General features: G+C 38.1%; 1 protein-coding gene and 2 pseudogenes across 1 annotated transcript; all 3 read left to right on the top strand.

Annotated features, from left to right (window-relative positions):
- The first annotated feature begins 19,158 nt into the window (after positions 1-19,158).
- LOC149147522 (DNA damage-binding protein 1 pseudogene) lies at positions 19,159-23,162 on the top strand (annotated as a pseudogene).
- Positions 23,163-23,861, top strand: LOC149147521 (DNA damage-binding protein 1 pseudogene; annotated as a pseudogene).
- A 55,206-nt stretch (positions 23,862-79,067) lies between these two features.
- LOC149147520 (tRNA (guanine(26)-N(2))-dimethyltransferase 2-like) lies at positions 79,068-125,393 on the top strand. The gene is made up of 12 exons (XM_089445779.1): positions 79,068-79,547; positions 79,986-80,366; positions 97,463-97,550; positions 97,719-97,840; positions 122,501-122,640; positions 122,777-122,849; positions 122,940-123,028; positions 123,258-123,363; positions 123,597-123,809; positions 124,102-124,296; positions 124,515-124,592; positions 124,679-125,393. The coding sequence occupies exons 1-12, from the start codon at positions 79,218-79,220 to the stop codon at positions 124,919-124,921; spliced, it is 2,058 nt and encodes a 685-aa protein (XP_089301905.1). The 5' UTR covers positions 79,068-79,217; the 3' UTR covers positions 124,922-125,393.
- Positions 125,394-144,179: the final 18,786 nt, after the last annotated feature.

The following is a 144,179-nucleotide window of genomic DNA, read 5'->3' as shown; positions in this document are numbered from 1 at the left end:
CAGAACAAGGGGAAGATCGTTGCTACATCCATGACCCCTGCAAAGGGTTCCTCCATGCAGCAGCAGCAGCAAAGGGATACGGTCATGACAAAACACAGGAACAACTTCTCCTCACCCACATGGGTACCACATAAGCTTCAAGTGGGCAACAAATTCTGGTTGCATCTGCAGAGAGAACGCCTTACCAGAACCCATCAGAAGCTCAGACCACTCCGACATGGTCCTTACAGCAGTACCAAGGCTATGGGGAACAATGCTTTGGAGCACATCATTCCTCCATTCCTTCACCTGCACCAAACGTTCAATGTGGACCATCGTCGACCATGCTTCCCACCATCATTGGACACATCAGAGATTGCAGAACAAGTTCAGCAGATGGAGGAACTCAACGCAATGGGGACCATTGCTTCCTAAGGGGGGAGGAATGATCCAGGTGGATGTTGGTGGCCACCCACCAACCCATTTGGACCCCCACAACTGTCTTTTTCAGTCTTTTCAGTTTCCTTAATTGTAGCACAACTTACTATTTTTAGCAGTTTTTCGGGTCCTGAACTTCCGGAGCCGTTTTGAGGCCCTAAACGACGTTTTTTTTGGGAATCTGGGGGCAACATGGGTCTATAGACCGATGTTGCCCTTCCCAAAGTGGTAGTGCTCGGATAGATCTTTCTAACGAGCTATTGTACGCGTCAAACGGAGATCGTATGCCAAAGTTACGACCCCGGGAAATTGATGTACCAATTTACCCAAACGGGGCCCACAATTTGGTGTTTCATCTTCTGGGGTTAGGTTTCGGGATGTGAAGGGTTTTCCATTGTTTCTCAACAATAAATAGGCCTTCGAGCCTCATTGTAATACAGTTCGGAGCAGTTCAGAGGCATGTAGCCGCACATCTCTTCTCAGAGATAGCTACCATCGCCCTAGCTGGCTTATTTCCATTTCTGGTTGTATTCAGTATTTTCCATTAATGAAATGAATCATTATTTCCGCTGCATCTATGTGTTTATGGTTATTGCATCTCTGTATTTATGGTTATCTCTGTAATCTATTGCGTTCCTATTTAAATCCGGATCACTATGTGATCAATCAAACAAAAAATGGTTTTCGTTTGTTTTTTTGTATGAAAAAAGATCCTAAGAAGACCTATTCATCCTTGCCACTCTCAAAGTAACTGATCCTTGCAGAGATATCTTCTGATGGGTCTTGGGGCAACGTCCTGAAAGAACTGGCGATGCCTTCCAACAATAGAATAATCAACCAAGGTAACTAAAATGAGGCTCCAGTGTTGCCTGCACCGTCACCTATAGGGACATGATGCCCTAGATTTTGGCCACTAACGTACCTTCATCCTAGGTGAGCTTCCAATTCTTTAGCTTCTTGGTAGTCAATTACCAGTATCGAGCACTAGATGGGTCGACTATCCCCAAAGAGTATCGCACGCACTGGACCTAAGTCGAACCCCATCTGAATTGGGTCTCTGTCGTGCTTGGGCATTCTTTTCCATGGGATGATTGAAGGATTTTAAGCTCCCTAAAAATTCAACTGCTATGTCTCAAAGATGTAACATGACCATGGCAACTTATGGGATGCCTAGCCCCAATGGTCCTAACCTGAACTATAAATTATTTGGTGGCCCCTGTGGAGAATTTAGTTGGCTCAAGTTATGGTTGCTTTTAAGCGTCTTACTTTTCTTTAGGGTGCGAGATGTAAGCTAAAACAAACTAAGTATCAAAAGCTTTTGAAACTGGATACCTTGTAATATGAATTTTATAGAAGCTTAGTGTGTGGTGTGTGGTGTGTAATTGTGTGCAAGTGATGAAGTGAGCATGTAAAGTGTGAGAAGATGTGGATATTTAGTGATCTATTCCAATATTCCCCTACTTACACTAGATTTCAATTGTTCCTTGCATGAAAAAGAAATGATATGCGGATAATGGGCCGCTTACTCTTTTTCCTATTACACTATGTGAATTTCAAAATAGGGAGATGGAAATTCAAATGTTTTAAGAAAGTTTTCATATGCAAACCCAGGTTCGTCTAAGAGACGCAAGGGAAGCATAAATTACTTATTTTCTATAATAACACTTGCTCCTAGTCCCATAAAATGAAATAAATGAATGCTTTGGTTAGTAACAAGATTTGTGGATGATGGACCACTTACTCCTTTACTAATTAAGCTATGTGAAAATTGACAATAAAAGTAAAGATAGTCTAATTACCGAGCTGATTGTGACTAGTAGAGCAATTAAGTAATCTAAACTAACTAGACATTTTTTTTGCAGAGGTGAAGGCAATTCACTAAAGGCTGCCAATCACCTAAAAAATGTGAAATTACAAGGTATTTTTTGCTTTCTGGAAAACCATGCGGGTTTCACAATGCACACACGCAGCGACGTGTTTGTTAGAGGAAAAGTCGCTCAGTGCGTGTCTATCTGAAAACTAGCCGCGCAGTCGACAAGAAACTGTAAATTAATAAGTTTCTCAGCCAACAACACGTCCACAACGTCCTGCAAAAATTCGAGAGAGGTATTGAACGCCTTGTAAGTCGATTATGCATAGAGAAGGTCCTGCAAACACAACCTTTAGATTGAAGAAAAGACAACAATATGGTCACAATTTTTGTAGTAATGCTTTTGTAGCAATGGTATACCAAAAGACACCTCCTTAGAAATTAGTTATTCCCTAGAAAGGAACACAAATAAAGTTGGTGTTGTTCGTGGATAGACTTAGATAAACAAAAGATTATAAATAATGAAAAAAATGCATATACAAACATGAACTAAAACAAGGAGATAAATACACAAACAATGCTAATTCGAGCAAACAAGTTAACAAAATAATGGAAAAATCTCCCCTTATTGACTATTGGTAGTAGAAGTTCAATACAATAGATGAACATTGAACACTTAAAGCGAATTCTTTGATCTATGGTGCTAAAAATTCCTCAGCAAGGAGGGTCCTTTCCTCAATCTCTTTGCAAGATTATCCTCTCAATAGAAGAAGTATGAAGACTCTCTCAATGGTGGTCTCTTCTCCTCTCACCAAGATGATGGATTACTTAGAAGCAATATGGCCAACATGCTAGTGCTCTTACTTTCTTTGCTTCAACAATGAAATGTTGGGTTGCTCTGATAACAATTTGGCCAACATAACATTGTATCATATTTCGGTTCTCCCATGGTTTGTTTATATATAATTTTTGAATTCATCTTCCCCCTCTTGGTTCATGAATGACAATGACTCATGGGTAGGACAAGATGATTCCATTGAGGGCTTCGTATCTTCAGGGTGACTCAAATTCGACTGTCCTGGACTGAGATCTTGTAGAGTCTCTAGAATGTATTCAAAATATCATCCACTTTCACCTTTATGGCCATCATTTCACTCACATGTCGCAACTCCATGACCATATAACCTTTCATTAGCCTCCATTTTTATAATTATATGGGTTCCATTTGTGTTTTCCAAAAGTTAATGATTTCTAGTATTATAAGTGAATTAAATGGTTAAAACTTTGAAAAAAGACATATACTTACTAATACTTAAAAGTGGCTTGAGTTTCCTGACATATGTAGGTCATTTGGAAGCTTCCAAGGCACCCTTATGTGGCCTCCAATGCTCAAATTCGAATTCCCCTCAAGATATGGGCGAAGATTTGGATAAAGGTCAAAGAGGATATGTGTCTCATCATTACCTATTTGAGTTGTAACTCTATGAAATTTTCTAAGGATCTAGGGAGAGAATAATGGACCTCCATTAATGAGGTAGCTTCTTATGTTTTTGTATAAATAGGAGAGCCTCCTCCTTTCAAAGGCATGTGTAAAGTTTGGGAAATTCTCATGTTTTGAATATAAAATTTGGATTTGGCACCATTCTCATGAGTGATGTTCACTTTGATTTGGTTATGCTTGCATTTTAAGCCTCTCAACTTTCCATCTCTCATACTTTTGGAGTGGCCACCTACAATGTGTGAGATTTATTGGTTTTCATAGATTAAGATTTATTACTTTTATAGATTAAGATTTATTTCTTTCATATATTTTCTTGTGTGAGAGGTTAAGAATGATTGTTTTTGCTTTCATTTCATTTGATGTGGTTTTGATTATTCATTTCATAGGATCTTGATTTGATAATGCCCACGTGATCTCTTAGAGTATATTTCATTTCATGCAATTTCATTTCTGAAAGAGTGGTGTGCTTTTCAATTCCTGCAAGTGTGAAAGATTAAGATTTCAATTCCGCGCGCTATACTATAATTTCTTTTGAATTGATTGTTGATTTAGAATAGGTGAATTTGGTTTTTCGTTATTTCATTTCGTAGTTAGATTGATATAAATTGGGAGTTAATTTCTAGCATATATAGTGCACGCACGCTTCGCAAGTTTTACGAAACCCCTGGGTTGACATTTAAATGATAGGTAATTAATTTGCCTCAACATTTTGGCGTTGTTGCCAAGGAAGTGTGCATAGGAACTAGATTTCAGTCTAGATTTCATATATATATATATATATATATATATATATATATATATATGCAGCTAAATGATTTATGCATCTAGAAAAAATATATATATATATATATATAGATATTTTTTTTTTCTAGATGCATAAATCATTTAGCTGCATATATATATATATATATATATATATATATATATATGACCTTCAATCACCTACCACCCTCACTATATCACCTGGTGCAGTAAGAGCCACACATCCACATCATGAATTCTTATTTTTGTAGGTAGAAGAGGTGACAAAGGAGGATGAATAAATGGATGAAGATGATGAAAATGAGGAAGATCCTTTTGGATTTCCCATTTAAGAAATGATGTCAATGTTCAAATGAAGAACATCCCTCCATCCATACTTCCTAACTTCAAAGGTATGAGATCAGAAGACTCGGAAATTTTTCTTTTTGAATTCGAAATCATTGGTAGATCTTATGGCTACTCATTACACATTCAAAAATTGAATTTGTTTCCAACAACATTGAAGGATAAAGCTATTAGATGGTTCATGAATTTAGGAACAAATTCTATAAGGACATGGGATGATATGAAAAGATTATTTTTGGAAAAATATAAAAATCATTACAAACACAATGACCTTAGAAATGAAGTCTTTATGATGAATCAAAAAGAGGATGAAAATCTAGAAGACCTAGTGGAGAGATTTACTTATAATATCAAAATATTTAAAATGCATAATATAGGATCAGACATATTAAAAACTCTCCTACTAAATGCTATAAAGGATGAATAGATTGATCTTCTTAACCTGGTGGGAAAAGGAGATGTTTATCAATTGTCATTTCAAGATATTTGTGAATTGTGTAAGAACATATCTAGAGGAAAGGCATTGTATGCAAGATCCTCTCAGGATCCTATTATGGAAAGAGTAGGTAAGTCGACATTAGTATTGGTAAGTCAAATTGAACTTAACAATTTGCTAGACATTTTTAGTAATTTAAAAGAACAAATTGATATGCTAAGAATGGAAAACAAGCAAATAGTTGAGAATGTTGCTTCATTTACGTTTTTCTCTAAATGCAAAAAGAAACATGCTTTGCATGAATGTCCACTTGATAACATTAAAATGTATGCAATTTGTGCAGGATCACATACTACTAAAGATTGCCCATCACTACCAGGGTTAAAGGCAGTTTACCAAAAGGATAATGGAGTGAATCAAGCAAAAGAGCAACTCTGTTATGTAGCTCCAAGAGGACCATGGCAGCCTCATCAACCTAATATGATGCAATATCCTTGTGCACAATTTTAGGGTTATGCACAACAATCTCAAAGTAATTGGCAAACACCTTTGCCTTGGCAACCTTGGCCATCTCAATCCCAACCTCAAAACCAATCTTGGAAATAGGGTTGGGAAGAGCCTTACAGAGGAAATCCACCATATACTCAATCTTTCCCTCACTATCCTCAATACCAATATCAATGCTATTCATACTATTCACCTCCACCACAACATCCATTTCACGCTCAATTGACCTCAATTCAACCATTACCATCCGCACAAGTACCCCAAAGATCCATTTCCACTCCACTACCTGCACAACCATTTGGAATCCCCAACAATAAAACACCTCAATCCACTCATAATGTTGAGGTACTGCAAAATAAAGCACCAATTTCCATTGAAGAACAACAATCAGAAGAGGAAAAATATTCAGGTAACTTCCAAGAATCATGGATGCATGTTAAAGAAGAGAAGTTGTTGAAACCTGAGTTTCATGTAGGTCTATCACCCGATTCTATGAATGAAGATCACATCTCTGAAGACTTGCATGACATGATATCAGAAAACCAAGGAAGACAAGATTACATTGAATCTTGGTTTAAGATAGTTATCGAATCTCAGGATTCCATTTTTCAGTATCTTCTAACATTATTCAAATCAAGGCAGTTGGTCTCTCATACACTCGTATGTATCAAAGAATATATTTCAAACCTACATATGAGTACATCTATCATTTTGTTACACACATGGCTCCATTGGAAACACTCATATACTTAAAAATTAAAAAAAAAAAATCAAGTAGATAAATTAGGAAAAATAAAATCAAGCTTGCTGCATTTTTTTAAAACTTGATTGCATTTTTTTTAAGCTTTTAAATTTTTAGATTATATTTATTTTCTTGCATTTTAATAATTTTTTTTTTTTACAGAAACAGATATGGATTTATATTAGACATTGGCCAAAATGCCTTTCACCGGTTACAATAGATCGGGCATAGCCCTTGAATTTTCTTCCACTAACTGATCATAGGCCCCAAAATTTGGAGATCCACGTATTTTACTTGAGACTAGAGAATCTATCTCCGTTAATTTTCCTATCTTAAATGTACAAATAAACTGATTCAAAATAATGCAGTAAAACATAAATCTATTTTATGGTATGGAGTCCCACTCCTCAATTCCGTCTTTCAAGAGAGAGCTAGCGGGAAGTGGCACCGCCCTGTTGGCTTCCAAATCAGCATCTTTATTGTTCCCCCTCAATACATGAAGGAAATTTGCAGTCTGGAAAAATTTCACCAGAATTCTTATTCTTGAAATCACTCTTGCCAATCTAAGATCTGTAGGAGAAGAATCCTCCAATAAGACTTTAATTATGGATTGAGAATCTCCTGTAATATTAACATCTGATAGACCAGAGGCCTTTGCTTGCTTGAGACCTTGAAGAAGTGCCAAGGCTTCTGCTTGAATGCTGGTGGATTGTCCTAATCCCCAAGCGAATTTAGTCACAATTTTGCCCTCCTTATTCTTTATAACTCCTCTTGCCCTAGCCAATCCGGGGTTTCCTTTCGCTGCCCCATCAAAGAACAGAGTGTATCTGGCTTGCCTGATGAGCAAATCAGATAGATCATTCTCCTTCCCTCTGAATTGCCACTCTTTTGTATCCTTGTGTTGCCTTGTTTCTCCAAAGAATTGGAGATCCAACGAGGCACCCCAGTCTAAGTCTTGCTGGCTTAGGTTCGAGTCTGACAAATGCTCCCCCAGACTTTCTTTCCATAGACTTTTTATTTTGATGATGGTGAACTGTGGATTTAAGCTTTCATCTCTGAAGACTCTTCTATTTCTCTCCAGCCAGATTTGCCAGCAGATAAATTTAGGCAAGGAGAGCCATGCAGCTTTGAAACTTTCATTTTTTGGGAGCGTTTTTGAGTAGAAGTTTTTCCAGTTTGCAAATAAGTCAGAGATAGATGTAGGTAAGATGAATTCTGTTTTCCAATGACTCAAGAGGTTCTGCCAGATTTCTTTTGAGAATTTGCAGTCCAAGATAATGTGTTGGGCGTTCTCTTCACTGTCACAGCACAAGTGGCATCGTGAGGGACCTTGGAATCCTTTCTTCTTCAATCTGTCTTCTGTTAAAATTCCTTTGTGGCATAACAGCCAGCAGAATGAGTCAACTTTTGGCATGGTTTTGTAAGTCCAGTGCCCCTTCCACACAACAGGGTCTGGAGGGACGTGAGGATGATCTTGGAGGCTTTTATACCCTTGCGCAACAGTATACAGCCTTGGGGCGGCTCCCCAACCACGGGCGTCCTTCCTTCCAACGCGCAGAGGTGCCTTACCGTTCAGCAGAGTGAGAAGGAGATCGCGTTCTTGTATCAACTCTGGAGGAACAGGCGGAAGTCTCCATCGCAGCTAGTTGCTGCCAGCCCACAGCGAGATGTCCCAAAGAGAAACGCAACCTGCTCTTTCCAGCCACGGTCGTAGCACTTGCAGAGAACTGTAGCTCGATAATGGGGGATGCATCATGATGTTGTCATCCCATATTCTGACTTCTTTGCCGTTGCCAGGTATCCAATACGCTCTGTCTCTGATTAAAGGAGCTGCTTTGTGACAGAGTTTGATCAATTGCGATCCTGAGGTGGGCAGTGAGGATTCCAGGCATCTTTTCCGCTTCCCCATGAAATACTTCCTCCATAAAGCTCTTTGCGCCCATCCTGGATGAGGACCAATGATTCTCCAGAAAATCTTGGCTCCCATGGCTGTGTTTTGGAGGCTGAGATCTTTGAAATTTAGGCCTCCTTCATTCTGAGGCTTACAAATTTTCTCCCAGCTTACCAAAGGGATTTTCCTGTCATTGAGATTGCCACCTTTCCAGAAGAATTTGCGTATGAAGGCTTCCATTTTCTTGATGATGCCAATGGGAGCAAGGATTACAGAGAATTGAAAGATGGGGAGACTACTGAGAACAGATTTGATGAGGACAGATTTGCCGGCAAGGTTTAACCATGAGAATCCCCATGCTTGAATTTTAGCCTTGAATTTATCCAATAGAGGGATCTAGTCTCTGCAGTAAGCTAGTTTTCGAAAGATAGGAAGGCCCAGATAGGTAAAAGAGGTCCAACTGAGGGAGGCAGAAAAGCCAAGGATTCTAGTGATGGCCGAAAGAATGGAGGCAGAGATATTCCAACAAAAAACTTTGCATTTACCTTTGTTCAAACTGTTGCCTGTAGCTTCGCTATAATCGTCCAGAACCTCCTTGAACTTTAAGGCGGAACTGACAGAGGCAGCCCCTAACAAGAGGGTGTCATCAGCAAACAAAGTATGATTTACATTTTTTACCCCTCTGGCTATGTTGAGCCCCAGGATCTCTTGATCAACCAATTTCTAGTCAAGATAGAAGCTCAGGATAGAAACATGGAGGACAAAGAGAAGCAGAGAGAGGGGGCAACCCTGCCTAAGCCCTCTAGAAGCTTTGCCAGCTGCTCTCCCATTCACCAAGGGAGCGATCCAGGGATCGACAATACAAGCACGGATCCAATTGATAAAGCCCATTCCAAAGCCAAATTTATGCAAGACTTCCCAAAGAAAACTTAGTCTGACACGATCAAAAGCATTTGCCAAGTCTAGTTTAATTACCATACCTTTCTCTTTGAAAAGTTGGCTCGAATGAATCACCTCTTGCACTAGAATGAAATTGTCAGCAAGTTGTCTCCCCTGAAGAAACCCACCTTGGTTCTCCGGAATGATGGTTGGGAGGATGCCTTTTAGCCTATTTGCAATCACCTTTGTGATTATTTTATAACCAATATTGCAAAGAGAGATGGGGCGGAACCGATTAAAATCTTTAGCGCCCTTTTCTTTGGGTATGAGGGCAAGGAAGGCAGAGTTAGTGCTGCCCCCTATTTTCTGGCAATTTTGAGATTTCAAGATCATTTTGTAGAGGTCTTTCTCCTCCATTTGCCAACAGACTTGAAGGAATCTTGCAGTGAAGCCATCCGGGCCTGGGGCTTTGTCGGGCTCCATGTCGGAGAGAGCATATTTTATTTCTTTTATAGAGATCTTAGCTTCTAGATGCTGATTCATTAAAGGGGAGATCATAGGAGGAACCGCTTCCAAAAATTTAGAGTTTGGGTCAGTCACTCCCTCTTCTCTGTACAGATTTTTAAAGTGATTGAAAGCTGCTCTCTTTATGCTCCCAAAGTCTTTGTGAGTCGAGTTTCCTTCTTTGATTTCTGCAATAGAATTGAAGCTCTTTCTAGCTTGAGCTTGTTTATGAAAGAAGGCGAAGTTTTTGTCTCCCGCTTTAAGCCATAAACTTTTGTCTCCAGTGCTCTTCCTCCGAAAGGCAGGCTTTATGGAAGGTTTGTTGAAGGTCGGCTTCCTTATCTAACACTTCTTTAGTGATTTCTACATCTTCCCTTTGAGCATGATGCTGAGCAAGTCTGTCCTGGGCCTACTTTCTCTCATTTGCAGGGCAGGGGAGAGATTTGGCCCATGATTTAAGAACAGCTTTCAGTCTTCTAAGTTTTTCTTCCTAGATGAAGAAAGGAGAACCCTTCACTGGAAATTTCCAACTGTCCTGAACCATATTTAGGAACTCAGGATCCTTGACCCAAAGAGGATTGAATCTGAAAGGTATGGGGCCATGATCCTTGTGATCCAACATCTCAAGCATAATAGGATTATGATCAGAAACACTGCAAGGGAGGATATGCAATCTGGATTCTAAGCCCAACAAAAGAAAAGAACTCTACACCAAACATCTATCAAGTCTAGCAGCAATGTGACCAGGGCCTATTCTTTTATTGGATTAGGTGTACTTACCATTTTCTGAGGGGATATCGAGCAGATCCCAGTCCTGCATGAGATCCTCCACCCACTCCCTTGCTGGGTCCCTTACGATTGTTCCTCCTCTCTTTTCCTCCATGCACAGAGTGAGATTTATATCACCCACAATAATGATGTTTTCCAAGTTCTCAGACTCCAACAGGTGTCTAACGAAGTCCCAACACTCCCTTTTCTCCCCTATATTTACTGGGACATAGACATTAAAAAGGCAGAATGTCTCCCTCGAGTCCACAGGTTGTAGCTTCAAGAACAGCCAGTGGGTATTTTGAATCTCAGAGACCAACCTATACTTGAGAGGATTCCAGAGAGAGCCCAGCCCCCCAGAGGCTCCCCGAGCTGAAACTGCTTGGCCTCTGCTTCCCTTCCAGAATTTTTTATTGGTTTGGAGAAACTCATTGTCCTCCATTTTGGTCTCCTGGATCAGAAGAATATCTGGGGCTTCTCTTCTAATAAGGCTTCTCGTTGCTTCTTCTTTCGCTTTACTCCCCATTCCTCTGCAGTTCCAGGAGACGATCTTCATCATTTAGATTTATGATGATGGGCTCCCTTGGAACCCTGTGCTTGGTTTTTAGGTATCTTCAGATTTTTGCCAAGGAGTTTCTCCAGCGTGGGTTGACTACCCTGAAGTTTGTCTTTGTAAGTTTCCTGATCTCTCTTTTCTCTAGCAGTTTTGCGGCCCCTTGCTGATCTTCTGATTGATTTCTGTGTATCCCCTATTTGTTCTTCCTCCTCTAACTCCTCCGAGTCATGTTCCTCCTTGTAGGCTTCAGTTTTCTTATCCTTATTTCTTGCTGTGGCACTTTCTTTAGGTATTGATCCTGCTGAGGCCATTTTTTCTGAGGGTTTATCTTGTCTATCCTCTTCCTGAGGAACCTCTTCTTCAGAGCTTAAGAACTCATACCTATTTTTTTGACTTATTGGCTGAGGAACATTTTGGGTGGAGGCAGGCTGGGAGCCTTGGCCATTTGGGGCCCCAGATTTCTTGTGAGAGGTCTTTGACCGCTTAACTTGATTCCAACCATCTTCCTTTCCTTTCTCTGATTCCCCTTTGTTCGGACACCCTCTTGCAAAATGACTGTAGACGTGACATTTACGGCATTTGAAAGGGAGCTGCTCATAGTCCAGCACTTGCACATGCGTCCAACTGCCAACCTTTATTTTGATAGCCTCCGGGAGTCCCACCTCTAAGTCCACCTCGACACAGATTCGGGCGCAATCATACTGATCGTTGTTATTTGCTCTGTCAATGAACTTTCCCAAAGCATTGCCAATGTGCATGAGGGACTCCCAGTTCCAACAGTGCACTGGAAGATTAGGGAGCCGAACCCAGACAGGGACTGCCGTCGGGACATCCACGGCCGGATCGAAGTCAGGGGTCCATTTATTTAGGTAGAGACCCTGAGGGCCCATGAAATAGGGCCCATTCCTGAAGATCAAGTCTTTGTCCTCCTTAGTGTTGAACTCAAACAGGAAATAGCCTCTTCCCAGGAAATATGAAGTGACTTTGTTCTTGATCAGCGGGATCCAGTTCTTAACAACCCAATTTTCCGTTGATTTTGGCGAGGGCCAAAGGCCTGTGAACTGACCCACCAGGGCTCGATCTGCCAGGGACAAAGCGACCTGGATCGGGCCCTCAGAAGGAAGGTTTACCTCAGGAACATCAGCAAGTTTTTTGACAAACTTGGCGGCTTCAGACTTCTTCTTCTTAGGCAACGAAGCTAGCAAAGTGGAGAAAGCAGCTTCAGCATCAGGGGGAGAAGAATGCGAAGGACCGAGGGGCGAGCCCTGGGTCTCCATGGCCGAGAAGATCTGGTCAGCAGCAAAAAACCCAAACTGCACAAAGCAAAAGCAGAAGACGAAGCATCTCAGAGCCGAAGAGAAGCAGGAAAAGAACCGGTCAGACCCTGCAGGAAGAGGCCCCGAGGCAGAGGAGCGGAACCCAGCAGATCCGGCAAGGGACGGATCAGAGAGTCCCCGAGGGAGGAGCAGGGAAAAGAGGGAACCGAACAGAGCCGAGAGTCCCTGAGGGCGAGAGACGGCTGAGCGGGCAGCGCCCAGGCTCAGCAGCGCAGAGCGAGACGCAGCAGGAGGCAGCGGCGCAGAGCAAGAGCTGGAAGTTATTTTGAAAAATGCATTTTAATAATTTGAAACACACACACACACACATATATATAATAAAAATCAATGAAGTGTTTCTTTTTAAATTTATATATGTATATATTTTAAAAAATAGAACATATATAAAAACAAATTAGATTTGTTTATTTAAACAAATTTAAAAATATATATATATATATATATATATTGTTTTACAAAGAAATTTGTTTATTTAAACAAATTTGAAAATTTTAATTACAAATCACAAAATAAAATTAAAAAATAAAATAAATAACTCATATTAAAAAAAAGCAATAATAAAAATAAATAAAAACACAAAAAAAATGAGAATAAAACAAATTTAAACAAATAAAAAAAAGTCAACGAAACAAATTGTTGCAAACCTTATGTGTGATTTTGAAAAAACGAAAGATAGTTGTGCATTCTCCCCACTGATCTCTGTGACCGAGAATTGGGCAGGGCTGGCCTATTCATGTTCTCCTCCTCCAAGTTATTTGTTGTTTTCAAAATTTTCCTTGCAGCAAAGGAGATATGTTTCGCTGGAGTTACTGCCTGCGGGAGGTGAATTTAGCAAGATTGTATTTTGTGCAAGGATTGCAAAGCTTGTGAACTGTCTGGATCATTAACATTGTTCCAACAATTCAATTTTGGACTACAAATAATAATAATAAAAAGAATTTCACCCAGCAGTTACTTGAGCAGAGGCCAAATACGCAGAGCTTAAAAACCTCATTTTTTAAAACACATTTTTTGACCAAATGAAAACGAATCTAAAAAATCTAAAACATGGGTTTTTCTCAGAACGGGGTGAATTATGTTTAGGATTGGAGTTTTCCTCAAAATTCGTAACCGTTTGAGAAATTTTCGAGGTTCTCTGGACCCTTATTTGCCAGATTTCTTGAGAAAAACGTATTTAGAATTTAATGGACAGACAGTTGCGGCCATGATGGAAGGAGAAGATCTGATTTCCCTGATCTTCGGGAGGAATAAACCATGATAAGATATTCTCTAGCATGATCAAAGAATTATGATTTTGTTGTATAGGACTTTCTTCGCCCATCTGTATTCAATCCATCTTGATATAAGCGTAAAGGTGTAGCTCTCTCTACGCTAGTTCTTAGCATCGTATTAGCTAGTTGCAGTGTTAGTTAAGCCTCTTTTCTCAGTTTTAACACAACTTGACTTTTGTCCATGCAGGGTTTTTAGCTGTAGAAAGTGTTGCTCCATAGCGGTGGCGACAAGGAGATTGGGCTTTAGCGGGCGCTATCCCAAAAGGAGAAAGGATGACCTCAATTTCTTAAATGAATCATAAAGTTCAATGATTAGATTACCTGCCACGTTTATTACAACTTCAATGTGTCAATTGCTCATTTATGGCCACGTAAGCTCATTTTTCTGTGCACAGATTTTATTTAGCATTGGTTGACATTTGAATTTGTTTGATTGCAGGTATGTTGCAGTTGAGAAAAGGATGCATCGAGCCCACTCACCTCGGGCGATTGGAAAAGATTCTTTGGTTGCTAGTTCAAGATGGAAAACGTTTTTCATCATAAATAAACAAAATTATTCTGCACCGCACAAAACTGAATATAATCAACCCAATTGCATTGTGCTACAAAGGATAATGATGATGGATCATTGAGGTCAAAATTAAATCATATTATTCCTGTTTTAGAAGCAGAAGATGGAGCCACAATTCTCTGCAATAATCACTCCAATAGAGGAGATTGCATGGTATCAAGAAATCATGGCAATATTTGATTGCTAAATTGTTGTGAAAATACCATAGTAAAGAAGATTACGGTCTTCATTTAGGAACTCCTCAAGAAACCAGTTGCATAGAATAATGGTTTCAGCGTTCTATTAATTTTATCTTTCAGGATGCACAAATATAGCTTGAGCCCACACAACAAAGGATAACTTTTCCAATTATTCACAGTCTTCAGCGCATACCATTTTTTTTTTAACATTTTCTATTGAATCTCCTCTTTCAATTTAATTCACGGTCTCATCATATTTATTTTATTTTCTAGTTTTAATTAGTTTTATTTTAGTTACTTTAGTTTTGTTATTTTAATTTTAGATTTTATCTTTCAACATAAATTCACTCATTGTTAGTGGTTGATCTGGTATAAGAGGACCTGATAGAGCAACTATACATGAAGCAATGGAACAACAAACAAATCGCTTTGCCATTGTTTAGCCATTGAAGGTTTTACAAGATTTTAGCTACAGAAACTACGCAATTCTGCAGCTGAACAACAATTCTGCAGCTCTATATTTAATTCAATGATTTATTTTGTGACAACGCATTCTAATCAAAATTCATGAGCAGCATGCCATCTAATTTTCCTACTTCATCCTTCACATCAACATCATGTTCCCATGCCACACTTAAGCATGACAATTTTCACTGTTTCACCCAAATTTCAAATCAGCCTAACTTTCTCATACGACATCAGATTTCGACGATTCAAGCATTGTTGGAAAGATCTCGATGAGATATACACAATGAGAAAGCTATCATCAAAGTTTGAAACAATAAAGAGTGAAGAAATTTCTGAAAATACATAACATGTAACCTGAGGCACTAGTTTCGAAACAAGTAAAAATTCATTTGATTTTCTTTCGTGAATTTGTTTTATTAGTACCAATTCTTAGTTTTTTTGTGTAAATGTCATAAATAGAGAGATTAATTACCTCTCTCTTTTGATAATCTTACATTTCATTGTAGAAAAAGTACTAAGTTTTTGTAGGAACCCGAAAGATAAATAGATGGACACAAACAAACATTGTATCTCAAAGACCACATTTCTTTCAAAAGAACATGATCAGAGCAACATCAAAGATGAAATATCCAAGCATTAGCACATGATTTTGGATAAAGAATGTCGAATCAGATCCATCACATGATTTGGAAGCCTTTCAGATACTAGTATTACCATTGCATTCCTACTTATTTAGTCAATAAAATTTTCATCTCATTTTCCTTCACAGTCATTTTCCCGCCTCACTTTCACTAACCTTTAACCCAACAATAAAACCATTAAGCTCCCCTACAAAGTTGATTCATTCCATTTTCCTTTTCGCTTTGTCAAATAAACCTTGATCCACTGCAAAAATTTTCATCCATAGTCCTTCAAAATTATTGTTTTATGCTCATGTTAGATGATGGAGGATTCATTAAGGCCTCCCTTCTAACAAGTCTTGGCCTATCAACATCAACATATTATCTAGGTTCAAGGCTAGAGTCCTTATTAGTACCTTGAGGCTTGTATGCATTAATGACAAGTTCTCTCGCTGATAATCATGGGAATACATCAATGTCCCTTGATCGTTAGATCTTGCAAGTGGCTCGACATCAACTCATCTATTCGCACTTTGAAAGATGTACTTAGGTACCTTGGCACTTGTTGACATTAATGGTGAGTTTGCCTCGCATTGGTTAACAACATTCATTAATGGCCGATAATCCAATGAATTCTCTTCATGCTCGACAACAACACATTTATTCGCATGACTAGAATTGTACCATCGGGTTTTGTAGCAGGTGAAGACTATATCATTTCAGCATTTTGCAGCAGATACAATAGATTTAGCAGCAACAATAAATAATCCACTTTAACCACCTCATCCACCATTTATGCAACCAAGAAGCAGATGAAATTATACATTCTATTCCATGATCCAACAACAACTACAACTTCTCTACATATGCACAGTTTGTCCACTTCCTAGGTAAGTAAAGGTATGTTCTTTTCTAGATTTTAATCATAGAATTCCTTGAATACTGAAATTATAATTTTTGGAAAATACTTCACCATATTTCCTTTCTCATTTAAAAAAAACCATAAACAACTTTAGTTGGGGGGAGGAAGGGACATCCATTTATTATCACATCCATATCACTTCATTCCATTTCACTTCATTTCATCCTAACATACTTGTCCTAATCAATTATGATTGCATTATGGTTCAAAAGTTATGTGATTTGCAAATAAATGCCTAAATGATGAGCATATTATATGGCTAATTCAAAGATGCATTCTTAAATATGTTCAATGAATCTTGCTACAACAAAAAGAAACAAGGTATTGAAACACAAGAACCAATACCAATTAAGATTTGGTTGTCACACAAGAACCAACCAAACATGTTGCAATTCAATGTATGACAAGGAATACTTTGCAAAAAGAAATGAAATTTCCAAATGCAAAGTTTAAGGACAATTGATATAAGCCAAGCTCATTCAAAAGCAAATCATGATTAAGCAATGCAGTAGATTGCATGAGGACATGCAATAACGTCAGTTGGGGGGTATGTAGAGTCTCCAAAATGTATTCAAAATATCATCCACTTTCACCTTTATCGCCACCATTTCACTCACATGTCGCAACTCCATGACCATATAACCTTTCATTAGCCTCCATTTTTATAATTATATGAGTTCCATTTGTGTTTTCCAAAAGTTAACGATTTCTAGTACTATAAGTGAATTAAATGGTTAAAACTTAGAAAAAATACATATACTTGCTAATAGTTAAAAGTGGCTTGAGTTTCATGACATGTGTAGGTCATTTGGAAGCTTCCAAGGCACCCTTATGTGGCCTCCAATGCTCAAATTCGAATTCCCTTCAAGATATGGAAGAAGATTTGGATAAAGGTCAAAGAGGATATGTGTCTCATCATTACCTATTTGAGTTGTAACTCTATGAGATTTTATAGGGATCTAGGGAGAGAATAATGGACCTCCATTAATGAGGTAGCTTCTTATGTTTTTGTATAAATAGGAGAGCCTCCTCCTTTCAAAGGCATGTGTAAAGTTTGGTAAGTGCTCATGTTTTGAATATAGAGTTTGGATTTGGCACCATGCTCATGAGTGATGTTCACTTTGATTTGGTTATGCTTGCATTTGAAGCCTTTCAACTTTTTGTCTCTCATACTTTTGGATTGGCCACCTACAATGTATGAGATTTATTGTTTTTCATAGATTAAGATTTATTGCTTTCATATATTAAGATTTATTTATTTCATATATTTTCCTGTGTGACAGGTTAAGAAAGATTGTTTTTGCTTTCATTTCATTTGATGTGGCTTTGATTATTCATTTCATAGGATCCTGATTTGATAATGCACACATCATCTCTTAGAGTATATTCATTTCATGCAATTTCATTTCTGAAAAAGTGGTATGCTTTTCAATTCCTGCAAGTGTGGTAGATTAAGACTTCAATTCCTGCAAGTGTGAAAGATTAAGATTCCAATTCCGCGCGCTGTACTATAATTTCTTTTGAATTGATTGTTGAATTAGAATACGTGAATTTGGTTTTTCTTTATTTTGTTTCATAGTTAGATTGATCTAAATTGGAAGTTAATTTCTAGCATATACAATGCACACACGCTTTGCAAGTTTTACAAAACCCCCGGGTTGACAATTAAATGATAGGTAATTAGTTTGCCTCAACAGATCATGTCAGGGAATCGCCTCCAAGTGTGTGAAGTGGTCCCGAATTCGTTGAGTCTACAATTTTCTCGACCGTGCGTCTTTAGAAGGAAATATCATGCGGTGCATGACTATCGAAGAAACAACCGTGAAGTCTTCAATTTTTTAACTCCATAAACTTTGGACCTTAGGAGAAATTAAATTTTTTGAACTTCATAATGTCTTCAGCTAGAAAATATTCACTTGTTCATTCTGCTGGATGACTTTTAGCGTCTTCTGGATTGTGCAAACATGCGTACAATTTTCTGGTGTTAACAAGTGTTCTTAACTGAATGACAAGAGCCATGTCACCTCAGTGAACTCTTCTTGTTCCTCCATGGAGATCATAGTAGTAGTTGCAAGGGCTCCTATCTTGCACCATCATTTCATACATGAGCTTCGACCTTCATAGATGTCATGGAGCCAAACTCTTTCTCAATATATCTTTATGACAGAGTTCCTGCCATCAACCTTTCATATCACTTTCCATCTGTTATCACTAAAAAGATTCCAAAAGAAAAGGGTAAGGTAAGGAAGAATTGGTATTGGTCATTCTCATGCTCCTTTCATGCATAAGAAGCACTTGGCAAACTCAGGGTCAGCATATATCAGAGTTCTTTGAAGGCCCAAACAAGATTTGAAGGGATTGCATACTTATTATGTGGTCTTGGGGATGGGCATCTATTCAACTTCATATTGAATATGAGCACTGGAGAGTTGTCTGACCGGAAGAAGATTTTGTTGGGTACAAAAGCTATCACCTTGAGGAATTTTCGCTCTAAGAACACAACACATGTTTTTGCAGCATCAAACAGGCCGACAGTTATTTACAGTAGCAATCAGAAGTTGTTGTATAGCAATGTGAATCTTAAGGAAGTCAATCACATGTGCCTTTTCAATTCAGTTTCCTTTCCAGACAGCCTTGCAATTGCAAAAGAGAACCTGCTTACTATTGGGTAAATTGATGACATTCATAAACTTCATATCCATGCAATTCCTCTTGGAGAGCATGCTCGTCGTATTTGCCACCAGGAGCAATTTCACACCTTTTCCGTTTGTAGTGTGAAGTATTCTCAGACAAATATTGAGGAGATTGAAACACACTTTGTGCGCCTGATAAATAATCAAACATTTGAAGTTCTTTCATCATATCAACTTGATACTTATGAAAATGGATGTTCCATCCTCAGTTGTTCATTTACAAATGAAAACAATGCTTATTATTGTGTTAAGACAGCATATGTATTGCCTGAGGAGAACAAACCTAACAAAGGCCGAATTTTAGTATTCTCAGTTGAAGATGGTAAACTGCAACTTGTTATTGAGAATGAGACAAAGGTTTATGTTTACAATTTGAATGCATTTAATGAAAAGTTGCTTGCTGGCATCAATCAAAAGATTCGGTTATACAAATGGGGGCTCCGTGATGATGGTTCAAGAGAGTTACAGTCTGAATGTGGCTATCATGGTCATATTCTTGCACTATATGTTCAATCTCGTGGAGATTTTATTGTAGTTGGTGATTTGATGAAAGCAATCTCTTTATTGATATACAAACATGAGGAGGGAGCAATTGAAGAGAGGGCACATGAAAAGAGACATTTCAAGATAATGAAGCTTAGACAGTCAAATTTTGGCATTAGAAACAGTGTTTTGTGGTTACACAGCAGTTTCGTAGCGCGCTACGAAACCACTGAAGATGATGCCTAATACACAACAGTTTCGTAGCGCGCTACGAAACTACTGTAGCTGCATATTGTGATTTGATGGACCATTTTTGTGAGACAAAGGGAAATCTTCTTTGAATAGGAGGGTCTAAAAGGGAGCATTCACGAAGTATAAGTGTCTAGCAAAGGCACAACAAGGAAAGGAAAGACATTTATGAACTCCAAAGTTTTATGTTATGAAAAGAGTAGTCGACTTCCAAGAGGATTACCAAGCAATGGAAAACTCATCTATGAAAAGTGAAAAAGGTTTTTATTCCTAAGATACGTAAATACAAAAACCTCTTCCACTTTCTTCAAATCCATTATGATCTTGGAGAAATGAAGGACCAAACTTGCGCTACGAAATTGCTGTAAGTGCAGTTTTTCACAAGCCTATTTCTCTGTTTGACACCTGTTTTTCAAAGACATATTTTGGGCGGTAGGAAAGGTGTTTCAAAAAACCAAGAGAGGTTTTTGTTAAGCATGGATTGGTTCACAAAAGCCTCCTTCATGTTTTCCAAATACACTTTTTATGAGAAGTTATGAGCTCTATCCCAAGACCTATTTTTCAGCCAGAACAGAGCAAGGGACAGTTTCCTAGTTTCTAGGAACAACAAAAGGATGAGTCATCAAGGGCCAGCTGGAAGGTTATGGGCTTCATCAAATTCGACTTCATGGAGTTTTATGTGTCAAAAGGAGTGTTTAATTCCTAGATAAGGTTGTTTTGATCATAATGAGGAGTTACACTCCTAGTTGTACTAGGTCTCTAGGACTCCTAGTTAGCTATCCTTTGTATTAAATAGTTAGTTTTAAGTGTCAATAGGTGTCAAATTAGGAGGAATTCGAATTCCCCTCATGCTGGAGGAAGGAATCTACATGAACTCTATATATGGGAGAAGAACTAATGTATTAAGGGTGGGAAATTTATAAGTAAAAGCTCTGATATTTGGCTTATGTAAAGACTCTGTTTTTTTTTTGGTAATACAGTACTGGCTTATGCTTCTCAAGAATCATAAAGAGTTCAATGTAATGAGTTTCTTTTGTTGTCTTTTCATGTTATCTACAGTGTTATGAGTATATGATTACTTAGAAATCTCTTACAATGCTCTAATTTCCTTCATATACTCATAAACTGCCTTCTATGTGTTTGGTGTGTTGAAATCTGAATGCCTTGACTTCTATGCAAAGCCAACCCTGCTGTTAATACTGAATCATATATGACTCCATAAGCCCAATGGATACTTGTTAGTTGTGTTTCCACCATTTTCATTTCTTAATTGTTTCATAAGAGTTAGCCATCTTGATCATAATCAAAAACCTTTAATGCTTTGAGAGAGCCCTCTCAGGTTGGGGAGGTTAAACCTCAGCCTAAAGTAGGTTTGAAACAGTTACTTGAAGTCTTCCTGGTTTGCAGCCTTCCAGGGCCTGATTTTGAGATAACATTTTGGTGCATCTTCCGGGAGCCTGAAGATTATTCTTTCTCAAAAACTAAAGACTGAACTTTTGAAGGTAGCAAGAGCTCAAAAGAATTTTCGAGGCTGCAATCTACCTTGGCGACTCCATTGTTGAAGAATTCGAAATTCATAGATTCATGGTGATTCCACTGGAGTTATGAAGGACCCAGATGCTACCATTCTTATTTCAAGGTATGCATGCATAAATTTTTCAGGAATTCATGGTTTCCCAAATCATTTTCCCAAGGATGCATATTTTCGAAGGAATGGTCCAAAATTCAACGGAGAAGATTTGAGTTTAACTTTGAAGCATATATCAGATTTCTGTGATTTTACCAAGCTTCTTAGAGTTAAACATGAGGATGTTTGCATTATTTTGTTCTATGATTCCTTTCAAGGGAAATGTAAACAGTGGATTGAAAGCTTTCCTGCTAAATCTATTAAGTCATTTGAAGACTTTTGGTTTATGTTTTTGGAGGAATGGATAGATAGATCAGATGTAGTGGCAAACTCTCATTCAATTCAAAGTTTCAAACAATGGAATGATGATCATATTAATGAAGAAATAGATGAAAATTTTTCTTTGTCCTTGTCTTCATTTTTAAAATCATTTGAGTGCAAGACAGAAGATAAGATGAAATTTTTGGATGAATTTGCTAAAGACATTGAGAAAGATATTGAACATTTACAAGGTCAAATTCAATCATATAGTCTTCATGGTTATGATCATTCTTTTCAAAAGATTTCTATGGCAGCACATAAGGAGAGGGTGTTGCTTCCTTTCTCTTTCGTGATTGAGGAAGAGTACACTGTTATTGAAGATCAATTTTCACAACCAGAAAGTTACGAGAACCATCAAGCTGATCATGTATTCTGGGATCCTATAGCTGACTACATGGAAGATTTTTACTCTCCAGTGTTTCAATTTTTCTATGAATATCAGAGGCAATTTCAGTGGCAGTGGTCATCACAATATCATAGTGGCTCTGAACTCCGGTGCAGTCAAAAAACTCAAATATCAGATAAGACAAATGATTGGCTACATTGGAAATTTCACTTTGATTGAGCTGAAAGAAGTTTGAAATTGATAGGGTAGATAGGTAGGAAAATGAAAATAAGCTCAAGGTTGACTGAGCATTTTTTTTTTTTTTTTTTTTCAGTAGATATAGACTTCTTTCTCATACAGTGATCATCAAGCTTAAGACCGAGGTGAAGGCCCAAGAAACTTAAAGGAGATGCTCGTCAAATAAATTTTTGTTTATCATAAGAGGATAAGGCACTGGAACTGCAGGTTTTTAGTGAACCACAAGGGCACACTATCCAAAGTGGAGCCACTGTTATCACTAAAAAGATTTCAAAAGAAAAGGGTAAGGTAAGGAAGAATTGGTATTGGTCATTCTCATGCTCCTTTCATGCATAAGATGCACTTGGCAAACTCAGGGTCAGTATATATCAGAGTTCTTTGAAGGCCCAAACAAGATTTGAAGGGATTGCATACTTATTATGTGGTCTTGGCGATGGGCATCTATTCAACTTCATATTGAATATGAGCACTGGAGAGTTGTCTGACCGGAAGAAGATTTTGTTGGGTACAAAAGCTATCACCTTGAGGAATTTTCGCTCTAAGAACACAACACATGTTTTTGCAGCATCAAACAGGCCGACAGTTATTTACAGTAGCAATCAGAAGTTGCTGTATAGCAATGTGAATCTTAAGGAAGTCAATCACATGTGCCTTTTCAATTCAGTTTCCTTTCTAGACAACCTTGCAATTGCAAAAGAGAACCTGCTTACTATTGGGTAAATTGATGACATTCATAAACTTCATATCCATGCAATTCCTCTTGGAGAGCATGCTTGTCGTATTTGCCACCAAGAGCAATTTCACACCTTTGCCATTTGCAGTGTGAAGTATTCCCAGACAAATATCAAGGAGATTGAAACACACTTTGTGCGCCTGATAGATAATCAAACATTTGAAGTTCTTTCATCATATCAACTTGATACTTATGAAAATGGATGTTCCATCCTCAGTTGTTCATTTACAGATGACAACAATGCTTATTATTGTGTTGGGACAACATATGTATTGCCCAAGGAGAACAAACCTAACAAAGGCCGAATTTTAGTATTCTCAGTTGAAGATGGTAAACTGCAACTTGTTATTGAGAAGGAGACAAAGGTTTCTGTTTACAATTTGAATGCATTTAATGAAAAGTTGCTTGCTGGCATCAATCAAAAGATTCAGTTATACAAATGGGGGCTCCGTGATGATGGTTCAAGAGAGTTACAGTCTGAATGTGGCCATCATGGTCATATTCTTGCACTATATGTTCAATCTCGTGGAGATTTTATTGTAGTTGGTGATTTGATGAAAGCAATCTCTTTATTGATATACAAACATGAGGAGGGAGCAATTGAAGAGAGGGCACATGAAAAGAGACATTTCAAGATAATGAAGCTCAGACAGTCAAATTTTTGCATTAGAAACTGTGTTTTGTGATTACACAGCAGTTTCGTAGCGCGCTACGAAACTGTTGAAGATGATGCCTAATACACAGCAGTTTCGTAGCGCGCTACGAAACTGCTGTAGCTGCATATTGTGATTTGATGGACCATTTTTGTGAGACAAAGGGAAATCTTCTTTGAATAGGAGGGTCTGAAAGGGAGCATTCACGAAGTATAAGTGTCTAGCAAAGGAAAAACAAGGAAAGGAAAGACATTTATGAACTCCAAAGTTTTATGTTACGAAAAGAGCAGTCGACTTCCAAGAGGATTACCAAGCAATGGAAAACTCATCTCTGAAAAGTGAAAGAGGTTTTTATTCCTAAGATACTGAAATACAAAAACCTCTTCCACTTTCTTCAAATCCATTATGATCTGGGAGAAATGAAGGACCAAACTTGCGCTACGAAACTGTTGTAAGTGTAGTTTTTCACAAGCCTATTTCTCTGTTTGACACATGTTTTTCAAAGACATATTTTGGGCGGTAGGAAAGGTGTTTCAAAAAAACAAGAGAGGTTTTTGTTAAGAATGGATTGGTTCACAAAAGCCTCCTTCAGTTTTTCCAAATACACTTTTTATGAGAAGTTATGAGCTCTGTCCCAAGACCTATTTTTCAGCCAGAATAGAGAAAGGGACAGTTTCCTAGTTTCTAGGAACAACAAAAGGATGAGTCATCAAGGGCTAGCTGGAAGGTTATGGGCTTCATCAAATTCGACTTCATGGATTTTTATGTGTCAAAAGGAGTGTTTAATTGCTAGATAAGGTTGTTTTTATCATAATGAGGAGTTACACCCCTAGTTGTATTAGGTTTCTAAGACTCCTAGTTAGCTGTCCTTTGTATTAAATAGTTAGTTTTAAGTGTCAATAGGTGTCAAATTAGGAGGAATTCGAATTCCCCTCATGCTGGAGGAAGGAATCTACATGAACTCTATATATGGGAGAAGAACTAATGTATTAAGGGTGGGAAATTTATAAGTAAAAGCTCTGATATTTGGCTTATGTAAAGACTCTGTTTTTTTTTCAGTAATAGAGTACTGGCTTATGCTTCTCAAGAATCATAAAGAGTTCAATTTAATGAGTTTCTTTTGTTGTCTTTTCATGTTATCTACAGTGTTATGAGTATATGATTACTTAGAAATCGCTTACAATGCTCTAATTTCCTTCATATACTCATAAACTGCCTTCTATGTGTTTGGTGTGTTGAAATCTGAATGCCTTGACTTCTATGCAAAGCCAACCCTGTTGTTAATACTGAATCATATATGACTCCATAAGCCCAATGGATACTTGTTAGTTGTGTTTCCACTATTTTCATTTCTTAATTGTTTCACAAGAGTTATCCATCTTGATCATAATCAAAAACCTGTAATCCTTTGAGAGAGCCCTCTCAGGTTGGGGAGGCTAAACCTCAGCCTAAAGTAGGTTTGAAACAGTTACTTGAAGTCTTCCTGGTTTGCAGCCTTCCAGGGCCTGATTTTGAGATAACACCATCAACCATAATTTATAGCATCTTTGTCATTAAAATTATCTTGTCACACCGATAAATGTAGAGATTAATCATATCTCTCTCTATCCATATTGGAAAGTGAATTTCTTCATCATTAAATTCAACATGACCAATAGGCTACCTTGTGACTTGCTAGCTTTTCTGCATTTACACATTTATGCCATATATTCTTCTAAGTCAATACTAGTGTTGTCCACTCAATCCATGTATTATTTGAACTGAGTTCAAACCACATAGTTGTAGATATATCATAATATCTCAACTGCTATATTTTCGTCCTGTACTTCTGCAATATGTTCTTCCAGGTAGCCAAATCATATCTCAAAAAAATCACCAATATCAAAATTACCTAGTCATGATAACCTCTTGTCAAGATGTCATGTTCTGCTACTTGCTCTTTCTGAGGTCAACATCCCTTTACACGGTCTATCTTCATACCAAAACACTTCATCCTATTTTCCTTTCAATCATCAAAAAATGTGTTCATGGAATGAGCCATTCAACAATCTTCAATATCTTATTCCTTAGAGTATTCACAACTTCCTTTAAAGTTATCAGTCTTTCGTTCTTCAAGAGACCATATCAGACGTTGATCAATATCAACATGATCATCTATCATGCTTCAATGTATCGAGTAACCAACCAAAAGAGTTTTGTCTTATCCAATCTTATCCAAGACATGTCATGCTCATGCTTACCAAGCACATTTCTGCAACCCGCTGTTCCTACAATATTTCCAGAGACATGAATTATATTTTAATGGAGAGCTCTAAAGATATGCATACCTCTTTCTTCATATAGCCATCTAGTTGACTTCCTTTTGAACGAGTTGCTCCTTTCCTTGAACACGAGGCTTTTTCTCTAACAAGATAAATGCTCCAATTATATCTTCTTGCTGCAATCTGACTATCTTCATACATGCAAGTTTCTTCAATGCTTGCTTCTATAATCTTCTAGTATAAATATACTCTCGTCATGTTACAATGGTTCTTGAAGAACCTTCTCATAATGATGGTTCTATTTCTATAGGGGATCCTTGTGATCCTTTCTTGCTAAAGGAATGTTTCTATAACAACATGATGCCAAGTATTTGCTACATGAACTATTAAGTGCTATATGGTCCAAATCCTTATACCCTTGCATTGCTAGATGACTGCTACCAATGAGATGTAATTGACAGTGTAGAATCTAATCCTTCCAATGTTATATGCTTCTTTCCATGATGCCATAACTTGTAAAATACAAGACTCTTCAACAAATGTAATTGCATATGCTACTCTTGTTTCCATCTTCTAAGAAAACAAGACTACTAGTAAACATGGAAGTGGCAAAGTTCTTCAATAATAGAGATCCTTAGAATATTTATTCTTCGACTTCTTTTCAGGTTCTTCATTTTCTTCAACTATGTGAGATCCACTCCTTTCCTTCCTCTTATTGTTCTTCTTATTTTGAGGATCCTTGGGACAATCTCTTTTAAAGTGTCCATATTCATTGCATCCAAAGCATTGTACTTTGGACATATCTTGTCTTCCACGTGGCTGATTATTATTGTTTCTTTGATGAGGTTCAAACTTTCCAAACTTTATTTTCTTTTTCTTCAATCTAGTAGCAAAAGCTTGAGACTTTTCATTAGGTTCAGTGTCATCTTTTGCCTTTAATCTTGTCTCTTCTAAAATACATAAAGACCACAACTCATTGAAGTTTGGAGTGTCCTTTCTAGAATAGACACTTGTCACAAAACTACTCCAATCTGAAGGTAAAGCATTGAGTATAAAAGTTGTTAATTTAGAATCGGAAACCACTTCTCCAAGCCCTTTTAATTTATCCTTAAATTGTGAGACCTTTATGATATATGAGGCTAATTCTTCATCCTTTGATAACCTTGTCTTGTAAAGTCGATTCCTCAAAGATATTTTCTGACCTATCATACTAACAGAATATAGTTTCACCAACTTGTCATATATTGGTTTAGATGTACCCAAATTTGCAACAAATGGAATGAGATGATCCTTGATGGATTCAATAAGAATCCTTTGAGCCCTAACTTCTCCTTTAGTGTACTTGGCCCATTCTTGAGTTTTATCCTTCTCTGGTTCTGCAACTTTTCCTAGAACATAGTCCATGACTTCATTTTCTATGAGCACCAAATCTATTCTCTTCTTCCATGCTTGGAAGTTTGTTGATCCATTGAGCTTATTGCCTTCCTTGCAAAATGAAGTCATTTGATTTGAAGATTGAGACATAGAGAATAATATAGTACTTACTTGTCAAAAGATTGACTTGCTTGATGATGATGTCTTCTTGATGCTTCCAAAGATTTTGATGATCCCAAGAGTTCTTCAAAGATGATGACTCCTAGGATGGATGACACAATGATATCTTCAAGCTACTTCAAAGATGAATGATGATTTCTTTGAAGAGTGTAGATGATGCTCCCAGGATTCTTGACGGTTCTTTAGGGATGACTTCTATAGAGATGCTTTCCAAAATAAGTGATGATCAAAGAGCTTCCAAAAGAGAGAGATGTCCTTCTTCAATATGATAATGTGTAATCAAGAGCCTTCAACGATGGAGAGAGAGATATGATAACTTGATGTAGTAGCCTTCCTTCAAGATGAATGGAAACCTTTGAGTCTTATCCTTGTGCCCTTCCTTATTACCACTTAAAATAATGTTCTCCAAATTAATTTGTATGAGTATCTTCCCCTTATGCCAACAATAGTGATCTTCAAGTTGCATTCTCTTCACCTTAGCTTTGATATGATTTTGAGAAATCAATAAGACAACAATTAGGGTGATTTCTCTTTGCTTGATAATTGATTGTGAAGTTATGATAGCTTCTTATTACTTTTACTATGTTCTTTTCATCAAACAACTACCAAAACCATAAACAATGAAGATCACAAAAAATATAATGAACACAAGATGTAGGCTCCAAGCTAGGGGAAAACCCCTCGAAGGGGAAAACCTAGCCAAATTCTTTTCTTCTTATAGAATCAGTATAAAGTGAGAAATTTAAGACCCAAACACCAAGATCAAGACCTCACACAAGACCCAAGTCATCCCTCCTTTCAAGCTCTCCCAACAAGTCAAAATAAACTCAAGTCAAATCCTTCCAAATCTTGTAAAATCTGAAATTTTCGGCCCCTGCAACAAAATTTCAGACTTGCAATAGGTTTGCAACTTTGGCCCTTGCAAATACTGTGCAACTTCACACGTGTGAGATATTTAGGGTAGCAAGTTATATTTTTCTTCCTTCTTGATCTTCACTCTCTCTCCCTTGACTTCTTGTTCTTCTTCACTTGTATTTCGCTCTTCTTGGCACAAAAATTGAAACTTGCTTGAGATGCTCAAAATGAGGTCAAAGTGTCCTCTATTTATACACATCCAAGAGGTCGAATGGGTCCCTTCCAAGGCCGACTTGTTATTGTTGGGACAAGAATTGACATTTTTGACTCAAATAAAAATATTTTTCCACTTTCTTTTCAAAGTCGAAATGGGACTTGACTCTAGTATAATAATTTGACTCATGACAAATATTCTTTTGACTCATAAAACCCTAGAAGCATGAAGAACATGCTTGACCTAAATAACCATTTGACTTGAGCATGAAGCCATTGCTTGAAAAACAATATTTTTTTTCTTCTTTTGCTTTTTACATAAAGTACATAATGATACAAATTATGAAGACCAAACCTAGTTACATTTTTCAATAGGGTGAATGCTCCTTTGTGCAGGGGTTTGAGGCCAACGCCCCTGCAAATAAATTTTTGGGCAATTTTATTTTATTTTATTTATTTATTTATTTATTTTAATTTAATTTAATTTATTTATTTAATTTATTAATTTTTCTTATTTTATTTATTTATTTTATTTTATTTTATTTTATTTTATTTTTATTTTTATTTTATTTTATTTTTTATGGTTTTTGAGACATGGTTTTCACCTTTAGCGATTTTGTGGCGTATGGTGGTTTGACCCATGGGTTTGTAGATTCAGTTAAAGAATTGCGGTTGTATTCTAATCCAGGGTAAAATCTTTGTGTTAATGTTTGTGTTTTCCATTGCACCTTTTTTGTTTTATTAAGAATTTTGATTGCAACAATTAACTATACAAGGTTAAAATCTACAACTCCAGCATCAAACGAGCATGACAACCCTTTATCAATTGTTGACTTGGTCATTAGTGTTTTTCCTTGAGCATTGTGCCATTGATTTGTTGTTCTTTATACTCGTGTGATCTTTGGACCTATGTTTGAATGTGGCTATAAACATCGGGTGTTTTGGTATAGTAGCACATTGTTTTTAAATTTTGTTTAGATTTTGCTAATACTAATGGGGTGGCATGTGTGGCTCCCCTTTTCGTTAGGTATGTGAGTTTTGAGACAAGTAGCATGCCTAACCTGTGGCTTGAGTAGTCGCGACCCAGGGGCATCTAAGTCATCAAAATCACTGGGGATCACACCCGATTTGGGCCACACTAGCCCTTAGCATGGTTGGGTTTTTGTCCATGAATTTTGGAACCAATGATCTTTTCACATCTGAGTGCCTTAACATAACACCATGTCACCGTCTATTCTAAGTCGTGTGGGCGACTCCCCTATTTTTTTATAAAAGCTTTATAAATATTTTTTATTATTAGTCAACGAAAGATTTTATGTCAAAATGAAATAATATTTCATGGGAAAATTTTGATTGATGGTGTAAAGGGGGATTTGGTTGAGCATTGTGCCATTGATTTTTTGTTCTTTATACTCGTGGTATTTCGACCTATGTTTGAATGTGGCTATAAACATCAGGTGTTTTGGTATAAACTAGCACATTCTTTTTTAATTTTGTTTATACTTTGATAATACTAATGGGGTGGCATGTGTGGCTACCCCCTTTTTTTGTTAGGTAATGTGAGTCATGAGATGACTAGCATGCCTAACATGTGGCTTGAGTAGTCGCAACCTAGGAGCATCTAAGTCGTCAAAATCATCAGGGATTGCACCCGCCCTGGGCTACACTAGCCCTTAACATGGTTGGGTTTTTATCCACAAAGTTTTGAACCTGTAGTATACCTAGGGGGATATTATGGGGTATGGGGTACAAAGAGAGGTACCCAAGGTAATAATGAGATGTAAGGATAATAAATAAATGGGACATTGTTAATAAATAAAGTGATTAACCCGTTGTTGATGGTGTTGGACCCGCCAACATGTTAAGGGGATCTCCCCTGTAAGAAGTCCCAATTAGACCTCCAACCCTTTGGTGTAGGAGTCCCAACAGTGGGTCGTAAGGTAATGCCTTGACCACGATGTTGCATCAAGGAAAGTAAGATAACTCTGTTAGTAGCAAGGGCGTGACTGATGCAGAGAGTCAAGGAATGTGTACGAGAGGTTCCAACACTTCTAAGTGAAAGGAAGGTGAAGGTGGGTTCCAGGTTGAAAGGGATCAATCCAAACTCGGGTAGGAACACACCACACAAAGGACATGCATAGCTTTCGGCGGAGTAGTCCACTCGGATGCGACAGTCACAACATACAAGGTAAGATAACACGAAAAACACTCACGGATCAGTCCGAGACGAGTGTGACGGTTGATATAGCAAGGTTCATGAGAAAGGTCCGTCTGATTTCTGATAGAGTAGTCGACACAGACGGTGACAACATTAACAACATATGCAACACATTAACAATAAGATTCATATAGCTGCATACAAATCAGTTCATATACAAGTACGTAAGTTAAACAACATATATCATTAAGGCAACTAGAACATTCCAACTACAATAACAACATATGTGTGAAAATGTGCTGGCTCTTATTATTAAATAAGTGTAAGTCACAATCACATAATACACCATGTAAACCTGCTAGCCCCAACAGTGGAACGTTATAGCCACATCCTCCTGCTCCTCCAAAGAGATGTACTAGCTCCATGCAGTGGAGAAACCAAGGTGTGTTACAATATTGTCCACGCCTTCTTCAAGCTAGTATTAGTAGAAGCTTGGCTGACCAAACGGGCCTACAATGAGTTATGAGGGACTATTTATAGCAAAGGGTGGGGTGACCATTGACATTTCCCTTTGTGACAGTTCAACTAATTTCATGACTCTTCACCTACTCTATGATTGTTACATCCAACTGTTGACACTTGACTTACACTTGACATCACTCAACATTACAATGCACATGTACTCATGTGAGACAACATGGTTTGAGAAAGCCTTCCAAGACATCACTGAAACTCAGTCCGCTGTGTTGAGACCAACTCTTTGACATGGTTGTGATGGTGAAGTTGGTGAGTTGATGCCAAGCTTGGTCGTCCGTGATGGTGTGCATGCACCTCATGGTGACGTCTTGCTGAAGCGAATTATTTCTTTCGTTGCAACCGGTGCATTGGTTCGGCCCATTCATCCAAATCATCTGCTAACATGCGCATGATCTTCTTGGGTGCATCTGAACCGATAGCACACTGATGCATAGTTTCTGTGTTGATCTTCAAGTGTGTGCTGGTGGTCATGCGCATCAACTTTCCTAAATACCCGTTCGGCTCCAGTTCAACTTGCTTCTTGTCTTCACCTTGGTGAGTGTGTTGAATGGGTTGGATTGCATGTGTGCACACAATTCCATGCATGCTTCTGAATCCCTGGCATGTGATCAACCACACTTCTCACCATGTCTGCTCCATGTTAGCTGCTGGGATGGATCTTTAAATTGTCCTGGCACATTTTCATCAGTGAGTGCACGTTGCGCCCACTGTTGTTCCTGATCCTGCTGCAACTCATTCGTCTGTCTGCGCAGCTTCATGTTCTTCCTGAGTTGTTGCTTCAACACATGCAACTCCTTCTTTGTTACATCTTTTGCCTTCGTGCGATCTTCATGTCGCGCCATCACTCCATAGCCGGAGTCTCCAAAGTTGCTTTCATCATCAATGGACTTGCTTGAGCTTGCAACCTTGTTCTGCCTCCATGTTGTCAACAAACCTCCTCTTGCATTCGTTGCATATGGTATGTTATCTTCAGCCATTGTTCATGATGTTGCTGCTCGATGTCATTGTCTACGAACAACTTGATGTCTTCGTGAGTAGGAAAGCTCATAGACACTTGATCGACTGCATCCCCTGTTGGAAATACTGAGGGGGGGTGAATCAGTATTTATTTTCAATTGTTACTTTTACCAGTTAGATCACTTATATTTAGAACACAAAATGAACAATATAAATAACTGCTTTTACTAATATAATCTTTACAATGAATCAAGTACAATATAGGTAGGGCTCCAACCCTTGATGAAGACACCCAGGCTCCAACTTGGGATGTGCCAAGCACCTACTTGGACTTTAGTGAGGCTCTGAACTCTAGGCCTTTGACCCTATCTTATCCAAGGCACCAACCTTGAGTTTAGGAGCACCAACTCCAAGGACACCAATCCTTTAGCTTTGCTTTGTCAAGATATGTTAGGTTGTTCTTCACGGCTCCCAAAGTCTTCTTCAACGAGCCCTGTCAATCTTCAGTAATCCCCTCACTTAATCATCACGTCATATAATCAATGACAACCTTGTCTCATAGAAGGTGTCACCACTGCTCTTCATTATACGCAAACAAAGATCTCCAAGGTCACCTCATGATGACTTCAGTCATACATCACTAGGTCAACAATGTCTCCACAAATGCTTTCAAGATCAGCTAGTATAAGGTTTATTCACTGCTTCAAAATATTCTCAAATAGTCAAGTTGCATTTACAAATCTTCAAGCTATGCTTCAAGAAGGTTTTCCATAGGCTGCCCCAAGAACTCTCCACAATCTTAGATCTTCAATGTGACTTAACATGGCCTTTAATCAATTCTTCAAAGGCTTCTTCAAGAGGGTTGCTACAAGTTTAATAATTGCTCCAATGCTCAAATTCCGCTCTCAAGTCTGCACATCAATTCTTCAATAAGCTGCTTTAAGAATCCCCTAAAAAATATGCTCAAAAGTGTCAACAAATCTGCTTCACAAGAGGTCAATTAAGTCTGCTCCAAATCTGAATAGATTTGCTCACAAGGTAGGCTTGTAGGTCTATTTTATTGCTGTAATTGTTGTTGTTGGTTAGAGCTAGTAACCCACTGCTACAACCCTCTTAAACCTGCCCAACCAGTCCTTCCACAACTGCAGCCTTGCTCCAAGATGATGTTGTTTCTACTCAATGCTCCTAGAAGACCCTACAACCTTGTTTCAAGGCCTTTCAACCATTTCCCAACAGGATGTAGCAGCTTGGCCTTCTTCCTACAGCTGTACCACCCTACAGTAGCTCCAAAACACCCACAGGAAACTCACACTTGTCCACTGCTGTAGTCCAAGCCTTTCTGTTCATTGTTTGCTGTGATAGTCCACAACAAAGATAAGCTACAAGATTTTAATCCAAACTAAAGTCTGAGGTAAGGTGACTATCCCAAGGTCCAAAACTGCGCCTCTAAGAGACTGATCATAGTCCGAGCTTGAGTTAGCCTCCAATAGGTAACTTTTTACTTCAAATCCGAGCCTTGAAACAAGTCTCCATAGGTTGCTACCACATATCTGTAATAGTCCAAACTAGAAAGATAAAGAAAATCTACCCCAAACAGTAATCTTTTAGTCCTCCTCGGCCTCTGTCCTACTTCTTTGCCTTTTGTCTGAATTTTGTGTCTTCTTCACCAAAATTTCAGTGCTAGAATGATGAATTCTGACTTGTATTTATAATTATTTAAGTTTGAAATGAAGGGACACGTCTTTCTAGAGCAAGGCCGACATGAGTGACAAAGTCTAGGTCATCTAGCCTGCAAATATAATTTTTTTTACCTTAAAAATTCAATATCTCATCAATCGCTGGGAGTTTTTGGGCAAGTAAGGGCTCATTGGAAAGAGGAAAAAATCCTCTTTAAAATGGTCTAGGTCCCATTGAGAAAAGATGCCTCTAAGTTGGCAAAAATTATTTTTCTTTGTGACTGTCCTTAAATTTTATGCATAAAAAGTTTAGGACAACATGAGTAATGTTTGGGACAATGGGTTCTTCATTGTTTTCAATGTATGAGTGTGTCATCATGTAGGAGTGTTGCATTTATGTCATCATGAGTGTATGCAATAATGAGTGTATCATCTCGTGTCATCATATAATGGTGCAGTGATATGTTGTAGGCAATATCATTAGGAAAGTCTCTTTCAATCATCAATCACGTCATCACTTAGTCTTCCAACCCTCATCAAGTACCATCATTAAGTGTGGACATATAAGAGTATAACATCATCACAAGTATGGCTTCATTAAGTGTAGTTCTTCACATCAAGGGCTTGTACCTAGGGACTAGATCACCAATTAGACACTTGGCAACTTCTTAGGGCAAGACATCATCATCTGGAACTAGGCTTCTCAAGAGTATTGACACCTCAGTCAATGCCATATTGACATCAATGACAACCTAGATTAACAATCTCCCCCTTTGTCATTGATGGAAATATTCTTTCCCTTCCAACATGCCCTTCCATCATTCTCTCCCCCTTTGACATCAATGGAAAACAGGGTGCCCAAGAACTCCCCGTGTCAAGCTACTTCTTTTCTTCACAACTAGTAGTTATTCATAGGTATGTTACTCCCCCTGTCATGGTGCTCTTCTTTTTGGAAATGTGGTCCATGATATGTTTTCATTTCTTCAAGTGGTGAACTAACTCCCCCTGTCTGCACAACCTCTTCTAGCTCAGGAAGGATTACCTGCTAAAAGTCCATCAGATGAATAAGGAGTATGTTCTTCAATGGAGTGTTCCCGAGATATGATCTGTTAAAGAAAGAATGTCCAAGTGGCTCATCAAGGATTTCATAGGGCCCATTCATGGATAACTTATACAATAATGCTTAATCATCATAAGCTCCCCCTAACTGTACGCACGGTCTTCCTTTTCGCAGAGTCTCCACCAAATACTTGGAAAATCGAGGATGGTTACATCAAGTCAACAACATGTGTTGTTGGCTAGAATGTTCAAGGGACTTCCGAATTCAATTTGCTTCCTTCTCCATACTTGTGTAACTTTCTTCTTTGGCATAGTTCTAGCTTATGTAGGAGCCCAAGTAAAGTTACAATTACGTGCCATATGACCAATGTTATGACACTTGAAGCACTCTATGTTGTTCATGAACAAGAATTCATGACTTCTTGCATAATTGCTTCTCAGAGATTGGCGGGGACCATTATATTTATCTTTGCCCAACAATCTTTTGCCATTTGCCCAAAGTTTGTACAAGAATAACAATAACCAGGAAATATAATCTAGTACCTGGGAGATATAGATTTCCTTGATGTACTTTTGAAGTCTTTTTGTCTTGGGATCCTTTGATGATAATGATTGCTTCTTGCATCCTTGACACCATCTACATTTCTTTTTGGAGGAGGGTTTCTTCCATATTTGTCTTGACTCTTCCCCTTGCCTTTGTTGGAATTGGGAGCATCAATATTTCTTCCAGGCTTCCTCACATCCTTGTTGTTTGAAGCATTAGGGTTTGCATCATTTTTGCTTGAGGATTCACCTGCACATCCAAGACCTGATTTATCGAGGGGAGACCTTTGATGACTTAGGATGTCATCTAGTGTTTAAGAACTTTTCAAGTTCTTATTCAGCAATTCAACTTTCTTTTTAAGAAAAAACAATTTATTCCTTCATTTTCTTGCATTCTTCATCCTTCTTTGATAGAATGATCTCCATTTCTTCCTTCATCTTGGTTGCTTCACGTGATTGGGCCTTAAGAGAAGTGATTTCTGATCTTAACTTGGTGATGTCATCATCCTTTTCTTCTAGTTGGCATATCATGGTGTTTCTCTCTTTTTCTGCTTCATCAACTTGTCGTTATATGAATGCCCAAGCTTCCATCACCTTCTCAGCTCCTTGTGCTTGTTTCCTTGATTCTTCTAGTTGATATCTAAGGGAGGATACCTCTTCCTTGTATTGACCAATCTTTGCTTCAAGTTTGTTCAAGATTTTGTGCCTTTGTTCAAGGTGGCTTGACAAGGTATCTTCCCGTTTCTTTGCCTTATCCAATTGATTTGTCATGTATATGACTTTTTCATGATGCTTTCTCTTGTTTTGATGAAATTCTTCCTTAATCTTGGTGAGCTCCTCATCGATTTGTCGTAATTGAAGCTTGACAAGGTCAAATTCCTTCCTTGTCTTGTCCTGGTCACCAACTTGGGCTTTCTTCTTAAGTTCCTCATTTTCCTTTTTCAAATTGTTAATCTCTTCCATTGCAGCCATAAGTTTAGTGAGGAGATCTTCTTCAAAATCTTTTTCATTCTCTTCATCTTCTAGGTCTTCTTTAGCCTTGATATCATCACTCTTAGCTTCACCTTCCTTGATGGGCTCTATATTTCCTTCTTGTTTTCCATCATTTTCTTGACTAGAGATCATTGTCAACGTTCCTTTTGAGTGAAGATCATGAAGTTTATCCCATATGCCTTCTGCTGATGAGCATTTTTCAAAATTGGCTTTCATAGAATCAGGTAGCCCATTCAAGATTGCTTTCATTGCTCTTGTATTATGTTCCTTGGATTCTCCATCCATCATTCTATCAGTAATCACCAATTTCCAGACTTCAATGCCTTGAGTCTTTAAGAAGTTCCTCATTCTTTCCTCCCATATATCAAAGTTTCCATTGAACAATCGAGGCATCACAAATTGATTGACTTCAATTTCGGTGGTTGAGGGAGACACATCTTAGGAAGATTTGAGACTTTCTTCCTTGGATTCGCCATTTGTGTTCTAATGATCAACCTTAAAGCTGTTAGGCTTTGAGTGAAAGTACTGGCTCTGATACCAATTGTTGGAAATACTGAGAGGGCTGTGAATCAATCTTTCTTTTCAATTGTTACTTTTACTAGTTAGATCACTTATATTTAGAACACAAAATGAACAATATAAATAACTGATTTTATTAATATAATCTTTACAATGAATCAAGTACAATAAAGGTAGGGCTCCAACCCTTGATGAAGACACCCAGGCTCCAACCTGGGATGTGCCAAGCACCTACTTGGAATTTAGTGAGGCTCTGACCTCTAGGGCTTCGACCCTATCTTATCCAAGGCACCAACCTTGAGTTTAGGAGCACCAACTCCAAGGACACCAATCCTTTAGCTTTGCTTTGTCAAGATATGTTAGGTTGTTCTTCACGGCTCCCAAAATATTCTTCAATAAGCCTTGTCAATCTTTAGCAATCCCCTCACTTAATCGTCACGTCATATCATCAATGAAAACCTTATATCATAGAAGGTGTCACCACTGCTCTTCATTATACCCAAACAAAGATCTCCAAGGTCACCTCATGATGACTTCAGTCATACATCACTAGGTCAACAATGTCTCCACAAGTGCTTTCAAGATCATCTACTACAAGGTGTCTTCACTGCTTCAAAATATTCTCAAATAGTCAAGTTGCATTTACAAATATTCAAGCTATGCTTAAAGAAGGTTTTCCACAGGCTACCCCAAGAACTCTCCACAATCTTAGATCTTCAATGTGACTCAACAAGCCCTTTAATCAATTCTTCAAAGGCTTCTTCAAGAGAACTGCTACAAGTTTAATAACTACTCCAATGCTCAAATGCTATTTTCAAGTCTGCACATCAATTCTTCAATAAGATGCTTTAATAATCCCCTCAAAAATATGCTCAAAAGTGTCAACAAATCTGCTTCAGAAGAGGTCAATTAATCCTGCTCCAAATCTGAATAGATATGCTCACAAGGTACACTTGTAGGTCTATTTTATTGTTGTTGTTAGTTAGAGCTAGTAACCCACTACTACAACCATCTTAAACCTGCCCAACCAGTCCTTCCAAAACTGTAGCCTTGCTCCAAGATGATGTTGTTTCTACTCCCTACTCTTAGAAGACCCTACAACCTTGTTTCAAGGCCTTTCAACCCTTTCCCAACATGATGTAGCAACTTGGTCTTCCTCCTATAGTTGCAACACCCTACAGTAGCTCCAAAACACCCACAAGAGACTCACACTTGTCCACTGTTGTAGTCCAAGCCTTTTTGTTCACTGTTTGCTGTGACAGTCCACAACAAAGATAAGCTATAGGATTGTAATCTGAACTGAAGTATGAGGTAACGTGACTATCCTGAGCTCCAAAACTGTGCCTCCAAGAGACTAATCATAGTCCAAGCTTGAGTTAGCCTCCAACAAGTGGCTTTATTGGAAATTCCAGGCTTAGAGCAGTAAACCAAGCAAAGCAAAGAACACTAAAGGGAAATGGTGATACTAGAAAAGTTCACATAAAACCATAAAATTACAATCAATCAAACAGAAGGATTGGCTCCCCAGTGGAGTCGCCAATTTGCGGTGTAGGTAAATTCTAAGTGCGGACACAAAAAATTCCTCTAGCCCAAGAGAGCGGGTCTGCCATCTCCTTAAGCTAGAATCAAATAAGAGGGCCTACCTCTTAGTACGTTATTCTGCTTGGTGATGACCTTGCTTCCTCCCGCCAACTATCTTCTGTTTCCTTCCTTCGAACACCCGAGACAAGCAAACAACAACAAACAACAAACGTAATAGCATACAATATTGTATTCAGCCTACTTAACAAGTCAAGGAACATTAAGCCATAAAGATGTAAAATGACACTTCACGTAGGAAATCAATCGATAGCTGCATTAATATAAATCAAAAAGATATCACAATTCGTGCCTTGACGTTGCTGGTCTCCTCTGGTGTATCTGGGTTCCCACACTTCTGCTAGCACTTCATGGACAGCCCCAACAATAGAGGTTTTAAGGCCTCTTTCCCTCTAGTCTCAAATCACACCCAAGCACACTATTCTCCCTCAAACATACACTAGAAAACTTCAATATATAGAAGCCTTGCTGATTATTCTAACTCCAAATTAAAAACTAGTTTTTGCTTGGGAAAAAGAGAGGTTTATATAGCTTGGATGGATGGAAAACGGTTCCTCTTCTCATGGGAGAAGGCCTTACCTCTTGGATTAGTTCCATTCTAATAGCGGAAAGGATCCCAAACTGACCTCCTCGACTCCATCTGGCCTAACCATTTACCAGACTTCCATTACGAAGTTTCTAGAGCTGGAATCTTCGGCTCCGTATTTAAAAAACTTTCCAAAAGAGGATGGATGGCCACTGCTAAGAAAATCCTCCGTGCTGGTTATTTCTGGCCCATTTTTCGTGGTTGCATACAAGCAGTCAAAATATGTGAGCTATGCCAACAATACACTCATAAGGCGTGAACACGACCCTCTCCCCTACATCTAGTCATCATTTATGGTCCCTTCTGCAAATGGGGCATAGACTTCATGACCTGTAACCCCCCATCATCCAACAACCATAAGTACATTGTGGTTGTCATTGACTACTTCACCAAATGGGCAGAAGCAATGCCCACATATAATAACACCGCAGAAACTGCTGCATGGTTTTTCTTTAACCATGTCATAACACGGTTCGGTGTTCCCAAGGAGTTGGTTTCTGACCATGGTAAACATTTAGAGGACAAAATATTTCAAGAGTTATCCTAACACCTTGGTTTATCTCACGAGTTTGCTTCCCCATACTATCCTCAGTCCAACGGTCATGTATAAGTTATCAACAAAGTTCTCAAAACAATGTTGCAACATATGGTGAAAAATCACAAAACCAATTGGCACCACATGGTGTTTTTAGCCTTGTGGGCATACCGCATAGTGGTCAAAGCATCTATAGGGTTCACTCCCTTCCAACTAGTATATAGGGTTGAAGTTGTACTCCCCATTGAGTGTGAGATCTTGACCTTACACTCGGTCATCAAGCTTTCTAGTGACACCAAACCTTTGGAGCAAAGGTTGATACAACTGAATCTTGTTGATGAAAGTCAATGAGAATCTCTCTAGAATAACGAAGCACACAAAAAGAGGGTCAAAGCCTCATTCGATCGCAACATCACCCCTCAGACATTTACCGAAGGAGAGTTAGTCCTCTGCTACAATGTTGCCCAAGAAGCGGTAGGACCCGGGAAGTTCGAAACACTATGGAAGGGCCCATACATTATCAAACATTGCCTCCTCAAGGGGGAATACATCTTATCAGAGCCTGATGGGACTTTCCTAAAAAATCCCATCAATGGTCTCTACCTCAAAAAATTTCACCCATAAAAATGCTCGAGTAACCCTAGAATGTACATGTATGCACCATGACTTATTTTTTTATGATGATCACCTCATCATGGACCCACTCTAAAATCACTCTCTCATCATTTGTCACAGATGGATCATCCACAAGCCTATCATCACATATTTGATGATGGTGCTTCTCGATGGTCGTAAAACCTATCTGCCGCAACCTGGGCCATATACTCTCCTAACTGAACACCCGTCTCTCTAATGGACTTTGTATCAGGTCAGCCACCAACAATCAAGCTGAATACGACATTGTCATAGGTCTCTTGGATAATGCCTCCCACTTAGGTATTTTTCACCTGCATGTATTCCTTGATTCCCAGTTGGTTGTATCACAGTTGAACAAAACCTTTCAAGTTCGTGATTCACACCTTTTTCAGAAGTATCTGCATGCACAAAGGTTAGCTCAAAATTTTGATCATATCACATTTACACATATACCAAGGGATCAAAATCATACAACTGATCGCATAGATAATCAAGTCCTAGACTGGCATGCATCACATATATATAACCATCAAGATACATAAACAAGGAAAATTTTAAGGATGGAAAATTTTCTTGAAGTTTAAAACATTGGCGAATCTCACTAATCCCTAATATGCAAATTATAAATGTTTATTGATATATTTGTAAAATTAATCAAATTTATAATTATTTTATATATAGTCTCTATATAATGTTGGCGATTTTTAAGGTAAAATAATTTTATATTCTAAAATTTGGGCGAATCGTCTTTTATAAAATTGGAAATTGGCGAATCTTTTTTGTGGAAAAATCATGGAAAATTAGCCCACTGGGCGAACATTAGCCCCTAAAATTTTCCATGTGTAACATAAACCATAAGCATCATATCCATCTCAAACAAATACAAAAATACATAAAAAAAAAATGTATAGACGCATAAGACATATCATAAGAGTTGCAAAAAACCTCATCTTGTATATACATATAAAAAAATGTATGAGTAAAAAAAAATAGTTGTACATCTACTGGCTCGTGGCTAGAAAAAATAAGTCGCAAAAACAAGGGAGCATCCTCATAATGGGTGCTTGCCTTGGTACATACATTCGATCATATACATCTAGGTTCGGGGCCCTCACCCCCTCTCCTGAGGACCAATCTCTGCATTGGGTGCCAAAATTGGACCGGCGGTGGCCACCACCATCGCAATGCACCAAAGAACTGGCTAGTATACTCGATCATGTGCCATCATCTTCTCCACCACCACCTCCCCCAATCTGGCCCAGCCATCCTCGAACGTCCCCCTCATGAAGACTGAAACTCAGCCACAGGCATCCTAATAATCTCAGAGCTGCGTCGCCAAAACTGTTAACTGTTGCCTAAGCATGCTCTCGAAGTATCTTTTTTGTGTTGGGTTGTGTTATATTCTTTGCATGACTACCCCACGCGTGGGGTGGGTCACAAGGGGAGCAGTGGGCCCCCTTGTACGTTGCATGGGGCGTTGCAAGGGGATGGTTGCACGGGGTGCTGCCCCTGAGAAATTTTTTTTGGACCTTATATTAGGTGGGCGAACCTAGCTATTGTTTTGTGCATAGATTTCACACATGGTTTTGGGCATGATGGTTTCTGTCCATGGTATTTTGTAGATCCCGATAAGGGAACTACGGTTATGTTCTAATCCATGGTTTATGGATGCTTCGGCATGTATATATATGTATTGTAACATTGAAAGGAACATAATGAAAAATCAATCTAGTAGTCCCGGTTTTGGGATCCAGGGAAAAATCTCTGTGTATAATTACTTTGTGTTTTATGCTCTCGCCATTGTTTATTTTTTGTTTTTAGAATTCGTATGCAGGTAATTTTTGTATAGGGTTAAAACCTACACTTTGTCTCCCTAGCAATAGTTTAGCTCGTCCCCTCCCTAGAGGGACCACCAATAGCAAGTCATCAATGTTGTGTTGGCCTCTCAAGACCCTCCTCCTGAACATCCCATTGTCGGTGCGGTACAACAGGATCACCAGCCACCGTTATACGTCGTGGATCATTGCCTACCAAATAAGCAAGCGATCACCCACGTGGCCCCACATCTGCAAGAACAAAGACATGATATTAGCATCATATAAAAAACACATCATAAAGCATACATGTCAAAAAACTGAAAAGCAGAAATAAAACAAATCACATACTTGCTGGCCCCCAAGCGTCACCGGGGGGGAGTACCATATCTGGATCACTTGTAAAGTCCACTCCATGATATGGGAAATCCAGAATCATCTAAGTGTTGGACATAAACCAACCCTCCACCTCGGTGTTCCAATAATGCCCTGCTGCATCTCCACTAGCATGTGGCGTCACGGGCACCCACCATCTCATCTTAGGATCCCTAGCATGACCTAGGGGCACTATTGTAAAAGGTCGTAGCATCACGACCATCTTGTATAAGATGCTACACAAGATGTCAGCATAACAAAAGCTCTAATTTGATCCCTACAACACCTCTGACAACTAGGAGACCATCCCCCTATACACAAAGTGGGCCCAATTGAAAAAATGCCATGGATGTAACCTCTATAGAACTGCGACCACGGACCCCGATACCCAGTGTGGGGCCGCTGAACCTACCAAGCACACGATCATTGAAAGCGTTGCTTTCTTAGTAAGATCTAAGATATATGGTACCCTGATCCACCCATTTTCAATAGGGTTGGGCCCACAATGAACCTATACCCACCTTTGAATGTTCACCTTCCCAGCAGGGAGGGGATGTGGAAAAACCTCTCCTCGAGGCACCAAACTGGTCACAAAATATACATCCACTGCCACACGGATCGGTAGATCGAACCCTTGAATGACGAAGATCTATCGATCCATGTCCCACAACTAAACTAGAAATTGTAAGAACTCATCATGTAATCTCAAGAGGGAGTTCTGAAGGAACTTCAACAACCCCCAGTGAGCCAATGTCCTTCTAATCGCAGGATCCTCTACCACTGCCACCATCAATGGCTGTCAATCTCACTCTCTCCAGAGCTTGTCCATCCTGCCATCAAGGATATCAAAGAAAAAATTAGCCTCCTCGGTTGTAAAACAATCGTTTATTTCAACCACCGCGTGACTATGGACATCACAGGTGCGCAGTACATGCATCTATTTCTCAAACAGACGCACAGTGCGTGTGTCTGCCACGCCATATCTAGGCCCGCACGTCTAGTCGCTAAGCAGACATGTCATCCGCGAGTCTATTATTGAAACAAACACACGAACTGTGCGGTCTAGGGCATCCGAATCGTGACGTCACCAAAGTTATGATGTTGCGACTTCGGGCCAATCAATCACACCTACTGTGCAGCTGTCAAGCCCTTTCCCGAAGAGTCTTTGCGTGATTCCCTTGGAAACACGTGGAGACTACGTGACTGTCACTCAGTTGCCCGTGCGATCTAAGTTTTTGGACCCTAAAAAAGGTTGTACATAGCACCCCTGTACGACCTACCTAACCTAGTCTACAAAATTGACAAAGCAAATGTTCAGTGTTTTAACATGACTGTCCCCGCACACTACCCTAGTACCCCAGCTAACCGCAATGGTAAGAAACAAATTTTGGATCAACTCTAGGCTCCCAAAATAGAAAGTGCAAATGAGGTGGCATTGGGCCCACTTTTCCCTATATATCGCCCTTTTCGACATCTTCTTAAGCCCAGTATAGGAGCTCAGGATCTTCGTTTTCAAAACCGTCAGAGACATAAGGATCAAAACCACATCATCTTCATCATGGTACCCTTCATTCCATTTCAACCCAAAACTCATTTTTTGGACCCGCCACATGCTCAGAGTACCACTTCAGGTGCACCTTCTCTTATTTTTCAATTCATCTGGATCAATCACTTTCAGATTATTTATATGATCAAAAAAGTATGTTTTCACTTGGGGTATTGGATTTTAAATTGCAGACACATCAACAAACGCCCTACCAGGTCCAACACACCAGTGGCCAATAATAGAGCAGGTATTAGTCATCACTCATCATGATAGGCTTCCCACAAATATTTGCATATCTTGACATAATTTCTCTTAAATTCACCATAGGGTCCATCATCTCGACCATGTTTACCATCACCTCCCCTTGCATATGGTAAATGTCCACGCCAGTCGATAGAGCCTCCCCACTCATGGATCACCTCATGATATAGACCCCCACATACTATTGGGATCCATGACCATATACCTAGGCCCGGGAACCACTTCAGATTGCATGCCTTGAAGATCAACCTCATTCTTCTTCACTCATTGCTTACCAACCCCATTCCCGGGCCACCCCTTGAATGTTGCAACGGATCAAGACAGATGCACCACTGCATTCTACATTTGGCCTACCATTCACCCATATTATAGTAGACCATTTGCATCACTTCATCTGCCTCACTAACCCAACACGGAGACCAACCAAGGAGGCCCTCGCCCTCGGTGAAAACACCATACCCCCATACAGGTCACCCTTATCATGGGGCACCCATCTTTGTGTTTGTACATCCAAACCACCTTCATATTCTTTTGGCAAGTGTACAAAGTTTTTTTAGAAAAAATCTTCCCACCCATATTTTCATGTCTTTTTACCCGGTGACAGTTTCTAGTCACCCGTGCTCGAAGCTTGCACATCACCCACATTCATTTACCCTTTTCGTGCCAGTCCGAACGTACTTACACCCACCCTAGAAATCTTACCGACTCCAGGGCTATCCATATCAGCAAAAATTCTTTAATTGACGCCACTTGTATAATAGCTCTAACCTAGAGCTAGTTGTCCACATCCATTCATATCGCCAACCTTCATTATCATGCCTTGTCTAACCCAGACTATTTTACTAAGATTGCACCTTATATTGATTCCCTGAATCAACATGTCGGGCGGTTGACGCTTCTTTCCTGTTGACTTCAACACTCATATTCTAGGATCGAGGCAGTACCTTGGATACTCCCCCCTTGAAGGGATATCCTTGGGTGGCACAATGGGAATCACTATTTCCCACTGATGTCATTGGTCCCCTTGACATTCGACACCAACACAAGTTTTCATGTCAAGGTGGTACCGTACTTAATGACCGTTGTAATTCTTTCATTTAGTCGAAGACCCCCACATCACTAAGCACCTCATTCAGTAGTGCTTACATCATGATACGAGGGAGGTACCCAAAGTCGAAGACCCATGCATACCTCAGCACCTCATTCAGTAGAGCTTCACTTTCTTATGCATGGCGGAATTAGATTTAGTTTATTTGTCAAAGAAATGCCCTTGAGGGTGTCAACAATTATCATCATCAACCATCAACATGTCAACCACCACAATGTTGATTTGACAACACCATTTATTGTTTGATTGTAATAATTCATCACTAGTCATTATAACGAGCATGGGACATGCCCGCATCATATAAACACTTTTTTACTTTTTAGGTTTTCTTCAAAGCATGGTTATCCTCTCAGTCAAGGGGTTTCCCTACTCATCTCCATGACAAGTTATCCTCTCTCTTAAAAACTTGATCAGATTCTCTATCAGAACAATATACATGATGTATTTCGGCTATATGTTTGCTCCTAACCTCATACATCAGGGGGAAACTATTAACACCAGAAAATTGTACACATGTTTGCACAATCCAGAAGATGCTAAAAGTCATCTAGCAAAATGCACAAGTGAATATTTTCTAGTTGAAGACATTATGAATTTTTAAAAAAAAATCTCCTAAGCTCCAAAGTTTATGGAGCTTAAAAATTGAAGACTTCACGGTTGTTTCTTCGACACTCGCGCACTGTGCGGTATTTCCTTCGAAAGCAGCGCGGTCGAGAAAATGGTTGACTCAGCGAATTTGGGACCACTTCACACACTTGGAGGCGATTCCCTAACAAGATCTCAGTCCAGGAGAGTCGAATTTGAGTCGCCTTGAAGATATGCAACCCTCAATGGAATCATCTTGTCCTACTCATGATTCATTGTCATCCATGAACCAAGAGAGGGAATATGAATTAAAAAATTCTATATAAACAGACCATGGGAGAACTAAAATATGAGACAATGTTATGTTGGCCAAATTGCTATCAGAGCAACCCAACATTTCATTGTTGAAGCAAAGAAAGTAAGAGCACTAGCATGTTGGCCATATTGCTTCTAAGAAATCCATCATCTTAGTGAGAGGAGAAGAGTCCACCATTGAGAGAGTCTTCATAGTTCTTTGAGAGAGAGGAGAAGCTTGCAAAGAGATTCAGGAAAGGAACCTCCTTGCTGAGGATTTTTTAGCACCATAGCTCAAAGAATTATCTTCAAGTGTTTATATTCATTTATTGTATTCAACTTCTATTGAGCATTGTTTGTCTATTTGTCTCTTTGTTTTAGTTCATGTTTGTATATGCATTGTTTTCACTATTTGCAATGCTTTGTTTATCTAATTATGTCCACTAACAACACCAACTCTATTTGTGTTCCTTTTGCAGGGAATAACCAACTGCTAAGGAGGTGTCTTTTGGTACACCAAATCTACAAAAACATTACCACAACACTCACACCGACTCTATATGTGTTCCTTTGCAGGGAATAACCAACTGCTAAGGAGGTGTCTTTTGGTACACCATTGCTACAAAAACATTACCACAACACTCAATTCGAATTAATGAGATGAAGTTCAGTTTGTTTGTGTTGATTCCTATATTATAGGAGTGTAGCTAAGTTAATTCGAGTTAGGGGCATGAAGTTCAGTTGTATGTAGTGATTCTTAAATTTCAGGAGCCTAGGTTGAGTTAATTTCAATTGTTTTCAGTTAAACTAGTTCCAACTCTTGGAGGAACTAGTTGGTGGTGAGTTAAGTAGTGAGACGTCAGTCTAACTCAGAGATCATCTAGTTAACTGATCAATCAGCTAATAATTAGCTCATGCATGCAAAGAATTCTAGTTCACCAGTTGTGGTGGAGTTTCCAAGGCACTTAACCATCAGTTGTAGACTAGTCTTGAGTGTATAGGTGTTGCATGAAGTCAGATGATGAGCCTAAGGAATTGCACAATTCAATTAGAGGAATTTCCTAAATAATAGGGGTTAATTCCTTAAGGAACAACGCAAGGAAATAGGAGCTCAAGCCGAGGCAAAATTTGACTAAGTCTGGGTCAGAGGCCTTCAGTGAGCAGAGAGATAGGTTGTTCACTTATAGGGTGAGCTCAGTTAAGCAAAGAAATTGTAATACATATCTATTAATTTGATTAATGCAAGCAGGCATTGGGGTTTTTAGCATATTGCTTTCCCCATATAAAAATACTTGTTGCATGTGTGTTATTTCTTCTTGCATGTCTAAGATTTTTGTTCTAAATTTTGAATTAATGTTCGCAGAGCAGTAGAGTAGGTTTGTGTCTTGTGATTTTGATTAAAACTTCATGAGAAGTTATAAATATACAACCTAATTTATACATGGTATCAAAGCATGATTTTCTAAGTTGTTTCTCAAGAGGTTTGAATTTTGAGTTCAGTGCGGCAGGATTTCTTGAGAGCTGAGAAGATGGCCTTCAATGGACTAAGGCTAGAGTATGCCTTGGAAGGCACCTCAAATTTTGTTGCATGGAAGGACCGCATGGAAGTAGTATTGGATGACAATGGATTGCTTGAACATGTCAAGACAGATATTCCAAGATCACTATCAACTGATGTCCAAGACCTTGCACAACGGAAGAAAAATGTATCCAAGGCGAGCGGAATAATATTGGAGGGAGTATGGGATCATATTATCTCGAATCTCCATAATAAAGAAACTTTGTTCGTAAAGTGGAAAGCACTGACAAAATTGTTCGAGAAGAGTAGTGACCACAGGAAGCTGGCGTTCAAGGATAAACTTCGAAATATGAAGATGTAAAAGAATGACACTATTTCGCAGTATTTGAGAAGGTTCACACAATGTTGTGATGAACTTGGTGGATTTGTTGTTATTTTTGCAGAAGATTACTTGGCAAACCTATCCCTTATAGGCCTTCCCAAGAGATGCCATAGCTACCAAGATTCGGTGAATAGGAGGGAGAAACTACCAAATTGGGAATGCTTATGGTCTGATTTGGTATATGAGGAAATAAGGTGGAATACCAGAGATGGAACCTCATCCAAATAAGAGGAAGAGGACTTAGCTCTATTCAGCAAAGGAATGAAGGCCAAGGGAAAGAAGTCCTGAGGTGAGGCTGAATCTAGCCAAGAGGGCAAGAAGAAAGACTTGTCCAAAATTAAATGCTTCGATTGTCATGAATTCGGGCACTATGCTACAGTGTCCACACAAAAAGTCTAGCAAGAAGGAGTCTATAGTAGCAGCAGCAGGTGAAGCTTTGGCTTCACAGTTTGAGCTATATTTCACCCGTATGCATGGCCAACACTATGATGTGGAGTGTCTGGTACTTGGATTCGGGTGCCTCGTTCCGCATGATTAGGTGTAGAGAGTTTTCCAGTGACTTGGAGGAAAAATATTTGCAAATGCACTTCGAGATGGGGGACGGTGGAATGTATAACACGACCGGGATTGGTATAGTCATCTTTCAGAGGGAGTTACACTCCCCCCTCAGGCTCAAGAATGTCATGTTTGTTTCGGGCCTAAAGAAAAATCTCATCTATGTTGCATTTTCAAAGACGTGGTTATGGTGATCTTCAGCAAAGGAAAGGCATTTCTAAGACGCATAGCCACGGGACAAGCGAAGTAGATCGAGGTTCGAGTCAAGAACCTATATGCACTTGAGGTAGAAGATGCATGCACAACCTTGAGGAGCAAGGTAGAGACTAGAGATATGGTGGTTGAGAGGGAGCATGTTAGACCTCTTAACATGTAGCCTCAGAAGGAGACTTAGGAAGTTGTGGAGCAACCACAAATGGAGAGGCAAAGAGGAGGAAGTGTGGAGACATCCACTAAAGAAAATACCTCCAGTAAGGGGACAATTCGATCCAAGTGGGTAGAGGGAGCACATGCAGATATACCTCCAGGAGTGAGGTGGAGCGATGTAGATCCTTAGTCAAAGTTGTAGAAATTTGGGTAGGGTCCATTGAGGCATTCTCCTCATGGATCATTACCTTGCTACGGGGGCCCACAATATTCAGTAGTAGGAGGATCAATGTCAATCAGATACTAAGGAGTGAAGAGAAGTGTTGATAGCAGGGTAGGAGGCTCAGTAGTAGAGTCAACAACAACATTGTTTTCCCAGTAGACAATTGCAGACACAGTTGATCCGGTTTGTTTTTTTTTTATGCTTCTAAGTTGTAGATGTTGCAGTAGCGGAAGCAACAGTGAGAGGTGTTGCATGTAGTACATTCCACATGTGCAGGATAAGGGTGGTTGATAATGCCTTTCTTGTTGAGAGGGAGTGTTGAAAATGCAACAAGAAAATCTCAATTTTGATTTTTCCTTAATTAAATTGAGGAAATTCGAAATTCCACATCAACAGACAACTTGGAGGAGTTAACTAAGGTGACATGGCTCTTATCACTCAGTTAAGAACACTCAGTTCGATTTCATGAGTTGAAGTTTATTTTTCTTGTGTCAATTCCTATTTTATAGGAGTCTAGATCAGTTAATTCGAGTTAGGGGCATGAAGTTCAATTGTACGTAGTGATTCCTAAATTTTAGGAGCCTAGGTTGAGTTAATTTCAGTTAAACTAGTTCCAACTATTGGAGGAACTATTTGGTGGTCAGTAAAGTAGTGGGACATTAGTCTAACTCAAAGATCATCTAGTTAACTGATCAATCATCTAATAAATAGCTCATGCATGCAAAGAATTCGAGTCCCCATTTGTGGTGGAGTTTCGAAGGCAGTTAACCATCATTTGTAGACTAGTCTTGAGTGTGCAGGTGTTGCGAAATTCAATTAGAGGAATTTCCCAAGTAATAGGGGTTAATTCCTTAAGGAACAATGCAAGGAAATAAGAGCTCAAGCCGAGGAAAATTTTGACTAAGTCTGGGTCAGAGGCCTTCAGTGAGCAGAGAGATAGGTTGTGCACTTGTAGGGTGAGCTCAGTTGAGCAAAGCAATTGTAATACATCTCTATTCATTTGATTAATGCAAGCAAGCATTGGGGTTTTTAGCAGATTTATTTCCCTAAATAAAAATACTTGTTGCATGTGTGTTATTTCTTCTTACATGTCTGAGATTTTTGTTCTAAATTGTGAATTAATGTCTGCAGAGCAGTAGAGTAGGTTTGTGTCTTGTGATTTTGATTAAAACTTCATGAGAAGTTGCAAATATACAACCTAATTTCTACATTAAGGACTCTTAGCGACATCTGGTACGCAAGTACTGTGTTTGTTTGCACAAATACATCAAGGTAGAAATGGAATTCCTGGACATCTCCTCGCTTGGTACAACGTACCGATATGTTGTCAAGATCGAGCAAAAATTTAAACAAAAGAAGCAAGACTTTGGATTTGTGAATTCGAAGTAGGGCAAAAGCACCTCCAAACCATAAAAGAAAGGACCAAGCCAAGGAGGAATGGCCTAGGACAACCCATCAAAGCCACAATCATAGAACAACAACGGGAAGACGAAGAAAGACACAAGAAAGTGGTGTGATTTCCATAAGAGCCCCACTCACAACACAAATGAGTGTCGCACAAAGCAGTAACTAGAGGCCGAGTTAAAAGTTTTAGAGTCAAATGCATGTTTTGACTCAGAGCAAAAACTCAACAAGGGGAAACAGATCATTGATGCAAAACCTAGCACCACCGTTTCCACCACTAAGGTCAAGAAGATTTAGCCTGAAGATCCAAAGGAGGGTGATCATCTATTCTACTCATAGATGTGGGTGAAGGGTTTGCCACTGCAGTTCATTGTCGACAATGGAAGTCAAAAGAAACCCATGTTAGTCGAGGTCGTGAAGCGGTTGGGCCTATCAAAAACACCACACCCACAACCATATACCATCGGGTGGCTCCACTGAGGGTGACATCTTTGCAAAAACCAACAATGTCACCTTCCCCACAACATCAAGCCTTTCACGGATGAGCTACTATGTGATTTTGCTCCTCTTGAAATTTGTGACGTTTTATTAGGCCAAACATACTTGTGGAAGCATCATGTTGTGTATGAGTCCAAGCCTCACATTGTTATTATTACTTTGGGCAGTAAGTTATACAAGATATTGTTGATCAGTGGTTGTCATTCATGTCAACCTAAGTAGCACCAGGGGCTACCCAGATCTTGCATGGGCATTATGACTTGACATCTTACTCTATTCTAAGTCAAGGATCTTCTATATGGATTCTATTTGTTGATATGTTTCTGCTTAAATATGGCACACCACGTAATTTTTCACGGTTTGAGAGATATTCGTGTTTGAAGTTAGTAACCCCAGTTATTGGGCTAAAACCCTATGGGGTTGTGGCATGGCACTCATAATTGGTTGTGGTCATTGAATAGTCAATAATTAATAATAATAAAAAAATTGCTCCTAAAATCCCTCCAACATTCACTTGTTGAGGATCCTCTCAACTTAAGTCATTCATATAAATAGTGATCCTCATATCCTCCTCTAGTTGGGATTTTGTGGCTTCAAACAAGCCATCGTGGAATTTTCACTATAACTTCTTTTCTGTGGAGCTTCATAAGCTGAAATTAAAACCCATTTGAGCTGAAATCTTGATGAACATTGTGAGTTAATTTTAGATCTTGGTTCACTATATTTTTCAGATATATGATCTGAGGAAGTTAGGGTTTTTATACGCTCTCAAATTCCATGTCAAACAGGTGACGTTGGGAAAATCATCATAACTTTATCTCTGCGCATTGGATTCAAATTTATTAAATAGCCACAAAAAGAGGATGAACTTTAGTTTGTTGAATAGCGTTTTCAGGGCCGAAGGTCGCAACAGTGACACGTGGCACTTCGTACAAGTTCTCTCTACTGAACGAGTCTATAATCAGGTCATCGTGGGAGATTGGGCATAACTCTTTCTTTAAGAATCCAATCTTGGCCAGACCTATGGGGTTGGAAAGAGGACTCAAAGGGATACCACAAAGCTAAATTTCAAGCCCTAGAGATGCGAAATTACATAGATAAAATAGATTCAATATCGAGCTCCTAAAAGGCAAGAAAAAGCATGCATTCAAGGATCACTGCAGTAAGGACCACACATAAACATTCAAGGGTAAGTCTCATACAGTAAGGTATGCATGATTACTGTTTACATTTGAAATATGAGTATCATCTCTGACATATGTTTTTGCAGGACAATGTAAGTATATACAAGGTCTCGGTTATATCTCTATGTCTTTATATGTCACAGTTAATTTTGATACCACATTTCGGATGTCCTTTTCTTGATACTACAGATTTGATGCTGCATATTCTTGATGCTACACCAAGTCTGCTAAATCTATATGATGTTGTAAGTTCATGTTACTTGTCTTTTCATAATTGATATAATGGTCTCTATTGTTGTACTTAGAACTTGGTCCATCACAAGTTTAGGGTCTGCCATCAGTTTTTATTGTATATATCTTTAGGTCAGTTTTGGATATAGTCTTGCACAGAGTCCAGGCCTATATCAAGAGTGGGAGTCTTTGTCTACTACTGCAAAAAGTCAACAACAAAAGTGACAAGCAAACTTCAGGTATGCATTGTAATTTTAATTTGTATTTATTCATTATTATGCACTTACATGTGTTTTGCAAGCAGAGGTAAGTTGAAGGGTATTTTGTTTTGTTTTGGGATTGGTTTCAACGGGCAAATTTTGCATGCAGGTAGAAGAAGATTCAAGTAAGAATTCAAGAGAAGAAGTATCAAATCAAAGAAACTTGCAGTGGGACATCCTTTGAAGACTTGACAGCCATCCGTATATTGTGAAGAAGTGTCAAGGCCAAGAGTCATCATTGTATAGTTGTAAAAGAGTCATTTATAAAAGTGTCATCATTGGAAGAATCATTATTTTAAAAGAGTCAATCTGCCTAGAGTCGAAAAGGCATTATTGGGAGGTATAGAAGTCTTTATTGGGATGATGTCATGGTTGGGTTTCAGGTCATAGTGTAATTGGGTGTTCGGTCAAAATCATTGTAAATCATATTGTATCATGGATCGTTGTCCCTGGTATGAGAATCCACACTCTTGTCTCATTTTAGTCATTATAGGGTGGTAGGGAGTTGCTAGGCTGGTGCATGAAGTCGCCTACAGGTTGGAGCCTGTGAACACTTCAATGTGGTAGGTTGGTCTAGGATGTTGGGGCATCCATTCAGTTGACTACTAAAGAAACCAGGGCATTGGGGCATCCTTCCAATGGGAGCTGGAGAAGAATGCTTTTCTAGAATTCTAGGAAGTTGTTGTTTTCATTTCAGTTGGGGCTGAAGATTAAAGAATTTATTAGAAAATCGTTCGGTTATTTTTGACCTGGAGGGGGTTTTCCAACTAAAATTCTTGTGGCTATTGTGTTCTTTTATTTACTGTTATTACTGCATAAACATTAATACTAATTGAAGATTAACTAATGCTCTGGAAAGATTTAAAAGTGCTAATTGCTAAGGAACACTGATTCACACCCCCTCTTAATATTTCCAACAATCAATATCAAAGCTTGGTTCCTTCAATAACACTCTAACAATTGGAAGGAGATCATGGAGTATACTAAGAATAGAGTTCCTTTGTTTAATGGAAATAACTATGCACTTTGGAGTGGAAGAATGCAGGGTCATTTGCTGGCACAAGAATACGAAGTATGGGAAATCGTTGATAAAGGCTTCACACCGACCCAAGATGAACAAGGTAAGAAAAGTATGGTATATGATGCAAATGCTAAGGATCTTATTATCAGTGGGCTTATCAAATCTGTTTATCTTAAGGTATTGAGTTGCAAAACTTCTAAAGAGGTATGGGGTAAGCTTCAAAATATATATGTAGGTGACTCAAAGGTGAAAGAAGCAAAACTTCAAATTTTAAGGGCAAAATTTGAGCAACTCAAAATGAGGGAAGATGAAGATATTGTTGCATACTTTCAACATGTTGATGAAACAACAAATACTTTGGAAGGTTTGGGAGAACCTGTTGAAACGAAAAATGTTGTCTGAAAGTTCCTCATAACCATGCCAACAAGACTTAATCCTAAGGTATCTATCTTGGAAGATAGATTGAATCTGACCAATCTTAGCATAGATGAATTGCGTGGAATTCTTACGGCATATGAAATGAGGATTCGAGAAGAGGATGGCACATCTAACTTAGAAACAACATTTTCCGCATCCAAGAAGAATAGTAAGGTTAAGCAGACTCCAAAAGCAAAAACTTGCAGTTGTAAGGATGAGGAAAAGGAAGAAGATGAAGAAGAATTCTCAGATAAAGAGTTTGCATAATTCACGCAGAAAATGAGAACAGGTATGGGAAAATTCAAATGTAAACTTCCATTGAATGTTTTGACTGTGGTGAGGTTGGACATTTTGCAGCCAAATGTCCTCACAAAAATGAGGTTGTTACGAATGGAAAGAAAGGTCCTAGGAAGTTCAACAAGCAAGGCAAGAAGAAATGGTTTAAGAAAAGTTTCTTCACCAAAGAAGATAGTTCCTCAACCGAGAGAATTCAACAGAAGAGTATTGTTTATGGCCAAGCACAATAAGCAATAGGCATATGATGAAGAAGGAGACGAAGAAGAAGAAATGACTGAGGTTGAATTTCAAAAAGAAGTGATGAGGGTTATCAAAGAGATTAAAGCTCAGAAGACGCATGTCAACACTCTTGAAGATGAATTGAAGACAGAAAGAGAATAGGTCCTCAATCTTAAAATCAAGGTTGAGGAATACAAACGAATTGAAGAATCACTCAGGAAAGAAGTAAAGGAAAGCAACAAGGAGAGAGAAGCATTGGAAGCTGAAATAGTTTCTTTGCAAAAGGAAGTAAAAAGTGGAAAAACTCTTCAATACTACACCAATAGTTCAAAGGCTTTGGACGAACTCATCAGCAACCAGCGATCATACAGTGATAAGACTAGTCTTGGTTACAAAGAAAAATATGAAAAAGATTCAAGTCCTTCTATGACAACTAAAGAAGATGGATATGCAAAAAGGGTAGATCCCCCAGCTAGATCAAGAGATCAAGACTCGCAGGAAGAACCTTGGAAGACAATTCCTCAAATAAGATTTCCTCCCAAGTACCAACCTATCTTTTATGGTCATTGTTATTCATGTGGAAGGTTTGGACATAGAGTTGCAGAATGTCACATGTATGTTTGGAATGAATATAATTCCAGGAGATCCTTCAGAAATGGATATTCCAGAACTCAGCATAATATCAACAAATTTGATCATTTGAGAGATGATGTTGAATGTAACAATTTTTGACATATGGCTAAAATTTTTGAAGTTCCAGACAGGTACAACTATTATTGGTAAAACCCTAGAAGCAAATTTGCAGGATCACGAGATAAACACCAAACGAAATCTTCTATGAATAACATCGAATGTTACAAATGTCATAACTATGGACACATAGCTCATAAATGCTGGTACAAGATGGAATCAACCATGAATGAAAAGCTTGACTATGAGAATAGAAGATTTGGAAAGGAAAACAGGTACACAATGAACAAGTACAAGATGAGTAAGAAAATAAAGAAGGAAATAAGGTCCCAACAATTATACTTTCACAATTCGTAATGAATTGTGAGGAATCAGCAACTGCTTTGGTTAATGACTTGAGTCAAGACGGTCCGTTAAATGACACATTATTCTTAACAATTTAGCTTATCGACTCCTAGAAATTTGAAGACGAGGAGTCTATGAAATAGTATATAACACAAGTCTACGATTGACAGACAAGTAGTTTGAGCAAGATAGCAGTTTCATTACATGTTCAGGGGGAGAAGAATAGTTGAAGTACTATAGATTCAAGAAAGGAAACGCTAACAAGCAATCTCTGCGTGAAATTGGATCAAGACAATCTAACGATTATCGAGATATCTCAGTAGGATAAAGAAATATTCATATATCAAATCAAGTACATCAAGGAAATGCTCAAGGAATTCAAGATGGAAGATTGCAAGCCTATCGTTAACCCCATGGAAATAGGTTGCAAGAAGATTTGTCAACGAATGTGAACCAAAGGTTGTATAGATCCATGATTGGTAGTCTCCTATATGAGACAATCTCCCTGCGAGATGTGATGCAGGCAGTTGGACAAGTAACACAATTCCAAGCAGCACAAAAAGAATCTCATATCATTGTCGTCAAAAGAATTCTTCGATACCTTAAGGGCACAACAGAATATGGTCTATGGTATCCCAAAGGAAATGATTTGGTCATCCAAGCTTATATAGATGCAGATTGGGCAGGAAGTGTTGATGAGTGTAAGAGTACCAAAGGAGAAACATTATGTCTAGGTGGTTGTCTTGTTTCATGGTTAAGTAAAAATTAGTCTTCAATCTCGTTATCCACAACAAAAGCAGAATATGTCACGTTAGCAGCTTGTTGTACTCAAGTTCTTTAGATGAAGCAAACTTTGCAAGATCTTCAAGTCAAGTTCGATGAGCCTATTCCCATCTTTTGCGATAACACCAGCGCCATCAGTATCTCCAAGAATCCTGTGATGCATTCCAAAATGAAGCACATTCCGATTAAATATCATTTCGTTAGAGAGCAGGTCGCTGAAAAGAATATCAAGCTTGAATATGTTGGCACAAAGGAACAAATTGCTGACATCTTTACCAAACCATTACCTTGTGAAGCATTTGAGTATTTGTTAGGCCCCTATACTACTAGTGTAACCCCTTATTGTTATTAGTACAACCCACTTATTATATTGATGTACCCATGTAGTGCCCATATTGTTGTTATTGTGCCACATAGAAGCCCACTATTGTTATTATTGTGCCCTTACATTATTATTGTTATGTCGGCTCTGATTATGTTATGACCCCTTAGACTCCTATATATAGAAAGGAGGTCTTTTCATTTGTATCATCCAAGAATTGTTCATTTATGTAATGTAAAGGAGGTTGCCCCCTCGAAGAGGATGAATTCTAAGGCGTTGATCTATCTTTTCTATCTTTTCTTGAGCTGGTTTCATAACATTTGGTATCAGAGCTTTGGATTCTAGGGTTTCGCTGCTCCAAACACGTCATCGTGGCATTTTCGCTATAACTTTTTTTCTGCAACGTTTCAGAAGTTGCAAAAAAAAAACCCATTTGAGAAGAGATCGCACTGAACCTAGGGTCCAAATTTCAGAGCGTTTCGCACTATATTTGCAGAGATATGATCTGAGGAAGTTGGTCTTTTTGCAGACTCCTGAATTACATTCCAAACAGGTGACCTGGGGAAAATAGTCATAACTTTCTCTCTGAGCATTAGATTGAAATTTCATAAGAAGGTATAGAAAGAGGACGGACTATAGTTTCTTGTATATCTTTTTCAGAGCCAAAGGTCGAAAAATTGACACGTGGAACTTCATACAAGTTCGCTCTTCTGGAAAGGTCTATAATCAGGTCATCTTGGGAGATTGTGCATAACTCTTTTTTGGAGAATCCAATTTGGATCAGACTGGTGGCATTGGAAAGAGGACACAGAGGGCTACTATAGGTAGCAATTTCAAAACTTAAATATCCGCAAGTACAGAGTTACAGTCGTTTCAAGATCAAGGTCCTAAAATCAAGAAAAAGCAAGATGAGGAAGTTTGATGGCAAGGATCCGGTAAATTGGATACTTCAGATGGAGCAATATTTTGATCTACATGGTGTACCACTGTTACAAAAGGTATGTATTGCATCTTCATATTTAGAACCGGATCAATTTTTATGGTATAAAGGGCTTTGTTCTCATAAACAACTTGTTACGTGGTCAATTCTCACGGAGGAAATGATAGCACATTATGAGGATACAAAGAGCAACACCTTCTTTAGAGAAACACCACAACAATTGGAAGAAAAAAGAGAAAAAGGGCTTTGTTACAATTGTGATAGCAAATGCACTAAAGGTCATAAGTGTGCTGAGAAGAAATTACTTTACATAGAGTATGAAGAGGAGGAAGAAAAGGATCAAGAAACATCAAAAGAAGAGGATATATGCCAGGACCCGATCAGAGAAAGAAGAAATGAATCAGAACATATCTTGTAAACTATTGGCAAGAATGACCACTCCTCAAACTCTCAAGATAGAAGGACATATCAAGAAGAAAAAGGTGCAAGAAGTGAAAGATCACATCAAGAAAGAAGAAATGAATCCAGCCATATCTTGTAATTCACTGGTCGAAATTACCACTCCTCAAGCTATCAAGATAGAAGGACATATCAAGAAGAAAAATGTTCAAGAAGTGAAAGATCACATCGAGCGTCAAGAAATGAATCCGACCATATCTTGTAAAGGATTGGAAGAAATTACCACTCCTCAAACTCTAAATATAGAAGGACATATCAAGAAGAAAAAGGTTCAAGCAGTGAAAGATCACATCGAGCATCAACAACAAGTTCTCCAACTTTTAAAGGATAACGCCACTTCGATGCAAAATCAAATGAAACAACAGGTAGATCAACATCATAGTGAAAAATGTTTTGATGTAGGCGATTGGGTATTTTTACTGCTACATCTAAAGAAAGCTATTTATGAGAAGGAAATGTTGGCAATACTACATGCACTTAAAAAATGGCGACCTTACCGAATGGGAAGACTCTTCAAGGATGAGGATGTGGAAGCATTGTTTTGTGTTATTTCTATTATCCAACCAGATTGGATAAACGAAGCAAGGGATGAATGGAAGAAGGACGAAGAAGTGTGGCCACTTATTCAAAAGTTGCAAAAGATCCGAATTCAAACAATATTGCCAGAAATTGAAGAGGAAGGAAAAATCATATTGGAACTTGAAGCAGTCGCAGAAACAAGAACTCGACAGCTACGAAATCGATCAATTTCAGAGTATCTCATCAAGTGGAAGAACTTACCCGCTAAAGATTCCACATGGGAGGACAAGAATTTTATACAGAAGCATCAAGAACTACTCAAGCATTGAGGACAACGCTTTTTGAAGGAGAGGGAATGTTAGGCCCCTATACTACTAGTGTAACCCCTTATTGTTATTAGTACAACCCACTTGTTATATTGATGTACCCATGTAGTGCCCATATTGTTGTTATTGTGCCACATAGAAGTCCACTATTGTTATTATTGTGCCCTTACATTATTATTGTTATGTCGGCTCTGATTATGTTATGACCCCTTAGACTCCTATATATAGAAAGGAGGTCTTTTCATTTGTATCATCCAAGAATTGTTCATTTATGTAATGTAAAGGAGGTTTCCCCCTCGAAGAGGCTGAATTCTAAGGCGTTGATCTATCTTTTCTATCTTTTCTTGAGCTGGTTTCATAACAGTATCTTCACCAAAAGCTTGGGATTCTCCCAAGTTTTCATTAGACTCTTTCTCTTATCTACTCAAGTAGAAAGGGGGAGTGGAGGTGTGTACACATTCGCAAGATGGTTGTTTGTCAGGGGGAGTTACCCTTTGCCATTGATGACAAAGGGGGAGAGAAGGCAATAGGAAGAGGTGTCATGATCGCAAGGGGAGTACTTGTGTTTCCATCAATGCCAAAGGGGGAGATTGTTGATCAGTGGTTGTTATTGATGTCAACCCAAGCAGCACCAGGGGCTACCCATATCTTGCATGGTCATTTTGACTTGACAACTTAGTCTATTCTAAGTCAAGGATATTCTAGATGGATTCTAATCGTCGATATGTTTCCGCTGATATATGGCACGCCGCGTAATTCTTCACGGTTTGAGAGATATTCGTGTTTGAAGTTAGTAACCCCAATTAGTGGGCTAAACCCTATGGGGCTGTGGCATGGCACTCATAATTGGTTGTGGTCATTGAATAGTCAATAACTAATAATAATAAAATTTCTCCTAAAATCTGTCCAATGTTCCCTTGTTGAGGATCCTCTCAACTCAAGACATTCATATAAATAGTGACCCTCATATCCTCCTCTAGTTGGGATTTTATGGCTTCCAACCGGTCATCGTGGAATTTTTGCTATAACTTCTTTTCTAAGAAGCTTCAGAAGCTTAAATTAAAACCCATTTGATCCAAAAACTTGATGAACGTCATGAGCGAATTTTAGATCTTGATTCGCTATATTTTCTGAGATATGATCTGAGGAAGTAAGGTTTTTTATAGGCTCCTGAATCCCATGTCAAACAGGTGACGTTGGGAAAATCATCATAACTCTCTCTCTGAGCATTGGATTCAAATTTTGTAGATAGTCACAGAAAGAGGACGGACTGTAGTTTGTTCACTAGCATTTTCAAGGCTGAAGGTCACAACAACGACCCATGGCACTTCGTACAAGTTCGCTCTTCTGAACCAATCTATAATGAGGTCATCGTGGGAGATTGGGCATAACTCTTTCTCGAAGAATCCAATCTTGATCAGACTTGTGGGGTTGGAAAGAGGAATCAAAGGGCTACCATATGGGGAAATTTCAAACCCTGGAGATCCGAAATTATATAGATAAAACAGATTCAATATCGAGCTCCTAGAAGGAAAGAAAAAACATGCACTCAAGGATCACTATAATGAGGACCACACATCAATAGTCAAGGGTAAGTCTCCTACAACAAGGTATGTATGATTAGTTTTTACATTTGAAATATGAGTATCATCTCTGACATATGTTTTTGCAGGACAACATAAGTATATACAGGGTCTCTATTATATCTCTATGTCTCTATATGTCATAGTTAGTTTTGATACCACATTTCGAATGTCCTATTCTTGATACTACACATTTGATGCTACATATTCTTGATGCTACACCAAGTCTACTAAATCTATATGATGTTGTAAGTTCATGTTACTTGTCTTTTCATAGTTGATAGATGGTCTCTATTATTGTACTTAGAACTTGGTCCATCACAAGTCTAGGGTCAGTCATCAGTTTTTATTGTATATATCTTTAGGTCATTTTTGGATATAGTCTTGCATAGAGTCCAAGCATATATCAAGAGTGGGAGTCTTTTTCTACTGCTGCAACAAGTCAACAACAAAAGTGACAAGCACACTTCAGGTACGCATTGTAATTTTAATTTGTATTTATTCATTATTATGCACTTACATGTGTTTTGCAAGCAGAGGTAAGTTGAAGGGTATTTTGTTTTGTTTTGGGATTAGTTTTGCCGGGAAAATTTTGCATGTAGGTAGAAGAAGATTCAAGTACAACTTCAAGCAAGAATTCAAGAGCAGAAGTATCAAATCAAAGGAAGCATTACAACGGGACATCCTTTGAAGACATGACAACCATCTGTATATTGTGAAGAAGTGTCAAGGCCAAGAGTCATCATTGTAAAGTTGTAAAAGAGTCATTTGTAAAAATGTCATCATTGGAAGAGTAATTATTGTAAAAGAGACAATCTACCTAGAGTCGAAAAGGCATTATTGGGAGGTATAGGAGTCTCTGTTGGGATGATGTCATGGTTGGGTTGCAGGTCTTATTGTAATTGGGTGTTTGGTCAAAATCATTGTAAATCATATTGTATCATGGATCGTTGTCCCTGGTGAGGGAATCCACACTCTTATCTCATTTCAGTGATTATAGGGTGGCAGGGAGGTGCTAGGCTGGTGCATGAAGTCGCCTACAAGTTGGATCCTGTGAACAATTCAGGGTGGTAGGTTGGTCTAGGATGTTGGGGCATCCATTCAGTTGACTACTGAAGAAACCAGGGCATTGGGGCATCCTTCCAGTGGGAGCTGGAGAAGAATGCTTTTCTAGAATTCTAGGAAGTTGTTGCTTTCATTTCAGTTGGGGCTGAAGATTAAAGAATTTATTAGAAAAGCGTTCGGTGGTTTTTGACCCAGAGGGGGTTTTCCACCTAAAATTCTTGTGTCTATTGTGTTCTTTTATTTACTGTTATTATTGCATAAACATTAATAATAATTGAAGATTAACTAATTCTTTGAAAATATTTAAAAGTGCTAATTGCTAAGGAATATTGATTCACCCCCCTCTCAGTATTTCCAACAATACTGAACGTAGCCCTGCCTACCGCCATTTCTTTGATCTATGCTAAGAAATGCAATAAGATCATCTCCTAGACTTGGAAATTTGTTTTATTTCTTATTCGCTCTCAAAGTAAGGGGAAGATCGTGGCCATACCCATGGCCCCCATAAAGGGTTCCTCCATGCAGCAAAATCAAGTTAATAATGTCATGGAAGAGTACATAGACATCTTCTCCTCACCCATAGGGATATCTTTGCACTGTCAGGTCAAACATTCAATCAATCTGACCCCTGTAGAAGCTCTACCTAATGGACCAATCTATCGCCACTATCTTCTGGAAAATAAGGAAATCAAGCAACATATCCATGCTTTTATACAAAAAGGGCACATCTGACCAAGTTCATCACCTTGTGGGATCCCACTTGTACTTGTACAGAAGAAATATGGGATCTGGAGACTCTACATTGATTATCGGGCACTGAATAAAATCATTGTCAGGAATAGATACTTGACCCCATGTATTGATGACCTTCTTGACTAGCTCAAGGGGGATAAATACTTCAGCAAGATTGATTTGAAGTTCGACTATCACCAAGTCCCAATAAAGCCCATAGACGTATGGAAGATCACCTTCAAGTCCAAATAGTGTCTCTTCAAGTGGTTGGTCACACCCTTTATATTGATGAATGCCCCTGCCATTTTTATGAGGTTGATTGGTGATATATTGCGACCTTTCACTAAATCATTTGTGGTTATGTATTTGGATGACATCCTCCTCTTCAACAAGAGTTGGTCAGAGCACTTGCAACATATTCTACATGTCCTTCAAATCCTGCGACAACACAAACTATGTACCAACTTGGAGAAATGCTCCTCTAGCATGGACCAGGTCAAATGCTTAGGCTACATAGTTTATGAGTGAGCTGTGCATGTGGATCCAGCTAAGATCCAAGTCATTCGGGATTCTCCAATCTCGACGACTCTAACAGAGTTTCATATCTTCTTAGGCCTTGCCAATTTCTATCAAAGATTCGTGTTGGGGTTCTCATATCACTTGGCTTTTGAGTCAAGTCACCAAGGGAGGAGTGAAAAAGTAAAGCTTTTTGGTCTGAAACACAACAAAAGGTGTTCACTAAGCTAAAACATTGCCTTTGACCTACGTCAGTCCTCGTATTGCTAGACCTACAAAAACCATTTGATATTGAGACAAATGTCTTCGACTATGCTATTGATGAAATTATCACCCAACAAGGGCATCTGGTGGCCTATCACAATGAAATGCTCTCTTATTCGATTCAAAAATACCCCACATACGATAAGAAGATGTATTCCATCATGCAAACTTTTTGATAGTGGAAACATTACATTATGGGGAAGGAAACAATCATCCATACTGATCATCGACCTCTATAGTTTATGCAAACATAGGGAAAGTTGTAGAATGATTGCCATAAAAAATGCTCCACATATAAACAACAATTCCATTTAAACATTAAGTACAAGAAGGGCAACACCAATAATGTTGCATATTGCCTAAGTCGACCACCGGTTATGGCGCTGACCATTATTCTCGACTCTTATGGGCACGAGATTTTTGGATAATCACAGTTTTACAAAAATGATCCAGAATTCATGACCACATACCAAATGTTGATAGATGGCAAGCAAGTTCTAGATTTTCACCTCTAGGACGTACTATTATGCCACTTGGGACACCTTTGCGTTCCTTCAAGCGAGCATGCCAAGCTGATTTGGGAGGCGAACTATAGTTAGGTTACAAGACACTTTGGGGTAGAGAAGATAGTGGCAGTACTACAACAATATTTTTATTGGCAAAATATCTCACAAGATGTTGGAAAATATATCAGATCGTGCATTGCATGTGCCATCGCCAAGCGAACCATTAAGAGGAAAGGCTCGTACACTCCTATGCCTACTCCTAGTCGGCCTTGGGAATCCATCTCCATGGACTATATGTTTGACGTTACTTCTACGAGGTATGGCAACAACTATGTATTTGTGGTCATCGACTATATGTCTGACCTTTGTTCTACCAGGCATGGCAACGACTATGTATTTTTGGCCATATTGGCTGCCTACAAGAAGAGTATCACAACATAAGACACTGCCAAACTATTATTTGAAGGAGTGTGGGTACCTTTCAGGATCCAAAAGACATTGTATCAGATCGGGATAACAGGTTCCTAAGTGCATTATGGTCGATCCTATGGACATTGTTAGGCACCAATCTCACTAAGTCAATTGCATTCCACCCCCAGATTGATGGCCAAATAAAGGTAGCCAACAGGATTATAATGCACATACTATGCACGTACAACTTTGAGCATCCACAAACATGGGATGAGAGTATTCCCTATGTGCAACACAACTTAAACAAAGCTCTCCATAGCTCGACTGACCATAACCCCTTTCAAGTGGGCATGGGATTTCAACATTATGTTCCATTGATGTTGCAATGCCTCTTGCAACTACACAAGAAGAATTTGCACATGTTTAGTCTGAAGCTGATAAAGCCAGCAGGTTTATTGAACACATTCAACACATCTTCCAACAAGTTCATAACATCTTGGATAAAGTCAATGCCAAGTACAAACAATGGCATGCTCAACCTCGGGTGCCACATAAGTTGCAGGTGGGCGATAAGGTTTGGTTGTATCTGCAGAAGGAATCCCTTGCCGGAGCCCATAGGAAACTTCGACCACTCCAATACGGGTCTTACACCATCACCAAGGACATGGGAGACAATGATTTCGAGATCAATATCTCCCCATTCCTTGGCTTGCACCCAATATTCAATGTGGACTACCTTCAACTATAATTTCCAGCATTGTTGGACACATCATACATTGTTGAACAATTGGCACCAATAGAGCTCAATCGAGATTACATTGAACATACCATAACTTATCAAATCATGGGTACACAGATTGAGAATGCTCGCTAATAAAGGATCTAGCTATATTGGGTTGTTAAAGCCGACCAACTCTTGCACCAAGGCAAGTAGCTCACTAGGGACCAAGTTCAATATAAATTTTCCCATCTCATGGACGCACTCAACATAATGGGGACCATTGCTTCCTAATGGGGGAGGACTAATATAGCTGCATATTGGTGGCCACCTACTTATTCCACTTGTACCCCAACATTATTTCTTTTCAATATCTTGTTTTCCAACATAATTTCCTATTTTGACAATTTTCTATTTTTGGCAATTTTTTGGGCCTTGAACTTCCGGAGCCATTTTGAGGCCCTAAATGACTTTTCTTGGGGAAATGGGAAAATGTGAGACCAATTCCCATTGATTATAGTCAAAAAAATTTCTCCTCAGATAAATATTTCTAACGAGGTATAGTGCGCGCAAAATGGAGATTGTATGCCAACGTTATGACCCTGAGAGTTGACGTTTCAACTAACCCTAGCAGAGTGCACAAGCTTTTGATGCTTCATCTCCTAGGGTTAGGTTTTTTAATGTTTAGGATTTTCCATTGTTTCTTGATGATGAAAAAGGCCTCCAAGCATCATTGTAACACATTTTAGAAGGCATGTAGTTATCACATCTCTTCTCAGAGATAAATTAACATCACCCGATCTAGTTTGTTCCATTCTACTTGTAAATAGTTCTCAACATTTGTTATTAATTAATTGAAGTTTAGTTTTCACTTTATCTCTGTGTTTATGTTTAAATATGTATTTCATTTAGCTCCTTCGTAAATTCAGATCATAAGATCAACTCCATGTTTAAAAGGGAATAAGGAACTCCTCCCTGGTTGAGAGGGAGTGATGTGGGACACTCTATTCTCCATGTGTCATGCACTAGACTAGGACTAACAATTGTAAGTATATTTAAGGCACTAATAGAGAGAATGGAGGATTGGATAAGCATTTGGGACTGGTACTCCTTGAGGATTGGGAATCCAAGATAGGAAGTAGTCCCGTGGACCAATACTCTTTGAGGATATGATAGGGTATCCAATATAAGTGATGGGCCTGCAAATTAGACACAGATTAAGGCCCATCTAATCTTTCCTAGGCACATAAAGGCTATATTAAAACTCTCCTTCTACACTTAATAAAGATAATTGCATATTAAGTGTCTAATATTATTTATTTTTGCGAAATATTGAGAGAATATGGAATAAATTCTGATGAGATAATATAGGGACTTGCTTACTACTACAGGATGGACCAAGATTGGATAATAAATTAAATATATATCATGAAATTTTTGACAAATTTTGAGGCTCCACTGATTGAGAAAATCTAGGAATGTGTTCCCTGTCATTTAATGAAAATTCCTAGTGTTGGGATTTTGAGGGATTTTGAGGGTAAAGTTGCCTCCTTTCAAGGGAAATGCTTCCTCGTCACTTTTTATAAGTATCAATTCGAATTAGCCTCTAGGGACATGTATTTCTTAGTCTTCTTGTGGAGAAAACTTGCTATTTAGCAGTTCCACTTTCATTTCTAGTAGGGATGTTCTTGGATTGATTCAAATAATGAAGGTTGGTGCCAATTTTAGCTTTTAAAGCTTGGATTCCTTCATAGGACTTTGAGCATCCTTGGGCTTGGCCATCCCAGGAGCCTCAGAGCCCTCTTGTATAATTTATTTATTTCCTTTGAATGTCCTTTTCACTTGCAGTTCTTATTTCTGCATTTATTATTCATGCTTCTTTTGTTGTAGGTCATATTGGTTAAATGATTAAAGTGAGTTGTTTTACAGGTTATTTATAGAGTCACAAGCATGATGCATCCTTAGAACAACTTTGAAAAACCATATTCATCATTGAGCTACTTGGATTAGTTTACTAGTTCACAAATCTAGAATTTTTGGAAGTCCCTTGTAGCAATATAGTAGTAATTTTCTGTTATTTTTTAGAACATGTTAGTTAACTTCATTTGAGTTGAGTCCACTTGGATTAGGTCATAAAAAACTCCCGTAATTGACAAAATTTACCCCATATCATTTTCACTTGATTAGGTTAGGCATTTGATAGGTTAACTAGCTCACTAATTTTTGAATTTCCAGTTTTTAGAGTAGTAATTTTCTGTTATTTTTTAGCACATGTTAACATGGGTATTTTTGAGTGATTCTACTTGGAATGGAGTCCTAGGACATCCTACTATATAAAAAACTTGTCCCATCTCATTTTCATTTGATTTGCTTGGGCATTCGATAAGTTATCTCGAGGAGTAGCAGTCATGTAACAATCCTGTAGCAACCCTGTAGCACATGTAAACTTGACCAGATTTGCTCCAAAAGCCTTGTTTTTGTCTCTTAGGCTTGAATCTTGAACCCTAGGCTTTGAATATGTGGTTGAGTAAGACTGAAGACCTGTTAAGCCTTGCCTCTTCTCCATTACAAATCACCTCTGCAGTTTGGATTAGTGGACAGATTCATGACATGAAGAGCACAATGATGATTTTCATTATTACTTTATAAAGCACCTTGTGAAATCTATTGACAAAATCTATCTTGAATGTAGTGATTGAAGAATGATTTTATGACTAGGTTTTGTTTCATGCATCTTAATCTAGGGTTCCCACTTCCAACATTGTTATTTCTATTACATAGACTAGGTTTCCTTTTGACTTACCATTTACACTCTGCAAATAGGTTAATGTTTACATTTTTGCAAGTAGGATTAGCATTTACATTCGTGCAAAGAAGAATAATCTTTCCTTTTTGCAAAAGTAACTAGGATTTCCTCTCTACAAAAGTAATTAGGTTTCCTTTATGCAAAAGTAAGTAGGTTTCCTTTTCTGCAATTAGGATTAGTTGTGTTTTTCTTTCTACAAACATAGAGTATTATAGTCTTTTGCACCAACTTAGGTAGAAATACACCATCTACCGCACATGCAGTGTTGCAACCTCTTAATTTTTTACGGCATTGTATCAGATCAATGAAAGAAAGACACAGTGCATGTTGCACATACAATGTCAACACCTCTTAAGTTTGTACAAACCCTGAGTTGATAATTCAAGTAGACAACCTTGGGAGTTACAACATTCTTGTTGTGATACTGGGCTCATCACTTTTTGGCGTCGTTATCGGGGAGGTGTCAAAGTATGCATTGTTTTATTCCATAATTGATTCATTTCTTTTATTTTCTACAAAAACACAAAAAATGCATTAGGCATCTTTAATTTAAAAAACAGATAGTTGCATTGCATTAGTGTTTTCATTTAAAAAACAAAAAAAACATAAAACAAAAAAATTCTTCAATACCACACCCCCACTTGATCACGTGGAGCATTAAGAGCCACATCACCGTCCACTTTTGCATGTAGAAGAAGAAGAGGTGGCAAACAAGGTAGAAGAAATGGATGGAGATGATGAAAATGAAGAAGATCCTCTTGGACTTCCCATTCAAGATATTGATGTCAGTGTGCATATGATGAACATCCCTCCATCTTTCCTTCCCAACTTCCATGGTATGAGGTAAGAGGATCCTGAAGCCTTTCTCTTTGAATTTGAAATCCTTTGTGGATCTTATGGTTACTTATTAAACACTCAAAAATTGAGATTGTTTTCGGTAACATTGAAGGATATAACTCTTAAATGGTTCATGAGTTTAGGGACTAATTCAATAAGATCATGGAATGATATGCAAAAGATATTTCTAGAAAAATATAAATATCATGATCTTAAAGAAGAAATCTTTAGAATGACTCAAAAAGAAGATCAGAGCCTTGAGGATCTAATAGAGAGATTCATGTATAATGTTAAGAGTGGAAAATTACATCATTTAGGATTTGACACACTAAAACCATCTTACTTAAAATTATTAGGGATAAGTGGATTGATCTCCTTGATCTCATGAGTAGAGGTGATGTATACCAATTACCATTTGAAGAAATTTGTGAAATATGCAAGCACATCTCAAGAGGAAGGGCAAGGGTAAAGTAAATCAACATCAAGATTGGTAAATCAAGATGAACTTGGAAATTTTCTTGATAACTTTAAAACAAAAATTCTTGGCAATCTAAGTGAACAAGTAGAAATGTTAAGAATAAAAAATGAGCAAAAAGAGGATGATGATATTTGTGTTATCCATGTAGAATCACATGCTACTAATTATTTCCCATCATTACTAAGGTTGAAGGAGGTTTACCAAGAGAACAATGGAGCAAGTCAATCATCAAAGCGACTATGTTATGTAGCTCAAAGAAGACCATGACAGCCTAGTCAACCTGATATGAGGCAAAAACCTAATTCATAATTTCAAGGTTATGCACATCCATCTCAAAGTAATTGGAACACACCCTTTCCTTGGCAACCTTGGCCATCTCAACCCCAAAACCAATCTTGGCAACAAGGTTGGCAAGAACCTTAAGGGAGAAATCCACAATATCCTCAATATTTTCCTCAATATCCTTCATTCCCAACTCCATGTTATCCCTACCATCCACCTCCACCATAACCACAACCTCAACCACATCCATCTCAAATATCCACTCCCACTCAACTGCATGTACAATCATTTCCAAACCCAAACAATCTAGTAACTCAATCCACTTACAATGTTGAGGTATAATGCTTCCAAACAACTCCTCTTGATTTGAATAGTATTCACCTTAGATTGGGAAGTGTATTGCAAAAAAGATATTTTCTTGATGCCATTAAAGGACAACATTCAAAAAAAGAAAATTCAAATGAGGAGACCAAATAATCATGGGCTGCACTTGATGGAGAGCATACATCATAATCAAAGATTGAGAAAGTTCTATCATGTTTACCATTAGATCCTCCATGTGTTCAAGAGAGTAATCAACAAAAAGAAGAAGATTTGAATTTCATGGAAGAATAAGACATATAGGATGATCTAAATCAACAAGTGAACCAAGAGCATTAAAGCTATATTGAGGTTTGGTTCCAAAAAATCAACAAGATGGAGCATCACTTTCTTCTTTGACAGTGCTTGATATCATCAAAGCCAAAGTAGTTGGTCTCTAATTTTATGGTACATGTCAAAGCATATGTTTTGAGGCTACACATGAGTTTATTTGTCATATTGTTATGCACATGGCTCCATTGGAAGTATTCCTATAGTTGAAAGACATTTTTTTTTTTTGAAGTAGGGTAGGATAAAGGAATAAAAGAAAAAAGAGGAAAAAGAGGGAAATAAAATAAAAGAAAAAAATAAAATCTCAGGGGAAAACCTTCTTTGAGGCGCCTGAGATTGGCTCATTGATTGAAAACCTCCACGAGGCAGTCAATGGGTTGGAAAAAAGAGAAAAAAAGAGAAACATAAAATTTCCTAGGTGAAAACCTCCTTTGAGGCACCTAAGCAGACCTACTAGTTGAAAACCTCATTGAGGCAGCTAATAGGCCTAAGAAAAAAAATGAAAAAAAAACTTTGCTCCTTGTATCTCTCTTTACCTAGAAAAAGAAAGTCAAACTTGGACTTTCTCCTCCTTTTCTTAAATGCTCCAACAGGACCAAGGCCATGTCAATCTGTCACCCTCATCCATTTCCAACATCCACCCATCATTCCCAAGTCTTTCCCATTCATTTTCCTCGCTATCCTAAAATGCTACAGGACTGTCAAAATACATAGGGCAAAAATTGTTTTTACCATATTTCGAAACTGTGCATCCATTCGCTGATTTATTTCATGGGGAGATGCATATGGATGATGGTAACATGGTCAAGAAAATTCAACAAATTTCAGTGCACACTTTTTGAGAAATTGGCCTCCATCACCTACAAGCATTTTTATTTTTTCTCGAGATTCATGCATCCATTGGCCAAGATTTTTTATGGAGAGGTGCAGAAGGATGATGATAACATGCTAAAAAATATTCAGTTCAATCTAATCTACTGTTTGAGAGATATGGATAAAACAATTCTATTACAAGAGTGTTGTAAAATTGCTACAGGAGTTACCAAAATTGTTAGAGGATTGTGATCAACATAGAAAAATGGTTAAAATCTTATCTTTTTTCATCTAGGAACAAGATGAGGGATCCAAAATAACCCTATCATCCATCCATAACACCATTTGACACTTTTCCCACCTTCATTCCCATCTTTGTCCATCAAAATCATTGTCCTTCATCCCTTTTTCCACCTCTTTTCATCACCACAGAACTCTCTAACACTCATCAACAACTTCCTTATGAATTATCAATATTTTATCAAGCAACACTTGGAGAAAATTTTGGTCCTAGAAGGGCTTGTGTGACTACTACAAGAAGACACACAATCCTGTAGCAGCCTGCACATACCCTACAGGACCACATTCAAGGCACCAGATCAAGAAATCTATGCATCATGAAGCATCAAAGGACTCCAACGCCATTTTTGGATAGCTATAGGGTTCTCTGCAGATTGCTACAAGATCACTGTTCATTTCCAACAACAACACTTGATCCACCATTATTAAAAAAAAAGAAAAAAAAAAGCCCTGTGTTGACAAGCCTCTATCAGTCAAGTACATGTAGAAAAAAATATTTCCATAATAGAGCCAATGCACAAGGTAGCAAGCATGGGAAGATAACACCTCAAGGAGGTAGCAAATCAACCATTATTCCTAAAGAAACATGCAAAGACAATGATCTCTCAAAAGACGCCCGAGAACAACTTCATCCATGTCCAAGAATGCCATGCAAGCAACATAGGATCAACACACCAGCTTCAGAACCACCATAGGCAGCTTCAACAATCATTTCAACAACCTCAATATCACCTACGAAAACACGCCCAGGGTAAGGCTCATGTATGCAATCCTTTAAACCTTTCCTACGAACTTATTTTAGCTTGAAAAACATTGCAAGTGTATGAAGGAAAAACTTTTATTATAACCAAACTTAGTAGCAGAGAAGCCTCAACCTTATCTAGTAGTTAGCTTCACTTTTCCACCAAGACACCCACATGTGCAGGAGAGGAACAAGACAAAAGTGAAAAGGACTTGAGAAAGTGGGTTGTAATCATTTAGTTGTGATGGAGGACAAGGAGTGTGAAGGGGTAAGTGAGGGCCAACTCAGTTAACAAAAAGAGAACTGAGTTTATTTTGCATGCAATGAAAAAAGAGAAAAAAATTGAAAAAATAATAAGAAAAAAAAAAAAAAGGTGGACCCATTGCCTCTTGGTATGCAAAGATTTGGGTTGTGTGCTATAGGAAGAAAAATAACTGCTACAAGAGCAATAAGGACTGCAACAAGAGCAAAAGGGATTGATACAGGAGCAATAAGAAATGTTATAGGAAGGGGAAACCACATCAAAAAGGAGAGAAGAAGACCTCCAAGAACTCCAGGAGCCTGATCCATGACTTGACCTTGGATCCTACTACAAATTCATTGAGGATGGGAGAATTATACCCACCAAATTTGCAATACCACTCTTCTTTGAGTTGGAAAGGGAAAGAGGCAGAACTCATAGATGGATGCAAATTGCAAAATCCAAGAAGGTAGAATATGTGGGCCTCATGGAGGAAAAAGTGCAACAAATGGGTAAGGAATTAACTGACTTGAGGCTAAAGGAATTAGTCATGAAGGAGCAACTATAGTTAGAAAACAAGAGGCTTAGAAAGCAACTACAGGAAAATGAGGCACAACTTGCTCCCATGGCAAGTTTTTCCATGAAGGCCATCCAATGCAGGCAACCATCCAAATCATCTACCATTTTCCCCAAAGAACAATGAGCTAAGGAAGAGAATTGCACGAAGAATAACATGGCAAGAAGATGAATAGGTTGCTTAGAGGATGAGCAACAATTTCAGTAGGGGGCTATGATGGGCCTCCAAATTAGACACAAATTAAGGCCCATCTAACCTTTCCTAGGCACATAAAGGCTATATTAAATCTCTCCTTCTACACTTAATAATGGTTTTTTAGTTTTAATATGTTCTTAGGAAGGTTTAGAGATAATTGCATATTATGTGCCTAATATTATTTATTTTTGCAGAATATTGGGAGAATATGGTGTAAATTCTAAATGAGATAATATAGGGACTTGATCCCTACTACAAGATGGACCAAGATTAGATAATAAATGAACTAAATATCATGAAATTATTGACAAATTATAGAGCTCCATTGATTGAGAAAATCTAGGAATGTGTTCCCTGTCATTTAATGAAGATTCCTAGTATTGGGAACCATATCCACTTTTTGAGGGATTTGGAGGGGAAAGTCGCCTCCTTTCAAGGATAATGCTTCCTCATCACTTTGTATAAGTATCAATTCGAATTGGACTCTAGGGGCATGTATTTTTTAATCTTCTTGTGGAGAAAACTTGTTATTTAGCAGCTCCACTTTCATTTCTAGCAAGGATGTACTTGGATTGATTCAAATAATGAAGCTTGGTGCCATTTTTAGCTTCTAAAGCTTGGTTTCCTTCATTGGACTCTGAGCATCCTTAGGCTTGGCCATCTCAGGAGCCTTAGATCCCTCTTGTACAATTTCTTTATTTCCTTTGAATGTCTTTGTTACTTGCATCTCTTATTTTTGCATTTACCATTCATGCTTCTTTTGTCTTAGGTCATATTGGTTAAATGATTGAAATGAGTTGTTTTGCAGGTTATTCACAATCACAAGCACGATACCTCATTAGAAAAACTTTGAAAAGTCATATTCATCATTGAGCTACATGCATTGGTTTACTAGTTCACAAATCTAAAAATTTTGGAAGTCCCTTGTAGCAAAATAGTAATAATTTTCTGCTATTTTTAGAATGTGTTAATGAGCTTCATTTGAGTTGATTCCACTTGGATTAAGTCATAAAAACATTCAAGTTAATAACAAAATTTACCCCATAGAATTTGCACTTGATTAGGTTAGGCATTTGATAGGTTAACTAACTCACTAATTCTTGAATTTTCGATTTTTATAGTAGTAATTTTTTGTTATTTTTTAGCACATGTTAACAGGGGCATTTTTGAGTGATTCCACTTGGAATGGAGTCCCAATATATCCTAATTTATAACAAAATGTGTCCCATCTCATTTGCATTTGATATGATTGGGCATTCAACAAGTTATCTCGAGGAGTAATAGTCATGTCGCAATCTTGTGACTCGTGTAGCAGTCCTGTAGCAGTCCTTTAAGAAACTTGTAGCAACCCTGTAGCACGTGTAAACTTAACCTGAATTTCTCCAAAAACTTGGTTTTTTGTCTCTTAGGCTTGAATCATGAACCCTAGACTCTAGATCTTGTGATTGAGTAAGACCAAAGTCCTCTTAAGTCTTGCCTCTTCTCCATTACAAATCACCTCCACAGTTTGGATTAGTGGACATATTCATGACTTGAAGAGCATAACGGTGATTTTCATGATTACTTTATGAAGCACATTGTGAACTTTATTGACAAAATCTATCTTGAATCCAGTGATTGAAGAATGATTTTATGATTAGGTTTTGTTTCACGCATCTTAAACTAGGATTCCCACTTCCAACATTGTTATTTCTATTACATAGACTAGGTTTCCTTTTGACGTACCATTTACACTCTACAGATAGTTTAATGTTTATATTTTTGCAAGTAGGATTAGCATTTACATTTGTGCAAAGTAGAATAGTCTTTCCTTTCTACAAAAGTAACTAGAATTTCCTCTCTGCAAAAGTAATTAGGTTTCCTTTTTGTAAAAGTAAGTAGGTTCCCTTTTTTGCAATTAGGATTAGTTTTGCATTTTATTTCTACAAACATAGAGTACCATAGTCTCTTGCACCAACTTAGGTAGAATTACACCATCTACTGCACATACAGTGTTGCAACCTCTTAAGTTTGTACGACATTGCATCAGACCAATGAAAGAAAGACACATTGCATGCTGCACATATAGTGTCAACACCTCTTACGTTTGTACAAACCCCACGTTGATAATTTAAGTCGATCGCCTCAGAAGTTGCAACATTATTGTTGCAATACTGGGGCTCATCAATAAGAGTAGTTGAAGAACAATAATATTATTTGAGGATCGGGAATCCAAGATAAGAATAGTCTTGTAAGGACATACTTGGTGAACCATCCACATGGGGCATGTGCCTTGAAGAGGTTGTGGTGTTGATATCCATATGTATGTCCCCCAACATTATGATCTAATCTTGTGGAAAGTTAGAGCTTGTCAAAGTCAAGGCTTTGCTATGTTGCAATTTGACAATGTTGGTTATGATGTTGATGCTTGATAATGGCTTATCAATTTAACTCTTCTTATGAGAATTTTTCAATTTGAGAGTATCCTTGTACCGATTATGTAATTATGAATACTCCCCTAGTTAAGAGGGAGCACTAAAAAATGTAACTAGGTTTGGTCTTCATAATTTGTATCATTATGTACTTTATGTAAAAGTAAAAGAAGAAAAAGAAATACTATTTTTCAAGCATGGTCTTCATGCTCAAGTCAAATGGTTATTTAGGTCAAGCGTGTTCTTCATGCTTCTAAGGCTTTTTAGGTCAAAATGATATTTGTCATGAGCCAAATTATTGTACTAGAGTCAAGTCCCATTTGGACTTTGAAAAAAATGAGGAAAAATATTTTTATTTGTGTCAAAAATGTCAATTTTTGTCCCCACAAGACCAAGTCGGCCCTAGAAGGGACCCATTCAACCTCCTGAATGTGTATAAATAGAGGACAATTTGACCTCATTTGGAGCATCTCAAGCAAGTTTCGGTTTCTGTGCCAAGAAGAGCGAAATACAAGTGAAGAAGAATAAGAAGTCAAGGGAGAGAAAGCGGAGATCAAGAAGGAAGAAAATCAAACTTTTTGCCCTAAATTCTATCCTAAATCTATCACACGTGCAAAGTTGTAGGATTGTAGAGGCCGAAGTTGCAAGTCCCAAATTCTATTACAGGGGCTAAAAATTTCAAATTTGACCAGATTTAGAAGGTTTTGACTTGTTGGAAGAGCTTGAGAGGAGGGTTGAATTTGGTCTTGTAGGAGGTCTTGGTATTTGGGTCTTGAATTTCTCACTTTGATATGATTTTATATGAAGAGAAGAATTTGATTGGGTTTTCCCCTTAGAGGGCTTCCCCCCCGACTTATAGCCTACATCTTGTGTTCATTATGTTTTTGTGATCTTCATTGTTTATGGTTTTGGTAATTGTTTGATGAAAAGAACATTATAAAAGTAATAAGAAGCCAACATAACTTCACAAGCAATTATCAGAAATGTGTGTGTATATATGTTTATGCGTTAATGTTTACCTTAGTAAAATATTTAAATGTTCGGAAGAAAAAAGTAATTAAATGTCAAATAATTTAATTACTTCTTAGTAAGAGAAAAATGTGTAACTAATTCAATTTTTAATATAAAAAATTAATTATAAAAAATTATCGAATAATAAATACAATTTAAACAATGAAAAATTACACATAGTCTTATAGAGAGAGACAAAAAACCAAGAGATTTATCAAGCACTAAAAGGGATTAAATCTCTTGACATGTAAATATTTTTTTTCAAGTTTTGCATTCTTAAAAGAGGTTTGCATATAATGAGATTTGATCCCTCTTGGCTCTTGGTAGATTTGTGGTTAAGATGAATCTATACTAGTTTTAATGTACCCAACAATATAATGTTTGGACACACAAACATGTTAATGCTTTATATATTAGTACAACTCCTATCACGAAAGTCTATGTAAAAATAAAAATAAGAAAAATAAAACTTTCTTTGACTTAGGCATTAGTTTTCAAAGACTTCATTAACAAAAGATCCATAGTTTTTGCTTATACTTGAGCCATCACAAGTTGTCAAAATGGGCCTTGGAGAAAGGCTTAAGGGTATATAATTTGATAAAGAGATTATATAAGATAAGTTGTTGAATTTGTTTTGAAATAGAGGGCCTTAGGGAAAGGCTTAAGGATATGTCATTTGATAAAGAGATTATATAAGTTAAGTTATTGAATTTGTTTTGAATTAGAGGTATTTAATTTTATAGTATTTTTTTTTCTTAACCGAGTGTGTATACAAAGTTAGATTTCTCATTGGTTTAAAGATTTTAATAGAATTTTTACTATATAAGTTGATTTAAAATTGGATAAAATTTGAAGGGCATGGTTCTACTATGCATAGATCTTAGATCATGGTAGAATTTTGTCGATGCTTAAAGTTTTTCTCTAATTCTTATTAGATTCAAGTTTGAAAAGAATGTTTGTTTGCTACAAAATTGACTTGCTCCTCTCGACTTATTTATCATTGTTAGCTAGTGTAAACTTTAGCTTAATTTCAATCATAGAAGTAAACCTTTCTATTTTAAAATATTGAGTAGATAACTGGTTAATTGAATACCCTTTTTAAAACATGTAATGTTGGGGCTCAATCTAATATACTCATTAAGAGCTCAACATATCACTTTGGAGGGATTGATCTTAGCGGGAGGGATGATATTCCTTTACAATTGTCCAAGCTAAACCCAATAGACTTCTTTAGAAACATCTTGTCACACCCTTAAACACATCACAAAAATTGAGATTGTTGGTAACTGGTGAGAATTAAACCTTGCCCAAAAATAAAAAATTCTTCACTCCTCACTAATGGATGCAACCATTTATTAAATTTAATGGGCTTTTCTTCCTCTTAATATTATTATTTTTAATCTTAGAGGTGACAGAACCCATTATAACTCAATTGTCAACCAACAATGAAGACAACCACCAAGCTATTTACAAATCTATGTTGACTCCAAATCTATGAAGACAACCACCAATCATTACTATTTACAAATTATTAAAGGAAAATTAACTCCTATAAAAAACTTATTGGATGTCTATAAGGGTAATGCTATTTTCCCTACCAAGAACCTTTGGGTTTTTGACCTTTAATATGAACTCATAACTAACCAAAAACTATTTTAAGTTTCATTACAAAATTAAAAAGTAATTTCAATCAAAATAATATTTAAAAAGAACAAGTTTCACTACAAAATTAAAAAGTAATTTCAATCAAAATAATATTAAAAAAAAACAATATTTAGTAAGTATGAAATCTATATTTAAAAATAAAAACAAAACTTCTTAATAATGTTAACTTCCAAAATATAAAATGATTCTCTAACTATTTCACATTTTGATCGGTCCAATTTTTAATAAAATGTTATTTTCTTGTTAATTTTTTTAAATGTATAAATAATTCAATGCTAAAAAACCAAAAACATTTTAATCGTAAAAACAAACTCAAATATACAAACATTAATTTAATTGGTAACTAATCTAATACAAAATCCTCAATATATTACATAAATTTTCATAAATGTCCAAAAAAAAATAAAAAAAAAAATCGGGTTAATCTAACTTATGGATGAAATGATTTTTTTCAAGATATTTTTTCCGTTACCAAATTTTGTTCGAATTTTTAAAAACTTGAGTTTAAGTTATCTAATCTATAGATTTAGAATGCCTCTTGAAATTTGTTAGAGTGCTAAATTCATTTATACATTCAAAAATGCATTTAAAAAAATAAAAAATGACAATTTTTTTTTTTAATTATTTTACGAATGATAATAAACTCCAATTCATCTATAAATTACACTGGGTTATAGAAAGTCCGCGTGTGATAATAAACTCCAATTCACTGGGTCATAAAATACCTTCTATAAGTTAGACCAGGCCATAAAATACCGGTTAGAAACATAAGCATGAAAGGGTGGTATTAGAAATGTAATTTAATTTTGTTCATTGTGTGTGTAAACTCTATCACAATTGATTCCCTGTAACAATGTTGTCGGCGGCACGTGTGGGCGTTATGGGGCAGCCTATAGACGAACTCCCCGATGAGGAAAATAGGGTTTAAGAGAATCCGGTGGCGAGGCTTAGGGTTTTAGTGATGGTGGCAAGTCGTCGTCGGATTAGGATTGGCATTGAGCAGATATTGTTTAGGATAAATTTCACGTACTGCCTACAATCAAGAACTTGCAGCAAAATATCAATCTGTGCTGCTGCTATCGCAACCTCGACCCAGAATCCGATTTTGTGGAGATTTCCCTCATTTGTCAGTCAGCAGAAGTTAAAGTTGCATACTTTGACAAAAGAAGAAATGGCCGAGGGAAAGACTAAGCAGCAGCTACCCACAGATCCCACCCAGTACACCATACTCAAGGAAGGAGAAGCTGATATTCTTGTTCACGGCAATGATGTCTTTTACAACAAAACACAGGTATTTAAAATTTGAAGTTTTCAAAATTAAATGCTTTCTAATTTCAAAGAAAAATGATTATTAGCTTTGCAGAAGAGGGGACGATCAAACCCCAAATCAGTTGGGGACACTACGAAATAGTTTGAGAGAGGGGAGATATTGGAATCATTTAGATCAATATCTGTTGTATCGAGATTCAAGTAATTGAATCAGGTTTCCCAGCTCAGTGTTTTGATTATTTTATTGCATATTTGAGTGGAAATTTCCTAGGTAATTATTTGGTTTCTTCGTAGAGAGATTACTGCAAATATTCAAATACAAAAGATGGTGCGTAGAACTAGTCAAATTCAGCATCTGAAAGAATGAATTAGATAGAGTTTCAGGCTTTTGTGGGCAGTAGTTATGTGCTATTTTCATCCTCATTGCAGACATTTGAAATGTGTTCTTCATGGGATGCAGGTTGTGAACAGAGACTTGTCAATTGCAGTGCTAAGGACTTTTGTGGGTAAGCGTAAGGAAGAGCATGATGCAATGTGGGCGAAAAAAAAAAACCGAAAAACAGGAACAAGCGGCGGCCATCCTCAGCCTCAGACTGATTTAGCAGATGACGATTGTTACCCTGGACCAGAGACATCTAAGTTGGCTGACGATGGCGAGACGAATGAACCAGCTTCTACGCTAGATACGGTCCAATCAGGAAAAGGCAATGGAGAAGAGGTGGTCTCAGATCAAGGAGCTCAAGCTGACCTTGCGGAGGAAGTAGTTGCAGTTGCAGATGAAGCAGGCAAACCAGCAGTGCGGAGAGTACACGAAGAACTAGAGCCACTTCGCATTCTTGAGGTTATAATTTTTCTTCACATAGAAGCTTCCTTTGACTATTAATGAAATGTTATTTAGAGAGCTTTTACATTAAAAGGGGTGGGCTGTATATGCAGCTTCCATTTTATCAAGAACTAAGCAAAATCGTAGCTTCCATTTTAGCAAGAACTAAGAAGAACTCCAAAATTGGGCTCCAACATCACCCCTTGTCAATAGCCTGAATTGGATGAATATTATGATTAGACCACTATCAGCTAAACAAAAAACTCCTCAGGCAGTCATGCAAGGGAACAGAATGATTCTCGACACTGAAACCAGTTAATCATTTCTCACAAACTGTTGATGGGGTGGATGGGTAAGAACACAATCCCAAGGCTATTTCAAACCAGAATCATGAAACCCTGAACTATGCTCTGCCCCAACTGGGAGTTGATGCTTAGAGAATCTCTGTCAAGAGGCAGTAAACACCAGCCCCTTGTCCATCTGTGCATAGCACCACAGCCCATATCCGGATAGCAGCAGGGAACAGACCCGTCTTGCTGCCCAGTGGCAACAAATAACAGCGGTCAAAATGCCACCATGAGCATGGAAATGCAGCTGGCGCAAACAGCAGCATGGGGCAACAGATATTGTCCAAAGAGTCCAAGAACACAAACTGGCCACCAGAAACATGCTGACGCAGGCGCAAACACGGATGTGAAGCAACATGCATAACCCATGGGAACTCATGCCATCTGAGCAACACAGCCGTCAAGAGATGACAAAGAACAGGTGAGAGGACATGCGTTCCAGTGCAGATCTGAAACTCTTCTGCCATCAAAAGCCTAAGACAGAATAGATGGCGCAAGGCACAAGTCCCTGAACCAAATCCTGTAACAGCAAGATAGGCTATTTTCCAGAGGTACTTTTGCCCCATTCCTCTCCAGTGCAACTACCTCCTTGCTCTGCCTGGCCACTGACAAGTTTCCTGCCACTGTGGGTGAAACCCTAGTAGTATAGGAGGCAGGGGCTGCAGAGGGGAGATGGAGGCTGCAAGTTTCTCTCCTCCCTCCCTTTTCTGAAAAGTTCATCCCACACCTTTTGAGGTTATAATTATTCAGATTCAACTCATGAAATCTTCTTTATTCTACATTCTCCCACATTCTTTCGAATCAACCACCATGATTCATTGATTCAAGAATCAAAAGGGACTCTTGTGGTAACTTTTCAGTGTAGGATTTGAGTGTAATAATCCCACCTAGACAATGACTGTGAGACATGAATACTGTATGAACTTATGAAGCATTAGGCTTACCAAAAGCTTTTCCAATAAGCGATCTGGCTTTGGAGTGTAATTTCTTGAGTTGATGTGTTAGAATCCTCCTTCACCTCCAGTTCAAACATTGCTTAGATGTGCCAGTGTGATTTGTGGGTTAGGGTTGCCTGTGGTTCTTGCCCTTGTGATGTCTTCTAGCAAGCTTAGTAAACTATGATGGCTTGTCCCTTGTTGAGGATTTAGTTCCACATTAATATCACTACTCTCCTTATGATGATTCTGCTTTTAAATTCATGAAATTTCATGGGTTCCCATTGCTGCGCTTCTTGCCCTCGTGATGTCTTCTTGTAAGCTTCATAAACTATGATGGCATATCCCTTGTTGAGGATTTAATTCAACATCGCTATTCTTATGATGATTCTGACATTAATTCATGAAATTTGTGTAGTACTAGCAAAATGAAGTACCAATGAGAAAAGACATTAATGCAATTTGAGGTTCAAGCATACCTATGCATTTATAATAATGGATCCGTGGTGATGCTTCCTCTGGGTATAATCTGGCGAGATTTATGTAGGTAGTAATACCATAGGAATTTGTCTGTAGAAAGATATAAATGTCCAGACGTGTTCTTACATTGAAGTTTGGATCAAAATGAGGAAATGTCCTAAACAGCGGCAGGTACTGGATTTACAGATGTGTATGCTTTTCTCATAATGGATCTGTGGTGATGCTTCCTCTGGGTATAATTTGGCAAGATTTATGTAGGTAGTAATACTATAGGAATTTGTCTGTGGAAAGATATAAATGTCCAGACGTGTCCTTACATTGAAGTTTGGATCAAAATGAGGAAACGTCCTAAGCACAGCGGCAGGTACTGGATTTACAGATGTGTGGTATATATATTTTTTTGGACTATTGTCAAGCATTATTTCACTTCATATTGATTGTTGGAGTTGATAAGCTGATTTTTGGCTTCTGCATGGATACTAGTATATTTATGTTTTTTTGTCTAAAACTAAGTATTGATAATATATTATTTGGGATCCAATTTTGAACTGTTATTCTGATATCCTAGGGTAATTTTTGCCCTTATGGTTCTATGATTGTCTAGGGTTAACAATAATAAAAAATATTATACACAGCAATACTCATTCATTCATCCATTCAACAGTAGCTACCAAAGAAATATCACAAAGATTTCCACAGTAATAAGGATTTTCTAACAGCGACATGATTCTTTAATAAACACAGTAAGTTAGGGCTGATTGCCCACAGAACTATCGATTCATTACTAGATTTATTAATTTGTAACATATGTTCTCTTGGATCATGGATGTATAGAATAAATAGCATTTGCTTGATTCCATTCGAAGCATGGTGACATTTTACACCCATAACCGTAATTTGTGACCTAGACCCGTGGGCCGTAACCCCAATCTGTAACTTGTGTGAGATTTTAGTTCCGTAACGCAGATTCGTGCAATTTTATTTCGAACCTGTAATGTGCTTGTCCTGTAACCTCCTCTGCTGGCTCTCCTTGAACCTCACGTACTTGAACAAATTTTTATGCCTGTAACTTGTTTGCCCAGGGTTTTTAAACTGCCACAGCTGTCACTTGGCCTCGAACCTAACGAATTTGAATGAGTTTTTATGCCCTGTAACCTGCTTGCTCATTATTTTTCTGTGCCGCTTAGCCTCGAACCCGATGAACTTCTATGGGTTTTGTGTGGTTTCCCAAATTTTGAACCTCAAGGTTCAGGTCCAGCAGAGCCTGTGATATAGACAGGAGGAAGGCCTTGAGAGGTGCCATTAAATAAACCCCATGGAATCCCATAGTCAAGGATAGGCATGACTGCCCATTTGCAATAGAGCTGGCCTTTTTTTATTATTAATATGGTCACCTTAAAAAATATCACTTTTACAGACTTCATTTTTGTTTCAATTTAGTCAATTATCATTACAGATGTGACACATCTATCTGAGCTGCATGATGCACCTTGTTACTCTCGGTGCAGAAACACTGTTACCAAATTTAGGCCAAAGCATATTGGTACCAAACCTTTATAAACATCTGATGAACTCTTTAAGGGAAGTTGCCTGATGCTGAAGTGAAAAACCCTTTTTATTGTTATCTAAACACGTATTCTTGAATATTGCACAAATCTGAAGATGCAGATGCTACTTTTCTGGTTTACAAAACACAGTACCAAATCTACCCCAAAGCATATTGCCACCAAACCTTTATAAACAGACAATAAACTTGTTAAGGGAAACTTGCCTGATTCTGAAGCAAAGGGGGTGTGTTGGATGGGCCCTCCAATGTCCTTGAAGTCATATTTCCGAGCATACTCCACCAATCTTCTAGAAGCCTTTGTTGAAGCTTCAGTTTTTTAAATCAGTGGAGTATATGCTTAGTGCTTCAACCTTTGCTTGGATGTCTGGATCTTACCCGAAGTCATCTTTTGTATCTTGATTCATCTTTGTTAGCTTGTTGCACTTTCCATTCAAGTTTCACTTCATTTCCATCCTTATACTTAAATTTTTAACATTACCATGAAATGGCTCAGGATGTTTGAGAGTGGTTCCAACCTCATTGGATTTCATATGGAGAGTAGAATTTTAGATTTCATTCAAAATCCAGCAGCCTTAACAATTTTTCAGGATATTAGGATTGCAAGGATTGCAACGTTTCCATTGGATTTTGTCGTGTATGAGGGTAAGGAACTAGTATTTAATAAAGAACACCAATCCCTCTATGTACTTTGATGTTAGTGGCATTGGTTGCTGAAATCCTCTATCATGACTACTAAAAATGTACCCATCGCTCAAACAAAATCTTGACTTGACATGCTATGTTTTTTTTTATTATCTTATTTTAATGCTTAGAGGGTTATATTGATGACAAATATCCAATGTTGCGAACATTGCGATCAGGATTAAATAGACGAGGATCTGAAATCAAAGAAAATCGTAAAAATTGGGAAAAAATTGGCAAATACCCACAACATAAAATAAATGCATTGACACATAAATATGAAAAGAGAACTGATATATAAGATGTGTATTATCATGTCTAGTGCTACATCACACATAACAACGAATCATGTCCTGAATACTAAGTTCCGAGTCTCAACTCAGCCTCAAAATATCAACAAAATTTATAATAATGTACTTATATCATGAGCCATAATGTCATACACAATGAAATGAACCAAATAACTAATACTACTCGATTTCCTCTGCCCCTCTTGCGAGAAAATGTAACAACTTTCCCTCTAGATGAAGAAGGCGTTGGCGCTGGCACTGGTAGTGGACTCTATCTGTGCTCTAGAAGCTGAAGAACTAGGAGCTATAGGAGGTAGACCACGTCCTCTATTGATGACCATGGTAGGTGGTGTCACCTCGTCCTGTTCCTCCTCCTTTGCAGTTGCTAACCCCTCCACTATCTTCTCCTCTAACCAATCAGGGGCTGACTCCATGACAGGTCTCTCGTCCTCAACCCTCCATGCAACAGTGGTCTTAATCCTATCCAATGAGATGGCCTCCACATCAGATGTCTTCTCAAGTTGCCTCACCCACAATCGAAGATTGTAGTAGACGTAGACCATGTCATTAAGTCATTGGGACTCCAACCTGTACAAGGGTCATAAATTAATAAGTTATAAATAATAAATTAATAATTAAAAAATATTATTTAATGAATTCAAAACATGAAGTGGAATATTTAACCTGTTACGCTTTTTGGTGTGTATTTTTTTCAAATACACTCCAGTTGCGCTCGCATCCGGAGGAGCTACAGTTTGGCTGAGCATTCGAATGGCAAGCCTTTGGAGATTGGGTACTCTGCCACCATAGTTTCTCCACCATGCATTTACAACAAAGAAGATAAACATAAGAAAAAATTGAAATTTGAAAGTTGAAGCAAAGTATGAAGAGACAATTGAATTTGAAACAAACTAAAGCTTACCTAGCATTTTAGTTTTCAATCAATAATAGCCATGTTAAAGCTAAATGTTCCATTTGCTATCCTGTACATCTCCATTTATTTGGAGATTTTTGCACGTTCTGCTAAAGATGACACCATCTTTTGAACATAAGTGAATAATCCATTCATGACCTCAACATCAAATAAGAAGCCACAGGAGTAAGAAAATGTGGGGTTCAGGTAGATCCCTGCAGCATGAATGGGACGATGGAGTGTATTGTTCCATTGCTCATCAATCACTTCCCATATGTGTTGTTGTCTCTGAAACCCCTCATTCTCCTTATCATCATAGTAGTTGCGAATGGATTCTTTGGCCCTATCCATGGCCTTATACAAGTAGTCCATTGTGGGCTTGTCTCCATCAACTAATCGAAGAACCTTTACCAAAGGTTCAGTGATGCTACACACTTTTTGCACTCTCGCCTAGAAGCTTTCCTAGTATGAAACTAGCTTACATATGGCCTCTCCCTTTGGTTTGCGGCTATATGGCAAAGCACGCCACTCCTTTGAAAGAAACATTCACTTCACATCCCACATAGAATTTAGGAGGGTTGAAGAGATATGAAGCTAGTGGCAAATCGTGTAATGACAGGGCGTGCCAACTTCTTGTTGTTGGTGAATGTTCTCATCAAATTAAGCACATATGCATGATTATATATACATTTTGTAATGATTTTTGACTATTCAACAATGTCTTTAACAAAGGAATTTTTCCTATGTTCTCCAACATCGAATCAATGCAGTGTGCAATACGAGGTTTCCAAAATAAGTTAGGATACCTCTCCATAAACATCCTTCTAGCAACAACATAATTTGCAGCATTGTCCGTTATGATTTGGACAGCATGTTGTGGACCCACCTCCTGAATGAACACGTCCAACAAATCACATAATAACCGTGTATCTTTGATTTGTGCAGATGCATCAGTAGATTTCGTAAACATTGTCCCCTTGGGACAATTAATCAAGAAGTTAATAAGGGTTCTACCTTTTTGATCGGTCCAACCATTTGACATCACAGTGCATCCTGTGTTTGCCCACGAGCCCTTAAACTCCGCCAATCTCTTAGTGCATTTAGCTTTTTCATTCTGAAGAATGCGTCCTCTAAAGTCATCATATGAAGGGGCTTTGTACCCTGGGCCAACAATAACAATAACATCAATCGCAGGTTGAAAAATAGATTGTTCTTGGCAATGTTGAAAGGAATATCATTCCAAAGAAGACACCTGCCCAACTTGTTAGCTTCTTCCTTCTCCCTTTTTTTAAGAGCTGACGTGATAGTTGGCTGTGCTTGAAGTTTGGTTCTAGGAACAAAAAATGATGAGGCAGTTATGCGGTGAGTGTAGATGCTGACGCTGAAGAAGAACTAGTTTCACTCTCACGGTGACCTCCTAATCTTGTTACTCCACCCCCTGCCATTTGACTCTTCAAAGTTGCCTTGGTCACTTTGGTTGTCTCTATTTCTTAAGGCCCTGCCTCATGTTCAGGAATTTGTGCAAGGTGGAACGTCAATCTGTATGCCCCCTTGTCATATGATGCTCACATAACTTGCAAGTCAAATTGATTTGTCAAACCCTCCATCAGGTTCACCAAATTCCCACAGAGGGTCCAATTTCCTTGGCATGTTTGTAACTTTGTTGAATCTTGAGTTTTAATGTAAGATTGAAGTTTGAACCTAGGGCACAAGAAGAATTGCAAGTTAAACAAATGAAATTAAAATTTACATACAACATTTTGAATTTTTGACAAAAAAACCCTCAACTCAATGCAACAATAATGGCAAAAAAAACACATTCAAACCCAAGCAAAAATCATGGAAAAAAACTAGGGCACAAGAAGAAATTAAACAAATAAAACTAACAATCAAGATTTTGCATTTTTTACCCAAAAAAACCCTCCACTAAATGCAACAAAAATGACAAAAAAACACACTCAAATTCAAGATGCGCCTTCACATGATACAAGCTCACGGCCAAGGAACTTTAGTTGCTCGACCAAAGAGAGAGATATTTCACCCCACAAAACATTGAAACGAAGTACCCATCTAACCTACCTTCCTTAACTCACCTACCTAGCTGGACCCATATGGAAAATATATGGGTGATAGAAATTTAAGGAAAAACAAGGAAAAAACAAAAAAATGGCCAAATTTGATGCCCATAACTGAAAACCACGCCTTGCTGAAGAAAGTTTGTCCAAACTTGATTTTTTTTTGCTTGGAATGCTAAATTCCTTCACTTTTCTCCTCTCTTGCCCTTGTAGATGAGTTCTCCTCCTCCCTAGCTCCCACCTTTTCCCTCTGTCTACAAAATGAGAGAAAAAGCCTAAATTTGACCTTTAAAATCGCTCTGACGCGTGCCTCGGCGATTTTTTCATATCAACTCGTGATTTTTTTCGAAAAATCACCGATTTTATGGGCAATGAGAAAAAATCGCGATTTTATGGCGATGTTCACAACACTGTGAAGATCCCAATATTGGCAATGATTTTGATGATATGTAGGTATTTGTTGTAGCATGATTTTTTTGGATGCTAGAGACCAATGTTACCAGACTCTGAATCGGCAATAAATCGGCGAGGCAAAAGAGCGAAGAGTTTTAATCGGATTGGGAAAAAATCGACAAAAAATCGTTGAATTCATTAAATAAAAATATACACATATATTGAATTAAAAAAACATTTTTTCATTAATATTGGGTAAAGGCATGTCCAAACAATGCATAATATCAATAGATGTTCAAAATATCATGAATGAATAAGTATCTCATATATGTTATGAGTCCAAACATGATCCAAAGCACTGAGTCTTGAGTCCTTAGAAGCATATGCTTCTAAAAGTTTACAAAAAACTGCATACTAATCAGAAAAAAATCAGCAACTAAGAGTCTAAGACTCTTAAGAGTGAGAACTAGAAGCGATTCGTTCCACTCCTTTGCTTGCTTGACTTTCAAAGTTCTCCAAGTCATGAAGGCTTAAAAGAGGAGGCTCATCTAATTAAACCCAGTCTTCCGCATTTGTAGTTTGCAAATCTATCTCTTCAAGGTCGATTGGTGAATGATCCATACCTGTCATTATCATGAGACGTTGAAATGTGAATTAAAGTTTCACTTTGAAGTTTGAAGTTTGAACTTAAGAGTACGAACTAGATTATGAAACCTTCAAATTCAAGCTCTCGAGTCTCACTTAGTATTTGTTTGTTGTGAAGTCGTAGATTGTAATGGAAAAATACAAGGTCATTCAAGCGTTTTTGTGTCAATCGGTTGCGCTTCTTAGAATGTATTTTCTCAAACATGCTCCAGTTGCGTTCACAACTTGAAGCACTGCATGCTTGGTTTAAGATTCAAATGGCAAATCTCTTCAAATCTGGCGTATCACTACCAAAGTTTTGCCACCAAAGACCTAGCAAGTGGTAAGGGTTTGTGAGTAGAAGTACTAAATAGTAAAAACTTAAAAAGAAAAGAAAATTTAATAAAACATTTAACATACAAAATAAAGTTTAAACAAATTTAATGAATTGATGAAGCCTTCAAGCTGGGTACCTGGCAACATCTTAGACCTTTGTCTTATAGCACTGGTATAGGCAAACAATTTAGATGGCGCCCTATAATCTTGTAGCTGGGAAAAGACACGACTTTGATGTTTTGGATAAGGGAAGCACCTTTCCATGCATGTCATAAGTCCTCTGCCAACCTCCCCATCCTCATTAAATTTGCTCTTATCATAAAAATATTGTGGGTTTAAGAAGTACCCAGCAGCATGTAAGGGGGAATGCAATTTCCTATCCCAATATGCATCTATAATGTTCCAAAGAGGCATATATTTTATCTCATCATCCCCATATCTTCTTTTGATGGCCTCCTTTGCGAGATCCATCGCCTCATAAATGTAACCCATAGCGGGTTTGTCACCATCAACCATCCTGAAAGTTCTAGCATTCAAATTTAAAGAAATATGAAACATTGTAAATAAAAAGAAGCTTGAAATGAAATTTAAAATATGAAAAAGTTAAAAGACTTGAAGTACCTGAGAACTGTAACAAGGGACTCCGTCACAGCAATAATCTCTTCGACATCTTTCCAGAAACCATCATTAAACACAAGTGCAACAATTTTGATGCCTTCAAGGGTCTTGGAATGTTTAGATTCCATCCACTCAGGTCCCAAGAACATTCTCTTCAGATTTATCTTTTGCTCAATGACAGATTGCAAAGATATGAAATTTGTTGCAAATCTAGTCACTGCAGGTCGAACAATTTCTTTACCTTCAGTGTATTTTCTCATAGTGTTTAGGACAATAGTGTGGTTGTATAGGTATTTGGTTATGGATTTTGCCTTCTCCACAACCTCATGTATCCAATGAAGCTTACCAATGTCCTCAAGCATTAAATCTATGCAATGGGTAGCACAAGAGGTCCAAAAAATAGTGGGGTGCCTAATCTCAAAAAGTCTACCAGCAGTCATATAATTAGCTACATTATCGGTGACAATTTGTACAACATGTTCTTCTCCCACTTCTTGAACGACTTCCTCCATCATTTCACAGAGAAGTTAGGCAGTCTTAACCTTGTCTGAAGCATCCACTGATTTGAGAAACATTGTGCCCGCGGGACAAGATACAAGGAAATTTATTAAAGTTCTATTCCTCTGATCTGTCCATCCATCACTTATGATGGTGCACCCTGTTTCTACCCATGATGAACGATACTCAGCTAACACAAGCATGACATCTTCAACACTCTCTACCAACATATCTGTCCTAAGGCTCTCTGATGTAGGGGCTTTGAACTCTGGACCTGCAATAGCAATTGTATCAATCATAGCTTGCCAATAAGGACTTCTGGCACAGTGGAAAGGTATGTCAGAATAGTACCAAAAGTTAGCAATGGCCTTCCTTGCCTGACTATGGATATTTTTTCCAACCAGTGGCATCCAAGGTAGGTTGGGAACCGGGTTTTGTGCGGGGAGCAAAAAAGGTGTTTATGTTTCCACCTCCAGTGTTGAAGGAAGGAGTCAAAGGACTTGTATGGCCTTGAGTTTGACTTGGCCTTGGAGGCATGTGTGGGAAACTTGGGAACGACATTGAGGATTCAACAGAGTGAGGTGGCATGGGGCTAGTGGTAGAAAAACATCAACTCCAAGAGTTCCTATTTCAGTATTTTGCTTTGCTTTCTTGGCATTATGCTGATCTAACATATCAGGGGCCAAGGTTGCTTGGTGTTTGACATTATCGTCAATTCATCCAATAATTTATCAATGATAGGAATGGGAAATTTATCTTTAATAATGAGTTTGTTGAACTCCTTATATTCTGGACACATGCGCCATGACCCATCCTTCTTGTGCACCAATACTACTGGAGTAGATAAAGAACTTTGGCTAGGTTGAATTATACCAACCTCTAGCATTTCTGCAACCATACATTCAATTTCACTCTCTGGGCATAAGGATATCTACAGGCCATGATGTTTGGAGGAACACTTCTTGGGATCAAATGAATAGCATGATCATGATTACAAATAGGTGGGAGGCCTTTGGGAGTCTCAAATACCTTGGAATGATTGTCAAAGACTTTTTGGAGATTTGGAGAAATATATGATTTTGATGTGGGAACCTCTAGCGAACATAATTGTGCAATTACGCCTTGTTGTTCTTTTTTTAGAAGCTTTGTCATTCCGTTAGAGCTGATTATCTTTCCTGGTTTCCTTGCGATACCCCTTAATTCAACTTCCTTTCCTTTTGAAAAAAATTTCATGAAAAGTTCTTGAAAGTTAAAAGCTATTGTACCCAAGGATTGTAGCCATTGGACCCTTAGTACAACATCAACACCACCCATTGGAATGGAAAGCATTGGGTTATTTAATACATATTCTCCCATGGATAGCTTGATATTATGGCACTTTCGAGAGCAATTTATGGTTCCTCCACTTGCAACCATCACTTGAAACTCTGGTGCTGGATATAGGAAGCAATTCAATTCCTTGGTTATCTTATAATGAATAAAATTATGGGTACTGCCCGAATCAATCAACACTATTACCTTTTTCTTCTTGATATGTCCTTTTATCTTGACAGTTTTAGGAGTGGTAATTTTGGCCAATGCATTACAAGATATGGTCAGATTCATTTCTTCTTTCTCTAGGGTTTGTTCCTAGTGTATATCCTCTTCTTTTGACGTTTCTTGTTCTTTTTCTTCCTCCTCTTCACAATCTATGTAAAATAATTTCTTCTCAGCACACTTATGACTTTTAGTATTTGCTATCACAACTGTAACAAAGCCCATTTGCTCTTTTTTCTTCCATTTGTTGTGGTGTCAACCTTGTAATTTGTGGAAGGCTAGGGGCAACAACACTTCCATCTTTATAGTTGTGAGTCGTAGGCTTCCTTTGTTTCCATAATTTTCCTTTCCATTTTTCTTGCCAACTTGAATGTCTTCTCCAATGAATCAGATTCCCAAAGGTGAACCTCATGTTGGATGTTATCCTTTAAAGTCCCTATGAACACATCAATCCTATGCTCCTCTGAAATATAGTTTACCCTTATATTCAATTTTTTGAAGTCCTCAATGTGCTCCATCATTGAACCCTTTTGTTTGAGATTTATCAATTGGCTAAAAAAGGTGTTGCTTTTTGTATCTTCATAATGTGCTATCATTTCTTCCATAAAAATTGCCCAAGTGACAATTTGTTTACAAGAGCAAAGCCATCGATACCATACAAACTAATTTGGTTCCAAATATAAAGTTGCAATGCGTACCTTTTGTGTGTTTTGCACATTATGGAGATCGAAATATTGCTCCATCTGTAGTATCCATGTTATGGGATCCTTGTCATCAAACTTCTTCATATCGATCTTTGGAACATGGTGGGTCTTCAATCCAATGTTAGAGTCTATGAAATCATGATTAACATTTATTTTGTTCTCATCATGAGTTTCCTTTACTACCCTTTCGCCATTAGTAAGCATTTTTTGTAGCAACTTTGTCAAATCTATCTTCAAATCTTCCATGTTGCCTTTAAGTTTTTCTTCTATACCATTCATCTTAGCTTCCACACCTTTCTTTAAACCATTCATCTTAGCTTCCACGCATTTCTTTAAACCAGTGTTGTGAACATCTCGATAACATCCCGATTTTATCTTGAAATCACGATTTTTTGGCCTAGCCGATATTTGCTGATTTCTACTGATATTTTGATGGTACCTTGATTTTGTCGATGTTTGCTAATTTTTACCGATATTTTCCCGATTTTTTGGTTTTTCAGATCCTTGTTGATTTTATCCCAATGCCGATGTTCGCAACATTGCTTTAAACCATCCATCTTAGCTTCTGTTACTTTTTGTGAGAGTAAATTTGTTGCACTTGGTCTCGTAATTTTTATATATCATGTTGCATTTCTTCCTCTTCTTCATGAGTCATGCTAGAGCTTTCATGTTGCTTATTAGGTATTTCCATTTTCTTTCTTCGGGGCATTAATTAATGATAATTATGCTTCACTATGCCCTTTGAATTCTTTCAAACTAATTTTTCAAACCAAACTTATGCAAAATTTAAAAAAAATTACACACCTTTTTTCGCTTTGTAGCAGCTCGATATTGAATCTGTTGTATCTTTGTAATTTCAGATATCGAATGTTTGAAATTGCGTCCTACAGTAGCCCTCCGAGTCCTCTTTTCAACCCTGCAAGATTGATCAAGATTGGATTCTCCAAGGAAGAGTTATGGCAAATCTCCCACGATGCCCTGATTATAGACTGGTTCATTATAGCGAACTTGTACGAAGTACCACGTGTCACTGTTTCGACCTTAGCACCTAAAACCGATACACAGAAAACTATATGCTGTCCTCTTTCTGTGGCTTTTTACAAAATTTCAATCCGATGCTTGATAACATCCCGATTTTATCTTGAAATCACGATTTTTTGGCCTAGCCGATGTTCGCTGATTTTTACTGATATTTTGATGGTATCTTGATTTTGTCGATGTTTGCCAATTTTTACCAATATTTTCCCGATTTTTTGGTTTTCCGGACCTTTGCTGATTTTATCTCGATGCTGATGCTTGCAACATTGCTTTAAACCATCCATCTTAGCTTCTGTTACTTTTTGTGAGAGTAACTTTTGTTGTACTTGGTCTCGTAATTTTGATATATCATGTTGCATTTCTTTCTCTTCTTCATGAGTCATGCTAGAGTTTTCAGGTTGCTTATTAGGTGTTTCCATTTTCTTTTTTCGGGACATCAATTAATGATAATTATGCTTAACTATGCCCTTTGAATTCTTTCAAACTTATGCAAAATTAAAAAAAAACTACACACATTTTTTCACTTTGTAGGAGCTTGATATTGAATCTGTTGTATCTATGTAATTTAAGATATCGAAGGTTTGAAATTGCATCCTACGGTAGCCCTCTGAGTCCTCTTTTCAACCTCGCAAGTCTGATCAAGATTGGATTCTCTAAGGAAGAGTCATGGAAAATCTCCCACAATGACCTGATTATAGACTGGTTCAGTAGAGTGAACTTGTACGAAGTACCACGTGTCACTATTTCGACTTTAGCACCTGAAATCGATACACATAAAATTACAGGCCGTCCTCTTTCTGTGGCTTTTTATAAAATTTCAATTTGATGCTCAGATAGAAAGTTATGACGATTTTCCCAAGGTCACCTATTTGGGATGTAATTCGGGAGCTTGCAAAAACCCTAAATATCTTGGACCATATCTCCGAAAATATAGTGAAACAAGATCTGAAATTTGGGCTCGAGCTTTATTAAGTTTTCAACTCAAATGGGTTTTAATTTTAGCGTCTGAACCTTCTTAAAAAAAGGTATAGCGAAAATGCCACAATGACCTGTTTGAGATGGAATTCTGGAGCTTGCAAACACCCTAACTTCCTTAGATCATATTTCCGAAAATATAGCGAGACAAGATCTGAAATTTGGACCCGAGGTTCAGAATGATTTCGGCTCAAATGGGTTTTTTTAGCTTCTGAAACTTCGTAGACAAAAAGTTATAGTGAAAATTCCACGATGACTCGTTTGGAGCAACGAAACCCTAGAATCCAAAGGTTCTGATACCAAATGTTATGAAACCAGTTTACAAAAAGATAGATCAACGACTTCAAAATCAGCCTCTTCGAGAGGGAAATCTCCTTTACATTACACAAATGAACAATTCTTGGATGATACAAATGACAAGACCTCCTTTCTATTTAAAAGAATCTAAGGAGTCCCAATATAATCAGAGCCTACATAACATAATATTGTATGGGCACAACAATAACTATAGTGGGCTTATATGGGGCATAATAATAACATGGCGACTATATGGGCACAATAATACAATAAGGGGGTTGCACTAATAACAATAAGGGGTTACACTAGTAGTATAGGGACATATATGTAGTATGTTGTGCTAGGGGCAGAACAAGTTGTTTTTGATCTTGGTGTAGAATGTGTTGAGAGTTCAATTTTCATTTTTTTTAATATATGTATTTGTTGTGTGATTCACGGACCTCGGAGATCGGTGACCGCTATGTCCATGGAATATTTGTACCAGGCATCTCCACCTGAAGGGATCACTTCCTGCTGGCTGAACCACAAAGCCTGACCCCGAGGGTGTTGAGAGAATTGAACCCGTGACCTCTCAATAGCAAAAGTGCTTTAACGACGGGGACTCAACCAATTGAGCTAACCCTCAAGGCTAGTTCAATCTTCAATTTTGGGTGAGAGAAGCTTGAATAAAAACCAGAATTGTAGTAACCCTAAAGAGGCATGACAATCAGGCTTTGACAGTTTCTAATATGTGCATAGTTTGCAACAGAAATGAGAGCAATCGCACTAGAGGAAAGTGCAAGAGAGAAATAGTTGAACTTTACCCACTGTACAATCTATATTTCATAAAGAACAAATATCCAAAATAGTGTGGTGAATGCTTCTTTGATCAAATAACCTATGAAATATTTATATGATGTAGGTGAGATGAAAAACATAAAATGTAATCCACAAAATTACAAATATTGCACTATGTCAGCTATGACTAGGTCTCATCAAAATGCTTCTCAGCAAGGTTGTTTAAATCTGAACCCTACTTTACTGTAAGGAATAATTTGTTTTGTTGATAAATAGGAGGTTTATAAGCTCAGCGAGTGCAATAACTGGGAGAATTACTGTAGAAAATCCACATAATTCTGATCTGCTAATATGAGTGATCTGAAATATAATTTCGTCTCATATAAACACAGAATTTCTCTACTAAACTTTGCAGCGGAATAGGAATCAAAATAAACACATTTCACACAATTCAAGACACAGAATTTTTAGGGAATCCAGCTGGGAAAACCCTCTGCTTGTTGAGAATATTATTGATAGAAACTGAGGAATGATCTCTTACAATACAACCCTGTTTTCAATAGAGAATACACCCTTCTCCCTGCCTTGCCTAGGCTTGAAAAACACGCTTGCTGCAGCCTGCTCTGCTCCTTAATCCTTGCGCAACAGGTGCTCTTATTAAATAGGAATTTCCTCCTATTTCTATGCGCACTACTCAAGGGAACTCTTCCTCAATAATTCTGTGCACAAGTTTCTCTTGCAAACTCTTCCTCACAAGCTCTCACACAAGCTTGTGCGTACTCTTATTGCTTTGGCTCACCAGTTCGTGCTCACAAAAACAAACTCATGCTAACTCACAAAGCTTACACACAACCTTGTGCGTACTCCTATTGATTTGTCTCACCAGCCCATGCTCACAAAACAATGAGTAACAATGTGCCTTTGCTCCTCCTTTTAAAGCAATTCAAATGGCGAAATTTGGTGAGTTTCTAATTAAGGAGTTTGTTTTTGTGATTTTTTGAGTTAGCATGAGTTAACTACTCATGCATCTCGTCCTATCTCTTGAGACTCAACCACAAGTTCTTTTCCTCAATTACCTCGCACTAGAAGACTGATAACTCGGCCTTCCACTTTGACACATCAGATAACTGCTTCCTGAACACTTCCTAAATTTTAAGAATTCGTCTTAACTCTTAGGAACTTGTCCTAATTTTTAGGAATTAGCTCCTAACTCATAGGAACTCGTGCATGCTTAAGGAGAAACTCGTCGAGGCTCCTTGAATTAAGGCACAAAACAAGGAACCCATTCTCGGTACAATTTTCAACAGTTACAACTTTGGGGTATGCAATAAACTAGGGCCAAGGTATTTGGTTTTGAGACATTGTATAAGATATGGGATCACTAAACTTAGAGAGCATTCCATATATCAAGTTTTAGCCATTGTATGCCTTGGGTCAACTTTGGGTTTTTATCTATAGATTCCATATATCAAGTTTTGGCCATTGTATGCCTTGGGTCAACTTTGGGTTTTTATATATAGATACCTATCGTGCATGTACCTTAGCTAATTAATTTTGTTATTTAATTTCTCTTTGTTTTGTTGTGGACTACTTGTGACGGGTAGTAACTGTCAGAAACTACATAAATTTTCATGTTTTCATATTTCAGGCTGTCTTACTGGTCTTAATAACTTGTGTTTTTATCTCTCGCCTTTAGTATTTCATGATATCTTTGTCTGATGTAGATGCTTTCCATACTTGCGGTTACTGTTTAAGTATGTGAATTTCTATTCTGGAAGGCAAGGTAGTTCAAACTTTAAATGAATGCATATTTAAAAGTTATGTGTGTGATTCGATTTTGGCACCAAGGAGAGATATACTGTTCAATTTTCCATATGGTTGGTTCTTTCAAAATTTGATTTAGTTAACTCTGGTTTTTTTCTGAAACAATATTAACCTTCAGTGCATTACCTTGAAGGATTTTACATTTCTTGCTGTTCCTACCATTTACATCATCTTTATGACCCTTGCTTCTCTTTTTCCTTTTGTAGGCATTGTCTGCTTCAGGATTAAGAGCACTACGTTATGCTCGTGAAGTGGAAGGTGTTGGTTCAGTTGTAGCTCTTGACAATGATAAAGGTTTGTTACATTTACCATATCTTGTTACCACAAAATACGTAGATGCGCTTTACTGATTTTTTAATGTTTTTTCAAAATCTAGCTTGTGCAGTATTATTGTTCTACTGTTTGCATGCTTCAACTGTTTGAATGGCCAAATTTAAATTGTAACATTTTTGCTACATGCAGTGGCTGTGGAGGCCTGTAAGCGAAATATTAAATTAAATGGCTCTGTTGTCTCTTCAAAGGTTGAAACCCAACTTGCTGATGCCCGAGTCTATATGCTTACGCATGAGAAAGAATTTGATGTGGTAAGTTCAGTTTTTCTGATACAGCATATTTGCATGTTGTTTTGGATGGTTCATGTGTCACTGTGTAACCCATGTCTTCCCTTGGATCTAAATTCAAGTTGCTTGCTATGCTAGTAAACTTGTCGAATTTTGTAGGATGCATACATAATGGCACAGACACAATCACATCAATATGGAGAGAATAATAAATTTCTCAAAATATTTAATGCTGCAATATATACTTTATTGTGAGCCTGAGATTGGCTATCCATATGCATCTACCATGCTCTCATGCTAATCATCTCTCATTATATCATACATCCTCATAGGCTTATATAGTTATGGTGGTTTAACAATCTGACCTTACATTAACATAGATTATCACACCTGGTCATGTGTAACGTCCTCTACGAATTGAGGACGAAGTAGCCTATCAATCCCTGCAGGCTATAGTCCTCCATAAAGGGGAAAACCCCCAAAAATCCCCACTGTTGGGCAAGTTCTGGGGCAGCTGGGCAAAAAAAACCAAAAATTGGGGCTTGGAGTAAAGTTTACTCAATCATTTTGAAAGAAGAGGCCCCTCTAGGAAATCTATAAAAATGAGAGGGATGAATTCATTTAAAGGCATCAACGTGGATCATCTTATTCTTTTTTTGAGCATTAGCTTTGAGGGTTTTAAGACCCCTTCTGTCTTGTCAATTTCGGTGGTGAAAGATACCACCCTAGTTGACACTTCCTATTTTCTTCTTTCTGTTCAGGCAGCATGGTTCTTTCTTTTTCTGGTTTGGCACAGGGACATCTTGGAGAGGCGGCAAGGTTCTTCCTCCATTTTGTTTTTGGGCACAAGAATTGCATTTGGGAAGACAAGAAAATTATTTGTAGATCTATGATCTCTGTCCCGGAAGGATAACAAAATCTTCTGTCTATTTCGTGGGTGCTGTCTGAAAGATAGTGAGATCCGCTGTTTTCTCTTGGTTCAGTCTGAAACTGGAAGGCCACTTTAATAAGGAAACTTTAAAGACAGATCTGATTGGAGGCATAGGAGCAATGAGATTATAGCACAGACTTACCTTGAAGGTTTTCCAAAGCACTGATGGATCCAAACCCCATTCTCTGAAGCCGAATCATTCTAGAAAGGCAGCGAAGAAGGAATCTGGTCCTCTGCAGCTTGATTAAATTATTTCTTGGGCCATTGAAAGAAGGAAATTAATGGGGATCTGCAGTTTATAATTAACAAATTCGGTTTGAAGCCCGTAACTGGAAGAGAACCACGATGCCATCCAAATTCAGTGGGTGGGAGACACATTTGAACAGGTCAGCGAGGGTAATTATTGGAAAATCAGCATTGTTCTGTATCAAAGGCTGATGAATGGATGCTGGTTTTGGCAATAAGCTGAGATCGTAGCAGAATAGTCTCTACGGATTAATTGAAAAACCAACTTCGTTTCAAACCAGTGATTGTTGGGTTTCCGCGGCCAAGTGTGGATGAGCGAATTCCTGTAAGCAGCATATGAAGGGCTTAGTTTGTGGTTAATCAAGTTTGAAGCAGTGCGGATTTTCTGTGGTGGACCAATTGGCATCGAAGGCCGAGTATGTAAATTAAGAATGACTTGTTACAAGTTCTGGTTGAACAATAAAATTTCTTTGCCTTTGAATTAATTGTGCTACGCTTCATTTGTGCGGGGACAGTACATTGCCTTGAATTATTTGTGCTACGTTTCATTAGTGTGGGGACAAAACATTGCCTTTGAATTATTTGTGCTATGCTTCATTAGTATGGGATTATTGCATTGTGGACGAAAGAACTGAATTCATTATGCGCCATATTTCTTGTTCATTCTGTCACTTAGTTAAGAGAGTTTGTTCAGTTTGTCACATTAATAAGAGGTTTGATTGTAGATTCTATTAATTGCATAGAATTATTTTGGATTGGGAAAATTTGGTAAAAATCCTTGCATCTTCGTGCAATTTTTTTTCCTAGTATATTACAGTGGTATCAGAGCACTGGAATCCTGCTCGCGTGTGAGTTTTGTGCATGTTTCCGGAAGATATGAGTAACGTTACAGTCAGGAAGAAGAAGGGTAATCACAGGGCAGCCATGGAAGGTAAGAAAGAACGATGAGATCCATATACCAGGGATCTCTTACATGTATTGATACATGGACAAACATATATATCAAATTTCATATTACAAGGGCAGCGACAAGGGCAACAGTTAATGCAAACATTGGCACAGGGTCAACAACAACTTGCTCTATTGATGACTCATCTAGGAAATGAAAGGGCTGCTTGCAACAACGGAACTAAATGGAGGAGAATGGGAATCATAACCCTGGTCCTCATAACACCAGGGGAACCAACATAAGGAATCATCCACCGTTGCTTCCTCAATTCACAAATAATCAAGCCTCAACAAGCCAAGAAGTTGTTGAACCAAATAGACTGTTGGATGGTTACTTTCGGGAATATGCAGCGCTAGAAGAGAACACGTGAGCTGCCTGACCTTCAATTAATACAGTAATTTCAGAGTAAAAAACAGACCCAGAGGACAACCTAATTCCGATCTAATACACAAGGTGACAAACTTTCCCTTTCCTCATTTGATGGAACATCTAAATGTACAACAAGAGCTTGGGTGCAAAAATTGGACACCTACTTCAGGCTCAACCCTATGGCAGAAGCAGACGCGATCCAATTTGCCACATTACACCTAGAAGGGGAAGCACATGAATGGTGGTATCATGGTCTAGTAACATTGGGGCATGCCAACATTACCTCTTATGAAGATTTTACGCAAAGGCTGATAGAAAGATTTGAATGAAAGAACCCAGACATCCACTTCAGAGAACCGACACTTTTCAATCAAACGGGATCGCATGAAGAGTTCATTTCAGAATTTGAATGTATCACAGTCATGGTAACAAATATATTTGAAGAAAGATTAGTCATGCTTTTTATGGAAGCTTTATCCGAACCACTACAAGGCTGGGTAAAAACATTCAACCCCACAACCCTTCAAGAGGCTATTAAGAAGACTCGTGATATGGGGAATGCAACAGTGAAATCTAAAGCCCCTCCCAAACCTTTCATTCCGTCAAAAGACAAGGAGAAGGCCCCTCAATGTGATTGGCCCAAAAGGGACAGGTTAGATGAGGAGACCCGAAGTGAACTAAGGAGGAAAAAGTTATGTTTTACTTGCAGGGAACCATGGGAACCTAGACATCACTGTTTAGGAAAGGGGAAGATTCACTACCTCGAAATGCTCTTTGACGACGAAGAAGGAGAAGAGGTCACTCCAAGTACCAAAGAAGAGCCATTGCAGAAGGAAGCAAAATAAGAAGAAAAACCTAGCAGTTCCAAGGAAGAACCAACAGAAGAAGTGAAAGGTGAACAAAAGGCTAGCGAAGAAAGGAAGTCTCATCCCCAAGTCAAGATTGCAAGTTGCAACCCTTTCAGGTACACCCAAATATTATGCCTTTAGGGTCAGAGGAGTTGTCAAGGGGCAACGCATCACAACATTAATTGATGGAGGAGCTACACAATTTCATTGAGGCAACACTAGTGGCCAAAAGAAGACTTCTCACCAAAGAGATCGAAGTCCTGGATGTAATAGTTGAGGATGGATACAACTTGGATTGCACTCAAACGATACCAGGTTTGATCGTAACACATGGTAATTATATTTTTACTATTGATTTTTATGTGTTAGATCATGCAAACGTCAATATGGTACTGGGGGTCCAATGGTTGTATTCATTGGGAAAGTAGACGATGGACTACTAGGCACTGGAAATGGAGTTTAAAGCTCCTAATGGTACCAAAGTGGTTCTCAGAGGCATGGAAAATGACGAGCCACAACTCGTTTAAGCCAAAAGAATGGAAACTATCTTCAGGCATGTCAATGTCGCATATGTAGCAAACTACAGGATCATGAGCCCAAAGGTCCCCAACAATGATAAACTATAGTACAGGGCGGATATTCAACAAATAATAGACAAGCATGCTTCAGTGTTTGGTGACATTCCTCCAGGATTTCCTCCTAAGAGAGGATTCGAGCACACTATAGAACTAGAAGAGGGAGCTAAGCCTATAATCACCACACCCTATCCGTATCCAAAGAAATTCAAGGACACAATAATAAAGACCATCCAGGAGCTATTACAAATGGGCCACATCAGACCTAGCTCGATTCCCTTCACCTCATCTGTGGTCATTTTGAAAGAAGAGGCCCCTCTAAGAAATCATAAATACGAGAGAGATGAATTCATTTAAAGGCGTCAAAGCAGATTATCTTATTTTGTTTTTGAGCATTAGCTTTGAGGGTTTTAAGACCCCTTCTGTCTTGAAAATTTCGGTGGTGTTCTTTTTTTTGGCACAGGGACATCTTGGACAGGCGGCAAGGTTCTTCCTCCATTCTGTTTTTGGGGACAAGAATTTTATTTATTTATTTTTTAACAAAGTCATTTACTGGTTTTTTATTCCAAAAAAAAAGGAGGGAGACAAGCTCCCATTACATCAAGCCAAAAAAGGGTGAGGTTACCCTGGAAGAGAAACAAAGGACCAACAATCCTTTTCTTCCAAGCTCCTCCCCGTTTGTTTCAAAGATTACAAAATGCACTATCCTTTTAAATACTTACATACTGATTTAACAACAATTTACACCTACAGAACATAAAGAGCTAGTATCAGAAAGACTTAACAGTATTGAAATTAATGAGGTGTTTACAATTACTTTTTGTTCACTGAGGGTTCGTGAGGCCAATTCTTGCTGCTCTGAACGTTGGAGTTTTCTCTGATCTGAGTAATAAGTAAGCTCTTCAGATAATTGATCGTTTCCTCCAAATGCTTGCATTTGTGTGTTAGCGCAGACATTTCTTTTCTCTGTTCTTCTATTTGTCTCTTTAGGAAGGAATTCTTAGGTTTTGCTTCATATATGTAGTCTTTGACCGTTTCTCTGACCTGCTCAATCATGAATTTGTTAGCTCGACAAATTGCGCAGTTTTCGCACTTTGATACATTTGCAAGCGGATTCTGTTCCATATTTCTTGGAGGGAGAGGGCGATCAGTCCAACAAATCAGAGATGGGAAAATAGGAAATAGGGAGAAGAGACGAAAGCAGTCACTAGACCGTCCCGCGAAGACCCACAGCTGTCGGAAGGGAGATCAGGCACTGAAAGTAGAAGCGGAAAGAGCTGCACAAAAGCAAAAGAAATTGGGAGATAACAGGAGCTGCACGGTGTTGGGGGCTATAGGAGCTGTGTGGAGGCAGGGGCAACAGGTGCTGTGCGGTAGCGGGGGCACTAGAGCTGCGCGAAGGCTAGAGCAGCGCGGAGGCTAATGGAACAGGGAAATACCCACCAGAGCTATGCGAAGTAATAAGGCAAGGAGAGATCAGAGCAGATAAGATTAGTCCCCAAAGGGGCGCAACTACAACTATTTGAAAAGAGAAGGTTACTACTGAGATTGAGGGGAAGGAGAGGGAGCGAAGATGGCATAGATAGGATAAGATGAATTGAGGGGGAGAATATATAGCTGCGCAGCTTGCCTCCACAGAGATGAGAATATATGCATTTCATGGGAAGCTTGAGAAGTTGCCAGATGCTTATTAGCCGTAGACTGATTGCCACGACTGTTCTTGGGGATTTCCTTTGATTTCCTGATCTTCAGATATCTACTCATTCGAGCCGAAGTGACTGTTGCCCAACTTGATGTTCCCTCTTTGATTGCTATTCTCTGCACATTGTGGTGGGAGTTCCTATGGAATTGGTTTCTGAGCAATCACATTATCAATTCTAGATTCTCCCATAGGACAGTTGACAACCAAATTCGCCTGCATGTCGGCGGTACGATTATTTTCTCTAAGAATATGCTTGAAGGTGACTTCACCTAGAAACAACAAGTTTTTTTCCACCCTTTTTGTTATTTGTCTCAGGGCCTTGTTCTTGGGGCTTCTTCTTTCCACCATCGAATGGATTATTATTGAAGAGTCCCCATTATGACTGGATTATTCATACTGCGCTGCCTTAGGATTTCCGTTCCCAACAGGAGACCATATGATTTTGCTCTATTATTAGATAGTTATCCTAATCCCCATTCAAAAGTGATTGTATTTTTCCCTCCTGGATCAAAAAGAACACCTCCTGCTCCAGCCTTGCCTAGGTTTGACTTTGAAGCCCCATCAAACAATAAGCAGGGCCTATTTAAATTTTTTGTCCATGTTCTGAACTCCTCTTGTTTCATTCTTATTTTCCAATTCTGCAAATTATTAGGAGATTTGCTAATGTTTATTTTTTGTTGCTTGCTCATTGCGAATTCAGCCCAGACTCTTTCCTCATGCTGCAGTTGTTGAACATCTATTGCTTTAACTCCTTTAGAGTTGATGAACTCAAATGACATGCTCCAAGTTTTGGCCAGGACTGTTCTGGTATTTGGAGTGTGGTCTTTAAAGATCCTCTTATTTCTTGCTATCCAAATTTGCCAACACATAAATGAGGGCAAACTCAGCCAATATCTTTTTACTGTTTCTTTGTTTTTGAAGGAATATGGATATCTTTTTCCCTAGGTTGATAGAAGCTCATGATAAGGTAGCGAATGTTGGATACTAACCTCCAAGGGACTGACAAGCCCTTTCCAGCAGTCCCTAGCAAAGGGGCATTCCGTGAAAAGATGTTGGATATTTTCTTCACTTCCATGACACATAGCACAATGCGATGGGCCTTCATATCCTTTCTTTTTAAGATTATCAGCGATCAATATTTTTCCTTTGAGCAGCGTCCACATGAATACTTTGATTTTTGGTAGTGTTTCGGTTTTCCATGCCACCCTCCAGAATCTCCAGTCTCGATTTTCTTGTTGATGTAAAGTGGCATATCCTGATTTGACTGAAAAATCTCCTCCATCAGGATCCCAACGAAGGGAATCTTTTGAATCTATACTTAGCAGAGCAACCCCCTTAAGATATGAGATTAGGGACTTCCACTGAGGGACAAGGCCATGAGGGAGGATGGGGATCCTCCAATCCCCTCATTCTCCATCTCTCTAAAGAGATATATCATCCAGCGTAGTCATTCCTTTTTTTTCATCCATCTTCTTAGATCCTGGAGATTTTCTTGGCAGGCTATGGGCTGATTTCCCATTATTCTATCCTTCCATATTTTTATGGATTTACCATTACCAGGTATCTTAGAAGAGTTTTCTTTAATGAGGAAAATGGTTTTTTTGATCAGATTCCATACCTAGGAGCAGGGCTTGATTGGATAACCTTTTCTCAATAAGAGGTTTCTATTGTGGTTCATGTATTTTGCTTCTATGATTTGCTTCCACCCATTGCTTTCTCCTGTTATTAATCTCCATGTTATTTTTGCTCCTAGAGCCAAGTTCATTATCCCTGGTAGTCTTATTGCCAACCCTCCTTTCTCATAGGGTTGAGTTGCTTCATCCCATTTCGCAACGCTGTGCTTCTTTGTCTCTACTTTACCTCCTTGCCATAGGAACCCCTTGATTACAAGCTCAATTTGTTTGTGTATACTTGTCGGGGCTAGTATAGCATCATACTGATAGATTGGGAAAACTGTGAGTAGGGCCTTCATTAATATCACCCTTTCTGCCATATTGAGCCAGATCATGCCCTGGTTTTGCTCTTTTTGTTTCATTTTCTCAATGTACTTATTCCATATGTCGATCTTCAAATTTTCTTTTGAGATCAAGAGTCCAAGATATTAGAAGTGGCTCCACTTCTCTTGAAATGGAATTCCCAAAATTTCTGATATTTTTTTGGAGAGTGCCTTCCATAACACTGTTTAGTACCTTTTTTATTCTTCTTGCCATTATGCAAGAGGCCCCTCCCATAATCAAAGTGTCTTTTGCAAATAGGGAGTGGTTTATACTTTTTACTTTGGGAGATCGAGAATCCAGTGATAGTCTCTTGTCTGCATTTCTCAAGACATCTGCTCAGGGAGTCTGCCATTATAATGTAGAAGAAAGGGGAGAGAGGACAATCTTGTTATAGCCCCCTTGAACTCTGAAAATATTCACTTGGTCTTCCATTGACCAATGGAGCAATCCAAGGACCTACAATACAGGCTTTTATTATATCTATTGCCTTTTTGGAGAAACCAAATCTCTGTAGGACAGTCGCGAGAAAACCCAGGTTGACCCTATCAAAAGCATTAGCCGTGTCCAACTTGACAATCATTCCTTTTTCTTATTTCATTAGGCTAGAGTGCAATGCTTTCTACACTATTAGAATGTTGTCCAGAATTTGTCTTTCAGGGACAAATCCTCCTTGATTGTCTAATATTATTTCTGGAAGCAATACTTTGATTCTGTTTGCCAAGATTTTTGTTGTGATTTTGTAGGAGGATTTAAACAGAGAAATAGGCCTGAATCTACTAAAGGAGGTAGCATTTGACTCTTTTGGAACAAGAGTCAGGAAGAAAGAGTTTGTGAATCCTCCAACCTTGAATTTCCCAAAAACATTTCTTATCAAATCTTTTTTAATAATGGTCCAATTGTTTTTATAGAAGGAAATAGGGAACCCATCCGGGCTAGGAGCCTTATTTGGATGCAAATCCCAAACAACATTTGCTACTTCCTTTTATTCAACTGTTCTTGTGAGTTCATTGTTCTCTGCTTCACTGATTTTCCTGGGTATACGCTGAAGATATTCTTCATACTTGTTATTTGATGCTGAGGATGATAATAGATTTTTATAGTATCTGTAAGCCTCCTCCTTTATTTCCTCTTGTCCTCTGACTTTGCCTTCATTATCTTTTATGCTGTCTATTTGATTTTGGTTTCTTCTTATCCTAGTCGTATTATGAAAGAAAGTTGTGTTCTTGTCTCCTGCTTTGAGCCATAGACTTCGCGATTTTATCTGCCACTTTTCTTCTTCCTTTCTATTTTGTCTATACATCTCCCAATATGCTTGTTTTTCTTGCCATATGCTCTCTTGCGTTTCCTCTTGCTGCTCCTTTTCCATTTGGATTTTGTCTATTTTTTTGCTATTTCAAACTTTCTTTTTTGTGTTTCTATATTGTTGATCCTTGCCCAATGTTTTAGCTCTCTCCTCATGGCTTTTACTTTGGTTTCCCAAACATAGCTAGGTGAGCCATTAATTGGTGTTGTCCACACTACAATTATGATTTTTTTTGACTTCTTCTCTGTCGTTCCATGTGGGGCTGAATTTGAAAGGAATTAGGCCAAGATTATCTAACTTCCCAAGGGTGATAGCCATTGGTTTGTGATCTGATGCTATATTGTGGATGATTTTGGATTTTATCTCACTAAACTCATTGGCAACTTTGTCTTGTATTAGGAATCTGTCCAATCTTTCCTTGATGTTATTTTCCCAATTCTTTTGTTGCTCTATGTGTACTTTCCATTACTAGGAGGCATGTCCATTAATTTGCATGCTTCAATAATGGATTCTAACATTTCCCTATAAGGGTCAGCATCGTATTTTCCCCCAAATTTTTCTTCTGCACTCAATACCAAATTGAGATCTCCTCCTATGATTATGCCTCTGTTTTGGTCCTGCATAAGATGATATTTTAGGGTGGACCAACAAACTTCCTTGTCCATGTAATTTTCCATAGTGTGCATATTCCTCCAGTTGCTGGGATTGAGGTTCCTTGATAATTTTTGTTTTTTTGTATCATTGTTTCCATTTCCTTTTCATTTGCCTTTGTCTCCTGGAGCATAAAGATATCAGGTTTCTCTGAAGTTATGATATCTTTCATTGCCTTTTGGCATACTTCCCATTCCTTTGCAATTCGAGGAGAATATAATCATTATCACTTGATGTTAAGGATTGAGGGACCTTTCCCTCTGTTAGGGTGGGCGATTTTCTCCTTATTTTTTTCCAGGAAAGTGTCCATAGGTTGTTGTGTGCCCAGAGCCATTTCTTTTGCCGCTGCTTCATCTCTAATTTCTTTGTTAGTTTTTCTGCCTGCCTTTTTAGGGTGGTCGTGAGAGGAGAGGAGCTCTTTGGAAAGGGTGCGAGTGATTATGCGATCGAAGGAGGAGGGGTGAGGGATTTGGGAGGGGATAGGCGAGGAAGGGGAGGGATTAGAGGGGAAGGGAAGAAGAGTGGGGAGGAAGGGGGAGGTGAGGGGAGATCATGGTCCGCAAGAGAACCAAAGGGATTAGAGACCAATAGATCCGAAAAGGGGGGAGGGATAGAAGACAGAGGGAGGGGAGTTGAGGGAGAGGGGGGGTCTTGAGATGAAATAGGCCTGGAAAGGAAGGAGGAGGGAGAGGAACAAGGAAGGGTGGACGATAGCTGAAGAGGGAGGAAAATCGGAAACATAAGAGGTTTTGGGTTTGGTTGCTGACTTTTTCTTCTTGACCTGCTCCCATTTTGGTTCTTGGTTTCTATTTCTTTTGTTTCTTGATTTTTAGTACATCTATTTGCAATATGACCATATTCATGACATACCTTACATTTGAATGGTATTTGTTCATAGTCTAGTTGTTGGATGTGAATCCAGTTATCCACTTTGATCTTGACTGCTTTTGGAAGTCCTTTCCCTATATTTACTTCTACACATATTCTCGAGCAGGCATGCATGTTTTCCTTTGGCTCACTTCTGTCAATATATTTCCCCACAACATTCCCTATTGCTTTAAAAAATTCATCTCCCTAGCAATGAAGAGGACGATGAGGAAGCCTCACCCATACTAGCACTGCATTTGGCACATACAGCTCTGGATCGAAGTCCGAAGTCCATCTGTTGAGATAAAGCCCTCTTGAATCCATGAAATATGGTCCGTTTTTGAAGATTAAGTCTCTGTCCTCTTTCGTTTCAAAGTGAAAGGTAAAGTATTCTCTTTCGCAAAATTTGATGGAGATTTCCCCATGATAGATGAGGCCCAGTTTCTTTCTACCCATTTGAGGACCGAACAAGGAGAGGGCTAGAGACCAGTGAACTGTCCCACCAAACCTTGCTGAGAGAGAGACAGAGCTGCGCGGCGAGGAAGAGCACGAGGAAGGTTTATTTCAGGCATTTCATCGATCTTCTTAACAAACTTTGATATGGATAGTCTAGGACGAGACGGTCCCAAGGAGGAGAGAAATGAAGCGAAGGCTTCCGCATTTTCTCCTAGCTGTGCTGAAGTTCCTGCAGATGGGGTAGGGATCGAAGCACCCTCAGGAGGAGGCTTCGCTTGATCCATCACGTACCAGGCGAGGGCTGAAAGCCCCAGGAGCAGGAGGCCCCGAGAGCCGAAGGAGGAGGTCGCTCATAGGGTTTGAAAACTTTTGGGCGGGAGCAGAGGTGCTTAAATTCTGAATTCACATTTTTGGGGACAAGAATTGCAATTGGGAAGACAACGAAATTATTTGTAGATATGTGATCTTTGTCTTGGAAGGATAACGAAATATTCTGTCCGTTCCGTTTATTTTCTTGAGCCAGGGGTGTTGTCTGAAAGATAGTGAGATCCTCTGTTTGCTCTTGGTTCGTTTTGAAACAGAAAGGCCACTTTAATAAGGAAACTTTCAAGACATAACCGATTGGAGACATAGGAGCAATGAGATTATAGAACAAGCCTACCTTGAAGGTTTTTCGAGGTACTAACAGATCCGAACCCTACTCTCTAAAGCCAAGTCATTCTGGAAAGGCAACGAAGAAGGGATCCAGTCCTCCGCGGCTTGATTAAATTATTTCGTGGGCCATCGAAAGAAGGAAATTAATGGAAATCTGCGGTCTATAATTCACAAATTTGGTTTGAAGCTCGTAACTTGTAGAGAACCCCGATGCCATCCAAATTCAGTGGGTAGGAAGACACATTTGAATAGGTCAACGGGGGTAATTATCGGAAAATTAGCATTGTTCTGTATCAAAGGTTGACAAGTGGATGCTAGTTCTAACAATAAGCTGAGACCGTAGCAGAATAGTCTCTACAGATTTATTGAAAAACCAACTTCGTTTCAAATCGGTGTTCGCTAGGTTTTTGCGGCCATGTGTGGATGAGCGAATTCCTTTAAGCAACATATGAAGGGCTCAGTTCGTTGTTAACCAAGTTCGAAGTAGTGCGATTTTGTGTCGCGAACCAGTTGGCATCAAAGGCCGAGTACATAAGTTAACGACTTGTGTCAGGAGTTTTGGTTGGACATTAAAATATATTTTCCTTTGAATTATTTGTGCTACGCTTCATTCGTGTGGGGATAGTACATTGCCTTGAATTATTTGTGCTACGTTTCATTAGTGTGGGGACAGTACATTGCCTTTGAATTATTTGTGCTACGTTTCATTAGTGTGGGGACAATACATTGCCTTTGAATTATTTGTGCTATGCTTCATTAGTTTGGGATTATTGCATTGTGGACAAAAGAACTGAATTCATTATATACCATGTTGTTTGCTCATTCTGTCGCTTATTTAAGAAAGTTTGTTTAGTTTGTCACATCAATAAGAGGGTTGATTGTAGACTATTAATTGCATAGAATTATTGTGTACTCGGAAAATTTGGTAAAAAACTTAGCATCTTCATGCACAAAAAGTTTTTCCTAGTATATTACACAATATCATCCTAATATTAATATTAAATATAATTTTTTTTTTTGTCAGTCGGCACCCACGGGGGATTGGAATCGGTGACCTATCGCATCGAGTTCCTTAACAGTGCATTTAATATAAAGTTAGGAGTGCCCCCAACATGTGGTTGACCCCTGTCATGAGTTCTGGCTTACCCACAAACCACAAACCAATCTCAAGACCTGATATGGGTTTACTCCCATCCACCAAGCCATCTAGGTAACAATTATGTTGCTTGCTGGTTTTATAGGAGAACAACCTGGTTGTGTGATGTATCTTCAGCGTAATTATAAAGAAAATGATTTGGCCTACCTTTCTAGGCCATTCCAGCTGTAATCATCTTGTGGAAGCCAACTTTCAACTTTGCACTAGGGCTTCTTGCCCACCGCTGGATCAAGTTTTTTAAGGGGTTAACCAAGTCATACAAGACTCCAATGAGCAACTTTCACTTTGTTCAATGCTTCTAGGCGACATAAAAATAACCATTGCTTTGAGGTAGCACTTTATTATTGTTACTTTGTCAAGCTTTGGGGGTATATTTACGCTATTTGGTTTTATTTAATACATGGAAAAAAATACTGCTTTGCCTTATGTTGGATTGACCACTTCTAGACAAGATAACCATCATGATTGATGATCCGAATTGGATCATTATATTGTTTGTCATCCATCTCGATGCATGTGGAATGGAAAAAGTGGAGGAATCAACTCACGAGGCCGTTTTTACTGGCAGCACCTAGTTTGGCGAAACGAGGTCTAAAACCTTCCAGGAGCGTCTTGAGGCATCAAACGACATTTTTTGCGGGTAGAAATTTGTCGTGTTAGCCAGACACCTTTTCATGCTATTCTACACATAGAGACCTTTCCAACGATGTAAGAAGCGCGTCAATCAAAGTCCGTATGCAAACGTTATGCCACTTAGAATTTGACCTACCAGTTTTCACACCTATAGTTTGGGAGGATGCCGCTTCAGCCCCCATTATTCATGGAAAAGGCGCTAGCCACATGTTTATGATGTAAAAGTCTCTAGAAGAGTCTATTTTGTAACTCTAGTTAAGAGTTGTAGTCAAATTTAACCACTAGTAGGCTATCAGGTTGTGTTGTAACTAGGCCACTAGGAGGAAGAGGCATTCCATTCTTTCGAGAGCATTTTGTTCCATAGCTGAGCAAAGATAGCCAGAGAAATAGGACGTAGAGCACACAAAGAGGATCTATGCATTACAGTAGCCCATGGGCCACAAACATTACTTCTTTGTACCTGCAACCATATTTCCAGACAAAAAAAAAAGAGCGAATCAACCTCACCTTCCCTCTGGGTTTTCTCCCGAAAGAGTTTCCTAGAGAGCATATCTTGTGTCTTATGTGTGTGTGAGGTTATTTTGTCGTTCTCTACTTTTTTGTATAATTTCCATTTGCATGCATTCACTAATTATAGTTAAATCCATAGATCTTAAAGTTTAATAAACTGTAATAGTGTAGAATTTTTAGAGTTTTAATATAATATTATTAGATCTGTTGTGATGAACTGTCCAGTGGAATATCCACGACAGTTTACGAAGCATTTGGTATCAGAGCGAGTTTCTTTGGGTATTTTGTGGAGATTGCAGGGATTTAGATCAGCGGGGCGAAAATCATAAAACCCTAATCATGGATGACGAATTTGTAAACGAACCTCGTGATCCTGTAGAGGTGAGGTTTTCGCGGCTCGAACAACAAGTCACAGTTATAAACCGCAATGTAAACCTCCTCATGGCGGCCCTAAGCAATAAGCTAGGAATATTTGGAGAAGATCAACCTAGTTTGAATGCCGTGAATCAATCCATGTTCAAAATGGAAGCAAAAGTTGATATCAAGTCGTACCACAACGATATTGACGCTCTGAAGTTTAGCCACTAGTTGCAGCAACTGGAAGTTTATTTTAGCGTCCATTAGATCGAGGAAGGGAAAAATATCTCATTCGCATGACTGAAATTAGAGGGCCATGCACTGACTTGGTGGGAGAGCCACATGGAAACCTTGAGGTTGGAGGGAGAACCTCCAGTGACTAAGTGGGAGGATTTCAAAACCCTCATTAAGTTACAGTTTTATCCCATTGGATATGTGTGTTGAAGAAAGTGTAACTAGGTTTGGTCTTCATAATGACATGATCTTTGTAAATGATGCAATAAAATAGAATAAATTATTTTTTTTGTATGCCTTGCTACATGGGTTTCATGAGCAAGAATTGTCATTAGGTCAAAGACTTCTTCTTGATGTCTTTAGGATTTATTAATAAAGTCAAAGAGTCAAGTCATGTATAAAGGAGCTCTTTATGAGCCTATGTAAAATGTATTCTAGCCTAGAGAAGCCCTCCAAGACCAAGATCAATCCTCCAAAAGCAAGCACAAGAAGTTTGCAAGCAAAACGATAAGGAGATCATCATGTCAGCCTCAAAATTGAATTAATTAGCTAAATGGCAGTCACGTCGGCTCAATAAATAGACGTGTCGTTTCACACTTTCAAGTCGGCTTGAATATATGGATGTAACCACTATAATTACCCAGTCAGGGTCAGCGCAAAAGGCAGAAGTGAACTCGCATCTCTCTGAAGTTTTCGGATGGGTACAAGGTCTGAGATCCGTATTAAAGGAGGGCAGAACAGTCTCTGCATGACGATGGTGATTATAGTAAGTAGCCACAGTCTAAAGACTTCGCAAATCCTTGAGATCTCTGCTCTTTCGAATGGTACCACAAAGGTACAGTCTTGGCATAATTGTGACAAGTAAAATCTCGGTGGATATCACAGTGAAAAGGATTCAGACCTATCTCCTAGCAGCTTCGACATATATGTATCTCGGTGATCTCACAACAACATACTATCTCGACATTCATTCTAGACGCAGTCACATACTTGGTGATCATTGTCTCAACATATTAAATATAGTCACAGTCTTGATATATTTGTGATAAGGAAGGATCTCTGTGATACGTTCTCATACACAGTCTTGATCCTGGCATAGATGTAATCATGGTAGTTATAGGATTGTGATTTTGATCTCGATATAACTTTCATATGTCTCGATGGTATAACAATGATCTTGGTGCAGCAAGGTGTAGGAAAGATGCAATAGTAAATGATCTCGGTGGTACTGTTGTGAAGGTCTTAATGTTGCAGCAATGGTGACCTCAATAAAGGTACATCAATGATGATCTTGGTGAAGGAGCAACAAGGATGATCTCAGTGAACGTGCAATAGTAGCGTGATGAAATAAGTATAACAACAGTGATGATGATGATCTCAACAGTGACAGAGAAAGGGATTGATGTCTTGGTCTTGGAGTGGCAGAATAGGTCAAGGGTCATGGTCTTGGTATTTGTCAATTGGAATCTCTATAAGAAGAATTTTGTGCGGGTTTTCCTCTCCAAGAGGGAGAGGTTTTGACCCTAGCAGAAAGCCAAATATCTTGTGTTCTTGTCTCTTTGTTTTTGATAGCAGTTTGATGAAGTAATCACACACACTATAATAATAAGAAGATCAAGCTAAGAAAAATTGCAAAAGAATTTCACAATTTGTTATCATGCTAAGAAGAATCACTTTAATTAAGATTGCTCTAGATTCTTTAATAATGTGAAGGACTAATGGATCCGGTGGCATTACTTCAGGCAAAAGCTGGGCCAAAGTATGCAGGAGTACAACATAGAATTCAAAAAGAAGGTTATAATGCTGAGTATCTCTCCAAAGAACCCAGATGTACTCGTCAAGTATTTCGGGGGTTTGCACTGCCATCTGCATGAGCAAGTGATGTTGTTCAAGCCCAAATCGGTGGACAAGACTTGTGTACAGGCACAATACCTGGAGAACATAGGCCTGAAAAGAGCACAATCAAGTGGGTCGAAGCAGAAGGAGCAACAGGAAGCTTCTAAGCAGGGAAAGAAGAAGCAAAAAGGGGGAAAGGATAAAAAGATGACAACCATAGCACACCAGTGCAAAAATCCTAGCAACCATAGCAACATTGATGGCCATACAGAGGAGAAGTGTTGGAAGTTGTATCCAAAGCTAAACCCAAAGAACAAGAAAAAAGATAATAAGAAGAAGAATCTTATGGCCACTAATTTGGGCAACCAAGTTGATAGCAACTCATATGTGTATGAGAAGATCGTCTATACATCTGTGCAGAAGGAGGTGAGTCTGAGTAGCCTTCAACAACAGGAAGAGAAAGAAATGACCAAACTCTTCCATATAAAGATACAGGTCAAGAAGACAAAGATTGATGCTTTGTTTGACTGAGGATTGCAGACGAATCTCATTGCAGCAGAGCTGGTCAAGAAATTGGGGTTGGAAGTTTGTGATCATCCAAACCCATATCCACTGGGATGGGTAAATAAGGATGCAAAGTTGAAGGTAACATGATAGTGCAAAATTAGATTTGCTATCAATGCTGATTTTATTGATGAAGTAGATCTTGATGTGGTCCCCCTTGATGTATGTGGAGTCGTGTTTGAGAGTCCATATAGGTACATGCGTGATGCAATAATCATGAGGAGAGCTAACCAGTACCAGCTCATCAAGGATGGAAAATCGTTCATCATTAATGCGCACAAAGGCAAGTCGAAAATTTCAATGGTAAGTGCCAAACAAGCCAAGAAATTGATCAGTTCCAGGAAGAAGTATGTTTTATTGTTTTTAAGAGAAATTCAGTCTGAAGAGGAGTCAATAAGAGGCAAGGCATCCCTAGAGGGGTGTACTAAGAAACAAAAACAACAATTGGAGTAGTTGTTATAGGCATACAAGGATGTGTTTCGAGAGCCTAAAGGGTTATCACCTAAGAGAGAAGTGGAGCACGAGATCCAGCTATTGCCAGATTCCCCATTGCCAAATATTGGGTTGTACATGCAGTCTATTATAGAAGCAAGTGAGGTGAAAAAACAATTGTAGCAACTACTGGAACAGGGTGTCATTTGACCGAGTACATCACCATGTGGGTCACCCATCATCATTTTGCCAAAGAAGGATGGGACTTGGCAGATGTGTATAGATTACAGGGCGTTGAATAAATCATGCTCAAGAATAGATACCCCCTGCCCAGGATAGACAATCTGCTAGATTAGTTGCAGCAAGCAAAGTATTTCACCACGCTCGACTTGAAGTCTAGATATCACCAGGTTCGAGTCAAAGAAGAAGATACATGGTAATGCACCAGATATGTTTATGATATTAATGAATGATATACTGCGCCCTTTTATAGATTCATTTGTTATTGTCTATCTGGATGATATACTAGTATATGGTGCTACCTAGGAGGAGCATAATTCACATCTGATGCATGTGCTAGAAACATTGAAGAAGCACTAGTTGCTAGCAAAACTCAAGAAGTGTGATTTTGCGCAGTAGTCTTTGGTGTATCTCGAGCAGGTGATTGTTGGAGGAAAGCTGAAGATAGATCCTTCCAAGATGGAGGCCATCATGAAATGGCTAGTGCCTACTTATGTTTATGAGGTCAGGAGTTTCATTAGGGCAGCATAGTACCTGAGGAAATTCATAGCCTCATTTTTAGCGGTAGCAGCACCGCTCCACGCCATAATAGCAAGTGGCAAGAGTTTCCAGTGGGGAAAAGGTCAACAGAAGGCTTTCAAGGAGCTAAAGAGGAAGACCAATCAAGCACCAGTTCTGGCATTACCAAACTTGCAGCGGACCTTTGAAGTGGAGACAAATGCGAGTGTGTATGCTATGGGAGCTGTCTTGATGCAAGGAGGAAGGCCCATTTGCTACCATTTTGAAGTATTTCATGGGGTAGTTCTTAACTACCCTACCTACGATAAGGAGCTCTATGCCATGGTGCAAGCTGTGAAGAAGTGGAAGCACTATCTGATGGGAAAGGAGACAATAATCCACACAGATCACCAACCGTTACAATACTTGCAGGCTTAAAGTAAGCTACAATAGACCAGGCATTACAAGTGGATGGGGTTTTTACAACAGTTTCATTTGGTGATCAAGTATAAGAAGGGCAACACAAACAAGTTGGTCAATATGCTTTCAAGGCCACCCACATCAAAGATTACAACTTTGAGGACTCTTATGCACATGGAGCCATTCACCCATGATGCATACAAAGAGACATATTCAGAAGATGAGAACTTCAAGGAGGTGTATCAGTAGTTGCAGAGTCAGAGTCGTGCACGATGGCGACAACACCGTTGACTACCATATCCATGATGGGTTACTATACAGGTTGGATAATTTATGTGTTCCTAAAGGTGAGCGTTTGCATCTGATTAGAGAGGCTCGAACCTCCAAGGTTGTAGGGCACTTTGGTGTGGGGAAGACAGCAGCTAACTTGCAGAGGTATGTGTATTGGCCCAAGATGCAAGAGCAGGTAGCTAGGTTCATAAGAGGATGCATGCTTTGTTGTACCAACAAGCCTAGCAATAGGAAACAAGGTTTGTATCATCCCTTACTTGTACCTACTCGTCCTTGGGAAAGCATTTCCATGGACTTTGTGGGAGGTTTACCGACAACCAGGAAGGGACATGACTACCTGTTCGTGGTAGTTGACAGGTTCAACAAGATGTGTGTTCTGATGCCCTATAAAAAGACCATCAACGAACAAGAAGCATCAAACTTGTTCTTTGGACAAGTTTGGGTGCACTTTGGGATACCAAGGAGCATCATTTCAGACATGGATACAAGATTTCTCAATGCATTCTGGACTACATTGTGGGAGAAGATGGATACAAAGTTGAAGAGATCTACAACATTCCATCCATAGACAGATGGGCAGACATAAGTAGTCAACAAGACTTTGGTGCAACTTCTGAGGGGATACAACCAAAAGCATCCGAAGACCTGGGATGAAAATCTGGTATATATACAACATTCTTATAACATAGCCGTTGACACTTGTACATGAAATTCCCCATCTGAGACTTGTTTTGGATATTTGCAACCTTCACCTTTGGTATTGCATATGGGCAGCAAGGAGGAGTGAGGGAAGAGCTTACAGGAGATGCTTTAAGGGCTGAAAAATTTATAGAGAAGATCAGGCAGATCCATCTATAGGTACAAGAAACACTGTAGAAGTCGCAGGAGAAGTATAAGGCCAGGCATGATCAACACAGAACAGAGAAATCATTCAAGGTGGGAGACAGAGTATGGTTATAGTTGAACAACGAGAGGCTGCAGGGGCCTGGTAAGAAAGTCAAGGCTCTTAGGTATGGTCCCTTTGAGATACTAGAAAAAGTGGGTGATAATTCTTATCGAATCGGTTTACCACCATATATGCGCATTTACTCAGTTGTGAATGTAGAGAATTTGAAACTCTATGAGCTTTCCATGCTAGATCAGGAAGAGGAACAGGTCTTACCTTCTGTGGAAGATTTGCCACCAGACGCTGAGGTAGAGTTGACAGAAGATACAGTTTTGCAATAGATGTCCAAAACTACAATACAGGGGCAGCGTGACCTTTGACAGATCGGGTTGAAGGGACAACTTTTGAGCAAAGTTAAATGTTACCCCATAGAGAAGATGGAGGAATTTTTTCTCACCTCATTTAGTGAAAGCTTTTGGGGATCAAAAGCCTCCCAAAATGGGGAGGTGTGATTCAAAATGGATCATTATATTGTTTGTCATCCATCTTGATAGATGTGGAGTGGAAAAAGTGAAGGAATTAACTCATGTGACTGTTTTTACAAGCGGGACTTAGTTTGGCGAAACGAGGTCTAAAACCTTCTGGGAGCGTTTTGAGGCTTCAAACAATGTTTTTTGGGGGTAAGACTTTGCTGCTTTAGCGTGACACCTTTTCATGCTATTTTACACACAGAGACCTTTCCAACGGTGTAAAAGCGCGTCAATCGGAGTTCGTATGCAAAAGTTATGCCACTTAGAAGTTGGCCTTCTTGTTTTCACTCCTATAGTTCGGGGGGATGCCACGTCAGCCCCCATTATTCATGGAAAAGGGGCTAGCCATGTGTTTGTGATGTAAAAGTCTTTAGAAGAGTCTATTTTGTAACTCTAGTTAAGAATTGATGTAGTCAAACTTAACCAAAAGCAGGCTATCGAGTTGTGTTATAACCGAGCCACTAGGAGGAAGAGGCATTCCATTCTTTCGAAAGCATTTTGTTCCATCGCTGAGCAAAGATAGCCAAGAGATATAGGAAGTAGAGCACACATAGATGATCTGTGCAGTGTAGCAGCCCACGAGCCACAAGCATTATTTCTTTGTACCTGCAGCCATATTTCCAGACAGAGAAAGAGAGCGAAGCGACCTCACCTTCTAGCTGGGTTTTCTCCCGAAAAGGTTTCCCAGAGAGCATATCTTGTGTCTTATGTGTGGGTGAGCTTATTTTGTCATTCTCTACTTTTCTGCATAATTTCGAGTTGCATGTATGCACTAATTACAGTTAAATCCACAGATATTAAAGTTTAATAAAATAATGTAGAATTTTCAGAGTTCTAATATAATATTATTAGATCTGTTGTGACGAACTGTCCAATGGAATATCCACGACAGTTTATGGATTAATTGATGACGCAGGATAAACCGCCTAAAGGCAATTTCCATGACTTTCATAATAACTTTACATGAGCCTGTGGGTTATGGCCCACCTATACAAATCGAAAGTGTTTACATTGGTGGGTTTTAGCCCGACCAATCACCAAACAACGCTTTAACATATAATCCGCCAACGAACGCCGACCTCACTTGAATGCACAAAACCGGACTCCAAATAAAATAAGCTCGCGTCCATACACTTCTTGGGTCCGCTCAGCAATTGAATAGCAATTGAACAACAATTGAACAACAACCGGTCCCAGGTTGACTTTTCCTTTTTTCACAAGCGCTTCACTCTACGCCGTTGATCTTACCATTCAATCCGACGGTCGTTGATCCACCCGATCAACAAACCCAATCGCCATCCTCCACCGTTTGATCAAGGCACGCTTGATCTAACGGTCAATAGTGATACCACATGAGAAACTTGTGCGGCACTTAACCACCCTTATGGAGCCGATAAGGATTATAAACCTTGGTCTCTAAAAGTTCGGGTTTGACTTTGAAGTTAAAGTCCGATCACTTTACTGACCCGATATCCATTGGATATACAAGGTCATCAGATCTATGGCCTGCGGGTCTTCAACCAACACACGGATTAAACACAACTTAACCTTCGCAGTTGACTGTGACGTTAGTGTTTGAAATTTAGATCGACGGCTAGGATTTAGTACGGGGCTTCAACCACGATCAAGACACCCACACTCCTATTCCCCGCAGTCTATTCCTCCGCCATTAATATCCTGTGCCTCTCTGCTCTTGACACGATGACTTTAACAACATTCTTCTCCAAGCATATTTCCCATGACATCGAATTCAACATTCGATTTCCTTCCTCTGACCCTGTTCTGATCCAAGCTATGAAACTAAGGATCCCAACACGCAATTCTGGATACCTTCTAACATTGTTCCATATTCCTTCAACTTACAGCTCCAATCCAATCCTCAGTTACACATTTCACCTTGGCTTGTTTCACTTTGGCTCCAATTCCTCAGGAACCAGACTTCCATGATAAATCTTCATGCCGGTTTATAACATTCCAACTCCACACACGCAGATCTTCCCATCTGTTGTTCCAGCAGATTATAACACAATTTCTGCTTTCCTTTGGCACTCAGATTAAATTCAACGTGGATCGTTGAATGTTACTCCACTCCACCTTGCAATCAGACTTCATCTCCGGGTTTGCTACACAAAGCATTTAATTCTGATGATCCACACAACATCGTGCTCTTTCCCCCTTATTGATACCATATACAGGTCTAGCGTAGGGTCAATGCTACCCTTTGGCTTCTTTATTAGTGTATCTACACCCTCCATAATCATGCGATTATCTCCAATAGTACTGGAACGTTTCACCGTGATCATAATTTGATCTCCGCTTGGCCATATCTTCTCTTCTTATCTGTGCTTAGGTCCTCTGTGAATTCTCCTCGAATTCATAAAGGAATTCTTCTCGGCCTTCTGTCTTTGGTTCCTTTTTTCTGCGTGACTCTTCTCTTTATTTCACCTTCGGATTCTGCTCCTGCAACCTATGTTACGCAGAATAACTCAAGATCATACACAATCTATATCTCAATTACTCAATACACACATAAACTTAGAATCGAGTTGTTTGTATTAATAAACAAGTATTTACATAAGAGTCTCTCTCTCTGGCTTGATATTCTAATCAGTGGCCTCTGTTTTCCTACCTGCCATAGGCTTACAATCAAACCTCTAACTCACAACCTCTAGCTACTAACTTGACTTGACTAACTCTTTCTCTGCCTTTTTGGCTTACATTTATACAAAAGGATTCTACAACCAATTCCTGGTTTAGATCCATATCCTTCTCAACAAAATCCTAAAATCTTTTCCTTATCTCTAAGGATCCTCTCTAATCCACAAAATCATGAACTAACTCCTAATCTAAGATTTACAATTAATTCTCAAATCTCTCAACTATCCTGATTCTCTCATGTTCCCCTACATTCGAGAACATTTACAAATATCCTCACAATATTTAATTAACTCCTATTCTAAATGTCTCACCTAAATCACTCAAAATATCTAAAATTACATGAATTAAATACTTAGGAAAACCACTCTTTTGAAAACACAAGACCACCTAGATTCTACTAAATGTACACATTTTCAGAACCATGATACTCCTGCATCAATTGAGCTGGTATCAAGCTTACTATCATGTTAACTTGAACTCGCACGCCCAAAAATCATCATACATTCTAACTTCTAAGCCTCTAAGGGACCTTGTATTCAACTACTTCCTTAGTCCTGGAAAAGTCATGCACACTTGGACATTTCCAGTTGTAAATTTGCAGGCATCATTAAATTTGCAATCAAAACTCAATGTTCCTTCTGTTTTTTATACATCATTCGCTAAGGATATGTTTCAGAATTAAGAGAAAAGTCAGATAATACATGTGGAGTACCATTACAACAGAAACTACTTTTCTAGGCGACTTCATAATATTTGAACTCTCAATGTTATTATAACAGAACCTACTTTTCTGGGCAACTTTATAATTTCTGAACTCAATATTATTATAAGTCATAACCTGCTGCAGGCAACCTTTCCTCAACAACAAAACCAGACTATTTCTCAGATTTTGCCTCTTTCTTGTCTGGTCACAATTTCTGTTTTGTTCTGCACTCTGGCATGCTTGAATTTCAATAAAATCTAAAGCTTCTTTATTAAATATATAAATCTTAGAAATATTTTTCCTTTTTTTATATATATATTCGATTTTCTGCTTCTTCTTGTGGGGCAATAACTCCAATCAACTCTGGACGAGGCTTGCCTTTTCCTTAATGATCACAATCACAGGCTCTAGACTGGTATCACTTTATTACCATGCATAGTTTTATAGGGTGCATACACAATAGCATAGGCACATAAATATGGAGAGAATAAAAAATGACTTGGCAGATTAATGCTGCAGCAAATATATCATTGGGACCTGAGATAGGCTACCCATATACACCTATCCCCTCTCAAGTTAATCATCTCGTATTACATCATATTTAGACCCTTCATACGGCTATGTTGGTTTAACCACCGGACCCTCACACTAACACTTGTTATCGCATTTGGTCACATGTCATACTAACATTAACATAAACTTCTAACATAATACAAAACTACATTATCTTATGTAGGAGCTCGCTGTTTGCTCCAGCGAAATTAGCATCTGCACTTTATGGGGCGGATAGAAGTTAATTACACGATCATATAACTTTTTGAAGTGAGGGTCATTATCTGTGGCAAAATATATGTTAAAAATTGTATATTTGATCAATTTTATCTTCTTAGCTTTATATTTTGTTTCCTTGTCATGCTTGTTAGTTTTTCTAGTTATTCAGTCTGCATGCAGGTCATTTGATAAACTGCCCACAATGCTTTAAGCTTCTTACTGGTGGTATTGAATTGTTTATTTTTGTGATATTGAATCGTTCATATTTGTGTTAGCTGTATCTCGTGTCATTATACAGTGATCCAATATGTGGGGATATGGTGTTACATGCACATCATAGGGTTGACTGCATCAGAAATTATATCTGATTATTCATTAATCTGGTTATGATAATTTCCTGATTGTTGTTCTTTTCAGGTTGACCTTGATCCTTATGGGTCACCTTCTATTTTTCTGGACTCTGCAGTACAGTCAGTTGCGGATGGGGGGATGTTAATGTGCACAGCAACTGATATGGCAGTGCTTTGTGGGAATAATGGGGAAGTTTGCTATTCAAAGTAAGAAACTTTGAATTTTTTCCTTTTGCTGTGTTCTTGATTTTATATTTTTATAAGCAAATTTCAAAATATTTTATTGAATACAAGTTCAAAACTTTTCTCAGATTGAGGAACTAATACAGCTCTAATATATCAGATATGGTTCATATCCTAGCCGTGCAAAGTATTGTCATGAGATGGCTTTAAGGATTCTTCTTGCTTGTATTGAGGTATGTATTTATTAGTGTGATTAGATTTATTTTTTTCCTGTAATGTAAATACTTTTCTTACTTTCCTAATTCATTTTTCTTAATATGCAGAGCCATGCTAACCGCTACAAACGCTACATTGTCCCAGTTCTGTCTGTTTCAGTAGATTTTTATATTCGTGTGTTTGTACGGATATTCACGTGCGTATACTCTCTTTCAAACAAGATTCCCATCCTTTTGTGCATTAATTCAAGAGCATCATTTATAATGGTAACATTAGTTTCTATTTTCTATGTATATTTCCACCTCATTGAACTTTCTTTAGTGATTGGATTGGATGCTCCGACGAGTACAGAACCTTATCTTACAACATTGATTGGGTCTTCCTCTGATAGCCATAAAGATCTAACCTTCTCTGTGTGCTTGTAGGTCTGCAAATGCAATGAAAAACACACCTCTGAAATTGTCTTATGTGTACCAATGTGTTGGATGTGATTCATTCCATTTGCAGCCTCTAGCACGAACTGTCAACAAGGTATGCTTAACTTGCCATTTTAAAAGAGATGGAGATAACTCTTCAATTTTTTAGGCACAAAATAAACTGCACAGAAGCTTCAGACCTTCAAATGTTTTTAGAAACCTGTTTTAGCAATGTACACCAAAGTAATGAAATCATTTTTTAAAAAACTGTGTTGTAAAATATATGCAAGTTTAGTCTTGCTTCAAATTTAGCTGATACTTGCAACCCATGGCCTTGGTATGCTCAAGAATAACAGTGTACGATATGCACCTGGTTGTGGCCCAGTTGTTCCTCAAGAATGCAGTGATTGTGGAAAGAAATTTAATATGGTTGGGCCCATATGGTCTGCCCCAATTCATGATCCTGACTGGGTTTCGTCCATATTATCAAATGTTGTTGCCCTCAAATCTCGCTATCCTGCATACGACAAAATATATGCTGTCTTGACCTCGATTTCTGAGGTAAGGATCTTTTCAGTCAGCAATGAAGCATAACATGTAAAGTTAATATTGATTTGCCACCGTATACAATGGTATAATGCATAAAACTTACAATGATGTGATAAATGTGGGCAAGATAGCATTCCCTTTGTTTGCATTTTATTTGGAAGGTTCATTTCTCAAGTACATGTGATCATATCACAGTATTTATCCATACCGTACCTGGATGGCATTTGGTGATTTCTATTTTCCATTTCTTTTTTATACATTATATTATTAGCATGGACATTATTTAGCCTTTACCTTTTTGCAGGAGTTACAGGATGTACCGCTTTACGTAAGTCTCCACAGTTTATGTGCAACGTTAAAGTGTACTTCTCCATCAGCAGTCATGTTTCGATCAGCAATTATAAATGCAGGATACCGTATTTCAGGAACTCATGCAAATCCACTTGGCCTGAAGACGGATGCCCCAATGCACATTATCTGGGATATTATGCGCTGCTGGGTACCTAAAAATTTATTGATTTTCTTGATTTGTTCGATCTTTAGGCATTAGTTGGGACTTAGACTATATATAACGTGCCTTTTTTGGTTCTTAACAGTGCACTTCTGCCTGCATTGGAATATTTTGAATAAACACGCTTTTGTTCTAAAAGCAATTTTGTAACGTTTGTTGAATAGTAAGTGTACATATAATTTACTAACATTTTGCTGAACCTTCAGATTAAAATGCATCCAGTGAAGAGTCAATCCCCTGATCAGCCCGGAAGTGTCATCCTTGCCAAAGAATCTAATTTGAAGGTCTGCCGAATGTTTATATGCAGTTTACTTAGCATGCTATTTGCTGTTAACATTTATTGATACTGTTTTCTCGGATTTTTGGCTAGGCAAATTTTGCAAGGGCACAAGCTGCCCTCAGCAAAGCACAGAGTAAAAAGGTTGCTCGTTTTCTTCCCAATCCTGAAAATTATTGGGGACCAAAGCCCAGGGCTGGTCGCCGAATTACAAAAAAACATGCTTCTCTGATGGGGCCTGAATTTATCAATAATATATCTCACCAAACGGAGAATGGGTTGCCCGAAGCAAAGCGGCAAAAGTTGGAGGAAAATTTTGATCAACAACACTCTTGAAAAGGCCTATGAGTTAGATGCAACTGTCTCTTGGCAGAAAGTGAAATGCCTTTAAAACAGATTGCTAGTGAGTAGTCTCAGCAGTTTTATGCTGTTTTTCCGTAATGATATAATGGTCATTTCCTTGACAGTTCACTGTACGTTGACAATGAGTAATTGTTTAGAATGCTTAAATATATATTTTCCATGTAAATTGGGAACACTGACGGTCTTTGCAAGTGTATGTATGTTGCAGAGAAACAATGTATTTACTATTTATCCTTTTGTACCGGAACATTCTAGTTAGGGAGAGAGTTTGGATTCTGGGATATATGGGCACTGGAGTCTGGACTGAGGGTTCTAGTAACACTCTTGATATCCTTAAAAACTATTATAGTGTTTGGGGGATGACCCCCATTTAAAGTGAGATTAATTGTTTCTAAATCAATTCAAACTGATCACTTAATGCCATTTTCCATTGATTTCTCTAGAATTTCAGTGTACCGTTCTGATTTCATCCTTCGGAGCACCATTTTGCACTGTGATTTTTGACTTTAGTTTGATTTGTGTTTCACACTGTTATTAGGACTTTTTCGAATTATTGTACGCCCAAACGTGCCATTGTGCAAATATTGTCGGAGAGAAAAAGTTGGCATGTGGGGAGAGGCACTGCTAAGATACTTCGCAAATTGGGTGAAGTGAATTTTAGTTGCAGTTACACATGGATTTATCCCTATTTTATGCATATTTCAGGAAAATAATTGGAACATTGTGGTGGAAATATGAAGATATTTTGATCGCAAATTGGGTGGAGTGAATTTTAGTTGCAGTTACATATGTATGATGGACTTGTGCACATTTTATGCATGTTCCAGGAAAACAAGTGTAATCTTGTGATGGAAAATATTAAAGAACGTATGAAAGTAGTGAGAGAGCGATGCCATCAGAGATTTATCTCCCACATCGTCCAATCTAAAAATTCAATACTGGAAACTCCCATGCCCAAAACATCAACGTAAATGAGGTTCCTTGTCTAATATCATTATGACTGTAGGATCTGCTATCCTACCCTTAATTTCAATTTCTTTTCCCTATATAGATTGGACCAGTAGACTGTAGGACCTGCTATCTTGCCCTAAAGTTCAATTTCTTTTCCCGACATAGATTGGACCAGTATGGACTTACTGACATGTTTGATATCAATAGAAGAGGATGTCAATATGTGTTGACTAGGAGAAAATAGTTATAATATAATAATAATAGTGATAATATTATTAGATTGGCCCACCGTGCTTAGAATAGATGGTGATAGGGTGTTTTGTTAAAAGAGTCTATGGGGAAAAGATCATTGGTTCGAAATTCTGTGGGCAAAAATCCAGCATGCTAAAGGCTGGTGTGGTCTAGGTCGGGTGTGATCCCCAAGTGATTTTGATTGCTTAGATGCCTCTTGGTCGCGGCTACTCAAGCCACAGATCAGAGGTGCCAGTTATCTTAAGATTCACATTACTTAATAAACAAAAAGTAAATTATTAGATCAATAAAATGTCAAAATACACCTCTCTTCATTATGTGACTAGCCAATATGTATAAATGTCAAGATTTTCATTATAATATCATATTTTTATTATTTTACAAATATTATTACTTATTTTATATATATATATATATATATATATATATATATATATATATATATATACAAAACTAAAAACTAAATAATATAAAGGTATCGCTTACCTGGTTTTAATATAAATAATATAGAGGTATCGCTTACCTGGTTTTAATATAGCGAATAATTGTAGATAGTTAGCATATTTTACATATTATTATTAGAGTGGGTTCGTTAGGTTTGTGAGCTTGAATGCAGGAATAAAAAACATGATTACACATGGGTGAAATACCTATCAATCTTTTCAAGAAGTAACCAACAAGAAACCAAGAGTGAGTAAGGGAGAGTGAGTTACGATTTGGGAATGGGGATAATTAAATGGGAACCCAAATCACAATGATCATTAGCTTAGGTATTAAAAAAATGGTTTGAATAATAATTAAAGAACAAGTGTTTTGAATTATTATGAATAATAATTAAAGAACAAGTGTTGGGCACTATGATTGCCATTAAATCAAAATCTGTAAGTGTTAGTTAACAATCACATCACCAGAGATGAGGATTTATGGGAGGTAGTTAATTCATTTGTAAAACACATGGGGAGCATTGGTTTATCCAATGTCCAACAATCTCTTCATTTGTAAAACACATGGGGAACATTGGTTTATCAAATGTCCAACAATTTCTTCATTTGTAAAATACATGGGGAGCATTGGTTTATCCAATGTCCAACAATCTCCCCCTAGAGCGAGCTAGGTGTGTATCAAACTCATGACGTATGCTTTGGGCACTATGATTGCCATTAAACCAAAATATGTAAGTGTCAGTTAACAGTCACATCACTAGAGATGAGGATTTAGGGGAGGTAGTTAATTCATTTGTAAAACACATGGGGAGCATTGGTTTATCCAATGTCCAACAATCTCTTCATTTGTAAAACACATGGGGAACATTGGTTTATCAAATGTCCAACAATCTCTTGATTTGTAAAACACATGGGGAACATTGGTTTATCAAATGTCCAACAATCTCTTGATTTGTAAAACACATGGGGAACATTGGTTTATCCAATGTCCAACAATCTCCCCCTAAAGTGAGCTAGGTGTGTATCAAACTCATGACATACGTTTTGATGCCCCACTTGTGGGGAATCACGATTTCTGTTAGACAAAAACCCGCAGGTGTTAGTCAATGATTGCATCACTAGAGACAAGGATCCATGAGAAGCGGCTAGTCCATGTTGTGAAACACACGGGGAGTGCTGGTTTATCCAATGTCCAATAACAAGTTTTCATTCTAATAATTACAAGCCATAAAACTTATGAGACACATCACATAAATCTAAGGTGACATCTGTAAACACTCTAGAACCTAATCATTCCACAAACATTAACACTTTAAGTTGATAAACCTAAGCATTTAAGGTTGAATGTCATAATTTCATTTTTATAATATAAGATTTCACAATTAAACATCATTTTTAGCAATGTTTTTTGGGCTAAAACTATAAGATATTTTTAATGGCCAAAGTTTCACAATTAGAGCAATATTTTTGGCTAAAACTATGAGATATTTTTAATTGCCAAAGTTTCGAGTGAATACTTCAACCTTCAGCAAGGAACACCACCTAAGAATATAAGGATATGTTATAATAATAAGTGGAGAGGAGCATGTATAAGACCAATAGAGAGAAAAGACGCACTTGAAAAATAAATATTCGTATCTTGTTTAAGTGCACCCTAGAACTGTTCTTGTTTGGTTTTTAAAGGAGAGTGCCAATGTGAATTTGTGAGTTCAAATAAAGTCTAAAGGTTCTACCTTTATTTTCACACTTGATACCACTTATTTGCACCTTGCCCAACATCTCTTCCATTTGGAGAGCCTATTTTGGACCCACCATCAATAGATGGAAGGGTAGGAATGGTTCCAGTCCCTAATAGAGTGAAGAGATGAACTTGTTCAAGTTGACCCTGAGATGTATTCATTGAACTTCACATATGAAGATGGATTACTCAAGGTTATCACCATGTTCACATGTCTTGATCTTCATTTTTGACAAAAATACAATGTTGACAATGACCAACTATACAATCAATGTGTGCATGTTCTGTATCATTGAGCTTCTTGTACACAATGGTCTTGATAAAATTCCCTATGCACTCTATTCGTTTTTGCATAGCATTTTTGCCTATTTTGAGTTGCCTTCAAATTTTGTTTGATCAGAATGACTCCTTGTTCAAGCTCCTTGAGCATTTTTGGTGTAAGCATTGTTCCTTTCACTAGATTATCCTAAGTTAGGTTACAAAAGCTTTACATCTTTTGCCATAAATAAATTCAAATGATACATGATATCCATTGTTATATATGAACTTTACAAGGTGTGAATAATCCTCCGTCTTAGTTGGTTTATAACATACATGTAAAGCATGCATTCCACTATCTAATTGGCTTTCTCAATTTGCTCATATGTTTGTGGATAATAAGCAATACTAAAGTTTAACCTAATATCCAATCCTTTAAATAATTCCTTCTAAAAATTGGGTGTAAGTTTTAGATCTTTGTTTTATATGATAGTTACAAGCATCCCATGCAATTTTAAAATGTCTCATGAAATCTCTAATGTTCACTACTTTATATGTGCATTTCATAGGAATAAAACGGGAAACCATTCTCAGTCTATCCACTACAACCATAATAGCATCATGTTGCCTGATTATTTTGGGAAACCTTGTGATAAAGTCCATTTTAGTCACCTCCCGTTTCCACTTGGGAAGTGGCATTTGTTGCAAGTCTATCGTGTGTTGGTGTTCAAGTTTTATCGATCAGCATTCAAGACATCTTGCAATATATTCCTCAACCTCTCTTTTCATTCAAAGCCGAGTATTGCTTTCTTGCTGTAGCAATCACATTTTGGTAACTTGGATGTCTTGAATACGGCCTATGCATTTCATCCATGATGATGTTTTTTAGCTCTGAAAAGCTAGGAATGTACAATCTATACTAGTAGATCAACAATCTTTTTTCATTCGTTAGGTAAACAACATAGTTATGTTCAGATGATTCTTCTTAGAGCTTATTTCACTCCAATTTTTAGATCAGGTTCGCAAAGATTGATGGCTTCCATGTGTATCACTGGCATGCTTTTGTTGAGTGCATATGTTGCTTTGTTTTCTTTCCATTATATGTGCCTAATCTCAAAATCATATTCACCAAGGAAAACCAAATACCTAGATTTTCTGCCATTCAAGTGTGGTTGATCAAATATATGCTTCAATTGATTTTGATAGGTCATTAGCCCAAGTTTCCTACCTATCAAGAAATGGAGCCACATTTTCAATGCATGCATTATAACAAGAAGTTCTAGATCGTGGGTAACATAGTTCTTCTCATAGTATTTTAGTTGTCTAGATTCATAACAATCATATGGTTATCTTGCATTAAAATTCCACCAAAGCCTCCACATGCTATGTGAACAATATAAAGTTTTTGTTTGGGTCTACAATTTATAAAATTGGGTCAATGGCAAGATGTTTCTGCTACTGAAAACTTTAATTTTTTGAAGGGCATACAAACTTTATCCATTTCTTCTATGATGAAAGTATTGACTAACCAAGCCTGGAGGATCCCTTAATGAACCTCTAATAGTAACTTCTAAGGCCTCTAAAAGATCAAACATCTACCATATCTATAGGAGTAGGCTAACTCATTATATCCTCAATTTTTTTTGGATCAACCACTAGTCCCTTGTTTGAGATGATGTGTCCCAAGTAATGGATCTACCTTTCATAAAAGTCACACTTACTAAAATTTACATACAATTCATGCCCTCAATATTTGCAAAACCATTTTGAGGTGTTCTTCATGTTCTTCTTTAGCTCTGAGTACATAAGTATGTCATCAATAAAAACAAGTAAAAACTTGTCCAAATACTTATGGAAGACAATGTTTACAAGGAGTGACGCTGGTGTGTTTGTAAGCCAAATGTTACTACCACAAACTCATAATGACCATACCTTGTCATGAAAGCTATCTTATGTATGTATTTATCTTTGATTCTAACTTGATGATATCTTAGTTTGAAGTCAATATTTGAGAACATCTTTTCCCCTCTTATTTTATCAAATATTTCATCAATTCTAGGTAATGGGAACTTCTTTATTTACAAATGTCTGTAGTCCATGCATAGTTTGAGGCTACCATCTTTCTTGTTCACAAACAAAAGTAGTGCTCCTAGTCTGTACACTTGGCCTAATTTATCCTTTATTTAACAACTCTTGTAATTATATTTTAAATTCTATTAGTTAAGGAGCCTTGGATATAGGTGCAACTCCAAGCATGAAATCAATCGATAAATTTATCTCTTTTGGAAGGTAGACTAGGTATCTTATCTCGAAACATATAGTTGAGTTTTTTATAATATTGGATAGTCTTCAAACTTCAATCCCTTGTTTTTCTTGATTCCAATACATGAACCGCATATAATTGGCATTCCTTTCTGAAACTCTTTTTCTACTATAAGGATGAAATTTGTCTTAGAGAAATGAATTTTGGAGTACCTTTTACTACTTTTGGATTTCCACCGCTATCTGTGTAGTCAAAGGTTTTGTAGTAGCAATTAAGTTTTACCATATATGCTTCCATCCAATCTATGCCAATCAAGACATGATATGAACTAGATGGAAGATATTCAAATTTTCCCATGTAGAAAATCCATACATTTCCAGTGGACATGTCTCGATGAACTTGATTACTTTTCTTTAGTTCTCATGGCCAACTTCATTGACTATGACTTCTTATGCTTGCCTTTTTGAAAAACACATAAGTCAACAACTTTAGGTGTAACATAGGTGTGAATAGTGTTGGAAATACAGAGAGGGAGGATGAATCAATATTTTTATTATTTTAAACTATTTTTATCTTTTAAGATATTTGATTCACATAAATCATGAAACACAAATCTGCATAAGAAACACATATACAATTTTTCTTTGTAAATATATGGTAAACTTGCTTGTACAAAGTAAGCACTAAATTACAACTTTTGTACGCACCAACTTACAAGAGCTTTCATTCCCCTAGCTGAGTACCAACTTAGTGAATGTAGGCACCAAACTACAAGAGACACAATCCCCTCGCTGAGCACCAACTCAACAAATTGTTGGCACCACCCTACATCTTCAAGTTGTTCTTTTATTGATCATCAATAACTTCTCGTCCTTAACAGATTCTCTAGTTAGTTGTCATAACCATGCAACCATTAGGTTTTCCCTTCAAGCTTTATCACTACGACTTGACCTGTATGCCTTAATTTTCTACTCTTCAACTAGCCTCTTCTTGGCTTGGCTTCTTCTTAGAATTGAACTCCTACATGTCAATTCTCTGTATTTGATCAAAAAGAGGTTTGCCCATTTGACGCTTCAACTTCCTCAACTTTTATTGTTCATTGTTCAACTGTGATTGCTTACGCTTATTATATGTTCAAGGAGAATGTCCGCCCACTTGGAAGCTTGTACTCAACACTGTAATTTTCTTTTGGCTGCTTGGGGCTTTTTAACACACTTGGAACCAAACCAGCCTTTACAACCTTGAAGGTCTACTTCCTGTGGCCTATCAACCTTTGCACTAAACACTCACCTTATGTAGCCCACAAGTCACAAAAATTGTCCACGATGGCCTGGTTCTCACTGCACCTCTGTCTATAAGAGGGCTTGGCTTTATCATCACCTTAACATCACAACTAATTCAAATAACAACTCCCTTAACACTGCATTAGTCATCCAAACTTTGCCTCCAAATATCCTTGCAACAATTCTCCAACAGAGCTCAACCACCTCAAAGATCAGACCAGAACTTGGTCTATAACGAGACTGCAACTTTGACCACAAACCAGACTTGAAATCGACCTTCAAAACACTTGAAACTAGCCTTCAAATGAGACCTAAACTGAGCGTTCAATGCATTAGAACCTGGCCCTCAAACCAAACTTGAAATTGGCCTTCAAAACTCTAGGACTCAACCTTCAAACTAGGTATGAACTTGACCCCCAAACACCAAAATTTGCCCCCTAGAACAAACCTGAAACTCGACCTCAACATAATTGAAGTTTGGCCTTCAGTAGGGCTAAAAGTATCCTTCAATAGGGTTGAAACTTAGCCTCTAGAACACATCTACAACCAAGACCAAAACCCTTCCCAAAGAGTCCCAATGATCTGGAAATGGAATGTACTTGTTTAAGGGTGCAAGGTATCCATTTCCAATAATTTCAACTGTGAGCTAGACACTCCAAATGACCTCTAATAATGTATAAACTTCTTATTTCTTATACAGAGATAGACTGTAGGGGCATTCACCGGACATGTCACCTCTAAAAAGAGGATGAGTTCTAGAGGCTACCTGGCCCTCTACAGGCTCTGCCTAAAGAAATAACAAAGTAAACACTTAGAAGTCTTTGACATACACATACTTGAAGTTTAAGGTCTTGCGGAATAAGACAAGTAACTTTCTGCAGCTGAACAGGTGATTATGTGTGTATGCAAGTTATATTTATTTTCTATTTAAAACTTTATATCAGTTTTGTTTAGCATCTCATCTTCAGCAAATAAAGACATCAAAATGATAAAGCAGTTCACCCCTTCTGGGCTACATCTGCTGGACCAAGCCTCTCCAACTAGGCTTGTCCTCTTGTATTAAAATTTCTACAAAGGCTAATACAAGAATATGGGTGTCTCAAAGGACAGATCTGACTGTAAATACATAATCAGAAGATAGAAATTAGCTAAACATGCTCTTTCCCAAACACTAAACAGTGAAATTTGTACCTTATACAGTGCTTTCCCCAATTGACCTTGGTGGCCCTTTAAACTTGCATGGAGAATTTCGAGGTGAAGATGACCTCCATTGGTTCTGAAACCTCTGCCATTAGACTCAGAAGGTCGAAAATAGCAGACATAGGCTTTTGAATCACCAAAAATGGATGAATATAGCCCCCAAACAGCTCCAACACTGAAATGGCCCTAGTGGCCCTGAAAGCTTCCCTGAAGCTAAACAGTGAGAAGAATGCCTCAGAAGGCAAAACGAGCTGTAGAAATGGATTTAGAATGGTGAAAACCTTCAGGAATGACCTTCGTTCCACATTCAATGGCTGCACCATTCCCAATGCAGCTCCCAAATTGATTTGGCCCTGGTGGCTCCTGGAACTTCCTCGAAGCTAAAACACCTGCAAATGACCTCAGATGGCTGTGAAACCTGTGCCAATGGCTTCAGAAGGTCCAAAATACCCAAAATAAAAAAAAATTCGTCCAAAACGGACTTTCCTAGCCAAAGTTATGGCCATTTACTCCCAACTGCCAGCTTGGCCTAAAAAAACTCCAGTTAACTTTAGTTACGGCCAGATAGGCCCGCCAAATATGGAGCGGCCGCCAAATTTGGCGCCACCGCCAACAGCTCCGCCATGCTAACTGCAGTTACAATAAATGTTTATGACCGTTGGGCGGTTAACCTCGGATTTTGTGCCCGGCGGTTAGGGGCTTAGCCCACGGTTCTCGGCACCTGGTCGTATGGTATGGGGGCTGGCCCCCTTCGGACCCCACCAAAAGCCTGATTAAAATTCAAATTAAAATTTTTCCGCCTTCCTAACAAGAACAGTCGTGTGCCGCAACGGTAAGGCTTGGGGTTTGTTTCTAGGAGGTCGGGGGTTCGATCCTCCATTCGATCAAAATTTTAAATGCATATGCGCCCAAGTGCTGATGTCACCTTGCCACGTGGCGGCCTCCGAGCCTGTCACGTGGCAACTTTTGATTGGCTGACAAAAAGAAATATTCCGTGGAATATTCTTTTTTGATTTTTTTTTTTTAAATTCAAAAACTAAGGGTTATTGGGCGATTTTGTTTTTGGCATAACTTTCTCATACAGCGACCGTTTTTCGAACCGTTTGTGGCGCCGGAATCAGGAAGACAAGCTCTATCCGGTTGTTCAGGTTCCAATCAGTTCTGGGCACTTTCATTTTTGACCATTTTACGACACTTGGTACTGAGCTCCTGATCACACCTCCCAAATGAGAAGGCTTTTGGTCCCCAAAAGCTCACTGAATCTCTAAACCGAACTGTACAGCACTTGAGGAACATAAATATCCTCTTCCATTCAGCCAAAAGAGCATATTGATGCCAAAATGTCCTGCCTTATCAACTGTCGTCATGGCGAATGTCGCTGCATAAACCAAGTACTCATCCAATCCCGACCAAGCTTGTTCGCCAAACAAACTGAAAGTTTGCAGAAACCAACAATGAAAATCGCTGATATATGAGCTGAAATATTCTCCTGAACATGTGGGCTTGCCAACTGTCACGATGCCCATCCATGGCACCTCCGCTCCAGAAGAAGAGCTGCCTCCCAAATGAGAAGGTTTTTACAAAGATGAAACACTTCATCATTTCTCCTCTTTACAATCTTGGAGATCAAATTAACTTTTTCCAAGTTAATATTACATTACATGCATGGTTAAAAACAAAGTAATAAACCTTTCAAGTTAATCACACATACATGTTTAAAATACAAGGAAATCATCATGATCCTTGTGCTCATGCATATCATTCTCATGCATGCAGTGTATCCTTCAACTTTCCCTTAAGTACAATCATAAGTACAAGATCCTCAATCACATGTACATGTACTTCAAAGCTGAACTGAATATAACTTTCGCTGCAATAGAGTGAGTCTCAGACTCGGCTTTTCCATCCTGCAACTTTCATTCCCTTAACAAAGAAATGCATTCAATCAAAAGACATGCAACTTTAATTGGATAATAATTCTAACCATTTCTTACCAATCCATTTCAAAGGCGCTTCCTTTAACTGCACATCGATATCAACATGCGTATCATCCTGACACATATCAATGATGGAAACTTCCTTCCCATTCTTGTCATACTCTTGCTCCAATTTCTTTAACTTTCGTGGAAGCATTGTTGGATTCAGAGCCCAACACCTTTCAACAGTATGTCCTTGCTTATGGCAATAAGTGCAACACATATTCATCTTCTTGACAGCATGATTTGCATTGTTCAATGGAACTTTGGCTTCTTGCCTCCTTTCCTTCAAAAGTTTCCTGTATGTTGCCATTCTTTTCCAACATCTAGAAACACTATGGTTAAACAAACCACAAAAAGAACATGCAATTCTTTTCCAATGCTTGTGTGGAAATTTTCCATGCTTTACATGATCAAAGGAAATATGATTGAAATCATATTTATACCTTTCCCTTTCACCTTCATTACCTTCATGAGGAGATGAATCAAATGAAGAAGAAGCTCCTTTTGGAACACCATCAATCCCTTCAATGGTTTTAGAGCTTTTACCACTTTCTTGTTCAAGTGCATGCTTATGCACACCTTCTTCCTGCAAGGTCTGTTTCAAACTATTGCATTCCCCAAGAATACAATCTTTACAACCTTGAGATAGAGAACCTGAAATGAAACTCCTTCTAGGAACTGTTTCAATTACCTTCATGGCTACTTTGGAACCTTCTCCATAAGATTGTCCATAGCCAAGACCCAAATTCTTAGGCCTTACCTCAACCCTTATTGGCTCAACTATACCCTGTGCATGTTTTCCCAATCCTTTTCCTTCATATCCCATTTTGGACATCAACCTGGACCCTATGCCTCTGGTATTTTTCTCAAAAGAACCAACATAAACATTCTTATCAGAATTTGAAGACAAACTAGAATTGTTTACCTCTTCTTCAAGCTGATACTTGGCTAAGGCTTTTTGTCAACAAGGAGTTGGGTCTCCAACTCATGCATCCTTTCCAGATTCATGTTTGCAATATGAAGTTGGCCTTCCATTTCCTGCAATTGGTTAGAAAGCAACTGATTCTCTTCCCTCATGGAATTCAACTGCTCTTGAAGTCTAGAGCTCTTTCTTTCATCCTCATACATTTCCCTCACCATATTCATTATGATGAAAAATTCTTGCTTCAAGCCTTCATCAAAGAATATTGTGAAGGAGGACGATTTTGAGAACTCACTTATGGAAGTTGTCATTATAAAAATGAACAAAAGAGCTTCAACAAACTCAAACAACAAGTCGTTTGCAGAATAATGAAGCACTCAATCTTCAACACTGCTTAAGACACCTTTCAAGCTACACAATCAAGCTAGTGATGTCAGTCAAGCAAACCTAGTGCTCTGATACCATCTGATCTGGAAATGGAATGTACTTGTTTAAGGGTGCAAGGTATCCATTTCCAATAATTTCAACTGTGAGCTAGACACTCCAAATGACCTCTAATAATGTATAAACTTCTTATTTCTTATACAGAGATAGACTGTAGGGGCATTCACCGGACATGTCACCTCTAAAAAGAGGATGAGTTCCAGAGGCTACCTGGCCCTCTACAGGCTCTGCCTAAAGAAATAACAAAGTAAACACTTAGAAGTCTTTGACATACACATACTTGAAGTTTAAGGTCTTGCGGAATAAGACAAGTAACTTTCTGCAGCTGAACAGGTGATTATGTGTGTATGCAAGTTATATTTATTTTCTATTTAAAACTTTATATCAGTTTTGTTTAGCATCTCATCTTCAGCAAATAAAGACATCAAAATGATAAAGCAGTTCATTCCTTCTGGGCTACATCTACTGGACCAAGCCTCTCCAACTAGGCTTGTCCTCTTGTATTAAAATTGCTACAAAGGCTAATACAAGAATATGGGTGTCTCAAAGGACAGATCTGACTGTAAATACAAAATCAGAAGATAGAAATTAGCTAAACATGCTCTTTCACAAACACTAAACAGTGAAATTTGTACCTTATACAGTACTTTCCCCAATTGACCCTGGTGGCCCTTTAAACTTGCATGGAGAATTTCGAGGTGAGGATGACCTCCATTGGTTCTGAAACCTCTGCCATTAGACTCAGAAGGTCGAAAATAGCAGACATAGGCTTTTGAATCACCAAAAATGGATGAATATAGCCCCCAAACAGCTCCAACACTGAAATGGCCCTAGTGGCCCTGAAAGCTTCCCTGAAGCTAAACAGTGAGAAGAATGCCTCAGAAGGCAAAACGAGCTGTAGAAATGGATTTATAATGCTGAAAACCTTCAGGAATGACCTTCGTTCTACATTCAATGGCTGCACAATGCCCAATGCAGCTCCCAAACTGATTTGGCCCTGGTGGCTCCTGGAGCTTCCTCGAAGCTAAAACACCTGCAAATAACCTCAGATGGCTGTGAAACCTGTGCCAATGGCTTCAGAAGGTCCAAAATACCCAAAATAAAAATAAAAATTCGTCCAAAACGGACTTTCCTAGCCAAAGTTATGGCCATTTACTCCCAACTGCCAGCTTGGCCTAAAAAAACTCCAGTTAACTTTAGTTACAGCCAGATAGGCCCGCCAAATATGGAGCGGCCGCCAAATTTGCTGCCACCGCCAACAGCTCCGCCATGCTAACTGTAGTTACAATAAATGTTTATGACTGTTGGGTGGTTAACCTCGGATTTTGTGCCCGGCGGTTAGGGGCTTAGCCCACGGTTCTCGGCACCTGGGCGTATGGTATGGGGGCTGGCCCCCTTCTGACCCCACCAAAAGCCTGATAAAAATTCAAATTAAAATTTTTCCGCCTTCCTGAAAAGAATAGTCGTGTGCCGCAACGGTAAGGCTTGGGGTTTGTTTCTAGGAGGTCGGGGGTGCGATCCTCTATTCGACCAAAATTTTAAATGCATATGCGCCCAAGTGCTGATGTCACCTTGCCACGTGGCGGCCTCCGAGCCTGACACGTGGCAACTTTTGATTGGCTGACAAAAAGGAATATTCCCTGAAATATTCCGTGGAATATTCTTTTTATTTTATTTTTTTAAATTCAAAAACTAAGTGTTATTGGGCGATTTTGTTTTTGGCATAACTTTCTCATACGGCGACCGTTTTTCGAACCGTTTGCGGCGCCGGAATCAGGAAGACGAGATCTATCTGGTCGTTTAGGTTCCAATCAGTTCTGGGCACTTTCATTTTTGACCATTTTATGACACTTGGTACTGAGCTCCTGATCACCCAAAAACCCTTCCCATAGAAAACCTCTCCAACTTGGCTTCACTTGACATTGGTTGATGAGGTATGAACCTAATAACTACTCCTTTGCTTGCTTTGATAAACCCGAATTGACTTGCCCACTGACTAGGCCAGCTTGTGCGCTGGTTGAACTAACTTGGCAGAGTGTATAATGAATATTCAAAATATCATTTCTCCTCAAATACGAGGAGTTATAGGAAGCACCATATACCGTTGGAAAGATCTTGGAATAAAATTTCCAAGCATATATATGTTACGCTCCCATTTGAGCTACGTAATTGGAGCAAAAATGCATTCAAAGATAGGGTATCTAAATGGGGCATCAAAAAATCCAAAAACAATATTTATAGGAGACTCGAAATATGCTATTTGACTATATAATTATTTCTTTCATTTGGACACCCTTTAACATCAATAACAACCATTTTCAACAACTAGATCGTGGACTAATCATAATAGAAATAGATTCCTTAGTAGTCTTACCTTCAACTTCCACCACTAATGCTTGGTGGCCTATTTATCTATCCTCCAAGGCGTCAAATATTTTAGGAATGACCCTTGCTACATCATTGATTTTTGTCGCCTCTTGAATGCTATGGACATCCCTACTACCCTCTTGTTTATTGAGACAATTCCTTAGTAAGTGATCTTCTCCACATGCCAACATTTCAAGGGTTCACTTAACCTCTTCCCCATTGAAGAAATAATTTATTCCTGTTTTGTACTAGGTAAATATTTTGGAAACTCCTTGGTGATTTCTATATGGAGGAGATTTGAATCCTTGGTGATTTTGGTTATTTCTATACGGAGGAGATTTGAATCCTTGGTGATTTTGGCATGATTATATCATCTTTTTCCTTTTGTTTCCATACTCCACCATTCATTTTTCACCTCTTTATAACTATAACCATAACCATTTTTGTGTAAAATTCATTCAAGTATATTTTTCTTTGTTTTAGTGGCAATTTAATGAATTATGTAGTATACTTAGTAGAAATGGTGTTTTTTGTGCTTAATGTGTAGTTAAAATTGCTATAGATTGGAATAATGTTACAAAAGTCAAAGGATTGATATGTTTGGAAGATAGAATCTGCTACATAACTCTGTTTGTTGTAGATCTTGTCCTTGCAATGGAGCATTGTTTGTTATAGATATGTGAGTAGCACCACTTGCTATGGATCCACGCATGTTGTGCTATATAACAAGTGATGTAAGATGTAAGTCCTAAACATCAAGACTAGTGTTATGAGTCGTAATCATCATGTATGGTTCCGTGAATCCAAGTTAGTATGACACCTATGACTTGCTATGAGTTCTCATGGAATGTGTTGTAAATACTCAATTGTCACAAAAGTGTGGGTTAGCAATGGAAGCTTCTATGTTGTTCGAGTGATTTGCTACAATAACTGTGATGATGGATTCATAGATGCCTTTGACTATGGTTAAAGAGCATCTTTAGAATAATTTAGGCCATGCTATATTACAACAACTAATTTAGTTTCTTAGTTACCCTACATACTTTCTTTTGACTACGTTTATAGTTGTTTATTAAACAAAATGCTTTGTTTCGTTTAAATGGTTGTAACAAACTTTAGCAATGACTTGAAAAATCATCGATTCTTCAAGTGTGCATGTCTTTAATTTCCATTTATTAGATTTCTGTTTAGTTGAGCTAAATGAGCTATGCTTTCCTATTAGATAAATGAGGAAGATGGATAAATTCACATATCTTATTGTGAAAAGACAAGGAGATAAAGTTGTTGGGGTACATGCATACTTATGACCTCAAGACTTCGCTTAGGACATTATTATTAGAGCCACACGTGACCGATTTTATTTTATTACTAGACATTCCCTACCATTTGGGATCATCTTATATTTTTAACATTTCTTTATTTTTAGTAAGTTTATTTTTAGCGGGGGTGACTCCTAGGATGACATGTGGTAGTGACTAGGAAATGACAAGGCTATCTCCTATCCATTAGTATGAATTTCCTATACTCTAACCTCCCCATTCATGAGTGTGCACTGACTCTCTTATTTTGGGATACTAACTTATCCATAACCATATCCACTCACCTACCAACTTTATCCTTTAACTTTTAGTCTTATTTTATTTTTTAATTTTTATTTTTTTTATACTATTTATGAGTTAGGAGTTACATGAGGGAGTTTACACTTTAGTTATAATTTTTTTTTGACTCCATTTATATTCCATCAACCATTTTTTTCTTTTTTCACAAGTACAATACTATATATTCCATATGAGGAATATACGTACACTGTCAACATCTGTCATGTCAACTGCAAAAATTGAACTTGGGTGAGGAGGATTCCATTCCTTCCTCCCAACCACCCAAGATAACTCCAATTGACCATAATTTTTTGTTTTGTTTTGTTTGCTAGGTTATGTGGGTATTAACATGTCTGACATGCCTAACCTATGGCTTGAGTAGCCATAACCTGGGGACATCTAAGCTATCAAAATCACTCGAGGATTGCACTCGACCCTTGCCACACCAACCTTTAACATGGATGGATTTTTACCCACATCCTTTAGAACTGGTGACCTTTTCACCACAAAGTGCCTTAACAAAACACCCTATCACTGTCTACTCTATGCCCCATGGGAAAATATTTCGTCAACCTTATTTTAGACTCTCACCCCATTTTAGGGTCTCCTATTCTAATTTTAGAGTAGAGAAAGTTATTTTCTATACTATGGAATCCCAAAGTAATTCCATTGGTTACCTCTCATGGAGTGTTACAAGAATTTATGAGTAATTGAAATTGGCCTCTTTAGCTACTTAGTCTTTTTTTAAGTGCAATTTCAATTTCTCTTCTTTCTTATTATGAAACTACTAGTGTAGCACATTTTACACAATACATCTCATGCTTGAGCTTAAAAACCAACAAGAGTTTTGCTATATCTCACACTTTGAATATTGTCACAATTTCCTAGTCCATGTCACTTATAAATTGATTATTGAAATAGACTAGAAATTGTAGAACTTCAAAACCTTGCTCTATAGAGAAAGGGCATGCTCTAGAGGAAACTGGTGTTGCTTCTCATTTTATGCTTATGTTTATCTATCTTATATACATTCTATATCTGATTTGCTTAAATGTCTATAAAATTCAAATTCATTTTATAAGTTTTGTTCATAGTTTGAAGTGTGTGTTTCAAGAAACATTGATTTTAGCATTTGTTAGTTAATGGTTCATTGCTACAAATATCATGCTAAAAAACATACAAGTGTAAATCATCAACTATGTTGCTTTCCCTTTTACTATGTATAATTTCTTGCTTTTCAATTAGATAGAATTGGATTTCTAGATAGTTGTTAATAATGTCATGATTAAAAATGTCAAACTAACTCATTAACCCCTAAGCCTTGCATATATTTTTTTCACATCTTACAAGCTATCAAAGACCTAGCTTGACATTCAAGTGCACTAGTAGACTATATACCCTGCTAGGAATTAATGATATCTAATAGAACTATAATTTTTGATGTAATTGTTTGAGAGGTGCGAAAAGGCTAGGACTTCCTATTCAGTTGGAATAAATATCACATTGTATGGGGATTTACACTGAAAGAATAGTCGACATCTCTCTCTATAATATCTCATATGGTGTGTTTTGCATGTATAAGCATATATGCATGAAAAGGGATATAAATCCAAGAGCACAAGCACATGTCACAATATGAATGTCTTAGATTACTAACCAATCTATAGGTAGACAAAGAAATAGAGAAAGGTTGGGGCCATACTTTCTCAACTCGTATTTTCAATTTATCTCCTTATGGGTTTACTCCAATTTTGAGAAACAACACGCGTTGGATGCATAATTTGATTCCTCATCCAAGGAGTACCCATGTTTTATACTTTCGATGGAACTTGCTACGCAAAAAATGAGAAATACATGAAAAACGTGATTGCAATCACGTTTTTTTCAAGTATTTCTCATTTATCGTGTAGCGGAGTGCATCGAAAGTATGCACCATAGATACTCCTTGAATGAGGAATTAAATTTTGCATCCAATGAGTACTCCCTCTCGAAATTTGAGTAAAACCTTAGGGAGATAAGTTGAAAATACGAGTTGAAAAAATAGTTTTATTATTTTATTATTTTTACTCAAAAAATGGTGAATCATCCCCCATGGTTGACATCATCATCTTGAATCCTATTGGTTCTTATAAATTTTATTTTGGTTGTACATTTTTTTTAGGAGGCCCATTTTAGACCTCAAAATTCCCCTAATGGCCTTTACTAGATCTGCTTGTCCCAAAACATGTTGTTTTGGCCTCTTCCCAAAAATGAACTTGTACAACACGCCACGTATCCAATTTTGCAAATATGAATTGTAAATTTTTACCCAAGGAAATTCTATATGTCTCCTTGGATCTTTGAAAATTTCACAGTTTGAAAAGTCCCATAAAAGAATCGACAACAAAAATTACAAGATGCCTTGTTTGAAATTGATTTAAGGATAATTCAAAAACCCTAAATTCCACAACGCATATATATATATCTATATATATATATATATATATATATATATATATATATATATATATATATATATATATATATATATATATATATATATATATGAAATTATAAAGTACCAAAGTATGAAAATTTTCCCTGAGATACTACTATATGTCTCCATAGGTCTTTTCCCTGAGATACTACGATATGTCTCCATAGGTCTTTGAAAATTTCATAGTCTAAAACATCCCATAAAATAAGTTATAGTGAAAATGCCAAATCACCTATTTGAAACTAATTTCATGTACTAATAAGAAATTGTAACTTCCACAAGGCATATCTCCAAAATTATAGTGTTTTTTTTGATATGAAATTTTAATCACATGTACCTAGATAGCTTGCCTCTGTTTCCCCAAAATTTCACGGTCTGAAATGTCCCAGAACTTAGGTACATGAAAATCCCAAGAAGACTCATTTGAACTAGATTTTGAGATCAATCACAAACCCTAAATTCCATAGGGAATATATCTGAAAGTATAGTGAACTAATGCCCAAAATTCTTAGCACGTGTATAGGAAATATTAGCTCCATATCCTCTGTTGTGTTTTTTTCTAGCACCTGCAACATCAATGCTTCAGGGGGACCTAGAAAGCCTCCTAGAGACAACCTCTGGGTTGATTGTAGAATAGTGCCTAGGACATCTTAAATAGAGGAGCGCATGGAAGATTATGAGTGATGTTTTTGTTGCACTCAAATTGTCACGTAAGTAAAATATAATAAGAGGGGCTTGGTTCAATAGGCCTTCATTAAGGTAGACTCAATCCAACACATGGATCCAAATGCGGGGGTATATTGGGGTAATCTAAAAGAGAAATGTCTTCTTCTGGTGGCAAACACACAACAATGAGACAACTTAATACTGAAGTTGTATAGATGGAGGAGAGGAGGGAGGAAAATAGATGTGTATGGCTATAGGAAAAAAAATCCTCAGCAACAATGTACCGGCAGAAATATGGAAGAGGAAGGAGGTGAAATGGTAGAAACAACGATATGCTAATTAAGGTTCCATGCCAGATATAACATGGGTATCATTAGCACCAAATAGCATG

The sequence above is a fragment of the Pinus tabuliformis genome, chromosome 9, assembly GCF_031772625.1.
Source record: "Pinus tabuliformis cultivar Carrire ecotype Pingquan chromosome 9, CPIR1, whole genome shotgun sequence".
NCBI lineage: Eukaryota > Viridiplantae > Streptophyta > Pinopsida > Pinales > Pinaceae > Pinus > Pinus tabuliformis.
Note: the sequence above shows the minus strand (reverse complement) of the source record. Positions and strands in the feature narration are given on the sequence as shown.

Excerpts from the sequence above, each read along its gene's own strand:
- LOC149147520 (XM_089445779.1), top strand. The coding sequence starts at position 79,218 with ATGGTGGCAAGTCGTCGTCGGATTAGGATTGGCATTGAGCAGATATTG. Across the intron at positions 123,810-124,101 it reads TCTTGACCTCGATTTCTGAG|GAGTTACAGGATGTACCGCT; the intron begins GTAAGGATCTTT and ends ACCTTTTTGCAG. Across the intron at positions 124,297-124,514 it reads GGGATATTATGCGCTGCTGG|ATTAAAATGCATCCAGTGAA; the intron begins GTACCTAAAAAT and ends CTGAACCTTCAG.